The sequence below is a fragment of the Calypte anna genome, chromosome 20 (assembly GCF_003957555.1).
Source record: "Calypte anna isolate BGI_N300 chromosome 20, bCalAnn1_v1.p, whole genome shotgun sequence".
Classification (NCBI taxonomy): Eukaryota; Metazoa; Chordata; class Aves; order Apodiformes; family Trochilidae; genus Calypte; species Calypte anna.
Window position 1 is genome coordinate 905,390 of NC_044265.1, and position 103,941 is coordinate 1,009,330.

Below are 103,941 nucleotides of genomic sequence, written 5' to 3' on the forward strand. Positions count from 1 at the left end.
CACGGAGCCTCCTGAGACCTGCATGGAACCACCCTGGGAGCTCCCCTGTCTCCTGGGCTGGGTGGGCTGGGAGCCTCAGGGATGCTCCCTGTTGTCCTGCTCCCTCTTTGCAGGAACCCAGATGATGCCAAAGGGGCTCAGGCTTGGGGAGAAGCAGCAGCTGCCTGGAAAAGCACTGGAGGGTTTTCCAGCCTGTCTGGCTTCATGCTGGGACTGTGGGCTCCATCTGTTCCTGCCTCACCAGAGCCTGGGCCAGCAGCCTGGGGGGGTCTGCAGGGGGCAGGGGGAGGACAGGCAGCACTTGGCTTTTAGGTACCCTTAACCCCTGAGTTTCAGGCGACCTTCAAACAAAGCCCACAGCCCACATGCTGTCTCCTGGTTAGTGCCAAACCCCAGCACATCAGTCACCCATAATGCTTTTATAATCTGCTTTCTTTAAGATGACTGTGCCTACCAGAAAGAGAGGGGGAGGCATGATTAATTTTCATTAGCCTTGTAAATAATAATCTTGTTTCTTTTAGTCTTGCCCTGTAATTAAGGCTCTGGTTCCAGGGCTCTGCAGAAGGGAGCTGAGATTTGGTGGTGACTCAGAGGAAGCCAAGCTGGACATCCCAGCAGGGCCAGGAAAAGGACAGGGGCAGAACCCCTGTGCTGGGCTTCTCAGGACAAGAAGGACATTGAGGGGCTGGAGAGTGTCCAGAGAAGGGAATGGAGGTGGGGAAGGGTCTGGAGCACAAAGTCTGCCCAGGAGGGGCTGAGGGAGCTGGGGGTGTTGATCCTGGAGCAGAGGAGGCTGAGGGGAGACCTTCTGGATCTCTGCAACCCCCTGAGAGGAGATTGGAGCCAGGGGGGGTCAGTCCCAAGCAATACGTGATAGGACAAGAGGAAACAGCATCAAATTGTTCCAGGAGAGGTTTAATATCACAGAATCACAGAATCACAGAATCCTAGGGGTTGGAAGGGACCTCGAAAGATCATCTAGTCCAACCCCCCCTGCCAGAGCAGGGCCACCTAGAGTACATCACATAGGAACGTGTCCAGGCGGGTTTTGAATGTCTCCAGTGAAGGAGACTCCACGACCCCCCTGGGCAGCCTGTTCCAGGGCTCTGTCACCCTTACAGTAAAAAAATTTTTTTGAATATTCAACTTGAACCTCCTGTGCTCCAATTTACACCCATTACCCCTTGTCCTATCACTGGTCACCACTGAGAAAAGCCTAACTCCATCTCCCTGACACTCACCCCTTACATATTTGAAAACATTGATGAGGTCACCCCTCAGTCTCCTTTTCTCCAAACTAAAGAGACCCAGCTCCCTCAGCTGAGGAACAAATTCTTATGGAAAGTGTTGTCAGGCCCTGGCTGCCCAGGGCAGTGGTAGAGTCACCATCCCTGGAGGGATTTAAAAGAGGTGCTGAGGGCCATGGGTTAATGGTGGACTTGCCAGTGCTGGGTTCATGGTCAGACTCAATGGTCTTAAAGGTCTTTTTCCAACAAAAATGATTCTGTGTTTCTAAGGGACAGCAGGGTAGAGGCAAAACCCACCTGAAAGGCTGAGGTTTGCACATCTTCATTATTCAAATGAAGGCAAAACTGGGGCTGGCAGCATCTGTTCCAGCAGCCAGATGTTGGATATGGATGTGGTGTGATCTCAGGAGTTCAATGACATAAAGATGGGGTGGGGAAGGAATATTTGCATTTAATCTGAGGCTGGATGACCTACAGCCACCAGTGTCTGAGCTCACAGGTTGTGTCCAGAGCACCAGGGACATATCTGCTCTTGAGCCATGGAGGGGACAAACAGCTGAGGACACCTTTGAGCCTCCATGAGAGAGAGGACCCGATGGGGATGTGGGATCTTTTGGGGTAGGCATGTGGCTGAGGAAGATCAAATCCTCAGATGAACAAGATGGGAGGTTTTAGAGCTTCCATTTCTATTTTTGGTGCCTGCTAAGCAAAAACATTCCTACTTTTAGTCTGAAAATGCTGTTTTGATACATTTCGAAGAGATGCTGATATTTTATAACAAAAAGCTTGAACAGTTGAAAAAAAACCCAAATCAGCCCAAAAAAGTATGTTATTACAGATCCCCAAAAATGGTCTTGCTGATCCCAAAATACTATTTTTTTTGACAATTCCTTGGGAAAATCAAATGGAAACTTAATCAGAGGAGAAGCCTGAAAGAAGCAATTATTTCCCAAGTTTAGGGAGAAAATGAACCATTTCTGTGGATGCCTCTTCCCTACCCTGGTCTCTGGAAGCTGAGCCACCTGCAGCATGACCTTAACTTCTCAAAGCTCCCGGGGGTGAGGTGGCTCTCACCAGAGAGAGGACAGAAGGAAGGACCTGTCCCATGTGCTTCTCCCAAGAGGCTTCTGCCCACAGACATGGGGTTTGCCATGGGTGGCTTCCCAAAAGTGCTTCATCTTTTCCATCCCCTGCCAAGCTGCAGTGGTGGCCACATCAGAGCAGAGTGAGGAGCACAGAGACCTAGCCCAGGAAGGACCAAAGTATGCAAAGTAACCTCAAACCCATCTGGGCTGTGATCAAGCTGTGAAGAGCAGGGCTGAAGCCTCCTCTCAGCCCTGCCATGGGTGTGTGGAGCACGGGGTTCACCAGGGGAAGGTCCTGGTTGCATCACATCGTGCCCCTCGTGCAGGATCCCAGCAGAGCTGGGGGGAACCAGCCACATCCAGAGCCACTCTTCTGCTGGCTGATGTCTTGTCCTGCTGCCTGATCCATGCCTCTACCCCAGGCTCCCAGGGCACAACAAAGACTGCAGGACACAATATCCTTCATCACCCCACCCCGACCCCTTTTTCTGACAGGACAAGACCTGTCCCTACTCTAACATGGGCCCTGTGCCATGCTCACCACAAACTCCTGTGTTCTCCCTCAGGCAACATCTATTTCACTGCCACGCCAATGTTATTTTTCCATCATTTTCCCAACATTTTTACATTTTTCTTGCTATAGGCTGGCTTGCCTCAAAATGCCAACCCCCCGGGAGATGTTTAGGCACTGGGGTTTTGCTTATCCTGAGATGGATGTGGCAAGTGAGTGACTCTGGCAGTATTTGGTGAGGCCACACCTCGAGTCCTGTGTCCAGTTCTGGGCCCCTCAGCTCAGGAAGGAGATTGAGGTGCTGGAGCAGGTCCAGAGAAGAATAAGGAGGCTGTGAAGGGATCCAGCAGAATTCCTGTGAGGAAGGGCTGAGGGAGCTGGGGGTGTTGAGGCTGGAGAAGAGGAGGCTCAGGGGAGACCTCATGACTCTCTACAACTCCCTGAAAGGAGGTTGGAGCCAGGGGGGGGTTGGGCTCTTTTGCCAGATGACTTTCAACAAGACAAGAGGGCAGGGTCTCAAGTTGTGCCAGGGGAGGTTTAGGTTGGAGATTAGAAAGAATTTCTTTCTGGAGAGGGTGATCAGACATTGGAATGGGCTGCCCAGGGAAGGAGTGGATTCTCCGTGTCTGGAGATATTTAAAAAGAGCCTGGATGTGGCACTGAGTGCCATGGGCTGGGAACCACGGGGGGAGTGGATCAAGGATTGGACTTGATGAGCTCTGAGGTCCCTTCCAACCCAGCCAATTCTATGATTCTATGATTTCTTCACCCAATGTGTTGCTGCTGCTTGGAAGCAAACCTCAAATCTGAGCAGCAGCATTTCAGTTCCATCACACCTCTGGAGACAGAGGTTGGAGGGGATCAGAACAGGTGACACAGCCACCTTTATAGATGTGTGCAGGAAACCAGAGTTAGGGAATGCAGCCCCATTCAGAGAGCAGGTAGGTAGCAGAGGGAGGACCAGTGCCAGGGGCTGGAATGCCTCCAGCTGGTCCTGTCCCATGGGGTGGTGCTCAGCCCATCTTCTCCAGGGCAGGAGCAGCAGCACTTTGTCCTAGCCCAAAAAGTTCACATGGAATGAAATAAAGAGGGACCTCTAAAGAGGGTCTGTGGGCTGAGAAACAGTGACCTCCCAAAGCAGGGAACTGCTGTTTTGGTTGCCCTTCTCCCTCGCACAAGGACAAAGCATCACAGGAAGCAGCATCCTTTTTCTACAAGCAAAACTGATCTGTGGAACTTGCTGTCATGAGGTAGCAGAAGCACAAAGCTAAGGAGGCATCAAAAGACAAAACAAAAAGAACAAAGGAAAAAAACAAAAGAAAAAAATTTAAAAACAAACAACAAAAAACCAAACAAAAAAATATGAAAAAACCAAACTGAAAAGGATGTGGATAAGGAGGATGTCTTTGCCTATAGAAAGGGAAAGCCAATCTTTGGGCTGTCTGGAAAATGTAGTGTCCAGGCTGCCACCAGCATGGGACACCTCTAGGAATGCCTCCATCCTGTCAGCCTCCACATAACTCTTCCTTGCAAAGTTTTCCATTCCCTCTGTGTGCAGCTTGGAGCAGTCTGGAAGTCAAACTGTCCAGCTTGGGCAGCCTGGGAGGTGAACTGCAAAGGCAGGCAGGAGCCATTGGTGAGGAGCACCTGTTCTCCAATTTCAGTGTGCAAGAAGATGCACAACTTGAGCAAGGCAACAGTCAGCTGTGGCTAAACACTACCAGGTCAGGAAAACAGTCATCCCAGGTTGGGGTGATCACCTATTTTACAGCCCCCCAAAAGTCTGAGAGCAGCATGTGGCTTCTCCACCAGGTCCTCATCCCTGGGGTGGGTCAGGGACAAGCAGAACCTCTGTCTGCTCTGCACATGAACCCAGTCCTACAGCCTCCTGCTGAAGAACACAGCCCCTTCTGGGAACAGTTTGCCCAGCCTGGCAGATGCAGCAAAACCCCTTTTTTTAAAGAGCTATTTGCTAAGGAAAAAAACCAATTGGCACATTAATCAAAAGTGAGTGATTAAAGGACTGGGAGGGAATTACTCATCTTGTTAAAGGCAGGCACCTGCAGAGCTCTTCTTGCTATCAGAGTGACAGCATCCTCCACCCCACAGAGAAGACATGGCCTCTCAGCACCCCTCACCAGCATGGCACAAGGTCCTCTCATCCAGCCCAAACGCACAGCCAGGGGCCAGCACATCCTGAGGAGCTGCAGCAAACTGATCCCCTGTGACCTTACGCTGGTCAGTGTGACAGCAGATGGCTCAGCCCAGAGCACCCCAAAACACGAGTGCTGTGGGCCAGGCACATCCAGCAGCATGACCTGTACCCATCAGCACCACATGGCCCTGCACCTCCTGGGCTGGCTCTTCTCTTCCAGCACCAGCTTGGTCTGCCCACAGACATGGAGTTTGCCAGGGATGGCTTCTCAGAAGTGCTTCATCTTTTCCATCCCTTGCAAAGCTGCAGTGATGGCCACATCAGAGCAGGGTAAGAAGCACAGAGTGGGGACCTGGCCCAGGAAGGACCAAGTGTTTCTGCTGCAGTGGCACTCAGTAGATGCTGCAGATTATCCCAAATAATGTTGAGTTTTGTCAGAGCACTCAGTTGCACAGTGGGTCACCAGAGCTGGTGAAGAGACAAGGCTGAGGGCTCCTCAGTAGGAGCCAAATGAGTGTGGGGCTTTCTGACAGGAGGGGCTGGGTTCTAGACCTGGTTTAGTGATTTCTTGCTGAGAGTTCAAGTGACCATATCAGGTTGTGTTCAGCCCCAGAGGGAGATGCTGCTCTTTCTCTCCTTAGTCTGAGCAGCCAAGCAGTGTCGAGGAGGGACAGCAAGGAGCAGGACAGATGGTTCAGGTCTTCTCTGCCACAGAACAGTAAATCCTTCCCCTCTGGGGCTCAGTGGAGGTGGTCAGGGCACAGGCACTTTGTTGCAGGAAAGCCTTCCAGACCCTAACCAGAAAGAGGATCCCTGGCTCTGTGGGCAGCTCTGTTTCCCTGGCATTCCCTGGTGTTACTGCTGGCAATTTTCACACCTTCCTTCTAGCTCAGTCAGTTTCTAACTTGAAAGGAACGTGGAGTTTCTTGGAAGAGGTGATGTCCAGGTGCCAAAGCATCACCAGTAATGCTCTCCCACAAGGCCAGATGCTCTCACTCCTGGCTTCAGCACAAGCTTCAGAGGAGAAAAAAAAATTGCAGAAAAGGTGGAAAATATAATGGGAATGGATTCACCACATGAGAAAGGCTGAGAGGCTCCCACTGATGGTGAGGTGCTGGCTGTAGGGTCAGCAGGGGTCACCTGGGTCTGTGGCCCATACCGAGTCCTAGGAGAGAGCCAGCAGCCTGGCCAAGTGCAGATGGTGTTTTTCCTCCTAACTCCTGAACCAAGCTCAGCCATCCCTTCCCCAGCTCTTCAGCATCTCCCCAGCTGCTGACTGCATCTCATAGCAGGGCACCCAGCCTGGGGGTAGAGAGCAGGGGTGTCCCAGGCCTCTCCACAGCACCCAGCTGGAGCAAGGGAGCTCCCCATGGCCTTACCTGACCCACGGAGGCTCTGGCACTTGTTCTCTCCTCTCCATGGGTCTGAGTGGTACCAGGACTTGTCCAGCTGCTGCTGTTCTGTGTCTGCGGTGCTCCCAGTGTGCTTTCCAAAAAATAAAAATGCCATAAATCTGGTTTATTTCCTAGAAGATGTAGGCATGAAATCGCAGGCAAGTGTATAAGAGTCCCATTTATCACAATGCCCCAAACCAGATGTCAGTCACTTTCAGAAAGGTAATAGCACCCTGAATTTGTTCATCCTTTAGGTCTCAGAGCTGTGTTAGAACTAAACATCTTGGGGGAAACCTACCAGGTAACTTGAGCTTTTTCCCATGGTGAGGAATGCACTGCTCCATTCAGTGTTGTCATTTTAATGGCCGGTTGCTTGCTTGTTGAAAATAAAACTTTGCTTTGCTTGTAGTCTAGCCTGAACCATCTCCAGCTGCCTGCCCCTGGGTGCATGTGGGGTCCTGGCTGGACCAGTCCCAGTGCTGAAGACCACCCTGATGTCAGCCTTTAAAGGGCTGCTGGTCTGCAGCTGGGTTGCTTGTGGTCCTGGTGTGTCCTACTGTGACCCACTCTGCAGTCCTCATGGCTCTTCTCTAAGCCCTCTCCAGTTTAACAACAACAAGCTGCCAAAAAAAAGGTCATTTCTAGTAAGATGCCACCTCTGCCACACACACAGGCCCTGCCACACACTGCAGTGTCCCCCACTGGTCAGAGTCCCATGTTAAGCATCGTTTTGTACAGATCTCTTCTGTCCAGCTGTTCAGCCTCTGTGCCCTCAAATCTGTCTTGGTATCATACTAGGATACAGTTCTCAGACAAATCTCTCTTTAATTTACCCTTTCCATACCTATCACAAAGACACATGCAGAGCAGGCTCTGAGGCCCACTGGGATGAGCTGGTGAGCTGTGGGAAGCTCCACACATTCTCCATCTTCTGCTCCCTCTTCTAGGACACAGATCTGTAAGCTTTACTGGCAGATACAGCTCATAAAGCTGACCTTGCCTGCCCTGACATTCAGTATCCCTCTCTGTGCCCTCATTCCTCCCCAAAGGTGTTGATCTTAACATTTGCTGATTTTAACACTCCAATTATGTGATGCTCCTAGCCAGATTTCAGGAGCACAACTAGGTCGTGTCCATACGTGAGCAGAGAGTATTATCCAGGCTCCCTGGCATCGGTGTGAAGGCAATTAAAGAATTTCTTGTCTATAAGTCCCTTGCTGTCTGGACCAGTTTTCATTCTCAATATCATGATGTCACGCTAATGAAGGCTTCTCAGCCCCTTACTTGCCCTTCTCTTTCACTGTTTCCTACCCTGCTAGCTCTGTCCCACTCCCTCATTGCTCCTGTGTCCTCAGATGAAGGTCTTCAATAAGGAACAGCATCATTGCTGCAGCACACCAGACCCTGCAAGCTTCCACAGCTGGGCACTGCTGCAGGACCCTTCTTGCAGAGGCACCAAGATAGCCCAGAGCATCCCCTGTCCCTCCCTGTCCTCTGCACACCCAGGAACCTCTCTGCTTGTGAGTGCATTCTTAGTGTGGGTTAATGAATCCTCCTCAGCATTTCCAGGTTACCCAGCCTGGGCACTCCCTGGGTGTCTGGGCCCTGGGCAAGGAACATGCCAAGTGGGATCCCTCAATAAGAACATCCAGAGTCCCTGCTGGGGGTCACTGTGGGCATGGCTGTCACACCGTGGGGACCAAAGGGGCTCAGTTCTCTTCCACACAGCTTTGCCTCCCTCCACCAGAAACCTCAGAGCTGTTTTCTGCTGCTCCCATGCTAAGATTCAATAACCTCAACCCACAGGGAATTCTGTCACCTCCTCTTCTCTCTGGTGCTGTTGGCCTACCCAGGCTTCAATCTCAGACCCAAACCTAAAATCAGGAAGGGAGAGTGGGATTTCTTCTAAATTAAAGAGATTTCAGTCACTCAAACTCTTCTCCCTGAAGTCTCTTCTCTCTCATGTACCTGCAAGCTCTGAGGCTCATGTCCAGCAGGTCTTACCAGGTTCACCTGTGTACAAAATGAACGAGGAGGATGAGTCCCCACTGTGGCTCTGAGGTTCCTCCTTACTGACAGTGGGTCTTGTATCAGCCTTCTACACCTTCCAAGGGTCAGTGGTCACAGTGTGTGGACCTTCTGCCTCAGCCTCTTGCCTACTTCAGCTCCCATCACTCAGGGTTAGAGAGCAGTGTGTGTTCAGGGACCTAACTGGGGGGAGAGCAGGCAGAGGAACAGCACATGTGCTGTGCTGTGCTGTGCTGTGCTGTGCGGTGTTGTGCTGTGATGTGTTGTGACTCTGTTTTCTTCCTCCCCTGACCCAAACCCCACTCTTCTGCTGACAACTCCTCTGTATGGGGACCTTTGCCAGCCTGCAGGTCTCGGAGAGAGGAACACATTCAGTTTCAGCAGGACTTTGCCACTCTTCCCACCTTTGCTCAGTTGCTTCCTCCGGTGTTTTGCACGCATATTTTTCCATTCATGCCTCCTTCAGAAGAATCATAATACTGTCTGCAAACCTCCTCACCTATGAGATAATATCTTATAAGCCATATCTCATCTCTGCTCTCCACTGTCTCCACAGAATCCTTTTTTAATTCCTTGAATGGGAGGCAGTGATAGCTCTCAAATCAGGGGCCAAGCATCCTTCACATAAAATTTAATTATTTCTGGGAGACCCAAAGGAGCTCACTGTATTTGTTTTATCCAGATAAATGGTCATGAGAGTAGAGATACACAAGCACTCATATATTTATTCTTCCTGTTGCTAGATGTTCACAGAATGATGCTATGGCCCATTTCATAAAGTAGAGCAGGCCACAGGTTTGTAATGATTATACCTGAACTTACAGTCTCTAAATCTAAGTAGCAGAAGGAACTCGAGTTAGGGATGATAGGAGGGGATCCCTGCATTCAGCAGCACTTGCTGTCAATGGGAGCCTGAATGGCTGACTCTGCCCTGCAGCCATTTGTCCCCTCCTGACTGCCTGTCCCCTCCTCCCTGCAGACATCCTGCTGGAAATACAGGAGCTGCACTCAGGCTCCCAGCTCTCCTCCCTCAGCAGAGCCCTGGATCCAAGAAGGGTCCAGCTGTGACACTGAGAAGCCCAGGGAGGTCACTTTGCTGGTTCCCTGACACGATGGCTCCAATTCTGCTCAGGTGTAACAAGCAGCAGACTTTCAACAGGACAAGAGGGCAGGGTCTTAAGTTGTGCCAGGGGAAATTTAGGTTAGATATTAGAAAGAATTTCTTTACGGAGAGGGTGATCAGCCATTGGAATGGGCTGCCCAGGGAAGTAGTGGATTCTCCAACCCTGGAGCTATTTAAAAAGAGCCTGGATGTGGCACTCAGTGCCATGGTCTAGCAACCGCAACGGTGGTTCAAGGGTTGGACTCGATGATCTCTGAGGTCCCTTCCAACCCAGCCAATTCTATGATTCTATGATTCTATGACACGGGCACTTTGCTCAGACACTTCCAAGTTTGAAAGCAAAGCAGAAAGTCCTTGAAGCAGAAGGTGAAGGACGAGCCAGGAAGGGACATCCCTTTCTCATGCAGACCCAGCCCAAAATGCTGCATTTTGAGCCTGTACCATTTCACAGTATTTTCACTAAAATTAAATCCCAACATCATCCGTGGCTTTCCAGGAACATTGTCATGAGTGCTCTGCTTGCCTCTGCTATGCTCAGCTTGTGCCATGGCAATGCAGCCCCACGTGTGCCTGGCTGGAAGGGGAAAACCATCCTGCCCTTCATCCCATGCTGCCACACAAGCACCTTCTGCCATCTTCTGCTCACTCATGATCAAACTCTCATCAGCTTGGGCTGCAGACCTCCAGCAGGCAACAGGATCCTTTACTCAGGGTTGGCTCTTTCTGTCTCTGAGGTGGCAGTAACAAGGATCAGGAATGCCAGATCTGTCTCTTCGAGGTCTTTTCTTTAAGTCCAACAGAATCATACAGGCTACAGAAGGGCAGTTTGTGGCCCTCCTCTCTTAAACCATGAAGGAGACACAGTAACCATGAGCTGATTGTCCAGTGAAGTTTGGCTACAAGAGCCCCTGAGGCCCTCATTCACCAAAAGTGTCTTGAATCATGTGGGGAATGAACAGAATTTCATCAGCAGGGTGGTCCTGAGCAACCAACAGCATGGGAGCATAGAGCCCACCCTCAAAGGACCCTTCCCAACCTCCTTCATCATCCTGTGCCTTTATTGCTTGGAAGCTCAGGGCTCCAAGCTTGCTTCCTCTTGGTCTGCAATCCACCTGCCTCAGGTTACACCACTGATCCTACCCATGTGTGTCCCCCCACACATCATCTTCAATCCCACCCCCTCCATGCAGCAGCCATGGCTTGAGTGAGCTGTTCCTGAGCACAGGAGAGCAGGGGATGGTGGCCCTGGATGCTTGGTAGTTAACACAATGTAAATGTGTTGGTGGCACTAATTGTTTCCTTGGGGCGTTGATGCTGATATTAATTAAAGGTAATTATAGCCCTGATTTCTCAGTGCAACAGTAGCAGTGTTACAGACAAAAATGTTTCTTCCTCCAGAGCTTCCGTGGGATCTTTTATTTTGAGAAATATTCTGGGAGAGTGGAGGGCTGGAGCTCAGATACTGCTCCTCCCACTCACCCTGGGTGTAGGCTGGGAGTCACCCTGCAAGTGATGGTGACATCCACATGATGAGTGATGGTGGCACTGGTGGTGAAACAGCATGCTGGGCACCACTGGTGGATACTTGTGCACCCAGGAGGTGAGCTGAGAGCACTCCTTAGAGCTGCTGATGGCTTTCACAATGGACTCTGGTGTCTCTGGTGACCTGTAGTGTGACCTTCCATCACAGTACGAGGGGACTTAGAGGGGAGAGCATTGGCTGTGCTGCTGGACACTGCTCAGATGGATGTGAATGGCTGTAGGTAGCACTAACCATGGATACTGGCTGAGCTCTTGCAGGCTCTACACATCTGGATGGTGGGCTCAAACCTACCCCAACTCTCTAGTAGCTGGAATTGTTTTCCACGTGGAGAGAGCTGTGAAAGGGTTGGATGGTGTCAGTGCAATTACAGCTGCCTGGCCATCTGCAGCACCCAGAGTCATCAAACCTCTTCTATTACCAATGTTCTATTTAGTGCTGGGAGCAGGGGCCTACGGGCAGCAACCTGCAGCTACATTGACACCTCTGAGCTCAGGAACATCTGAGTTTGAGATGTGGAATTGTCCCTTGTCTTCAAGAGCTGATGCTTCCAAAGCAGAGGCCTCTTCAGGGAGCAGAAGCACTTTTGCTCCATCTCCTGGGAGTGTCTGTCTCTGGTTTCACAGCTGAGTACCCAGCAGGAGCAAGAAAGTTCAAAACCAAGTGTTTTAGTGTAGAAGAGGGGTGAGCTCTGGGGACGTGGGACTGCCCTGTGTAAACAGCTGGGTCCTCCCCGTGCAGTGTTGGGGCTCAAGTGGTGAAGGGCTAGTGGAAAAGTGAAGAGGGTTTTTAGGGGATTTAGGGGGAAGTCTTCTGATCTGTCTGTTCTTCTGTTTGCTGGGATTTCCACTGTGATTCTCCCAGTGCCTCCTGAACACCAAGTCATCTTGGTGGAGGACGGGAGAGCAGGATCTCATGGGTGCTGCAGTGCTGACCTCTCCTTTCTGGGGACAAAGAGCTGCTGTCTTAGCAAGGCCACCACTTTGGGCTTCCTCTGCTTCACCCACCACTCAGATCCAGCTTTCCTAGAAAAACTGCTGAGGTTTGTATCCTTTTCCCAGCCTTCCACACAGTGCCCCAGCCAAGAAACCCTTTTTTTTTGCCTATTATACAGCCCCTTGAGCTCTGGGCTGGCCTTCTCAAGGCCCAGGTGGCCACCTCTGCCCAAGCAGGAATGTGAAATGCCCCAGCCACGGGAAGGTTGACTCCTGGCATTGGGTTCCCACGATGTTCCTCTCCCTTGCTTCTCAGCAGCAAAAGGCTGAACCCCACAGACTGCCCCAGCACTGTGGGTGCAACTTCTCAGTGCAGAAGAGACAAGATTGATGCTCATACACAAGTCTGCCTTGAAAGTTAATTGATGTAAACTCCAAATAAATTTAATCTCACTGATAAGATAATTTGGGCTGTGTTCTTTGCTGTGGTGCAGGGGGTTTTGAGGACATAAAGAAACATTGGGGGTTTTCCCCATATTTATTTATTTTCCTTCTCATGCAGGGAGCATTTGTTTCAGTTGTTTGCAGTGTAGCTGATGGTGAATGGCAATGAAGCAAGCAGCACAATGTTCTTGCTGCAATACAGTAGCACCTAGGGAGCAGATGGGAGAGATTTACAGCGTGAGCTGCTCCAACAAATGGGTAATGGGCAGCACTGGTCACACACCAGAGCAGGACATGGAATTTGACAGGTGTGTAGCTAGGACAGAGTAGAGGTAACTGCCTGCCATCTGCCACCCCAGTCAGGGGGTTTATCCCCATGTTGTCCTTCCTGCCTTACCAGGCCGTGTTGTCACAGGGCTCAGAGCAAAAGGAAGAGCCCAGATGGGGCGTGGAACCAGCTCCTGGCCTGGCCAAGAAACACAGACATAGCCATGGGTGGCAAGGGGGCTCCTTGGGGGTTTATTCCAATGCAAAGACAAAAGGGAAGGCAAGTCAAAGAGCATTTTCACACTGAGCATCTCCCCCCAGCCCTGTGCCCAGGTGTTTTGTGTGTTCTCGTCCCCTCTCAGCTGATTTCACTTCCATCCTTTCAATCCATGTGTGACACAGAGGGACATGGGACCTACTCCCACCTCTTCCCAAGGGCATTGCCTCTCCCTCCTTGCCTAGGATGGTTTCATGTGTCTGCCTTGTGCCTTTGCTAGGACTTAATGAAGACACCATGGGTTTCTGTGTCCTGCACAGCACCAGGGTTATGGCCTGGGATGGTTGGCAGGAAGATCCACTCCACTCTTAATGACCTGAGGACCTTTTCTCTCTGCCCAGCAGGTCTTCATGAGGGACAGGTCTGGAGCCCAGAGGGACACACGGTGCAGAGGATGCTGAACCTGGCCTAATCCTTATGCCCAGCAAGCCCTGAGAGGTACAGTACAGCCCGGGGGTGACCCTGGGGCTCTTCAGAAACAGCTGAGGTGGGGACAGGATGGCCAAACAGACTGTGTGCTGGTGGGATGAGAGGCAGGAGGGGTGTTTGGGAGGGTGTTTCAGTGACAACACTCCCTACTTCTCGTAGTGAATCCTGCAACACGCCCGTCACGAAAATAAAGTTATGAAATCTCATCCCCATTGCCATGGTAACGTCACGCCTCTGCGCTGACCTAGTTTGAGACAAAGGAAGTGCTCCTGCAGCTTGGAGCACACAGAAGCCTGCAGATACATCTCAGGGTGGGTCTCTGGAAGAGAAGGCAGAGGAAGTGCTGGCTCTCCCCACCTACTGCCCTTTGTCCTGGGACCCATACGCTGCTTTGCCTCAGGCACTGAGCACATCCCCTGCCCCACAGCATCTCCATCTCACGTAGCAAACACTCCCCTACCTTCAGCTGAACATTCAGGAAGCAACTGGAACATCTGTCCTGGAGCAATACAGCTCCTTGCAAAGCTGCAGAGACCTGGTGGTGAAGCAACAACAGCAACAGCCCTCACCCTTGGGAGCCCCCTGGTACTGCTGTGTCACAAACAGCACAGGCAAGGAATTCAGCCCTGCTTTCCTGCCATCCTCACCTCCTCCTTCTCCTCTGCTTAGCCCTTGGTGCTCCCAGTTCTGGGGCTGCTGCTTCCCTGGTAGCACAGTGAGACAGGAGGATGCGGATGCTGGCTCAGGGCAGTGTCCTGCTTGCTCCTGTGTCACAACTTTCTGTGTGAACAACCTCCACCCCTGGGGGTGACAGTGAAAATAATGCAGAGGGCAGCCACATCAAGTGCTTTTCGTCCTCTCTTGTTCCATGGAGGGCTTTGCAAACACTCAGACAACCCCCCCATGCCACTGGAACAGCACTGACCAGAACAAACCAGTTTTGGTCCCAAATGGCATGGTCTTCCAGACAAACTGGGACATGCACCATGTTGTCACCAGCATGTGCCCCAAGTACCCTGTGAGAGAGCAGAGGTTGCAGATAGATCCCAAAGGACAGTAACCCTTGCTCACTGCCAATCTCGTCAATTCCCTGCTTTCTTCCTGAAAAACTCTCCAATTCTTATCTTGCCTTCATTTGTCTCATTTGACCTTCTTAATGCTTTGCATTTCCTTCTTTGGAGCATACCTCATCTTCTGGAGAACTTTGAGAAACATCTATTTAGGGACAGACAAGCAGGTTGTAAAGTTTCTGGGGTTTTGTTCCCTTGAGAGTTGATTATTTTACCAGTGACATTTGCATAAAAATAAGTTATCTGTGTCTCAAGAGTTCATCTGCTCCTCCGGCTTAGTCAACACCTGAATTAAAAACTATTTGGCATATTGCAGCCAATGATTTTCACAACATTTAGTTGTGCTGCTACCAAAGTGAGATGTGAGGAGATCCACCAGTGCCATGGGACTCAGTAGTGCTGAGAAATCAGCGCTGCAGACTTTCTTGAGCTCACAGGCCAATGCAGCCTTCATCTAGCATCAGGTGCTTGGAAGTTGAATTTGGAGATGGGCTGGATGAGCCTGTTGGGTCACTGGGGCACCAGGATGAGCTGGTCCTCATAAAGCCATTCAGCACTTCCTAAGGAGGTGTCCCAGGCAGATGAGACCTGACTCACTGCCTCCCCTTCCTCAGTTCTCCTGGTGATGCTGTCACATGTCCCAGTGGGAAGGTTTGGGTGACATTAACCCCATGGGTGTTCCTCAGGACCCTGGCAGCCCAGGACAGGCAATGCTGCTCAGCACCCACCCTGGTCCTGGGAGAAAGCTCCCTGGGAGCCCTGGGAATCTTCCTGGGAAGAAGGGAGAGGCAGCAGGAGGCTGGAGGAAGGTCAGTTGTGTAATGAATTGTTCCACGTTGAAACTGGCTATTTTTATTCCCTGCTATTAGATTCTGAACAATTTGAATCATCATTAATGCAATGCCCTGGAAGCCAGCAGCCCCCCTCTCTGAATGCCACATGAAGTGTTCCTGCTAATTCAGGGAACATTTTAATTCATGTGTGTAGGCAGAGCCACGTCACCTACACCACACTATGCAATTTTTGAAGCTTCTTGCAGCAGTGCGAAGGGAGTCATTTTTCTTCTGCAGGTTGCAGATAGTTTATGCCTTATCTAGCCAGTGATTAGCATGCTGCTGGGTTTCTATATATAAAAGCCACCCATGTGTTTGAAGCCAGCTTGGGTGGCTGAGCTGAGGTTTACGTGGGAGACGATGGTGCGTGGAGCCCTGGAAGAGTGGATCAGCACAGGTCAGGATGCATTGACTCCAAAGAGTGTCTGCAGCCCCATCAGGACAGGGATTTCTTCCTTCTGGGAGACTAGTGCCCTGAGCAGTCCCATTTTACAGGCTGCTGCTTCTCCTGATGCTTCAACTGATGCTTCTTGTCACCCAGAGAAGCTGTGGCTGCCCCATCCCTGGCAGTGTTCCAGCCCAGGTTGGATGGGGCTTGGAGCACCCTGGGCTGTGGGAGGTGTCCCTGAGCATGGCAGGGGTGGCACTGGGGGAGCCAGGTCCCTTCAGGTCCCTTCTAACCCAAACCATTCTGCGATTCTCTGATTCTACCTGTCTCTCCTGAGCAGCACCTGAATGGTCTCCTGGCCCTTCATGACCAGAGCTATGTCAGCAGTACACATTCCTCCTGACCACTCCTGTTCTGGTGAACCACACACACTTCAAGGATGATGATCTCAAGAGATGTCTCCCAACCTAAACAAGTCTGTGACTGCTCTGTAAATGCCAGTAAGAAGTGTAGCAGCAGCAGCTCCAGCTTCCTGCTGGCACCACCTGGGCTGCGTTTCTGGTGCCCAGTGTTCTGCAGGGGTGCAGTGGTTCTGGGGTGCATTATGTTCTGTGGATGGGACATGGCAGAGGGTAAGGTGAGAGACCTGAGCTCCCCTGGGAGCTGGTGGGTTCCTCCTTCCATTTAGCACAAATGAAGGTCAGGGCAGCAGCTTTGCTCTTACCACAGGGAGCAAACTTAGAAGCTGTTGGAGAGTCCTGGTGGGAATAGCAGGAGATCTATGGCAGGGTGAGGCACTGCAGTTCCTCCTGTCCCATCCTTCCTCAGGATTTGTCCTCTGCCCTGGCTCTCCATGCTAGAGAGGAGGAAGGGAAGCTAGAGAGGAGAGGGAAGCAAAGGAAGGGAGGAATGATGCTTCCTGCTGTGGTTTTGGGGAGAAAGAACAACTCTTCAAGTGCCTGGTACCATTCTGTTGGGGCAGCCGTGGATATGCTTGCAGAGGAGGGCAGGCAAGGGGAGGACATGGACTTCTTGCATGGAAGATGTGTGCCAAGGGCATGGCAAAGGCAGGAAGGCAGTGCAGAGCCTGCACCAGCTGCTGGCTGGGGGCAGGGGAATTACAGCTATCAGACCTGCAGCTCCCCAGTTCCTAGAGGAGCAGAAGCACCCACATGCAGACTGCATTCCCTCATGCCATGGAAGCTGCAGAGGACAGTCCTGACCTCCCTCTTGGCCACCTCCAAGCCTGGTTCCCAGCCTGGGTCTCCACCATCCAGCAGAACAGAAGCACACCCAGCCCAGAGCCCCAGCACAGCAGCCCATGGAGCAGAAATGGGGGTGCACCTTGGGATGCTCCTGGAGCTGCCTGTGCCCTCACAGGCGTGGTGAGGAGGAGCAGTCCCTGGCCATGAGCCCAGCACAGGGTTTACCATCAGCTGATGGCAGAGTCAAAGCCTGGGAGCAGAGCAGAAGGAGGAGGTGAGGCTGGCAGGGTGAGGCACTGCAGTTCCTCCTGTCCCATCCTTCCTAAGGGTTTGTCCTCTGCCCTGGCTCTCCATGCCCTCAAGCATAAGTTGTTTTAAGGGGGTTTGCAGCATTTCAGTTGGAGATTTGGTCCATGAGAAACCAGAAGCGGAAGTAAAAGGACAGTTAACTCCTGGAAACACATCTCCACCCCAAAAGTTAAAGCACAGGTACTGTGGGAAGGGGTCAGTAGTTTGCCTGAGTCCTTTGTGGGGCAGGGTCCCAGCAGAGAAGCTGATCAGAGCCTGTGGTTCCTGACACAGTGAGTTTCCAGGAGGTGCTCTGCCCTCCCACAGTCTGTTCAGAACAGGCAGGGAGCAGCCCCTGTGGAGCAGTGGTCCTTGGGCTGAGGTCCTCACCCTGTCATAGAATCATAGAATCGTCTGGGTTGGAAGGGACCTCAGAGATCACCAAGTCCAACCCTTGATCCACTCCCACTGCAGTTCCCAGCCCATGGCACTGAGTGCCACATCCAGGCTCTTTGGAAATCTCTCCAGACACGGAGAATCCACTCCTTCCCTGGGCAGCCCATTCCAATGCCTGATCACCCTCTCCAGAAAGAAATTCTTTTGAATCTCCAACCTAAACCTCCCCTGGCACAACTTGAGACCCTGCCCTCTTGTCTTGCTGAGAGTTGCCTGGGAAAAGAGCCCAACCCCCCCCTGGCTCCAACCTCCTTTCAGGGAGTTGCAGAGAGTGATGAGGTCTCCCCTGAGCCTCCTCTTCTCCAGCCTCAACACCCCCAGCTCCCTCAGCCCTTCCTCACAGCAATTCTGCTGGATCCCTTCACAGCCTCCTTGCTCTTCTCTGGACCTGCTCCAGCACCTCAAGCTCCTTCCTGACCTGAGGGGCCCAGAACTGGACACAGGACTCAAGCTGTGGCCTCACCAGGGCTGAGCACAGGGGCAGAATCCCTTCCCTGGACCTGCTGGCCACGCTGTTCCTGAGCCAGCCCAGGATGCCATTGGCCTTCTTGGCCACCTGGGCACACTGCTGGCTCATGTTCAGTTTCCTGTCACAGCAACAAGGGAGATGGGGACAGACCCATGGGCAGCGTCCCCTTCTTGAGAACACAGTGCACCTGCAGAGGGAACAGGGAGCTGTTCTCCAGGGGTGGGAAGGAGGAAGGAGATGTGTTCTCCATGTGCAGGTCAAGACAGCAAATGCTGGAGCTGCCATTGGAGAAGACCCCTGGTGGACAATAGTAACTTCAGAGATCTATAGGGTTGCAAAGACAGACAGACAGACATCCTCAGGGCTGGTCAGAAGACTTCTGCCCTGATCCTGCCCTGGCTGACATTTTGACAAACTTCTTGCTGATGCTCTCTGCTAGAAGTTACGAACCATATGCTGGCTGGTGGGGTGACAGGCAGGCTGAAGAGCCACAAGCAGGGCTGACACTTGGGAGTGAGGGCAGGACAGAATGCTAGGAAATTACTGCTGAGCTGGGAGCTCCACTGCCTTGTAGCTGTCACCTCTTCTCCATTCTGTTCTTTCCAGTGACCTCCTGCTCAGCCCAGACCTTGGGCCAGCCTAAGCTCTTTGCTGTTAACAAAAGGCAGAAAAGCAAATATTTGAAATTATTAGAGTATCTCTCACAACAATGGGAGGCTTTTCAGCTAACAATGAAGATGTGATTCAGTCTTTGTGAAGGGGAGGGAGCCACCTCCCACCGGCTTCAGCAGCCCCTGTCTCCCACTCCCAGGAGGCAAGCACAGCAGCTCTGGGCTCTGTAGGAAGGAACCACTGGTACTGCTCAGCCAGGGAAGCATAGAATCGTCATGGTTGGAAAGGACCTTCAAGATCACAGAGTCCAACCATCAGTCCTACAGCCCTGTAATCACCAAATCATCTCCCAAAGCACCAGAGCCACCCAGTTTTTTAATACCCTCAGGGACAGTGATTCCCTGGGCAGTCTGTTCCAATGTTCCACTACTCTTTCAGTGTATAAATTTTTCCTAATAGCTAATCCTCTGACACAACTGGAACTCGTTTCCTCTTGTCCTATTGCTTCTCACTAGGGAGAAGGGTCCAACACCCACCTCACTACAACCTCCTTTCTGGTACCTGTAGAGCACAACAAGGTCTCCCCTCAGCCTTCTCTTCTCCAGCCTGAACAGCTCCAGCTCCTTCAGCTTCTCCAGGCAAGGCATTCATCTCCTGAGTGATGTGAGAGTTCATGCCCTGCTTGGCACCTGGAGCTGCAGATGTATTTTGCAGGAGGTGTTTCTGGAGGTGACTCCAGGACCTGCCCACCAGCAGCTCCAGGTGAACCCTGCCTGAGAGCAAGGTGACTCCAGCTGGCCTTAGAGTAGTTTGAGACACTCTCAGGTCATCTGCTGCACCTCACAGGCAGCAGCAAAGCCACTGTGAAGAGGAAGGACAACCCTGAAAATACCCAGGCTGAGGGGAGGGATGTGCTGGGACCATCAACAAAGCCAGTCCCTTCCCCAGGGCTCAGGACGGCCTCCTCTCCACACCAGTATGACCATCTGCTAACCAGGGTTTTCTTCTGCTGACCATTCTGGGTGCCTACAGGTGGCTGAGGACCAGCAGGGACTCTGGGCAGCTGTCCTGGGACAATTCCCTTCCCCAGTCTGCAAGCTGCAGGCTCATGGATTTGGGAGATTTAATTTCAAGCTTTTTCATCCTTCTGAATTAAAATGATGGTGGGGAAGAGGCTGGTTGGGTTTTTCCCTTCCCCCGAGCCCACGTCTCAAGAAAGTGCCAAGGGTTTCAGAGAGCAATTGCAGTGTAATGACACCAGTTTAGTCCATCTTACAGGGAAAGCAGTCAACACAACACATCTAGGGGATCACCAGGAGCTGCTGGGGTCCTTGCCTCACAGCAAGGCTGGTGCCCCACACCGTGCCATCCCACTCCCACAGGGATGCCCAGGGCAACCCAGAGGCCAGGGGGCTGCTGGCAGCCCTGCAAGAGCCCACTGGAGGAAAAGGGAACAACAAACTCTGGGCCATATAGAAGCAAGTGTCTAGGCAAGAGCACAGCAGCCTGGGGGAGAGGGAGTTCCATGCCCTCCCCTGCTTCTTTCCCTCCTGCTCCCAACCCTCTGAACAAACTTCACTTTTCCTCCTTCCACTCTTGTCCTCACAGCCCCTCAGTCACTGCCCCCAGCCCCATCCTGAGCCCACCCAGCCCCCATCCTCACTCTTCCCCTGCAATTCAGTTCTTCCCTGCATATTATTTATATTCATTTAATTTATTCAATTTCATTTCCCTATTTACTTTGAGTCCTAAGGCAGTGTTACTTTTTTCTTCAACCCAGCAAACACAAAAGCATCAATGCTGATGTGGTTTATAGAGAAGCAGCCATGGGGCTCAAGTCTCTCTCAGGAGATTTCTGCCCCAAATATTGAGTGCCCCTTGTGGGAAAAGATGTATTTGCTATCAACATTTAGAAACATCCTATTATAATCAAAATATTGCTGTGTTGGGACTGCCCATAATGTGGCAAGAGAAGCACGGGGTCCATAAGAGCTGGAATGCATCTTGCTGGGAGTCTGGAGCTGGGGCTTGGAAAGGAGGGAGAAAGAGGCCACGGCAGGCAGAGCTGAGCATCTGCAGATCAGGGGAGTACCCAAGGAGGGTCTGGGCTCCCTGCTACCTGCACAGCTTCCCCCCCAGGGTGGGCAGGGTTGAGTTTGCCCATTAGTGGCTGTTTGGAATTTAAAAGACCAGAAGGATGGCTCAGCCTGGATCCCACCCTTCTACACTTTTTCATCCAGAGGGTTTCCTTTGAGAACATCTCCTGGGGTGTTTTTTTTTTAATCATTGCTCTAATGCCAACTTGCAGAAAGTAGGAGCTGGGCTGCCTGGCACTTCCATGAGTCTCCCATCTGTGGCATTTCTCCAGTCAGCACCCACCACTGCCCCACCAGCTCCCCTGGTCAAAGGACTCCAGAGGGACAGATGCAACAAGTCCTGCTGAAGAGCACAAAGGGAAAAGAATGGCAGGCAGAGACCACGAGCAGCTGGACACCCATCCAGGCTGGTGTTGTGCTGGGTGTTCTGGAAAGAAGGGCAGGTGTGGCATCAAAGTTCCCCCAGCTCAGGCCAGGGTAGCAGCCACTACCTCATCCCCAAAGCACTGTGTGGAGGAGAGGCCTGAGGACCAAAGTGTCCCCTCCAGCCAACCCTCTGCAGGGCACCAGGCTGGAGGTGAGGACAGCTGAGGACACAGGTCTGACCCCTGGGGCTGCACAGCTTGTGTCTTAGCACACAGAGGAGGGACAGGACAGAGGAAGCCCTGGGTGAGGCCACAAGGTGCCCTGGGGACAAGAGGTTCTGGCAGTGCACACAGAGAGGTTCCCATTGGGGTCCTGAGGAGCAGGATCTGGGGAGGGTCAGGGAGAGTCTCAGGGTTGGAACAGGGCAGAGAGCCCAGGCTGATGAACTCATTTCACTTCTTTTCCTTTGGGTGGTTTGGTTTGTCTGTTTGTTTTGCTTTGCTTCTGAACAATTATTTAAAGCCCTAGCTGCCCCTCATGTTAATATATTTTTTCCCTGAGGAAGGAAGGAAGGAAAATAAGTCTGTCAATTCCTATCATCCTTCAGTGGTTGCTGACTCTGCTCCCACCAACTCAGTCCCAGACACTTTTGCTGACCAGACTTTGTGCTGGAGGGAGACTGGACTCATGCTTGGGCTGAACAGGGACAACCCAGGAGCCCAGACCACCAGCTCTGCTTCTCATAGGGACACACTGTTGTCCTACTTGTTGTCTTAGAACAACTGATGGTGTTGCTTTCTCACAAACCCCCCTCTGAGGGTCCAGGCATTATTTCCCCTTTCAGGTGCATGTTGAGAAACATTGGATCATCCTGGTGTTGGAAAATGGCTTTTCTGCACAGCCCCTGGTCATCCCAGCTGCCAGAGCATCCCCTCCATCCTACCAAGGAATAGCTGTTCAGCTCCATGTTAAAGTTTTCAGTCTCTGAGTTTTGCAAAAGTAGGCTAGAATCCCAGATCTCCAAATGTTCATACTGATAGGATACTTAGGTGTTTGGTAGTTGTCTTCTAGCTGCTTTCAAACTGAAATTAAAAGGAAATAGGAAGCTAAATTAAAAGGTAAAAGGAATGAAAAATTATTGTATACACTGCATGGTTTCAAATACGTTTCAAGTATGAAAAATCAACACCTTGATTGATCGGCTTAACTCATCAACATGTTCATTGGTTTTCTTTAAACAACCCCCAAAAGTTTGTCTTTTTTCTGTGTATAACCCAGACCAGATCAGGTTCCTTCCCAGCTGAGCAAGATGGGGTAAGTGCACCAGAGAAAGCTTCAGTGAGGAAGCCCAGAGTCTGCTCCTCTGCCCAAAGAGCCCCTCGGTGTCCAGCTGCCTCCCTCCACCACCCTGCAGGGTACCAATCCCTGCTGCCATGGCCAACCATCCCCAACTATCCCCCTGCCCTGGCAGAGACAGCCAGGCTTGGAGGGTGACACAGCCACCCCAGGAGCAGTGCATCAAGGCAGGAAAGATCAACTGAGCAGCAAACAGCTTCAGCAGGTCAGGCTCTGAGTGTTCAGAAACACCCCTGCTCTCATCACAGCTGCTGAAATCATTTCCTCTGGGGGAAAAAATGCCATAAACCAAGGGGACTGACTGTTGGGGAGGATATGTTTGACATCCTATTGCATTAACCCAGCTGCAAACAACATGGAGAGAAGGGCTGCCAGCTCCTTCCCAAGATCTGGTAACCACAGAAACACAAAGCATAGTGCAGAAGATGGGATGCCTGGCTCAGGGAAGGCCCCTGTGCAGTGCTTGACAGCAGGTTTTGTCCAGCTCCCTGAACAAACAGGACAGGAGCAGTGATTTGTTGGCAGTGCCCCTGCTAGCCTTTTTTTTGTGCTGGCTGGAGAAGAAACTGTATTAAATAAACATGTGCAGAGACCAGAAAAATAGCAGCAGCATTATTTAAGCAGCCTGTGATTGAGCTCTGGGACCCACAAGCACTTGAGCTGCAGCTAGGAACAGTGAGTCCTCTCCTGTGTTCCCTGTTCACTCCTGCCCCTGGTCTCAGGCCCCTGCTCCTCCTCTCCTGCCATGCCATCTCTCTGCTCTGTCCTCTAACCTTGGGGGCATTTGCTTTTAGAGCTGGGACACCCCACAAGGACACCCCAGTGAAGAATGGGCTTCCAGAGAGATCCTTGTCAGGCTCTGAGCATCTCTCCTCTTCCTCCAGGTGCAGGGAAATCTGCGGGGAAGCAGGGTCGTGCTCCCGCAAGGGCTCTGCCACATCACCAGCCCTGAGCAATGCTCTAGGAAACACTGGGACCATGAAGGGCTTAGGAGACAACAGAAGCCGCCACCTCTCCGATAACCTGGACTCCCCTCAAGACTCTCTTTATGCCCCCCAGGACAGGAACCCTTATCTCCTCAGCCCCACCGACTCCTTCACCATGGACCCCCGATTCCCATCCCAGAACACCATCCATGGCGACTGTCTCCTTCCACTCAACAACCAGATCTCCAACAGCAGCACTTTCCCCCGCATCCATTACAACTCTCACTTCGAGGTCCCGGATGATAACCCTTTTCCAAGCCATGCCCAAGCCACTAAAATCAACCGCCTGCCCGCAAACCTCCTCGACCAGTTTGAGAAGCAGCTGCCCATCCACAGAGACGGCTTCAGCACCCTCCAGTTTCAGAGGAGCGACGCGAAGCACCGGAGCGAGAGCCCCGGGCGCATCCGGCACCTGGTGCACTCCGTGCAGAAGCTGTTTGCCAAATCCCAGTCTCTGGAGGGCCCCGCCAAGGGCAACGTGAACGGCAAGAAGGGGGGAGACGACCCCAAGCAAAACCGGAGGAGCAAGAGCAAAGACCGAGTGAAGACTTCGGAGCCCAAGCGCAGGACCAGGTCCAACATTTCGGGCTGGTGGAGCTCAGATGACAACTTAGACAGCGATACCTGCAGCTACCGCAACCCCATGGGCCTCATGACCCTGGGCCGGCAGCCAGACCACAGCCAGCCCAAATACTTCATGCATGCTTACAACACCATCAGCGAGCACATGCTGAAATCCTCCAAGAGCAATAACGACCTCAAGGTCACCCCTTGCACCAATATCCCCATCAACAACGACTCCAACTACATCAAGAGGGGCTCCTGGTCCACGCTGACACTCAGCCACGCCCGGGAAGTCTGCCAAAAGGCCTCTGCCACCATCGACAAAGCCTTGCTGAAATCCAAGTCCTGCCATCAAGACTTGGCCTACCACTACCTGCAGGTGGGTGCAGAAGGAGGGGTTGTGGCTTGCTCCGTGCTGGGAGAGTGCGGGAGGACAGGACACCCTCTCAGTGGGTGCTCCATTGCCTGGGAGGGCTTATCAAACAGCTCCAGATGGTCCAGATGCCACCACAAATCAGACTGGGGGGGGATAAATTCAGCCAGGTCCCAGGGACAGACCCCCAAACCTGCTGCAGTGGCACTGGTGTTGATGGGGTACAGATCCCCCAACTGCAGCACTACCCTAGGACCTCCCAGCCCCTGTGCTGGACCATGGCAGCTTAGGGAGGAGGTGATGTGCCCACACTGCAGCCACAGCACCCTCTGTGGGACACCAGCGTGCCCCCCCTGCCCACCCAGTCCCTGCAGATGCTGTGCTGGGGTGGACTCTTGGCAACCCAGGCACTGAGCTGCCCACTTTTAGCTGTTTCCACTTGGTGCCCTGGCAACTGGGCACACTGAAAGGCCCCAGCTCACATCCCACCCAGACACAGCCCCCCAGCCTCCAGCCAAGCACCAGCACCACCACCCCCCAGCCTGAGGCTCACCAGTAATAACTGATGCTTAACCCCTTATATCCACGCATCGCAAGGATGTGCCGCTGTGCCCAGTAAGCCCCGCTCTGCAGAGCTTCCCTGGAGCACTGGTAGGACCTGTGGCTCTGTGGGGCATGGCTGTCAACCCCCCCGGGCAGGCCTGGGGACCCAGCTGCCCTGCTTGCATGGCAGAAGCCCGCATGGCTCATGCTGCTTTGAACTCCCCATCACCAAGAGCTCCAGGTCACTGGGGTGGGGGGGGTTGAGAAGCATTTGACAGCACAAACCTGGTTGTGTCCTAGAGAGAGGAATGAAGATAAATAAGCCAGGTCTGGATGGGGGAAGGAGGGGACGAGTCTATGTACATGAATCTCCAGCATCCTTTTTAACACAGAGGTGTTGGGCTCCCCTGGCTGTGGCCAGTGGGCTTAGATGCTTTAAGGAGCAACAAATTATTGAAGCACACTCTGTTTCCAACACTATGCTGGCCTGGCTGCAAACCAGATTTCAGAGGGACTTATTACATCAGGAGCATCATCACAAAAAATATTCTTGGCCTGGTTTCTTTTTCTTTTCCCCCTCTTTTCAGTGAAAAAGAGCTGCAGACAAAATACCCACCAGTTACCTCCTCCAGCTGTGGCAGCAGAGACCAGTGCAGCCCTGGGTGCCCAGTGGGACCCCCACAGCCCCTCACACCCACCAGAGCAGTGGGGCTGTCCTGCTCCTTGTTCCCCACCCATGTAATGAGCCTCTATTTCTCAACAGCCTGGCAGAGGGCTGTGGGCACAGCTGGGTGGCAGGAGCCCAGCCAGCAGCTGGGTAACCCCACAACTCAGCTGGGAGGACCCAGGGGCCACCCTGCAGCCCAGCAAGCCCCCGTGGAGCTGGGACCAGCCCCTCAGCCCTGGGCCAAGTGACGCAGGCAGTGCCCAGGTAGGGATAATGTTCTGAGGGGAAGCCTTTGCCCAGCTCCCTCCCCACCGTGACCCTCCTGGGACCATTGGATCAGCCAGCAAAGTGCCACCAGGCTGGGACTGGGAGAAGCCAGGGCAGGGAGCAGGTGCTGTGGGTATAGCTGGAGGGGCAGCAGGGGATGTGGCCAACATCCCAAGTGTCCAGGGCAGGTCCTGCAGCCAGCAGCATCTCACCAGCCCCCGGATAATCAGTGCACGGGTCACAGATGCTCAGACTGACCTTGTCCCCCAGGTCAGGGGCAGGGCACAGGGCTTGGGCCCTTGGGGTAGGATGAGGTGATTGTATCCAGACCCCTCCTTGGCACAGGAAGGGAACTCAGCTGGTGATGGAGAAGTCACCACTGGAGGCTGGTGTGTGGGAAATGGCCTTTTGTGAGACCACATGTCCCCTGCCACCTGCTCCTCACTGGAGCAGGATGAGCCCTGCTTGTCCCATAGTGAGGGGCAAAAGCAGCTGTCCACCCACTGACCCCAGAGCTTGAGGAGCCCTGCCTGAAGGTGCTGCAGGACAGAAATGTCTGCAGAGTCCCAGAGGTGGAGAAGAACCCCTCTGCCATGAAGGAGGGCAGGAGTGAGATGGGAACAAACATGACCCCCAGCCTCCAACCTCTAAGGCTTACTCCACCTCCCCTGCCTCATTTGCAGGGTCTGGGTAGTGTTGGGACTCCTCAGGGACTATTGGGGGTTCATGTGATGTTTTCAGGCCCATCCCCAGACGTTGAAGCTGAGAGCAGCAGATAACCCAGCTCCAGGTCCAGCTTTGTCCAGTCCTTAGAGCACCCAACCCAGGGAGGGAGGCTGTGCTCCCTGTCCCTGTTCTGCCCTCCCTGTGGGCCTCACATGTGGCTGTTTCTGCAAGGGGAAAGGCAGAGGGATCAGGATTCCAACAGCCAAGAGGCTCCTTAGAATGAGAAATGTCCTAGGCAAGGCTGGGCAGAATTTCTGACCCAGACACGCTCAGCCTCATACTGAGACCATACTGATGGGATGGACAGTGTTCCCACGGGGACAGAGTCATACCACAGGCACCATTAGCCTGATCCATAACCCAGAGAAGCCTCCCCAACCCTACTTACAGTCAGACTGCACTAGAACTTCCTTAGCCCCCAAAAATAAATCTGCAATCCAGGGTGGGTGTCTTCGTGCCAGCCACTCCACAGTGGCTGCTCTCACAGCAGCCCCACAGAACTCCCATGGGGCAGGAACCCAGGCCCAGCTCCTGCTTAGAAGGTGACCTGCCAGAAGGCAGCCTGGGCTCCAGCTTTCTTTCTTGAGGCCGTGGCAGTCACAGCCCTTGGGACACATGAGGGATCAGGCTCAGGTGGGAGCGGTGGTGTCCGGGTCCTGGCTGCATGGCACGTGTGTCCCCGTGGGTGCCCCATGTGTGATGCATGGCAGTGTGTGCTGGGGCTGGGCTGCATGTCAGAGCTGCTACACGTGTGAGTTGAAACCCTGTTTGCTCTGAGAGTCTCTCTTCCCCCAGAGCTCACCAAAGCAATGAGAGCAGTGCAGCTCTTTCACCCCCAGGACTGGAATTTTCCCATTCCCTCCTCTCTCCCCTGTCTCCAGATGACTGGGGAATGCCCCAGCCAGAATTCAGGTAGGGCCAAACCCCTGTGTGGCCACTTCTTTCCTTTACTGTCCATACTTGGCTCATGATACAGGGAGAAGAGCCAGAGGAATGGCTCCTTTGCAGCAGGCAGTACTGTGGGAGGATGCTGGCAGTGGGGCCCAGCTCCCAGGGACAGACATGCTTGGACCCCACATGCCTGCACCACAGGGCAGCACACAGACTGAGAGCAGGCAGAAAGGAGGATCCACATCCTGAGCTCTGGCTGAGCATCTCTGCTGCCCAGTCTGTGCATCCCCCTGCCCTGCTGTGCATCCACAGGGCAGGATGGATGCTGAGCTTTGTGTCAGCACCTGCCCACCAGGGCTCTCAACCTGGGCATCCTCTTTCTCTGACCCCTTTCACACCAACCAAACCACCATGGGTAGAACCAAGCCTACTTCTGAGAGAGCAGCAAGAAGACCAGCAACACTCCCACAGCCTGGGATGAGCCTCCTGAGCCTCTCTGTGTCACGTCTGGGTTCAGTACAAGGCAGCCTTCATTTCCACTTTTCCTTTCTGTAATACCTGTGCTGTGTTGGGAGCCCAGGGTCTCAGCTGCCAGAAAAGATACTTCCATCAAGGTGCTGCACTGCTCAATGTCTGTCCCTTGCTAATGAGGTGCTCTGGGCTTTTTGCCCCCACTGCAGTCTGTGGGACAGGCTCCTCACAACTTAGGTGCTGAAGGTGCAAAGCAGCAGCCTGGAGGCCCCTGAACAGCACCTCATGTGCCTGTGCTGCTTTCAAAGACACCCAAAAACACCTATTGGTCCCTTCAGGAGTGACCCTTGGGAAACACTTGTCCTGCACTCTGTCCCACTGAAGCAGGAGCTGTGGGGGTCCCTGTGGGCTCTGTGAAGCCAGAGGCAGGACACAATCCAAACTGGGGCAACAGATCCAAAGGGTGTCTTGCCAAGCATCTCTCTTCCCCTTGACACTGCTAAACTGGAATGTAGAGCACCTTGAGAGAAGCTTTGCTTCTTGCCACCCTGTCAAGGCACAAGGCAGAGGAGAGGCAAGGGAAGAAATAAGGTACCTCAATTAGGAGCAGCAGGGCTGTGGCAATGCAGCAGGGTAGCTGGTGAGGCTGTCCCCAGGAGCAGCACAGGCTCTGTTTGGGGCAGGCTGTGCTATGGGATGCTCAGCTCACATTGCTACAGACCAGCTGCACCCAGAGACATGCTGGGAACACAGTCCTTGTCTTGCTTTGCCTGGAGTGCCAGGAGGAAGATGCACCAACCCAGGCAGAGCTGTGCAACCAGCAGACCCTGTCCTCAAGCAGCAGTAGCAGTAGCCAGGAGTCCTACTGTCCCTGCTGAGCCCAGCACCTCTCACTGCCCCACAGAGCACAGCATCTGCCTCTGCCTAGGGAGCAGCCACGCAGCCCCCTGACCCCTGCTTGGCACACCAGGCTGCTGTCACACTGTCACCCCCCCAGCCAGGGGCTGCAGCCCCCAGCCCTGTCTGCCCACACCCCAGCCCATGCTGGCCCAGGACCCTCGGAGGCTGCAGCTTGTTCCAAGCAGAACGCAGGCAGCAGAGTGCACTCTCAAGTCAGATCTGAAGCCAAGGCACTGGGCATAAAACTGCTTCTCCAGGGCATCCGTGTCTTTCAGGAGAGGTCAGAGCCAGCCAGCCCAGTGAGCTGTGGGATCTCTCCCATGGCAGCAGTCAGGGCAGGGTCACCCAGTGCCAGCAGCTGGGCTTGGACAGAGGGAGTGCTCACACCCAGGAGAGAAAGGGCTCTCTCTTGCCTTTGTAGGAATGCGCCAGCTGTAGCTGCTGAGCTGGGCAGCCTCACAAGAGGCCATCCCAGAGGCCAATGCCAAGCACAAAGCTTACAGGAGGCAGAGAGGAAAGAGTGGGAAAGTCCTCAGCAAGCAGCAGGGCCAAGGAGGTTGTGTTGGTCACCCACCTGGATCTCACAGGCAGGTAACACTCTGGCCCTTTGTCCCGTGTCCCTCAAGAATCCGGGTCCTGGCTCATGGGTGCAGATGACAGCAGGAGTCCATCACCAAGGAGATCCCATGGGCAGCTTGGGTTCTGCTCTGCATGGTGCTGGAGTCTCCCCTTGCCTTCTCCTGAGGACGTGCAGCAGGCTGGCAGGACATGGGCTGAACCCTTGGCTCCTCTGGGCAGAAGAAAGCCCCTGGAGTGAGCTAAGCTGCTGTGTGTGGAGTGAGGCTGCATCTGGCACAGCCAGGTCCTTCCAGGAGAATCCCCTGTCCTGAAGCTGAGCTGAAGATGGATGCAGCCCACAGCAGCACAGGCTCTGAGTGACACAACTTGGCTGCTGTGAGCAGGGGGGGCAACAGGAACCCAGCAGCACTTCACAGCTCTGGCTGACCACAGGTGGCTGTAACACATCTCTATGTCCCCAGAGCACTCTGTAACACTGCAGATTAACCCCACACCCCCCAGGAAGCCAAATCCAACCACAGCATCCAGCAGAGTCAACGTGGACACAGGAGTTCTACTTGGCACTGTTCCCTCTGCTGCTCCCAAGGGTCCAACCTGCTTCCCACAGCAGACTGGGAGGGTTCAGCTCTCCATGGTTTGCACACTGCTGCATTCTTCACATCTCCCCTTGCTTCTCCTTGACCACATCTCCTCAGCTCAATGGCAGGCCCAAGATCAGTTAGAAACCAAGTTATCCATGAAACCAGGGCTTTCTCCTGACCACTAAAGTTGCCTTTTCTGCTAGACTGAGCCAGCTCTGGCTCCTGTCCTGGTCAGTCCTGGGCTGAGTCCTGGCTCTGCTGCTGGCCAAGTTCCTTGGCTGTTCTCTAATCACCTCCATAACCCCTCTGCAGGGCAGACAGGCACTTTGGTTTCTTCAGGTGCTCAGTGCTTCAGGACTCTACTGGAGACATCACTTCTCCTATCTCTAAAGAGGAAACCAGAGCCATGTCTGCCTTAAATTAATGCAGCCTTGTCATCTCAGTGAAGTTAGGAAGTGGTTTTCTTCACAAGGTGCTACTCAACTCTCTGTGGAGAGGTCTGTGTGCCCAAGCTGCCCTAGAGGGACCTGTGAGGGCCTGGCTTGGCTTCAGAAATTCACTTCAGCCACTAAGAGCCACATTCAACTCAGAAACCTTAAAGAGTGTTGGACCTAGTGAAGGACTGGGCTCTGATCCACAGGTCCTGGTCTACAATATCTCTTGATTGCCTTGGCCTAAAGAGTCCACTTTACATTAACTCAGCATGGGCTTTGCATTGAACAAGTGTGTACCCCTCCTGAGACAGTGCCCAGCACAGATCTGGTGAGACTCTTCCCTTCCCATTCTGTCCAGCATTATGCAGCTTGTACCAGCCGTGTGAGCATGTAAAGATGGTCTGCAGTGGTGGGGTGGGGGGCAGATGTGCTGAAACAGGGGCTATTGACTGTGAGGATGCCTGGCATGAACTGGTAAGGGAGGGTCAGAAAGGAATTGCCTTGCCTGTTCCCACTACACTCCAGATGAGGGTCAAACACTTGTCCTTCCGGCCGATCCCCCCAAGTCCCAGTGATCCCACTGGTCCCAGAGTTGTCGTCCCTCAGATCTGCTCATGCTCCCCTTCCTCTTGCAGGTGCCTCAGGGGGAGTGGAACAACACGCTGTCTCGAGACAAAGACAGTGAGATCCCATGCCGGCGCATGCGGAGTGGGAGTTACATCAAAGCCATGGGGGATGATGATAGTGAAGACTCAGAAACCAGCCCCAAACCATCCCCGAAAACTGCAGCTCGGAGGCAGAGTTACCTCAAGGCCACCCAACAGTCCCTGAGTGAGCAGAGCACCACCCAAAGGTAACGCTGGAGCTCCTCTGGAAGCTCTGCACAGGGCTCCAGGGACACCTCAGAAGCAGTCCTTGGGGTCCATTTCACAGCATCCACATGGAGACTGCACGTGTGGAACAGAACACACCAGCTCAGGCTGCCCACAGGAGGCAAGCAGGACAGGAGAACATCTGGCAGAGGAATGGAGAGAATTTTCCATCCTGGTGACTCCAAATAGTCCCGGTGTTAGGAGCCTGTTCCAGGCCCCTGGCCCCTCAGTGGTGGTGAGGGCACTCATTTGTGGAGCTCTCTCAGCATCTGCTCTTCTGAGGGAGTGCAGAGATCCCAGCCCCTTGATGCTGTTTAGATGTGGAAGATGCTCAGCCAGCATGGCTGAGCCCACTCGGCATGCAGCCCACAGGCTGCTGGGACTGTGCCATCTGCTCTGCTCCATAAGTGTCTCGGGGACCCTGGGACCTGCCAGAAAGTGCCCCGTTGCCACACTAGGCTGAGCAATATCCTGAGGCCAGGAGAGATGAATTAGGAGGTCTGGAACCAGGTATAGAGGGAGCGAGACCCACAGTGGCTAGAGCCAGAGAAGTAGCAGAGCAAGGGGAAGAGACCAGAGGCTCTGGGCATTGCAGGACCAGCAGGCTGGAGGTGATGCTTAGCAGAGTCCTCACCACCTGCTCTGCTTCCCAGGACGAGGCATCCAGGGGCTGGAAGGAGCTGGAAGTGGCTGGAAGGGGCTGGCAGAGGCTGGCAGCGTTCCAGGTGCTGGGGTTTGGGAGGGTGTGAGCAGCACAGAGGGGCAGGAGGAGGAGGGACCCACCTTAGCTGAGCTGCTGATGTTCAAACAGGCAGAGGAAGTGAGGGTGCAGTAGGCAGTGGGGAAACCCCTCATGGTGGCTTCAGGTCGCAGAGCAGATGCTGCTTGCTGCTGAGACACGGCCACAAAATTAACTGTAAGGAGCCCTGGAGATGTCTGCTCTGAATCCATCCCTGCTCCCTGCCTCACATCCACTGCTGGGGGAGCAGAGTTCGGTCCAGAGGTCTCTGATGCAAAATACCCAAGCTGAGAGACAAAGGTTCTTCCTACCTTGGGTTCCCTGTCGATTCAGGTCACATCCATCGGGTCTGACCTCACCTGGACTGCCGGGTCCAGCCAGAGCCCATGGGCAGCAGCTTTGAGCAAGGGGCTGTCCAGGTGTCAGAAACGCAGGGGCAGAGCCAGCCGAGATGTGGGGACAGCTTCGTGGGGGAGGAGGGGCCCAGGCTGTGCGTGGCCATTGCTGCGAGTTCCCAGCAGGAGCTCAACTGGAAGGAAGGATCCTGCCTGGGAAGGAGGGGGCTCTGCAGCTCTGTGGTCCGGTGAGGGACATCGTGTCCTGGTCAGCCCGTCCCCTCTGTCCCAGCGTTTGTGTGTTTGGGCACAGGACGGGCAGGAGCGCCGGAGCATGAGCACGGCTGCCATCTGCTGACCACCCACTCGCCTCCCCCGTCCGTCACCGAGGAGCTTTAGGGATGCTGGGGATGCTCAGGTGCTGCGGAGCCTCCTCAGGGTCCCCCAGCAGCCTGGCACACCCCTGGGACAGAAGACTTCACCAAGATCTCCTTTTCCAGAGCTGCTGTGGCCACCGCTGGGCTCCACCAGGTGGTTTTGGACAGGAGGGACTAAAAGGAGGAGAGCTGCAGTCTTAGCCAGGACCAAGCACACAGCAGTGAGCTGTAATATGTCTCTTCCCTTACAAAGTCCAAAGTTGCCTGCTCTGTGACTCGGCTTCCCCACAGCCAGGGTGTGCACATAGGTTAGGGTGAAGCCCAGGGTGATGGGCAGAGGGAGGCTGGCAGGGACACTGCCTGGCCCAGGAGACAACTGACACGATGGCACACAGTGTGTTCACGGAGAGAACCCACTCAGGATGAGGGAAACAAAGCAATGAACTGACAGCCCAGGGCCTGGGGTGCCTTTTTGCCTTGGCCACTCAGCACTGGGTCCCTTGGGATTGGGTGTCTCCTCCATCACCCTTGGCAGAAGACACTAACGCTCATCACACCCCATGATGGAGTCTCAGGAGGTGCCCCGATCCTTCCCAGAGGTCCAGACACTCTGCAGGGCTCCTGCCCTGACATACCCTGCCCACAGCTTTGCTCTCCCCCAGGCTGGTGAAGGACAGACCTCTGCACCCACACTCCAGCTAGATGCAGGGGAAGCAGCACCCCCAGGAGGGTGCCCACAGCTCCCCAAGGCACAGCTCCCCCTTCTCCTGGGCTGTGACAAGGACACCTCTGCACAGGGTCTCATGGTGGAACAGAACAGCAGGGGAGCCCCAGCCTTCCCACATCCCTCCCATCCTTCCACATCCCTCCCAGCCCCTGGGTCTCATCAGAGACCATACCTGTGGTCCTGGCAAGGTCAGGCCCAGTGACCCTGCTTTTCTCCTGCAGCAGAGGAGCACAAGGACAGGGCTTCTCACAGATCCTGAAGCAAAAGCTGCTCTGGAAATACCAACACTCCACCCCCACCCCTTCCCCCTCCCTATCCTGCAGCACCAGCATTCAGGTTTGCTCTCTTGGAACTTACAGATATTTTTTGGGGGTAGTCTACACAAATAACAACAAAAAAGAAGCAAACAAAAAAACAAACAACAACAACAACAAAAGCCTGCAGATGTTTCCAATTGCAAGGTCCACAAAATACCATTTAAAAGTCATTTCTCACCTCTCACCCCCTTCCCACCTGTCCCAGCAGGGAAGAGTTATCTTCTGTGACCCCAGACCCTGGCACCAGCCTGTCTGAGAGCCACAGTGTCATCAGGACTGTGACTCTGGGGGCTGCCATGGATTCCCTGTGCTCCCTGGGGTCTGGCTGGACTAAGCTGGCATATGCAGTGCATTCCCAGGTGCAGCAAGACCCTGGGTCTCCTGCACCCCACATGTGCCAACTCAAGCCAGGGGCCAGCAAGGTGAGAAAGTGCTTCCTCCTACTCTGGGAGCTGCAACAGGGGCCAAGTGGTGTCCTCGGTGCCCAGCATCATCCCCACACCTGGGGGACATCTGTCCATGCCTGGCAGAGGGTGCTGCAGGCAGAGGTGCTCCAGCCCTGCACAAATCCATCTCTGCCCCTGCCATGGGACACCCCTCACCCACTCTCTCTCTGCTGGCAGGAGCCTGGATCGCCTGGACTCTGTGGAGATCCTCCTACCTCCAAAGTTCCCTACCTGGGAGGAAGAATACAACCAGATCTCTGACAGCATCAACGAGTCCAGCTGCATCAACCAGGTGAGCTGCTGGAGGGCTGAGCAAAGGAGGCAGCTGGGGGGGAGAGAGGGACATCTTTTGCCCCCTTCAAAATATAGTACTGGCCGTGCTCTGGCAGTTTTACCAAAGCCTAAAGGCCCTCTCCTTCAGTCTCATTGATGTTAGACTCCCCTTCCTCCCCTGCCGTGTCTCCTCTCAGCACTGCTGGTGCAGCTGAAGTCATTGACATGGCCACAGGTCTGGTAGCCCAGAGCAGTGCTTCATAGCCATTGGGTGAATCTCAGGGCTGCTCTGAGCCCAGGGTCCCACCACATCACCACCCAGAAGCCACCTTGCTGTAAGGATGCTCACCCCTGCTGTAAGCTCCTCACTCCCACTGGGTGGGGACAGAGCCCAGGGCAGCATCACCTGCAGCAAAACCTGGCACCCAACCTGGGACCCTGCAGCAAAACCTGGCACCCAGCCTGCAGCCCTGCAGCACCCACCAGCAACAGTAACCCTGCTTATCTCTGAGGACCTGGTCCTTTGTGCAACAGACCGGACCCAGGAACAAGATCCCATAACTGGGGAGCCCTGGAGTCCTGCCAGCCAGCTGGGGATGTCTCCCTTGCTATTCCTGGTTCCCATGGGAAGTGCAAAGTCAAAGATGCCAGTGAGGCACTGGTGGTGGGTGACAAGCCCCTTACCACGGTGTGGATTCATGCCATGACCCCAACTTCTGCAAACTGGGTTTAACTCCCTGCCCCACACTATGTCCCTCCTTTGGACTACTCTGGAGCAGCTGAGAGCTCGGGTGGGTACAGCTCAGCTGCCTCACAGGCCAGGAAACAACTCACATCAGGATGAGGCCTCTGCAGAAGTCTTGTGTGCTTATCCCAGCCACGTGGGGCCCAGACTTTCACCTTCCTGGGAAAGGTCTTCACCCAGCTGTTCTGCTGTTGCCCTGGGCCTCTGTCATGTCCCATTTCTGTTCACGTGTGTCTGCCTGGGAACACATGTGCACACACACACACACACACACACACACACGTGTTGTGCCTTCTGTGCTGCTCCCCTCTGTCTCTGCAAAAGGTCCAAGGGTGGCAGCATGAGGCAGTGCTTAAAGCAGCACAGTGGGCATCACTGATGAACCAGAGCATGGAGAAAGATGAGAAGCATCTGTTCCCCTCTTGGTGTCTGGGGCTCTGAACCCTCCTTCATCCCAGCCCAGCATCCCCAGCCCCATGGCTGCTGTCTCCTGCCTGGTTGGAGCCCTTGGTGGAGAGCTCTGGGGAAGAACATTTATTGCTCGCTCACATAAATGTTCCTTGTGGTCAGTCTCATTCTTTGTACATCAACAGCAATGTGCTGGCTGTCTCCTTGTATGGAGAAGGGGTCAGGACTGTCACAGTCCTGTCCTTTGTGTGTAAATCCATGTCTGAAGCCAGGTCTCTGCCAGGAGACAAGTAGGCTGAGTCTAAGCCCTCTCCCTGTCTAAAGCTGCCATTTAGCAGCTGAGTGCAGCAGCCCCGTGAAGACATCAGAAAGGAGATGGAGGATGCAGCCCATGATGACCCATACTGGTAGCACTGGGATGTTGAGGGGACACTGACTGCCAGAACACCCTCTCCAGTGTAAGGCTGCTCTCATCATGTGCACTCTGACCACGTCCCTCCAAGTTCAGTTTCAGTTGCATCTGGGTTGTGATTTAGAGTCCCCACACAAATGTCACATCTGTTGGTCCAGGATGGAGCTGGTACAGCCCTCAGTGTGTGCTGGTGTGATCCTCTGGCAGGTCCAACTTCCCCTTTCAGCCAGCACCAGAGGCAGCTCTTTCCCTTCCCTCACTTCTGTGTGACCTCCAACACCTTCCTTGTGTGACCAGCAAGACTTTGCTCTCTTCCCACACAGACACATCACCAGCTCTGAAAGACAAGTCCACACTGCTTGGTTTTGACCCAGCTGACATCCCCCTATCAAACCTCTGGAAGGCTGGGTTTCACTGGAAGTGCATCCACCTGTGACACCAAGGGGACCAGTGGCCAGACAGAGCCAGCTGCTGACCCCAGACACTGCTTATCCACACTTTGAACTATTCCCTGTGGAGAGGGGCCAGACCCAGCCCCCAGAGCCAGGTGTTTGAGTACATTTTGACCCTGGATTCTTTCCAAGATGGGTCACCTTGGTCATCTTGCACAGGGCAGAGCTCATGGGGTGGATGTGTTGTGCAGACCAGGGGAGAAGATGAGAAGAAGACATTCCTCCTCTCAAGCAGCACAGTGTTTGTTGGGCATCTGCCCTTGCACCAAGTGTTTTACCTTGGCTTTGCCATGGAGAAAAGGCTTCCATGTGGCTTCTTCCTGGTGCAGGGACAAAGGAAATAGCAGCAAGGTGACCAGCCCAACTCATCAGCACGAAGGACAGTTTCCCTGACACAGAGCACCCAGACTGCCCATCCACCCCAGCTCTGTCACTGCTCCCAGACACATTGTGAGGCGCTGGGCAAAGCTGGGAGCTCCACAGAGGAGCTAACTGGGAGCCAGCAGCCACACAACCTCTGTGTGAGAAGGGGGGTCCCAGCATTGTGTGTCCCAAGTGCTCTCTGTGTACAAATACAGACAGGGTGTGTACAGCAGGCTGAACACATCAGAGCTTCTCTCCTTCTGGGAGATGTCCCGTGGAGCTTTGCCATGCAGTGTTTGTGCTGTCTGAGGGGCCTGTGTGGCATCTTGCTTGGCATCTTCTCAGCTTTGGTTTGTACTGAAGTGTCAGCAGTGGTGGCCCCAGGGGACAGGCCAATCTGCTCCCCTAGTCCTCAGTCCCTGTGCAATGGCTGTCTGTGTGAGGGGCTCCCCTCTTGTTGGCCTTTAACCTTCTCCAACTCTTTCTTCCAGATCTTTGGACCCCCCTCACTTATATTTACCCATGGAGAGCAGGTACCGTCCCACTGGTGTTTCCCTCTTCCTTCCACATGGACCTTTCTGGGTTCAGCCTGTACACCCATGCCAGGGTGTTTGGCAGGCTGAGGGGTCAGCTCACACCTGGGGGCAGCAAGAGGAGGAGGCAGCACTTCTGACCCAGGCACTGCAGAGCAGCTGGAGAGCTTGGTTCCCCAGCCCCTTGGGAACTGCCAGTTTTATTACAGGGAAGGTAGAGGAACTTTTTGAGCCAAGCCTTGTGGAACTCAGATGCCAATGATGGGCAGAAATACTGTCATTCAAGCCAGAGGAAGGGCCAGAAGAGATGGAAGTGAGAAATAGGGCCAATCTCAGCATCTCTCATCTATATTTCAGAACATTCTGCTTTAGGCTGCCTCTGGTTTAACCCGGATGAGCCTCTTCTGAGTCCAGGTTTGACCAGCTACTGCTCCTGGAAAGTGAGCAGGGCCAGGGGCACAGGTGGGAGGGAGATGAGGGCAGTAGGAGAAGAAGGGAGCAAAGCTGCCCCTGCTCAGCTCGCATCTCACCACAGCTTGCCCCTGAGCCCTCTCCTGGACCCACACAGTCCAGCCTGGCAGCCTCACACCTTCCCACCTTCTCTCTCTCCACTCTGCCCCTGTTGTAGGGCCAGGGAACCTCCCTGACCGAGGAGCAGGGGCTGCCAGCTAAGGCCGGGGTCTCCCAGCTGCTCTGGTGGAGCAGGAGGACCCGTCAGGGGCTGGACAGGGATCGGAGCCCCAGGCACTCTCAGCCTCACCATCAGAAACCGGGGGCTCTCTCTCAGGCACTGTGTGTTGAGTCTCTCCTACCCCACAAGCTGGGACCCTCTGGCCTCCAGGCAGGGTCCCCTCTTCCCTCTCTCTCGGCAGAGCCTCGGCACCCTGCATCCTCCCAGCACTGACCACTGCTCCCCCGGGGCTCTCCTGGCATACCTGGAACCGTGCTGGAGCAGCGGCAGGGAGAGGGAAGGGTAAGGACTGCCCGGGGCAAGGGTGACTGGTTCTGCCCCTCTTCCCCTGCAGGCACCGGACCCGGAGCTGGGGGAGCCGTACGAGCCCGTTTGTGACTCTACCTACAGCGAGGCCGAGTCGGCAGCCGCGGAGGTGCTGGACCTGCCCCTGCCCAGCTGCTTCCGCTCCCGCAGCCACAGCTACCTCCGAGCCATCCAGGCGGGCTGCTCCCAGGAGGAAGACACCAGCTCCATCCGCTCCATCTCCCCCCCGCCGTCGGGCAGCCTGAGCGGCAGCAGGACCCTACCCACCAACAGCAGTGAGTGCCTGCGGGGGCTGCGTGGGAAGGGGGAGCGGGGTCACAGGGGACGCTGCTGCCCCCTGCCCGGGAGGTGCCGAGCATGTGGGGCGCTGGGATGACACCTCTGTTGGTTGTCCGTGGTTGTTCAAGGCTTTTGTGGGCTCATGGGGGCTTACTCCGTGCCAGGGAGGGGGCCAGCAGCCAGGGATGCCACTAGGGTGGCTGCGGCTGGAGCTCAGGGTGCAGGTGCTGCAATGGCAGACAGGATCTGCTAGCTGGGACCTGGCTGGCACTGTTGATGTGTCCTGCAGAGGGCCGAGAGAGCTCTCAGTCTTCACTCAGTCAAGCCAAGCCCAAGCCTGAGTGCTACGGCTGGGAGCATCCCATGGGATGCCCACTTTGCCCAGGAGCACTGGCTGCCTCTCTGCCTGAAGCCCTGCAAGGCTGCAGGTGCTGAAGGAACCTGCAGCAAAGGTAAGCAGCCATATTGCCCTACACTGCCAGTAACTTCCCCCTTCCTCCTCTTCTTCACTGCACATCTCCTATTACCCCAGTCCAGGCTGCACTTGACAGGATTGACCTTTCTCTGAAATGCTCAGAACAAAAGGAGGTTGTAGCAAGGTGGGGGTTGGTCTCTTCTCCAAAGTTACAAGTGATAGAACAAGAGGAAATAGCCTCAAGTTGTGCTCGGGGAGGTTTGAATTGGGTGTTAGGAAAAATTTCTTCCCTACAGGGTTGTCAGGCCCTAGCACAGGCTGCCCAGGGGAGTAGTGCAATCCCCATGGCTGGAAGGATTTAAAAGCTGTGTAGATACGGTGCTGAAGGTCATGGTTTAGTGAGGACTTGGTAGTGCTGGGTTAGCAGTTCACCTTGATGATCTTAAGGGTCTTTTCCAAACTAAATGTTTCTGTGATTTTATTATTCTATTTTGTGAACAAGAACAATCAGGGACTTTGCACCAATTTCCCCAGGATATGTGAGCATATCCTGATCTCTGCAGCCCCTTCAGCTGGAGGCAGGAATGCAACCCATGGGAAGAGGGAGGCGTCTGCCTCCTTCCCTCAGGGATGGAGATGTGACAAGGCTTTGCAGTTCACCACAAACTTCTTTGCAGTTTCCCTCACGGGGCAGGACTCCTGTAAACAGATCTGGGGGGTCAGATCTGGGAAAAGAGGTGAATGGTGTGAATTTGCCCCCTCCACATCTACAGAGTTTGTGATTTTGCCCAGCAGAGTCACAGGCAGGTCTGCCCCTGCCCAGGCAGGACCCTGGCTGGCTCATCTCTGAGCAGCAGAGCCCAGGCAGTGACATGCCAAGCATGGGGCTCCCAGGCACAGCTCCTCAACCATCCAGGAAACAGCCCACCTCTGCCAAGTGGGCTCACCAAATGCACCCCTGTGCCTTCCCCTGAAGGTAACAGGCAAACAGCATCACCATGGTGCACCCAGCCCTCAGGCTGCAGCCTGAAGAACAGTCTTTCAAAATGTCCTGACAGTGAGATGCTGGGAGTTCATCCTTTGGCTGGACTGGCTTCAACTGCTTCCTGTCCTAGAAAAAGAATTACCAGCTGTTTAGTCCTATTTGCCCCTCTCCATCAGGTGTACACAGGCTAGAGATCCCAGCAGCCCTGGGACAGGGTGAAAAAACAGATAATGCTTTGAGTTTCAAGGCACTAATGAGCTTTCCTGAACCCCAGAGCCCATCACCCTGCAGCCACCATGCATGGCCGCCCACTGCCATCAGCAGCTCCAGAGGCCCCCCTGGCACTGATGTGAGCTTTATTCATTCCAGGCCTTGCTCTTTTGATTTGTAATTACTGTACTGGACGAGAGCCTGGCTTCTCTCTCCAAAGCAAGTCAGGACTGACCTCATCACCAGGACAGGGTGAGGCTGAGGGCAGCCCAGTTCAGCCCCAGTGTCTCACAAGCTGGGCTGTCTCTTCCAGCACTGCAGCAGAGCAGAGCAGCCAAACACCTCTCCAGAGCTGGCTGTCCCCTGTGCCCGGGACACCCTTCCCAATGGACGGAGCACCTGGCACCCCTGGGAGGAGTTGGGGCTGCCTGTTTTTCCCAGAGGACCAGGGTGCCCCCCTGCAGTGGTGCTGGAGGAGGCTGCTGTGAAAGTCCCGTGCATCCAGCACACAAGGAGAGCCCAGGAAGATGAGTGCTTTGTCTCAGGACGTAATTTTTCCTGGATGCCACGGTCACTGGCTCAAGCCAGCAAGGGATGGCAAGCTCTGCTCAGACCTCCCTGCACTGGGAAAGCCCAGGAGGGCTTTTTCCAGGAGGAAAAAGATACCAGAGCTGGTTTTCCCCACTGTGGACACCAGCCCAGTGCTGGCCCAGGGACGACTGGTGCAGCTGGGCTCCGCCTGTGCCTTTAGCAAAGCACAACCTGCAGTAGAGGCTTCACCCCCTGTGGGACAGACCTCTCCTGGAAGAGACTTGTGAGGGCTGTGGGTAGCAGGGAGGAGCATTGGTCTGGAAATGCTGCTTCTGCAAATGGTTCCTGAAGGCCTGAGCAGAGCCAAGATGTTCAGCTGTGCAAAGGCACAGTGTGGGGAGCAGCTCTGCTCTTGATGTGGTATTTCAGCTGCTGTGTGGCCCTGTGTGTGCTGGAGGGTGTGAGCAGACTCTGGAAAGTTGGCTGAGTCTTGCCAGAAGAGAAAGCTACTACCTTTCCATGATGCTTCAAGTCACTCCATCTGGATCATCACTTTTGCATGGGTTTTTCCAAGGCAGCCTGTGTCCCTCTTGGCTCCTAAATAGTGCTGAAGAGAACCATCCCAAGAACAGTTTGGGGAACTGGTTAGAAATGGTGATATCCTCGTGTTCCCAGACATGGTGGCACCTGGGCATCAAGCCAGGCAGACACCAGAGCAGGCAGGAGGAGTTCAGCATCTCACCAGTTTTGCACAGTGCTGACAGCAGCATGGAGGCAGACAGCAAGCCCTGTGACCCATGGGGACACTGGGTCAGTGTGAGTCAGGCTGCTCTGGCACTTGAACCACAGAACTATGGGGGGGTTCAGAGCAACCTCAGTGTGTCTCCCATAGGCAAAGCTGCTGGAGCACAGAGGTGCTGTTGGTGGGAGCCAGGTAGAAGCCCCGTCTCAGCAGTGGGCGGGAAGCAGAGCACCAGCAGCCTTCCCACCCAGAGACACACCACTGCCCTTTGCCTCTCCCCTTCTCCCCTAGCCTGTGCTCCAGGGTAGTCACAGCCATAGTCCACGGGATGAGGCAGGGACTGAGAAAGATCCCATGGGAGGTAAAAGCTGCATGCTCAGCCCCATCCCTCCTTCTTACTGCCCTCTGCTCTGCTCTGCTTCTGCCCCATGGTCTTCCCACCCTGGCTCACCCCACTCCCTGCCAGCATCCCCTGCTCCTTGCTGGCAGCCCAGCCCATACTGAGCTCAGCACTGCTGCAGACTCAGGGTAAATAATGCCAGGGAGCACCAGCAGGGAAGGGGGCTTTCAAACTGACTGCTTGCCACCCCTCTCTGACAAGATGAGGAAAGATCTGCTGATTTCCAGAGCATCCTCCAGCCCTTTGCATTGGCTGCTGGGGCCTGGGAAGGGAAATGTTTTTGATGAAGGAGCATCTGTGTTTGTGTGTGTGTGTGATGGGAAAGGCAGGAGGCAGATCTGGCTCTGTCACACCTTTCATCAGCCACTCAGGCTCAGTTCCCCCTGCAAATGTGCATCACTGGGGCTTTAATTGGTTGGTATGGTACAAGAGGAGCCTCCTGAGCAGCAGATTGGTACCTCCTAGCTTGACAGCTTCAGTCTGCATCAACAGAGAAGTGGGGCTGTGGTTCTAATGTTCTCTCCATGCTGGGCTTGGGTTGAAACAACTGAGAGCCCTCACCTCTTCCCTTCCCATGAGCACCCTCCTGCACATCCATACAGCAGCCCAGAGGAACTTCTCCCATTGCATGCCTGGTCCTTGTGGGCGTAATTGGGTTTCTTCATTGGAGGGGCACATCTGAAAGAGGCTGCAGCTGCAGCAGGGCTGTGGCTGACACCAGCTTCTCATCCTCTAAGGACAGCATGGGGGTTGGATCTTAAAGCAAAGTGATTGAGGCACCAGCCAAGGGCACGAGGGAGGTGCAGGGAGCTGGGTTCCAGTGAGTGTCAGGGTCTGTGTGGGGAGTGGGGCCGGGTGGGAGCCCTGGCAGCTGTCAGGCCTCTGACAAGCCGGGTCCTCCCCCAAAGGTCTGTGTCACTCCTGCATTACAAGGCAATTAGCTCCCATTTGACAGCCAGTGAGACAGATGATGGGCTGCCCTTGATCAACCTTAAACAAAGTTTTGTGCCTTGAAGCTGGAGGCTCAAAAGCCCCAGTGAAACCTATTCATCTAATTGCCAGGCGTTCAGTGACAGCCCTGCCACTTCTGAGCATTACAAAGGGCTCCCCAGCCCCAGCTCCTTCTTATTAGATGCAGCACTGGGAATTGCTTGCTTAATAGACTGCCTGCAATACAGAGCTGAATATTTATGTCCAGGGTAAACAGAAAAGAAGAAGTGAGCAAAATGCAGCAAAAAGAGGTGAGAATCCCCAGTGTGGAGACAGCCCAGCCCAACATCACTCAGTAAAAGCAGGGAAAGCTCACACCAGGCCAGTTCTTATTCGAGCTCTTCCCAGACCTCCCTATGCCATTTGATAACATCACCCTTGGCCAGAGCATCCTGCCCTGGGATTCAGCAGCATGTTCCCAGAAAGTCCAGGTGCCCAGATCCCTATACTGTGCTCAGATCTCTTCCAGGGAGGCCAGGAAATCCAGGTCTGCCACCTCCTTCAGAACTGGATTGTCTCTGTTAACTTGCCTTACCAGTGGCTAAAATGCCCCTGACAGTGTGAGCTCTAGATGCAGGCAGCAGCTCTCCAGTTCTCCCTTTCTGCTGACCATGTAGTGGCAGATCTGGCTGCAGGCCCCACGCCCAGCACAAGAACCACAGCATCTGGAGCAGTAGCAGCTCAGAAAATTAAGCCCTCCAGTCCAGCCCAACCTTAACCTCAACCAGAGCAAGGCATCAGGCTCGTCCTTGAGAGCCAACAGGACTCCCATGAACATGGAGGTGTCTGCCAGGACTGCATACATGTTGTGTCCACCCATAGCCCAGAGCTTTGCCAAGCCCAGACTGGGCATGAGAGCACTGACTGGGAGAGATACTCCCCAAAGTCATGATAGAATAGCCTCTGTCTGCCTGTAACCTGCTTCCTGTCTTCTTTATATTTTTTGTTTGGGTTTTTTTCTGTTCATCTCCCAGGACCATTCCTGTGCTGGGAACCCTGCCCCAGGTCTCAGCCTGGTTCCCCAGCACTGAGGCTCTTCTGGGGGGATCAGGATTAGGCTTAATGGAAGAAAAGCAAAATACTTGCACACCTCCATGCAGTTTCAGAGCACAAAGCAGCATTGCACTGACCAAATTCCCAAGGAATGGTTCACTATGGGATGAGTTTCCACAGCATCTGGGAAAGTCACGTAGTGCTGGCTTGTGAGAGATGGCTCCAAAACCCTTCCTCCTCCATCTCCTCCTCCCGCATCTCCTCCTCCATCTCCTCTGCACTCAGTATTTGTCTGGTCTCTGGGTAGGAAGGCAAGTTCTGCTCCTCTCCTCTCTTGGCTGTCACGGGGGATGTGACATTTCCCCTTTGTGGGGAAAAAGCAGTGGTGTGAAGGCAAAGGAAAAACCAAACCAGGCCAGAACACGTTGTTCAGCCTGGGTGTGAGAGGCTGCAGCTGCAGAGCAGAGCACCACTGAGGGCCTGGACTGATCACATCAGCTGGAGCTGACTCCGTGCAGCCTTTGAGGAGGAAGACTGTTACCCTTCCCTTCAGATTTTCTCCTTCTTTTTGACCTAGATTTCACATTCCAGAAATAGCTTTCTCTGACATGCCAGCAGGAAAGGGATTAGAGAGAAAGAGGGAGAGGGAGTGTTTGTGTGTGTGTGCACGCACGCGCACGCTGGGAAGAGATTTCTGCTGTATGCTGCTCCCTCAGTGTTCTCTGTCAGGGGAGAAAAGGGTCTCCAGACATGTTGCATGATCTGTTCATGTCTGTAGGACACAAAGCGATTTATGACAACTGTTTCTCTCCACATATACCTATTAATTTTTCACCTCTCATCTTTTCTTTGTTATTATGGAAACTCCAAGCACCACGCCCTGCACCCAGACAGCTCTCCCTTTTCCCCAGGAAGCCTGAGCTGTGGCTACAACCCCACTCTCCAAAACAAAACACCTCTGCTTCCACAAAGCTGAGCTTGGTGCTCTTTGCTGCCGGGTTTCAACTCTATTACCTGCAGCACCCCACACACCAAACTCTCCTTCTGCTGCCAGCACATGTCTCTCAGGCACCCAGGAGGGGCTGCAATGGGTTTGAGCCACCCAGAAATGCCCAGATCCCCAGGAAGAGGGGAACTGCAGCCCATGTGTGATGCTGTGCGGACACAGGGAAGGTGGAAGTGGCTGTCCATAGACTTAATTCTGGGAAGTGTGCAGAGCCCCAAGGTCCTGGCCAAGCTTGCTTTCTCTCAGCAGGGGCCGGCTACAAAGGAGTAGAAAGGAAGGCAGCTGCCAGCATTTTCCTGTGGTCAGAAAGCCAAGTCCTTCTTGTTGCTTGCTTTTATCAGCCTTGATGACAGGAAAGAGAGTCAGTAGTGCTGTCTTTGAGGGAGAGAAGGGGAAACTGAAGTGCCAACGGTGTCTCTGGTTGGGAAAGCAGCAGCAGGGAGCCCATCCATGGTGTACTCTCTGCCATGAGGCCACAATGGGTGGAGGAATGTGCAGACACTTCAGGTTTCTTCTTAGGCTGAGGAGCCTTGGTAGCATCCTGGCCCGGCTGCCATCCCTGTGAACCAGATGAACACAGAGCTGCCCTAGCACCAGGAAACCACCAATGCTGCTTTGTGTCCCTGCTGCTGGTGATGCTCAGCACCTCTTCTGCATATCCCTCTGAGCCATCACAGGAGCTGCCAGCAGCAACCAGCAGTGGTCCTAGCTAAGACACACACATGACAGAACAGTGGGACTGGGTGCAGCCATATGCCCAGGCCTGAGCACCTGCAGGATTTCAGGCAGAGCAAGCAAACGAGGAATTCATTGTGCGTGTTTCCCTTGCACGTTATTTTTCCTCTCCTTCCTGCTTTACCATTACTTTTTCCACCTCCTCAGGCACGACTGGGGTATTCCTGAGGATTCAGGAAGAGATGGGCTCAGAGCTTCTCAGAGCCACTCAAGACCCATGTGGCTGAGTGGCTCTCAGCCCAGAGCTGCTCACCACTCCCATGCCTGGAAGCATTTGAATTGAAAACCAATTATTTTGGTAGGCAGTGCAGGGGAAAGGCTCGGGGCTGCAGGTCCCAAGACTCAGTGCTGAGACTCTGCTGAGATCCTCCAGCCCCGCTTCGTTTCTCTGTTTGGGAGCAGAAGCAGCACCTCGGCACCCACTCCGTTGCTCAGCAGGAGTGGTGGTGGCTCTGCCCTTCCTGCCGGCAGCTCAGGGAGGTGTTTTCCCACCACGCTTTGAGCTCTCCTTGAACCAACCCTTCTCCAACCCAGAGAGTAAGAAATAAATTGGACCATCCAAGAACCGACGGTACCAGCGAGGAGCTGGGGTGGCACACGTGCTTCTGGCAGGAACCACGCACCAGCACCGCTACTTGCAATGCCACAGCCCTGCCCGAGGCCCGCACTCCTGGTGGGACCCCCGGCCCCTGCCTGGCACAGAGGACTGGGGGGTTCCTCAGACCTGTAGCCGACCCTCTCCGGGTACCTGGCGTCTCCACTTCCCCTCGGTCCTGCTCAGGCACCCCGGAGGGGAGGCACAGGACCCAGGCATAGCAAAGCTCCCGCCCCGGTGAGGCTCAGTCCCCCTCCCGTGCCCGTCAGGATGGGGCCCGGCTGGAGGCTGTCACCAGCGGGAAACACCTTCCAGGAAAAGCCGCCTCCCCACCGGCTTCTTTTCCGTCTCTTTGTACCCGCAGAGGAGCCTCCTTCCCTCTGTCCCTCCCGTCGTCCCGCTCAGGCCTCAGCAGTCCCGCACCGGGTGCATAGCGGCAGCGCAGCCCCCCTGGGCCCCTCCCGGGGTCCCGCCGGCGTTCGATGAGAGCAGGAGCGCTGATCGGGAGGGCTCGCCCGGTTGGGGTGTGCGGCGAGACAGTGCCGTGCGGGGGGACAAAGCTGGGGGGGGGGCGGGGGGGAGCGGGTGAAGCGCCCGCTTTGTCCATCTGCGCTCGGTTCCGCCGCTACGGGGCCGCCTGAGTCCCAGTCTCTCGCAGTTGTCCGAAGCAGGCGGGACGGTACCGACTGAGATCAGCCCGGTCACCCGGCTGCCGGCGAGCGACCAGAGACCGCGGGGCGGTGGCGGGGCAGTGGCAGTGGGGGTCGGTGACAGGAGCGGCACAGCGGCCGCTGCGGGAGAACGTGTGCCCGCCGGTGTCCCGCGGGGGAGTGGATGAGCACGCGCCGCCGCCGTTCCGTGGGAGCGCCCGGGAGGCGGAGTGGGCGGGGCGGCTTCGCGCGTGCGCGGGGCGGGGCGGTGACGCTCGCGCGGGCGGGGCGGGGCGGGGGGGGTTTAAGGCCTGGCCCCCCCTCCCGGCGCGGCCGTAGCGGCGGGCGGGCGCGGTGAGTGTGGCGGCGGATCTCTGCGTCTCCTCCCTCCCTTCTTCCGCCGCGGCCGCAGGAACAGCCGGCGCGGCCCGTTCAGTCCATCCCCCGCCGGGCGCGGCCCGTCCTCCCCTCCGCGGAACCCAGACAGAGCGCCCGCGCCCCCCAAACCCCTTCTGTCTCTCCGGTCCCTTCCGCCCCTCCTTTGTGTCTCCCATGGCTTTGTGTCTGGAGCTCCTCAGGCAATGTGAGTGACCGCCCGGGGCGCGGCGGGCGGGGGGCCGGGCCCTGCATGGCTCCGCGGCTGGGGTGCCGCCCTGCCCGCTGCTGCCGCCGCCGCTTTGCCGGGGCCGCCGCGATCGCAGCTGCCGCTTCCTCTGCCCACGCGCGGCCCGACCCGGGCGGGCGGGTCCTGCTGCCCCCGCGCTCGGCCGGGGCCGGGGGGGGCTTCGCTGCGCGGTGTCCGTGTCCCCTCGGGAGCTGTTGGTGCTGGGCTTTGGCAGCGGGGGCTGCCCGACGAGGGGGAGCCGGAACCGCTCCGCCCCGGCCCTCCCGGCCCAAGCGGGGCGGTGGCGGGTCCGGCCGGCTGCCCACGCCGGTCCTTACGGCCTTGAAGGAGTCCCCGAGTGCTGGAGGAAATTAAATAGCGCTTCACGTAATGCATTTTGCCCCAGGGAACGGCAACCCGTTTTTTTTTTCTTTATGAAAAAGGTGGTTTTTGGATTTTTCCTCCCTTGGAGAAGAAAAGGGCATTGTCTGAGCGCGGCGTGAATGCTGAGGCTCCAGTGCCCGTCGCTGCTGAGGGCTGGCATGGAGCAGCGCAGCAAGCAGGGACCCCCCGGCTAGAGCAGACCGGGGAAAGTCTCTTCTTAGTTTGGGAGACGAGGTCTGGGTCGAGGCTGCAGGGTTTGAGCCGTCCAGCTCTGGCCAAGGGTTCAGCTGAACGGCTCTGAATCGAGCTGCAGGTGTAGCTCTGGTATCGGCGTGCTGAGCTGGAGGGTGGGGTTGCTAGGGCTGGTTTTGAGCTGTAAGTAAAGTAGTACTTAATTTCTCCCCCAGCCTTCATTAAGAGGTTCAAAGAGGAGAGTTATTTCCAGGATGCTGTTGATAGGGCTAATAGGTATGGGCTGGCACTCCAGGATGTGCAGGAAATGGTTCAGACAGAAATGGAATTAGGGTCTTTAACTCCTGGGCTGTAACTTGCCACTTGGGGGAGGAAGAGAAGAAAAAAGGGGGGGGGGGACCCAACCGACAGCATGTGGCATTGGATCCTAAAATAAATTCCAATCATGTAGGATGATAACAAGCCAGATTGCCAACTTGTGTTAAGTTGGCAGACTTAACTTCAGAGGGTCCAAATTACTTAGGTGGTGATTGCTTTCCGAATAGGAATTTGATGCTATGAAGTTACATGTTCTTAAATGTGTGGAGAAAAATGAGCCTAAGAAATGATCAAACCAAGCCTGCTTGTCTGTCAGATTGAGATAATTTATGTGCAGATACCAGTGCTCTGCTACCCTCAAAGTCAAGAAGTTCCCCCTTAGCTGCTTAATAAGAAGCCTATCTGCAGAATTTGGCTGAGATGATGCAGTCAGGGAAAACCTAAAAGCTCATCTTTAAGGTGAAAGGGCTAAACTGGACACACTAGTTTGTGTCTATGGCTTCCTACTTCTAGTCCACTTCTGAAACAGCAGTGTAAGAATTTCTGGTGTAGCTGAAGGCCTGGGATCTGTAACTCTGCTTTTGAAGTGCTGTGGGGTAGTTATGGCACAGTGTGCCATTTTTCAAGGACAAGGTAGCCCTTTATAGCCCCTGCCAGGTCCTTGTCAGCAAAGGTGATGGTGAAAGAACTTGATTTTTGTTATATGTGGATTGACTGTGGACAGTACTGAGAATATGTGTTAAAAAGCATGGTGCACTCCCAGGCCAGCAGGTACCCTTGTGGCACTTGATCAGCTGTAGCTGGTGTCCCAGCCCTCAAGCTATCAGGCAAACTTTGTCAGCTGTTGGGGGAGAGCTTGCCTTTTGCTTTGCAACTGTGTGTGAAACAGTAGTTGGGGACTCAGTTGCTGAATCTGTGCATGCAGTTTGGATTTGTGGGCACTTCTGACTACTTAGCTCAAGGTTACTCGTCTGCTGCTCCGGCCTGATGTGTAATGCATGGAAGACCTGCTGTTCTCTGAGCTCATTCCTAGCTGTGCATGCTGCCAGAGCAATATAATTTTAAAAGCTTTTAATGGATAACTAATAACTGCCAGACATTTACAAATAACTGTCAGTTCTTGTCTCCCATATAGGTGTTCCCATTGTTTGAGTCCAGCCTCAGCTAGTTTGAAGTCGACTATTCAGCAGCCCCTGTAAAAGTCACTCAGTGACATTATTGCACTATATGCCTGCAGAAGTAAGGCTGCAAAGCCATGCTGCAGCAGGGCTTGTTTTCATCTCCTTAGCTGATACTTTTGCTCTGTGCAAAAGCCTCAACTATTTTTTAATGGATTGAGGAGGCATAATTGGATTTGGTGCAGTGCAAGTTACAGTAACATATGTGAGCTGGAAGGATTAAGGCTGTGCAGGCTGGTGGCCTTGTTCAAGAAAAATCCACTTTAATTTCTGCAGTGAAAAGTTGTCAGTGTGTTTCCTATCAGAGCAGATGTAAAAAGGGAGGGGAGAAATACTAAGTATGATTGCTGTTCGCTTTGAAAGGTGATTACAGTTCAGGCTGTCAGATCAAGTTCTGTGGAGGCTGTACCTGGGGATGAGAACAGTGAACTTGGGTCCCTCCGGAAGAGCTCAAGAAAGAATGAGTTAATCCTTCCCTTCTCTCCAGGTCTCCAGGCCAGCCTGCCACCTGGAGAGAGGGACAAGTAGGGAACAGAATGACAACAGGGTGGCTGACATAAGCTGCCTTTAAACAAGTGGAAGTTAAACTATTTGCAGATGGGCTAGTTAATGAGAAGGGTGGGAATTCTGTCCTCTTCAATTTGTCTTGCAAAATTAATGAATTGCTGGCCTTGCAGTGCAGGTGGGTGCACAAAGGCAACCTGCTGTCTGCTGGAGAAGCAGTGGGAAAAGGGAACAGCAGCCTGTGACTGAAGTCTTTAGCCCTGTGCTTCACCTCTCTGCTCTGCCAGAGTCTGGCTTGTAATCTGAAAGGCACCATATCAAAAGCATTTGCAATTCCACTGAAAACAGTGAGGTAACTGCTCATATACATCTTCCCATGTGAGTCTGGTGTCTGATTTTTATGGGCAAAGTAAGGTAGGGCAATACCAGTGTCTCCATACTGCAGTGCCTGCTATCAAGGACAGGTGACAAGCAGCCCTGGTCCCCCAGGCTTGGAGAGTCTGTTCCATGCCTGCAGAGGACAGGGTGGTGGGTTATGTGCTGCCAGGCCTCTTCTTGAGTTTTCTTGCAGTACTTAAACACTGCAAGAAGACAGCAGAGTTCTGATTCTCTCCTACTTCCCCCTGAGATTCTAGATAGTGGGTTTGGTCTTGCACTGTGAAATTGCCAAAAAAAAAAAAATTAAAAAATAGAACTAGTATTTATATTGAGGATGTACTGACTATAGGTCTTGTGTATCTTGTTTAGTATTTGTCATTAAGACATCCAGGTTTCATTGCAATTATCTTTTTGAACCTAGTTCTAAGAGATCAAAGCTTAACCTACTGTCTTGTCTCTTCAGTCTGAAGCTGCCCAAGAAACTTAAATTATGAATGGTTTCCAAGGCAAATTTTTACTTGGAGTGAGTCTGTCAGAGGTGATATTAAAGCAAAGATTAAAGTTGCATGTGCCTTTCTACTGAGGCACTGTCACAGTGTAAGGTGATGTTTGAAAGCTGAGAGGTATTTAAGAGTTGATAAAAGGGAATTTTTCTTGCAAGTTGTCATTAGTTAAGCTTCTAAGAATTATTTGTCTTGTTTATATTCTGGGAGTGGCTGAGGTTCTAACTGAACCAAGTCCCAACAGGGCATTTGTTGTGCTCTGGAGGTATCCCCAAGCCTTTCTGCCTAGGATAGACATATCTACAGCTGCATTAAATTGAAAGTTAAAATTGAGAAGTTAAAGCATGGGTATTTACATCACTCTTAAGCCTTGTGCATAAGGTAACTATCTGTGTCTGAAACTAAAGCAAGTGTCTCAAAGGCTACTGTGGAGATGTCTCCAAGGGTTCCTGGTTCCTGGACCGTCTTCTGAAGGCTCTTGTTAGGAGCTTTGCTGCTGCCCCTGCTGGATTAGCCAGTGCTGCTCTTATGGAGAACACTGTCAAGGCAGCTTGAGAACCAGCAGACTATTGTAGAGCTGTTCTTCCTTGCCTCTTACAAGGTCAGCTGAGTGACTGTTTTGTTGGGAAGACTTCTCTTTCTTGTTTCAACCCTGAGACTTCTCTTGGTCCTTGTGTTTGGCCCAAACATGAGGTCCTGTGTTGGGACATTTCTGTCCAGGAACTTTTCCAGGTTTTGGTGCACTCTATTGAACCAGAGCTTTGACTGACCTGACACTCCACCAGCACTCCCAGGCTGGAAATCTTGGGCTCTTAGCACTGCTACCTGCTTGCCAGGTCTGGCACTGAATACCATAGTGCCTCTCATTAATCAGGAGGAGACTAGATAGCAAAGCCATCACCACAGCAATGTGGAGCTGGTGTAATGCCCAGCCTTGTACAGCATGGACTGGGATGTTCCAGCAGAGAAGGTGGATTTGGGGGTGTAGGTACTAGTAGAATAGAGCTGGAGAAATTTTCCTGTGTGTGTGAACAGAAGGAACAGGGTGCTGGACAGAGCTTGCACCTCCTGAGCTGTGGTCCTCAACAAAAGGACTACTTGGATTCAAACGCATTGAGCTTCAGTGACCCTGAAGTTTTGCAATGTGCCCAGGGCAGGGCTGGGAGCAGGAAATGCTGGATGCTGGGAAGCAAGGTCTTCTCACCAGCAGTTCCTTGCTTTGGCCACAGCACTGCTGCTCTTGGCACCCGGCTCCAGTATCCACATCTCGCTGTCACCCTGCAATCTTCCAGGGCATTCTGGAGGCTGCTGCTGCTAATAGTGGTATTATGCCACACATTGGCTTTTATCGCTGCTCTGTTAACGTGCTTACTGGAGATGAGTGCTGCAAAATGCTTTGGGTTGGCAGAGGTAGGTAGGCTGCCAAAGTGGGCTCTTAGAGCCGTGCTCTCACAGTAGCTCCTGCTTTGTTCGAACACTGCATCAGGCTGATGGGGAGAAACCATCAGAAACCAGCACTTGGGAGGAAAGGAGACAAAAAGTAGGGACGGGTATCTGCCTTCAGTCCTCCTGGCTGTGTAACTGCTGGTGTGCTAATGCTGTGAAAAAAAAGTGCACAGTTTTTCAGCTGGCAGACTTCTCTGCAGTGGGCTGTGTTCCGTCCCATCACTTGGTTGCTGTGAGGGAGGCATCCCCGGGTTTTGGCTGTTGACGGGTGATGCTTGAATTCCTCTTCACCGTGCTTCAGGAGGGCAATGTCAGTGAGGCACCAGGACCGAAATCTGCGAGATAGAAGGCACAGCCTCCCTTTTTCTCTTAGTTTGTGCACTGGCTGAGGGCAGCGGGGCAGGAGCCGTCTGGACACCCGAGCAGACGGGGCATGGCCACAGCCTGGCTGGGATGCCTCGGGGGGCAGCCGGCTGGTCCCAGGGCGGTGTTGCTGGTGCTGCCGGGCATGGCGAGACGCGGCCCCGGTGGTGCTGCTCCCACTGAGCGCCGTGTGCCGGATCGGGCCGGTCCCCGCACCCCCTCCGGGCCCCGGCCGTGCCGCCCGCGCTGCCGGTCCCGCAGTTCGCGGCAGCCTCTGGGCGGGTTGCGGGGCCCGGGCCCGCTCCGGGGTGGCCGCTGCCGGGCCGTGCCGGGGCCGTCTCCCCCGGGCTGCGGGGAGACCTCCGCCCTCCGCCGGTTCTTCCGCTGACGGAGCGCGGGCCCTGCCCCGCAGCACCCCGGGTTGGATCAGTCCGGTGCCTTCCCCCGGCCCGCAGGGACGCGGCCTCTCGGCTCCGGCCCCGCCGGGTGGGAGAGGCCCCTGGCTGCCAGGGAAAGCTCCCTGAGCTGCCGTGCCCACAGGCAGCACTGCCCAGCTGCTCTCTGCCCCCTTCCCTGTGCAGTGCTGGGTGCTGCGAGGCTGCAGCCCCCTTGTTCCCGTGTCCCGGCTCCAGCGGGCCCGGGGGCTTCCCGGGAAGTGCCGCGGCGGAGCAAAGCCGAGCGCAGACTAATGAGGTCTCGAATCAAAGGACAGAACTGGGCCAGCCATGCAGGCTGCCGGCCTGGTGACAGCAGGAAACTTTGAAGTGCTTTCTTCTGGCACTGCTATTTGTGTGCTTACCTTCGTGGGATTTTTTTTTTTTTTTCCAAGGACTCTGAAGTATCTTGTGTGCTGTGGGAGGCAGCTCTAAAAATACCTCTAGAGGCTGGTAATTTCCACAGTCATTATTTCTCTTTTTCTTAGGTTTCTTTCCCTTCTGTAGCTGATGTCTTTGTTCATTGCTGCAAGGTCTGGTCTATACCACAGATGATGTCTTCTGCTCTCTTCTAGTTCTTGCTCTGTTAGCAAGCATGCTTTGGGTATGGATGATACGTGTGGATGTGATTCCACTTGTGGGTGAACAAGTTCATGTATTAGGAGCACTGAGGCCAGAATGACCTAAAACCTTTTTGAAGGGTAGAACTCCAGCCTGTGCAAACCAGAGCTTTTGGTGCTGTTCTGCAGGAGGAAGTGTGCAGCAATGCCACATCTGCTCTTTGAACCAACCTTGGTTGCAGGTGACTTGAGAAAGTGCCCTTGTCCTGTGTGTCAAGTGTGCCACAGGATGGATGGCTTGTTTTTAGTAGCTGGCCAAACCTTAGCAGGAACCCTGGTTCCTGTTAATGCCTTTACTCAAGTCCTGCTGTTGGATGTGAAATAACTTCACCAGATTGAAGTAGGAGCTGGTAGAGATGTTGTGTACAAAGGCTCTCACTTGGATGGATTATTGAGAACTGCTGCTGCAGTTATTGAGGGTGCCTGTTAAATCCATTTTATGCTAATTCTTACGGTGTAATGCTTTCCAGCAATATATATATATTTATTTTTTATTATTTTAAACTGGCTCAGTTTTGGGCAGCTGTGCCCCTTATCACAGAGCAGCCTGATTACTGCCCAGCTTCCCTGTGCCATGAGTTTAGGACCCGGGTGCTCTGTCTTCTCTGTGAAGAGTGACATGGCTCTTTCCCATCAAATTGCATCAGAGGAACAGGACCAGTCATGAGGGTGTTTGGTGTCTCTGTGTTCAAGGTGCTGTGTTGGGTGCTGTTCTTCTCACTCCAGGTCACTGGACTTCAGTTCTGTGCCTTACACCTTCAAACTTGCGTTCTTGGAAAGTGTCCCCGAAGCTTACTCATGGGCTGCTGCAGCTTTTAGGTTTGCTTGAGAAAAGAAGAATGCTGTTACTGTGCTCATGAATTTAACTAGTATTTATTGGGCTGAATCTATAGCAAAAGTAAAGGGTGCCTAAGGCTGAAAGCCTGATGGTGGGACTCACTGGGGCTCACTCCTGGCCACTCTGGGGCAATATGGGAGTTGCCTTATCTCTGGGGCTGCAGCAAGTGCTTCCTGATTAACACGAACTCTGGGGTGTCAGGGAGTCAGATTTGGCTTAACATGCCCCCAGCAGCACTGTAACTATTTAGCTTGTGCTAGCAGAAATTGTTCAGCTGTGTCTTGTATTGATTTGGAGGTTGAGAACAACAAAGATGCAGATACCTGGAGGGCCCAGATCTTGTTTGTATCATCTGTTTCGAATCCCAAGTGTGCTTTATCCTTGAAGGTGAAGTTTTAGCTGGCATGAGTCAGTATGGATTGACATCCCTGGGTTGGTTTCTTTTGTGTATAACCCACACGTGTACAGGTTAACAGTGGCAAATTAAAAGGCTGTTGGGAGGCTTTGCTGGAGTGTGATGGGCTGGGGAGGCTCCTGTGCATGTGGGCAGACTGTAGTACAAAGAACTTGATGTGAGGGGAGGGGAAAAATGATCTCTCTGATCTGCTTAGTGTTCTTTAGACCTGGAAAATAAGCTAGTGATACCATGGGTTTTCTAGACTGGAAGCCCCCATGGCTGGGGGTTTAGGCTCACCTGGGAAACTAAAAGCAAGGTTTCTGATGTTGGAATTATGTACTTTGTATAACATCATCTCTTGTTTCTGTCTATTACTATGGTTCCAACCACAGAAGAGCTTTCTTGTTCTAATTGGCCTCCTGTTCAGGCTGGGTTGTGTTGCTGTGTCACCATGGAGACAGTGGTGATGTCACAAGCTGTGGCATCACTGAGAAGTGGTTGGGAGGCAGTTGTTCATGTTCCCCCTCACCATACCCACACAAGTAATCCATAGATGGGAGGAGAAAGCAACAAATCAATCAGTTTGGGGGCAGATAGAGCTTTAAATGAGCCCGAGTTACAGCTGTGATTTTTAAGGCTGTTGCAATGGCAGAAGAGGTGTAATATAACCTCTTTCTCAAACTATCTTCATTACTGTGTTGTTGAGCTCACTTACTTAAAATAAAGGAATGGCAGGAAGCCCAAAAACTCCAGCTATAGCTCTTCTGCTTCACTTGAGCCCATTTGTAATGCTAAAAACCCAAATACCCACTCAGCTGCATCCTGATGGGCTTGGTGCTGCTTGTGGCTGGGTAACAGGAACACTGAGCTTGTCTGGCCAGCTCTGACATGGTTGGACATGATCCCAGGGGCCTTTTCCAACACAAAAGGTTCTGTGATTCTATGATATCAGTCAGAAAAGCTGGTGTATCACCAGTGTGGCAGTTTGAGGAACTTCTTAGGGTCTTTTGCCTCTCCAGCATTTCTGAGACCTGTTTCTACCGGGAACATACTGGGGTAGCTGGGCTGCTGAGAGCTTTGTGATGAGATCATGAAAGCCTGAAGGATTTGATTTGTGTGCCCTCATTCATGAGTTAAGTGGAGATGGTAACGTAGCAGAGAACTGGGCTTCTCTCATGGCTTAATTCTACTCTTTGCCAAAATGCAGGGAACTTTCTTCTTATTTCCTGAAATGCCATGACTTTTCACCACATGGTATGTGAGGATATGTTCTGATCTTGTCCATGACTTGTCCTTAGTGTTACCCATTTTTCTTGTAAGGGGTCAGGTTGAGGTCACGGTGCAGTGTACTTGATACTGTCAGCTGTAACAGCCTACTCAAATATTAATTACTCCCCTCCTGATTAATGAGAGGCAGGATGGTATTCAGTGCCTGACCTGGCAAGCAGGTGACAAATGCTTTCCAATTATTTGTTGGTTTTGGTAAAGTGGCTTTGTCACAGCTATCACAAACATGCTGTTGGAAACATCTCTGTTTGTAGTAGTCTGATATTAGGGAACTGGCCTGAAGACTTTCTCTGCATGTACCTGGGGTGAGTTTAGGGGTCTCTCCTGCTGGGATCCTGTGCAATGTCCCTGCACAGTTTGGCTTGTGCTGCTCTCAGTTGTAATCTGTCAGGGCAGGCACTTGCCTGGCAAGCACAGTAGTACATCTCCCTCGTGCTTTGCTTGGTTTAAGCAGCTTTGTGTTCGGACAAACAGGATAAAATTTCATGTACTGTGAAAACAGAAACAAGCTGACTTTTTTCACTGTGAGAGAAATTTCTGGCTGTTTTCCTGAACAGATCAAAACCGGTTTCCAGCAGTTCTGCTGACAGACTCCTCTCCTTTTTCTAATTTATCTTCCAAGTTGCTGGGCTTTTAAGATGAAAGGATAGAGGAACTCATAGCATGGAGACAAACCTTCACCTTGTCTGTTCCCTTGAAACACTTGATGAGCGTCCTGTTTAGGGAGCAAATATGAGTGAAATGCCAGTTGCATTTGAATAATGTTAATTTGTAGTGCTTTTGAACTTCAAGTAGTCAGCTGTCTGGCCAAAGATGGTAAAACCTGCTTTTTAAGCAGCATTGGTTAAAAACTGTGGAGTCTAAGAAATGTTTTTTTCACCTGACACTGGTCACATCTGATTGCTCCAAGGAGCAATTCACACCAAGGCAATTTGTCTGTAAGACTTTTAGCACTATAGTTACCATAGACAAGAAGATTAATCCATAAAGGTCTGACTGAAATTGCTCAGTGCTACGTTTTGCAGACAGAAGTAATTCAGAAAATGGGTTAAAAGCTCAGCTACAAATTATGGATGGTTTGTGAGTTAGCTATATTTTTAGCCCACTTTCAGGCTTTTGTGTGTGTAGGGAACTACCTAACTAATTCTTTTACTACACAAGAAAGTTGCTGTGAAATTACTTCTTGTTCTGAAATAAGACTGTGTGGAGTTCCCTATCCCCAAACTTGTTTGTGTCCTTTTGTGGGGCTTAGCTGGGGATAATTCTAGGGATGATTCCATGATCTGATATTATCAGTTCCTATGCCAGTGATGACTTTGACAGACTTGAATGCCAGGTACACATCAGGTAACTTGACCACCATATAATCTCGACTGCTAGGTTCTGAATAACCCATTGTATATAGTCAGTATGTTAAAAGATGCTTTTTTTACCCCTGTCTTTGAAAAATGTAAAGAATGTGTCTGAATTAATGGTCCTCTGTGGGAAATCCAGGAAGCTTTTGTCATTTCTGCATGTGTTCTAGCAGATAACTCTTCTGGTGAGGAATGGGGTCATCCAGCTCTGGAATGGGCTGAACAGGAGCAGCTCTCAGGAGTGACAGATCCCTGGGTGTTTCTTGCTTTCTGCTTGGTTCTTCCATGGCTGCTGCTGCAAAGCCAAAGCAAAATTAGGTCAGTGTTGTGCTGCTTTGGTGAGCAAGATGGCAGCAGGAGAGACAGATCCCTGTTGCAGCTACCCCAGTGCCAGTTCACCAGGTTTCCTTGCAACCTCTTACCTGCTTCCACCAGCAGAGCTACCTTGCCCATGTCAGGCTTCAGTGCAGGTGTTTTAACCTTGCAATTGCAGTGTATGCCATCCTCTGTACCCATGCCAACCCCCTTACCTCAAGGTTTCTTGAGTCCTTCAGGCTGACTTGACTGGGATCTCTAATGATGCACTTGCAGAAGGAAAAACTGAGGTGCAGGCTTGGGTAGGGTGAGTACTTGAGTGTGGGAACAGAAACATAAAACGTAATATCCTGCAAAGTAATGTGTTCTTCTGCTGAATTCTCTGAAATTTAGACACGAGGGCACATACCTGTTATTCAAACAAGTTTTAAGATACCTTTGTAGAAGATTGTCACCTACAAGACAGTAAGCAATACCAAACTTAAAAGGGCAGAGTGAACAGGCAGTGACAGCTTTTGCAGAATAACTCTGCCAAAATATATCCTGGATGTGAAGGGAAATGGCATTCCTGCCTGAAAGATAAGGTCATGAAAATTACTACAAGCTTTGGCTTCTTTCCAGCACTGAAGTTTCAGGCCTTCTTCCAACAGCAATTGGTTGAGTTTGTGAGACCAAGTACTTGTTCAGGTTGTAAGTCACCAGACTGCATGCTGCAAGCCAGGACATGGACATGAAAATCAAGTTGTCTTGGGTGATCTCTGATAAAGACTTCAAAACTGGAGCTGCCTGATCCTGTAGCAGCCAGGGCCATCCATATACACTTATTCAAAGGTAAACAGAGCTCTTGCAAAGATTACCCAGAGGTGGAGATTAACAAAATAAGGATTTATGCTCAAAGCATACTATTCTAGAGAAAAGTAGATGATGCAGAGCTGGCAAGTGCTCTTAACTAGATGACTAAAAGTGAAGTTACTTAATATCTGGAAATCTCGGGTTCCCATTGAGCTAAATGCTGTGGTTCTAAATGATGGAGTGGGACTTTTTTCATGTCCTTCTCTTGTCCAATCTTCACCTTGTAGTACATGCTGGTCAGCATGTACTGTAAGTACAGTGGTGACGTGGTGAAAGGTAATGGAGTCCTTCCCTTTGCTTTGAAAAAAGTTTGCTCTTCAATCTTTTCATTCTTTTCTAGCCACTCAGCAGAAGGAAAATACCTTAGTGAACCAGGGGCAGCATGTGCACAAGCTCCTTACACTCGGGTTGAGCACTGCTCAGTGTCATGTGCAGGGCAAATTCCAAATGGACAAGGGTGGCACTTGGCTGCTTTCAGTCTTAAAGATCTTGTCTAGCCAGCAGTGACACTTCCAGGATGTGAATGACTTCTGTGTCAGTGGTATTTGCATATTGTAGGCAGACTTGATGTACTCTGGTTTGTGCAACATGGGGGAACTTTAAAGACAGAGGGGAAGCATAGCTGGGTAAAGCTGTCAGACATGGTTCTTGATCTGAACTGGTGCTAAAAGCTGAACTGTCAGTCTGACTTCAACAATGTTCAGACTGGTGGGTGCTTAAATCCTGTTTGCAGGATTGCAAGAAGCTTGCATGTAGCTAGTAAGTTTTAAAACCTGCTCCCCTGGCCACAAGCAGTGTCACCTCCTGCAGTGTGTCCCCCGAAGCCACAGCTTGTGCTTAAGCCCTTGCCCAGGTTTTCCAAGTTTTGTTTGAGGTTTTCATGGGGACTGGATGCATACAGGAGGGAGCTGGTCTGTGCTGGTTTGCAAAGTACCTCTGTGTGCTGTGTCATGGGCAGACCCATGGCCAGGTATTCTGTCTACTCTCCCATGCAGCTGACTTCAGGTGATTGACTTGTTTGACGGGGCAGTGGATGCTGCTCAGTTGGCCTCTTGTACTGGATTCTCCAAGCCTGTTCATCCATATTGCAGCTGATTTGTGCCAAACTCTGCACTGCTCTTGTATGGCTGCTTATAGCTGTTTGTTTGGAGGTTCTTATGTAATGCACTGAGGTCCATGAGCAGGGCTGGATGGGTTCCAGTGGAGTCCCTCTTGCTGGGAAGCACTGTCAGCACTTCCCAGCCCAGTGGCCTGAGCCTTTGGTTGCTGTTTCCCTGCATCTCATAAGTGGTGAAGATCAGTGCTAAAGGGGGGACCTTTGCATGTCCTGCACTGGAACTTGTGTGTATGGGAATTCTGGTCTCTCTGCACCATTCCTGCATGTTTTGATACCTAAAAACTAAAGAGATGAGTGAGATTATGGGTGAGATTTATGAACAAATTTCTTAGCTGTCTTTATGGGGAGGTTTTAATTATAAAAATAAATAATAAAATCATGTTTGAGTGAATTTCCTTGTTAAGAAGTCTGATTAGGAGAACTGTCTTTTCTAGTATTGATAAATCCAGAAAGCAAGATGTTTAACATACCAGAATTGGTACTTTGTAGCCTCTTAGGTAGGAGGGCATGAAAAGCTGGGCCACTGTCCTCAAAGATACTGGAAATCAATAACTCCAAGTACAGTGATTTCAGCTCTAAACCTGCTCCTTAGAGTGCTCACTGTGTGTTGAGGTTGTGGTTGTATTTCTTGCCTTGAGAGGCAGCAGATGCTTTTTTCTCACCTTGTTGGGCTCCACAGAGTTGCCTGCAGCACTGGCTGGCAGTAAGTGGAACAGGGAGGGGAAGGGGAAGGGGAAGGGGGACAGCTGGGTTGTCCTCATGCAGCAAACCTCCCTCCAGAATTTCAGGTTGTGCCTGTCTTCTGTTTTGCTCTTGGGTTCTCTTTGTGGTCCTGTTCCCTGGCACCTTCAGAGCAGCTCAGCAGGTCAGCCTCCTCTGTTAATAGGGGCTGAACACCCAACATTACAGAGGGACATTGCAGGACTGAGTTACCATAACCAGAGATGGCTTTACAACTTCAGAAATAATTATTCTGCATGATGCTCTTTGCATTATCTTGCATGAATACCTACCTACACATTACACATGAATACCTAGTAGAAACTCATGAGTGTTCTGACATGAATTCACAGGGATATACACTGTATGCATGAAATCTAAAGGCAGTGTGAAATAACTTAAAACTTTCATGGTTTGAAGCTTCTTGCATCAGTTGTGCAAGATGCTCTGGCAGGGGCTACTCTGTTAAACCATAAAGCAGTTCTTCCCTTGGTCAGATTCCTGAAAGCATTTTCTGATAACATTCTGGCCTTGGGAACTGCAAGATCATTTCCTTACCAGAACCCATCTCTAGCTTTAAATGCAACTGTGCTTTTCTCTGTGTTCAGAGTGCTATGGGGAGGGCTTCTCCTGCAATCTGGTTGGATAGATGAAGGACAGAACATCCTGGGATGTAACTTCCTGATGAAAAAAGTAGCAATCTGGTAACACAAAGCTTCCAGTAATTTTGTGAGTTCAAACTGTTAAACTTTCCCTGAAATCATGCTCAAACTTTAAGATAACTATAGAAGCAAGGAGAGAGCTGAGACTGGAGTTCTTGAGATGATAAATTGAAGGATGGTTTTAGTCTGGGTGGTGGTACTCAACTTACCAATGCATTCTTGATGACTCCCTGAAAATGTGTGTATGCACATCTAAGTGTCTGCAGAACTTGGGTGTAGTGATGCACTTGTGCAAAATTTACCAAGTTGTTCAGAACACCTGAAATGGCTGTATCCAGGCTTTTCCTTCTGCACTGCTATAGCGTATGAATCCCTTAATCTTGAGCAGGGAGTACTTCTCAAATGGTCAATCAGACTGAAGAGTGCTGTTCCAGAGAGGTGTGTCCTGTCAGTGGGTGTGGAGAGTGTGCTGCAGGTCAGATATGCTCCTGGCTCTCAGGAAAGGTGTTAGTTAATTAACCAGAATACTAATATTTGTACTGCAGACTGCCACGTGCTTCATTTTCTGACCTAGAGAAATCAGAAATTATATGCATCTTCTGTCCTCTACTTCAGTGTGAATGCTAATAAAGCTGAGGCAGCAGCCTGCCATCTGCTCCTTGTGCTGCTGTGTGACCACCTGCCAGGCTGGGCTTCAGGATTCAGCCTTGCCTTTGATCTTGCAGATTTTGATTGTGATCTTCTGTCCATGGATCTCATACACAGTAATGCTTGTTGTGTTAACTAGTGCAGAAGACCTGACCTTTAATGTTGCTGAAATTCCTTGTTTTCCTCTCTTGCTTCTTGGTGCCTGAGTGAGCTGCAGGCAGCTTTTTAAAGCAATGACTCCCTGGTCTGAATCCTGCCAGAGAGAACAGATCCCACTGATCTCAGGAGGTTGTCCTGGTATAAATCATGTCAGAGGTGGCTGCTGTGTGTGCAAGGTGACTCACTGCTGGTGTTACACCCTTTCCCCCAGGATAAGGTATCCCTGCACTGGGCTTCATAACAGCTGAGTCAGGTCTCTTGCCAATTAATGTAATTAACAGCTGTAGAAATGATTCCTCTAACTGTCCTTATGGTTTGTTAGTGACTAGAGTAGGAGGGGATCTACACCTTTGGTACCCAAGCACCATACAGGTTGGGCAGTGCCTGGCTGGAGAGCAGTCCTGAGGAAAAGGACTTGGAAGTGCTGGTGGAGAAGTTCACCCTGAGAACTTCTGCACCTGCAGAGCAGAAATCCAGCAGGATCCTGGACTGCAGCAAGAGGAGCATGGCCAAAAGGGCAAGGGAAGGGATTCCCCCCCTCTACTCTGCTCTTGTGAGACCCCACCTGGAGCCCCTGTTACAGGAGGGACATGGAGGTGCTGGAGTGTGTCCAGAGAAGGACCATGAGGATGATCAGGGGGCTGGAGCAGCTCTGCTGTGAAGGCACAGAGAGTTGGGGTTATTCAGTCTGCAGAGGAGAAGGCTCTGAGGAGACCCCATTGTGGCCTTACAGTATCTGCAGGGGGCTATAGGAAAACTGAGAAGGGACTTTTTAGGATGTCAGGTAGTGATAGGACATGGGGAATGGATTCAAACCAGAGGAGGGGAGATTTAGACTGGAAGTTACAAAGAAGCTTTTCACCATGAGGGTGGTGAGAGACTGGAACAGCTTGACCAGGGAGGTGGTGGTAGCCCCATCCATCCCTGGAAATTAAGGCCAGTCTGGAGAGGGCTCTGAACAGCCTGGTCTGGTAGGAGCTGTCCCTGCTCATGGCTGGAACTAGGTGATTTTAAAGGTCCCTTTCAACCCTGAAAATTCCATGATTCTATACCCAAGGGAGATGGCACTTCACTAATCCTTCCAGGTGTCTTGCAGCATAAGCTGCTGATGTTGCAGGCCCATGGAAATTTTCTGATGGAGATGATGCAACTGCTCAAAGCTTGCAGTTAAATAACCCAGCAAGCACTCAGTTGCTCCATCTTGCAACCTGCTCATTAGTGTTCCCACGGTTAGATAACTGGCCATGCATCTGTTTACAAAACAGTATCCAAAATAACTTGTTACTGTTTGGTTTCCTCGGTTGTACTGTGCATCTTGGTTACAGCTAGAAAAATAGAAGAACTGAATTTGTTGCTGAAAGGGAGTTGGACTTCTTTTTTCCTATTACTGCTTTCAAGCAAAGTTGTTTTCACCATCTCAGGACTTTGTCTTGTTGGTATGAATATTGCCTTCTGTCATCTTGTAGGCATCCCGTGTCTCCTTGATATCTTGGACAGTAATAGAAACAGAGCAGCTTTGCATCCCTGTCTGAAGATTGGATTTATTCTTGGTCTGATGATTGTGCTGAAGACCCCAGCCCTAGGAATGGCCCCTGGGTAGGAAGGGCTGTCCTAGACACTCCTGGGTTGACTCCCTGGAAGTCAGCAGGAAGAGAATCCCGATGCAGCTGGGTGCTTGGGTGCTGCTTGGGGCAGGGGAGCAGCAGCCCTGCAGGCAGGGTGTGGGGCAGTGGCCCCAGGGCAGCCCTTTGGGTCCTGCTCATCTCTAGGAACCTGCCAGGGCCCTTCTGAGTGGGATTAATGCAGAGTCAGAGCTGGGGCAAGCAGGAGAGCTTCCAGCTCTTCACCAGGTTTGTGATCGCAAGACAACAGAAACCAGACACTTAAAAATTAAAGGTGCTTCTCTGGTGTTGTCCCACCTCTTCACTTGCCCCAGCAGCATTAATTTGTCTTCAGAAGAGTTTCTTGTTAGTTTTGGCTTTTGAAAGGCTGTTAGGGAATAAAGGAGATTTTCCCCTTGTTGTATAGTGACAGAGCTGAGGGGTATATTGAGGAAAATTAATTTCTGCAGTGTGTACTCTAGGTCTCCATTAGCCTGTGCTGTAATGAGTGCTTTCAGCACCCCCTTTTTTCAGCTTCTTTAGAATGCTTCTGTATGGTTCTCTTGTTGATAGAAAGTTCACAGTGTTCCTCCTGCCCGGCTGCCAGAAGCTGTACAGAGGAGACCTCTGGTAGTCATTTCATTGACCTTCATCTAAACCCTGTCTCAGACTTCAGAGCAACTTTCTTCTCCCAAGGGGTGTTTAGTTTCTTATTATGAAGTATCTGCAGTCAGTATCTAGTGTGTCTCTCAGCTCTCCTGGTGTAGTCTAGATCCAAGAAACTTGACTGGTATCTCTTCCTCTGGAGGTGTAGCTCTGGTACATAAACCACTTGAATTTTTCTTGCAAGTTTTTTCTAGGAAAGCATAAGAAAGGGGGATTGGAGTGGTTTGTTTCCCAGAGTGGCACTGCTGACATCAGGAGTGACCCTGATCCACTCAAGCAGCTCTGTCCCCATCTAGGCAATGCTGAGGCTGCTGTGGTGCATGTGTGCTGAGGGTCTGCACATGGGTGCAGTTCTGTAGCTCAGACTGAAGTGACAAGGGCTGGGTGGTTTCCCTCCAAGCTGTTTTCCTGCAGACACTGTTTTCTGGTGCATCTTGCTATACTCTTACTGCTCAAGTGTCCTGGCAGTAAACCCCTGGAGCAGCAGATAGCTAGAGACCTGCTGCATAAGCTTTTCTTGACCCCACACTTACTGTGTCTGACAAATTAAATGCTATTCGAGGTTTGTGTCTGCATGATCTGTTTGGTTATTTCTGTCTGGTGTTTGTTTTGCAAGGCCACTTAAGGTGAAAGGACTGGCTGGAGTAACCCCTGAGTAGCTGACACCGTGTCAGTCTGTGCTGGGTAGCCAGTGTAGCTGTTCTCAGCAATCCCTTTGAGCTAAACAGGGTGAAGGCTGAGCTGGTGTCTGCCCTGGAAAGCACTGCACTGAAAGATTGGCATTTCATTTGGAAAGGTAAGCTGCTGTTCCTAGGAATTTCATCTTCCAGCTGGGCTTGATGCTGGACAACTGGCATGACAAGGAGTGGCTGCTTGAATGCAGTAATTCAGTCCAAGCTTAAAATTGTTCCCTGGCCAAGTGTGGGGAAATGGCCAAGTGGAGAAATAACTCCAGCCTTGGGCAGTCTTCGAAGTATCTGGTTTGGCTGGGATTTTCAGAGAAACGTAGAGGTGAGATTTTTCACTTCAGAGCTGATGACAGCACACACCCACTTTGGGTGTGCAGGAGCAAGGTCAGAGCCCAGCCACACACTGCTGCCAGGCAGCTCCTTACTCCCAGGAACTATTTGCAAACTCTGAGATGGTTCTCTCCAAAACCATTTTGTCCTTGGTTATGTGAGGAAGTCTCTGGAAGGGGCAGTTTGTCTGTCTTGTCTCTTCCATCCTACTCTTGTAGGAGGAATTTCATGGCCTATAGAATTGTTTTTACATCTGTGCTGTAACAGCTGCCTGAGTGATCAGACTTTGAGCAGGAGGTGGGAAGAGATGGGTACAGAGAAGCATTAGCAACAGTCCCAACACCTTGCATATTGTGTTCTCCAAAGGACTGGTAGCACAGCTGGTTGCTGGGGTTGTGTTGCTGAAGACGTCTTGCAAAAAGCCCTGTGATTTTTGTTCCAGAGCTGGAGATGTGGTAGGCTGATGATAGGAGGAGCAGCTGATGCTTTAATTTTGGTGCTTGACTGATCTTTTGTTAAACTAAGAGTCCAACAGATCTTGCATTTTTTCCATGACACTGCTGCAGTGACTGTTTAGATTACTGCAAAACTGTCAAAAGGTTTCTGTGCTTGTTTGGGGCAGGGGCATTTAAAAAAAAAAAAAAAAGAAGAAAAAAAAACCCTACCTTTGTGTGCTGCCTGTTGTGAGTGCAGGGACCTGAGGCAGCCCTGTGAAACTGTTCTATGTCCTAGGAGAAAAAGGTGAGGATGAACGGGGGAAAAGAACATTGGCCTTGGAAGAAGCCTGTCCACATTGTCAGCTGCTAAAGAAGCCCCCGTGGGAAGCCTGCTCACGAGATGTGGTTACAGCTCTCGGGACTAGGGAAGAGCTGGGGTGGTGTCTTTCAGCAGCCTCTCCTGGAAAGCTCACACAGCTCTGGGAGATGAAGTGGACACTTCTTCAGGAAGGTCAGGTAGCTGCCTAAAGCTAGGAGTGGCTTATTCCAAAAATACCTCTGGTGAGCTGCCTCTTGCTGTTCTTGCTCTGAACAGTCAGATCAAGACAATTCTCATCACCTTCCTCAAGCTACTCTAAATCTAAATCCTTCCCACCCTGTCAGACTAAGTTCTATTTAGTGTCATGCAACAGATCAGGAAAAGCAAAAGTGCCAGTGCTGGAAGCTCAGCTTTATCTGCTTGCTGGTATTTAGTGCTTACAGGTGGAATATCCTAGAGAACAACCCCCGGGTTTCTGAGTTTGATTTGGATGGTTATTTTGTAGTTGGAGAGTAGCTGACAAATTGAAAGGAGCAGACCAGCAGTCATTTTGAAACAGGAGTAAGCAAAGTGTCTTCTGGCACATCATTTTCAAGGCAGGAAAGTAGTAGACTGTTCTGCAGTTGAGCAGATTCCTGAAATCATTAGGGGATAGCTGAGTGGCATTTAATACTTTTGCAGGAGACTGCTGGGTGTTACTCTGACTCCCTGGCCTTCCAAGAAGGGTTAAAATCCCAAAATCAAGACAGCAGGACAGGAAGGAGAAGCTCCTGAGGGTGCCATGGGAGACAAAATGGCATGAGAAAGGCATAGGTAAAACATGAGTTTTGTTGCCTAGAAACTGAATCTCTTAAATGGTTGTGGTGGAGCTCTGCACTCACCTCTCCCTTGCATCCCTTTTTGAGGTAATAATCTTAGATCTTCAAAGTACCTCTGGCAGGTTCTCCAGGCTAGAGGACCAGATAAATATGAGTGTGGGCAAACAGGTACTGCATGCATGAATCCAGACCTTCTGCTACACATTTGTGGCTGGAAAGTGGTGGCCTGGGATCTTAGGTGGAAAGATTATAGGGATGCTCCTGGAGAGTGAAGCAGGTATTTGGTGTTTAGGAGCCTCCAGTAACAGCATACTGAGCTCTGAGGATGGAGACTTGGTGGTGGCTTGAAGCTATTTAGGTCATGGATAGTAGAGGCTCAGATGTGCTTGGAGAAGATTCTTAATTCACACTTGGGATTTGTTGTGCTCTTTCATTTCAGAGCTGGAGCCTGCATAGTGGCTCCTTTGTCAAGTGGACTGCTTGATTCCCGAAATAAAGAATTCCAGAAAGTGTTGAGCTTACTCCAGATACCCCCCCCTCCCTTGGGAGGGAAGGAGAAAGGACCATTGTTCTGGAAGGGCTTGTGACACTTGGAATTTTTAAGAAATCAAAGCTGGGGACTTTTGGCCTCTGGGAGAGCAGCATAATCTGTGTTGCTGGGGACAAGTGCTACCATATCTCTCTGCTTTGCCAGTGGGAAAGTCAGCTCAGCTTTGCAGTACATGTGGATTGGTTCCTATGGGAGTGTTCAGAAATCCAAGCAATGGTTACAGCTACGCTTTCAAAAGCTTTCTAGTACCCTACCCAAAAGGATTAGAAGGTTGGAAATTTTACATAATTACCTGCAGACCTGACTCTAAGGACTTCCCTTGCCTTGTCAGATCAGACAGGAGGTTTGCAGTGGTGCCTGTTTTGGTTGGTGCAACAGCAAACCTCTGAAATTTAATGCTAATGAGGAGAGGGAGCAGCCTACAACAGCCTTTTCTATGTGTGTTCATGTGATTTTATTTTTTTTTTAATCTTATAACTAACCCTAGAATATGGAATAGCTTTCTCTAACATGAAAAGCTTGTCCTGTGCCTCAGCAAGCAGAATTTTCCCAGCAATTTTGACTTTGATTCTTTAGTATTAGCATAATGTTGCCACATCTTCGTTTGTAAATACTTCAGGCAGGAAATAGCTACAATTGAATCTAACTATTAAAACCTCTTAATGATTATAGCTTTGAAGATGTAAATCTTTGGTTCTGGCTGCCTGACAGAGAATGTCCAAGAGTCTTGACTCATGGTTAGATTTGTTCATAGGCTGTGCAAGCCCAGGGAGATGAGATGTCCAGCCTGCTGCCTTTTCCTCTCTCCTTTGCAGAGAGGCTGCTGCATTGTTGCCTCCTCATCTGCTGACATGTGCTTTCTCTGTCCCTCTGGGTACAGGGTGGAGTATGTTTTTAGCTTACAAAGAATTTCTAGTCATCTGGGTGTGGGGAGAGTTTTTCATAATGTTCTGGCAAAATCACCTCTGCTGCTGTTGGTGGCATCACTGAAGGTTTGCCCCTTGCCTAAAACAAGCATCCTGTGAGCAAGTGAGAACAGCAGATACCAGCAACTCACTGGCTGCATCAGGTAAAATTTGGGCTATATCAGGTAAAATTTGGGCTACTGTAACTGAAAACTGTGATGCTGAATAAAGTGATGGAGAAATTAATACTTTTGCCTTGAGGTTTTTCTGCAGCAATGGTGGCAATTTCTAGATCTGGGCAGGCTAGAGAATTGCTGGCTGCTTCTGTTCTTGGGGATGAAACAATCTCCTCTGAGTCCTGTTTAATCCTGGGGGAACTCAGCTATTGCTGGGCCCAGTGCAGCCCTGTTCCTGTTATCACAGCCTGTGTTGACAAGCTCCTGGCTGCCATCAGTGTTTTCAGCACCCTCTTGGCCTGCTCTTCTGTTTAGATGGAACACTTAAAATAATGGTACCCATCCACACTGCTCCATGACTTAGTGGGAGCACACCAGTATTGCCTCAGCAGCTCTGCAGTTTTTGCAAAACCTTCTTGCTCTTCCCTGAGCACTCTGGACCCAAACTGGTGTCAGTGGGCTTGGTTATCCAAAAGCTTTAGGTATGGTTCTGCTCTACTGGAGATCTTAGTGTGCCTGCACGAGATGGGTCTCTGGTGGGCTTAGAGGATGGTGAATGAGCTGAAAGGGAGATGTGTGGGGAGGTTACTGCAGAATCACTGTGCTGCTGGTACCATGCTGGACAGATTCCCCTTTCTGAGAGGACAGGCAGTTGGGTTGTTGCATGTGCCTTGAGTGCAAAATGCAGCTTACTGCCTGTACACTGGAAGCTGTGTGTGAGCAAGGGCTTGAGAATTACTTGTGCTTTAGTGGTCAGCAAATCCAAAAATATTAAGTTTGAGCTGTTGAGCTTTGACCTTGACAAAACACAGACCATGCTGAATGGTCTCTAGCCATATCTTTTTTGACTGGATGAGACTTCGAAGAGGTGTGTTAAGATTCCTGGTCTTCAGCAGTGGCAGAGAAGTGAGTTAAAAGCACCTGCACATGGCATCCTCTGAGTGATGTGGCACTGCATGAAGTGAAGTGATGGCAAATGGGATGGATATTTCATGCAATGTGTAATTAACTGGTGGAACTTATTTCTGCAGGATATTCTAGAAACTGCTAGCTTGGAGAAAAACTAATAAAACCTGCCTAGTTGAACTATTAGCTTCCCTAAATACTTTGAAGATTAACAGTAATCCCTTCATTGCACTTGGAAATGTGGCTATAGTAATGAGTAAATGGAGGATTCTCCATTAGTGTCTCATCTGAACACCGAGCCATGGTCTGTGCAGCTTGCCACTTTGCGGAGCAGAAGCAGGGTGACATCCCCTGATGGGTTTGGGAGCCTGTGACCTAGTGGCACTGCCCAGTTCATGTGGGACAGGCCCTAAATTCATGTATGTGCTGCAATAACTCCAAGTGATGCAGAAGCAGTGGCATTGAACAGGGAGAGTATGGTGACTGCTGGCTGTTGTGTGAGTGTCAGTCCCCTGGCAGCCAGCTCAGGCCAGTGCTCCCTTTGCTGCCTCTGTGTGTTAGCCATGCTCTTGGATGCCCTGCACAGCTCTTGCTCTTCACAGGCCTTTCTAATACAGAAAATTTTGGCTGCAGAGCCCAAACTAGCCCAGACAAAAAGCCCTGGAGCACAGTTGGCAGTAATGGGCTCCCCAGCCCCATAGTGAATAAATCATTATGTCAAGTTCACATTATGTGTTTAAAATCAAGGAAGAATGGAGCCTGCAATAAGTGCCCTTCCTAAAAAATTACTCTGGAATCAAATCTCTAGATAATCTTTAGCTGTTTGGTTTTTGGGTTTTTTTCTCCCATTTTACTAGCAGATCTGTCTTGTCTCTGATCTCATGGCTGATGGTGTTTGGTCTACCCTGTGCTGCTCTCCTGACAACCAGTGCATGGCCCAGGTCCAGCAGAGAATCCCTGTGCTGGGACTGCCCCTGGTGCTGGGTGATGCTTGTTTGGCACTGCCTGAAACTGCTGCAGGCACCAGGACTGGAGCCAGGGGGGATGAAGTGGCTGATGCTTCAGTGCATCAGCATTACCAGGAAGGGTTGTTGCTCTCCTGTTGTGGAGGTTGTCTCACTTTCCAAGGTGCTTTTAGCTGATGTTTTAGCTGCTGTTTGTTAGTGTAGGGACTAAGGTGTGGTCCACACACTAATGAAGTGAATCTCATGTCTCCTGGAACCCTGTGAGTGCCCCAGCTGTGCCCTGGTGTGTGCTCCAGCCTGAATCTCATCTCTCTTATCAGATGTGACAGTGGCACTGGCTGCAGGGAGGTCAGTGTGGGCTGTCCTCATGGGACTGTCTGCTCTCTGGAAATTCTCTGCCATGGATGGTTAAGAGCTGAGCCCCTTCTTGACCCTCTGGAGAGGACTGTCAGCTGTGTGCCCAGGTGCCCAGGCAGGGTGTCAGCAGAGCTTCCCTGTCTTCTGCAGGGGCAGGAAGAGCAGCAGTGTGGGTTCCCTGTGGCTAGAAGTAGTGGATTCTCCGTCCCTGGAGATATTTAAAAAGAGCCTGGATGTGGCACTCAGTGCCATGGGCTGGGAACCACGGGGGGCGTGGATCAAGGGTTGGACTTGATGATCTCTTGAGGTCCCTTCCAACCCATCTGATTCGATTCTGTTCTATGATTCTGTTCTATGATTCTGTTCTATGATTCTGTTCTATGATTCTGTTCTATGATTCCAGTGCTGCTCTGTGCTGAGGCTGAGGGAGCCCCTGCCCAGGGCTCCTGGGACTCTTGTCCTCTCCCTGTGACTCGGGCCAGAGCCAGCCCGGTGCTGTGTGAATGGCAGAATCCCAAGGCAAGGAGGGGGCTTGTGAAGAGTTTCCACAGAGCTGTGTAGCAAACAGGGTGCTGGGTGCTGGCAGGGGTCCCACTGTCTCTCCTTGGCACTTGTCACTCCTTGGCACCACAGCCCCGCTCGGGTTCCCTCACCTGCTACCTCAGCACCCTGGGACAGAGGCCATCTGGAGGGAATAAATGGTGGATCTGAGGGTGGCCTTAAAGCCAATCTGGACTCCTGTCCCTGGGAGCTTTCCAAACTTGTAAAAACTTGCCATGGGGTTAGGATTATGCCAGTGCTTCTCTGATAGCCTCTGCTTGCTGTGCTGTGCCACAGGCTGCTCCAGGGATGGGGAATGGTTGGTTGTGATCCAGGGGAGGAGGCAGCTCTGTTTTCAAGCCTGCCCTGTGCAGGCTTATGGAAGGAGTCTTGTCTGGTTTGGTGGCTCTGCAGCCCTGCTTGTGCTGGTGTAGCAGTGCCAACAGGGTCTGGTGGGGCCAAGACAAGATCTGGTGACAGAAGGAATCAGTTGGCCTCTCTAGTGCTGCCCAACCTGTCCAATAAGAGGTGGGAGTACATGTGCTGGGGCATGCTAGGGACTGCTGGGACCATGGCTGAATTCCTGGAGCAGGGCCCTGGTGTTGGAGGAAGATGGAGATGTGGATGATGAGCAGAGATCCCAGGGCTCTGTGGGCTTAGGTCCCATTCAGCTCTGCTGCTTCACTTCTCTTGGTGTTTGAAGCTCATTAAGCACTGTCCCTTGTTAGTGATGGTGCTGGGGGCATAAGGACAAAGTAACTTCGTTCAGAATAAAGGCACACTGAGCTGGTGGGCAGTTTCCTTCCCTGCATCCCTCCCCTTTGTGGACACTTGTGCCGCCACCACAGGGACAGTGAGGGAGCAGGGAGTTGCCAGGGGCTGTCCCTGGGCATCAGGCACCCTCAGAGCTGCCCTTCTGCTCCTGGGACCACACACATGGACTTTTCTGAGTGATTTCTTCAGGCAGGGGCACAGTTGAGTTTGGGGATCTTGGTTCTCATTAATGAGTTAACATCTTTGGCAGGGAGAGGAAGGGAATGTTCTCTTAAGCTACTGCCCTGTGTGGCTGCATTGGGGACCTGCCCAAGTCCCCCAGGACAGAGGGACAGCTTGCTGGATGTGTGTCTGGAGCAGGGTGGAGTTGCCTATGGCTGCTCCAACTTGCTTTAAAACCTGTGCTGAAAATGACTTTGGGGATGGTGGGAAGAAATTACCATGTGTCTTCTGATACAAATAGGAGCCCCAGTTGCTGCAGAGGGGTTTGGGAGTGTCTGTGGCTGGCATTCTCTGTAGCATCTGTTGTGGCCTTACTGTAAGGCTAACTCTGCTGTGCTGAAAGGGGAGATGACCCAGTCTGTCAGAAGCCAGCAGTACAGGATACTGTATTTTTAAACACCAGCATTTTTGGGTGGTGTCATTTCATGTCAGTGTGCCTCTTAAATTTGTAACCTTCTATGAGGGGCTATTAAAAAAAGCTAAGCTGCATTGCCTTCCCAGTGTAATAGTTTTCAATGTATAGGTGCATATTTTATTTGCTGAAACATGGCCATGAATTCCAACTTCTTGTACATTGAATAGTCCAAAGTCTCTCATGTGAAGAGGTCACAACCTGCTTAGCCTTTGCTTCCCTGGTTATGTGTTACTGTTCCTGTCCAAAACCCAGGGACCAGGTCTCTAATCAGAAGTGGCTGTGAACTCTGGAGCAGTCCCAGGACTGCCAGCCCAGCCCTCTCCTGCCCTGGGCAGTCCCTGCTCCACCCAGCTGGGTTACTCAGTGCTGTTAATGCAGGCTGCAGTTCACCCTAAAGGCATCTCAGTCATGGGTGACCAGAGAACACAAATGGTACAGAGTGTTTTGTGGTGTATTTCTGGATGAAAGCTGTACTGTTGGTGTGAAAACACACAGCTGATATTCAGTGAGAACCCTTTGCTTCTGCCTTTGCATTGCAGAGGGACTTTTTCACTCTAACATTTGAGATGCTCCCTTCATAGAATCATAGAATTGGCTGGGTTGGAAGGGACCTCAGAGATCATCGAGTCCAACCCTTGAACCACCGTTGCGGTTGCTAGACCGTGGCACTGAGTGCCACATCCAGGCTCTTTTTAAATATCTCCAGACACGGAGAATCCACTACTTCCCTGGGCAGCCCATTCCAATGGCTGATCACTCTTTCCGTAAAGAAATTCTTTCTAATCTCCAACCTAAACCTCCCCTGGCACAACTTGAGACCCTGCCCTCTTGTCTTGTTGAAAGTCATCTGGCAAAAGAGACCAACGTCCACCCAGTTACAACCTCCTTTCAGGTAGTTGTAGAGAGTGATGAGGTCTCCCCTGAGCCTCCTCTTCTCCAGGCTGAACACCCCCAGCTCTCTCAGCCTTTCCTCATAGGGTCTGTGCTCGAGTCCCTTCACCAGCCTGGTTGCCTCCTTTGGACCTGCTCCAGCACCTCAATATCCTTCCTAAACTGAGGGGCCCTTGAGACTGAGGTCCTTTGCTTGCAGATGTGCCCAATTCTTTTGTTTCATTAATATGCAGGAACTTTCTGTGCTTGTCAGTGGTTGAGGAAAATACAGGGCAGTCCCTTGTTTCTTAATGAGTAGAGGATGAATCCATCAGTGATAAATACTGTCCTGCCAGCAGAGCCTTAGGGATCTGCAAGGGTGGTGTGACCAAGGTGAGTGCTGACCCTGAACGGAACCAACAGATGGGCAGTCTTTAACAGCTCTCTCCTTGCTTGCCCAGTACCTGCAAGTGACTTCCCAGCTGGGAAGCAGAAACCTGTTTGCACAGGTCTTTGTTTAATGCTATAGCCCTTGGAAACATGGAAGCACTTGCTGCTCAGTGTGAGGAGGAGACAGCTGTGTTGGTTTTGCTTGGATCTTGGTGGGGTATGAGGGAAGCAGGGGTTTCTCTTAAAACTGGGAAGTTATTTCTTCTTTTTGCAACAAAAAGCCAGATAAATGTAGTGTAGCTTTTTGGGTCAGAAAACATGACTTGGGTACAGCTCCAGGTGAGCTGTACATCTTCCATAAGCTGTACATCTTCCAACATGACATCTTCCATAGGTACTGGTAGGAATAGCTGCAGCTTGGTGGGTTTCAGGGTATGACCCCAGGATGCCACAGTGGAAGACATGAGGCTGCTGTTCCTCATCTCTCCTTGTTCTCTGCTGCAGACCCCCTTTCCCTTGGGGTGCCCTCTGTGGTGTTCTCTCTGTTGCTGTGATGCTTTTGCTGCAGGTTGGGAAGCCTGGCGTGCCCCATTGCCTGTGGAGATGGATGGGGGCAGAGAGCACAAGGCCTCATTTGCTGTCCTGGAAATTAGTCACCTGTATTCAGCTGGTGGAATGGAGAGGCAGTGATCCCTCTGGCCTTCCATCCACGCCCAAGCAGCCTGCAGGGCTTTGCTGCTCTAACAACTGAGCTGTGCTGTGGCCAAAAGCTGAGGATGAGTAGGGCAATAACAAGGGGAATGTAAAGTTGAATTTCTCCACCAACCACCTTCAGAACTACTCGAGGTGATCTGGGTGTCTGGAGCCAAGAAGCTGAGCAGTTCTCTGGCTGGGTTTGAGCAGGGCTGTCAGCAACATCACTTTCTGTTGGGTTTTGTTTTCCTCTTGGTAGTGTCAAGGTGAGATGGTTTTTCTTTTTTCAAAGATGAATACTACTAAGATTTATGAAGGGAAAACACTGAGGGAATGGGTATTTATAGCCTTTCCCTCTTTAGATTAATGTAATCACTTAACTTTGCTTTCCAGCAGTGTGGTTCTGTTTAACCACTGTAAGATAACTTGTAAAAATTTCTCCAGCACTTAAAGACATTTTTTCAGAGCAAGAGATAAAACTGCATCTTCATGGATTCCCCATCTTGTCCAGATGGGAATGTTTTCCTGTTAACTAATAAAATTTGGGTAGGTGTCTCATCTGTGCCTCCAACCAATGCAGGTATCTTGACCTTCAATCCACAGAAAACTCTAAGCTGTTCAGGCTACAAGCAGCTTGGGGCTGGCCTGTGTGCTGAGGCCATGGCCATAAAGGCCAGAAACATTATGGTTTAGAAGAAAAATAAAGTCTGAAGTGGTTACTGTGAACCATAAAATCAGAAGAGATCTGTATTGTCTTCAGTAGCAATTGTAAGTGGGGATTGTTTTCACTTGGACTCTACAAATAAAACATCCTGCAGTTCATTATAATTTCAACCTTGAAGTGTTCTTCGAGCTGATGGAAATCAGAGGTCAGGATGCTTGGAATGCAGCTGTTCCAGTTCCCTTTGCTATTGAAAACTGCCTCTAACTCCTGCCATCTGTGAGACTGGGAGGCAAACACAAGCCCAATGCAGCCAAAACCTCTGAGGGGATAATGCAGCTGATGTGATTCTCCTTTGCTGCAAGATTATTGGGTTGTGTTTCATTTAAAAAACAAATGAGCTTCTCTTGATTTGGAGAGAGCATTTCAGTGTATGTTGCTTTGTGCATGAGGACATTAGATAATTTCTTCAGATCTTCCCATGGTAAAAAGGGGGGCATGCAGGGAGCAGGAAAGTGCCAGCAGTCTGAGCCCTGCTGACCTGGCTGGGGGCAGCTTCCACATCTGCCTGCGGCTTGGAGCCTCTGACCTAATCCTAAAAAAATGCCCATGGCTTGAAGAGGTCCTTTAAGTCACTGGAACGATTAGAAATATCACCAGGCTATACCCAATCAGCAATAGCAACAGAACAACTGGGCATTTCACTCTAGAAGCACACTTGAGGGCAATTGTTGTGTAAATCCAAACAGCAAATACCTGGGCAATGGTCTTGGGGTGCTGGGCAGTACTGAGCAAGGTGAGCACAGCCTGGTGGTGATTGCATGGGAGTGTTTCACACTCTTCTGTGGTTCCCTGTATTTAGTTTTTCAAGAAGTAAATGCCTGGCTCTCTGGAAGGAGAGGCTCACAGCATCCCTAACTGGCTTGGAGGTCAGGAGGGCTCTCTGGGCTCAGGCTCTGAAAACAGCTCATCTGCCTGGGGCTACATCAGACAGCAGCAGATCATGTCATGTGGAAGATGTTAATTTGGAAACATACTGCTTTCTAAAAATAATTCTGCAAGAAAGACTATAAACAGACTTCCCTCCTCAAAAAAATCAATCATCCACAGCACAGTTGTGAATTCTAACAGCTTGCTTAAATAAGCCTATGATCCTATTACCAGGAAGAGTCTGGTGCTCCAAAGCTGGAAGCTTAGAACTTCACATTTACTTGTTCTTCTGCACCTTTTTGGAGCATGGCTGATGTTCACAAGCAAATGTAGCTGATGGTGCTGCAGTGCCACCAGTGCCCATGGGGACTGTAGTTCCACATTACAGCACAAGCTAATTTTTAAAATATAATAGGCTGTTACCTGCAGCCACTCAGATTCATACCCTGTTGAGTTGCAGCCATCTGGATGGAGTAGGTGAGCAACTGGAATGCTCAAAAGTGGTGGGATCCACTGGTTCTCTGATCCACGAGGGCATGTTCCTGTAGAAATACTGGGATGGTCTCAGCTTTTTCAGTATCTTTTCTCCCCTCAGATGTGAGAAACACTGAAACTTATGTCAGATTTCTGTTCAGGGGAAGACTAACTGTTCTGGATGTGCCAGGTTTATTGCCCAGTCTGTGTTTTATGGTTGCAAAAGGTTTCAGTAGGATTAATCTACAATTCCAGTAATCAAAGCATCCCCAGTTCTTAAAGATTCCCAATCTTTTCTACTTTTTCATTTGCAATGTTTCTCAGACCAACTTATTTCTATAGCTCACAGAGCCCTTTGGCCACGTGTACATTAACAGGGGCATTTGTGTTGGTACCATGTCATTCCCTTCTAGCAAAGTCAGTAGTGCTGAGAGGATGGCATGAAGGGATGGCCAGAAACAAGGTCAAGAGGGTGCTGCAGTGTCCCCTGTACACAGAGAAGCACAACATTCACACCCTGTTAGTAGGCAGAAGGATGAATTTAATTTGGGCTTCTTGCCTGTGAATGAACACAGGGGATGGGGAACCAGGAGATTCTACTACTGCCTTTGTGCTGCCCTCCCCTTGTTTTGCCTGGCTGTGGTGTTTGGTATCAGATTCCAATTGATTCCCCAATTACATTACAGCCCTTTGGATGTAAACAGCAGCTGGGAAACCTGAGCCATGCTCCTTTACTAAGGTGCCAGCCCAACCACTGCACCCCATCAGGTGTGCTCCCAGCAGGATGGGTGCTGGCAGGGACCCTGGGAAGCTGGTGTGCCGGGCCTGCCACCCTCCCTGGGAAGAACAGGATCCCTGGGAAGAGACAAGGATTTAACTGGGGGGCTGTACAGATATGATTTCTCCACTGTCAGGTTGGGTGGTGTCAGTGCTAGGTAAGAGCTGCTGTGTCCCCCTGGCACAGTAATGCAAGGCAGCAGGAGCTCACCAAGGAGTATTTCTGGAATTGTTCTGTTCAGGCTGCTCCTCCACTCTCTGTTGACATGGGCTGTATGAGGTAGGGCATAAAAATTGGATAGTAGAAGAAATTCTTCACTGAAAGGGGCTTACAGGAAAGCTGGGGAGGGTGATGCCTGAAGCACATTTCCATAGCTGCAGTCAATTGGAATATGGTTCATTTGGCTAATTGTGCTAAAATTATGGATGTGATGGGCTGAACCAGAATTAGTTGTGTCAAATTGCCCTGCAAGACAAAAGCATCTGTCGGGTGCCCTGTTGTGAGCCCCCAGGATGCTCAGGCAGTTGCAGCTCGGGTTGGAAGGAAGGTTGTGAAGCAGCAGGTACCTGTGCTACCCTCAGAGTCCCCAGGGAATCCCAGTGGATTCCTGACAGAAGACTGTTCTCTAAGCTGGTACTAAATTTGTTAATACACTGGTAACTGTTTTGGGGAGGGAAACTGTAAAGGTCTGTCTTGTTGAATGAAAATGGTCTATGTCTGCTGGGATCTAGACAGGTGGGAGAGCTGGGCTGATCCCAATGGGATGAGGTTCAACATTCCAAGTGCCGGGTCCTGCACTTTGGCCACAACAACCCCATGGGGAGCTCCAGGCTGGGCACAGAGTGGCAGAAAGGGACCTGGGAGTCTGGATTGCCAGGAAGCTGAACAGGAGCCAGCAGTGTGCCCAGGTGGCCAAGAAGGCCAATGGCATCCTGGGCTGGCTCAGGAACAGCGTGGCCAGCAGGTCCAGGGAAGGGATTCTGCCCCTGTGCTCAGCCCTGGTGAGGCCACAGCTTGAGTCCTGTGTCCAGTTCTGGGCCCCTCAGCTCAGGAAGGAGATTGAGGTGCTGGAGCAGGTGCAGAGAAGAGCAAGGAGGCTGTGAAGGGATCCAGCAGAATTCCTGTGAGGAAGGGCTGAGGGAGCTGGGGGTGTTGAGGCTGGAGAAGAGGAGGCTCAGGGGAGACCTCATCACTCTCTGCAACTCCCTGAAAGGAGGTTGGAGCCAGGGGGGGGTTGGGCTCTTTTCCCAGGCAACTCTCAGCAAGACAAGAGGGCAGGGTCTCAAGTTGTGCCAGGGGAGGTTTAGGTTGGAGATGAGAAAGAATTTCTTTCTGGAGAGGGTGATCAGGCATTGGAATGGGCTGCCCAGGGAAGGAGTGGATTCTCCGTGTCTGGAGATCTTTCCAAAGAGCCTGGATGTGGCACTGAGTGCCATGGGCTGGGAACCACGGGGGGAGTGGATCAAGGGTTGGACTTGAGGATCTCTGAGGTCCCTTCCAACCCAGACGATTCTATGATTCTATGATTATTTCAGCCAGCAGGCTTTGGGGAGGTTATGTATGGGACTGGGCAGTGCAGTAGGAAATAGGAGCTTGGAGTGTGAGATGGAACTTCTCTGGGATCAGATAGTGCAGGTTGGAGCAGGAAACTCAAGGGAATGACAGTTCCTACAGCCATCAGAGTTGTAGTAGGAAAATGAACTGTGTTTGGGTACATATCAGCCCATCTGTATTGTTGGTTGAGTGACCTAGGAGATTAGAACTCTGCTGGTATGGCTCAACATCTGCATGCCAAGGGCAAGGTGAAAGGTGTGCGTGGAGTGGGATGGTACATGATGTTTGAGTTTAAAGGGCAAAACCACTTTGTTGAAGACCAGGGGCTATGAATTGGAGCAAGGATCCAAGGAGAGTGACAGCCCTGTCACCAGCTGAGCTTCCTACACCATTGTGCTGCAGTGACTTGCACAGGGATGCTGGTTTGTCATTGAGGGGTGGCAAAGGGACTGCCCTGCTAACACATGTTGGTGACATTCCATCTCACCAAGTCTGGGAGCAGGCACCCTTTTTTATGTTAATAGCTATGGTACAGTTTGGGCAGGCTGACCTGGCTGTCCATGATCTGGGTGGTGATGGAGCTGCTGTGCTCACAGCTTCCTGCTCAGCCTGCAGGACCAAACCAGAGCTTTGTGCCACCACTGAGACACCAGGCAAGAGGAGGATCCCTGCAGGCAATGCCCAGCAGTGTGGGGTTGCCCTGATCCTGCAGCTCCCTTCCAGGGGAATGGGAGGGCTGAGCACACTGCAGCCACACAGGAGGAATCTGGCAGACACCTTCAGCTTCTTCCAGGCGTGTGGCCCTCCTGGGAGGTGAAATGGGTGTCTGGGCAGTGCTGTGCCAGGCATGAGCCCCCTCTGGCTGTGCCTGGAGCAGGGCAGTGTTCCATGTGATAAAGCTCCTGCACTCCCATGAAGGAGCTCAAGATGGGGAGCCCAAGACATACCCTGGTGGGCTATTCCAGGTCCATCCTAGGGGCCATCAGCCCATCACAGACCCATCTGTGCAAGCCCAGAGCAGGAATGCACAATGGCAGATGGGACCCCCAGCCAAGGACCCCTGAGCACCCTTTCCATGCCTCTTGAGATTGTGCCAGCAGAGCCTTAGCCCTGTTGCTTCGGGTGTGACACCCACCATGAGCCATGGGGAGCAGCTCTTCAGATCACCTTTTGGACTTAGGAGGTTGCTGCCAAGGACTGGGTCACCTTATGAGGTGCAGGTTCCGGAAGAGCCGTTTGAGATTGCACAGGATTTAATGGGATATTTGAAGGAGGATCCAAAGATGGGATAAGAAAGGGAGCTTGTTGATTTGAGGAAGAACAGTAGTGAGGAGTACAAGGCAAGGGGATAAAGGCAGCGGTCAGTTGTTAGAGGTGGTTGGTAGGTGCAGTACAGTTGCTCCTGTCTGGACAGCGGCTGGAATAGGAGTTTGGCCTCAGGAAGTCCCTGAGGAAGCCCAGAGGCCAGAACCTGAGCAGACTGAGTGCCTCAGGATCCATCTTGTACCAGTAATGGTGTTATACCCCTGTGTTTCACTAATGGACTTTGATCCTGTCAAGCCCCAGACAGGAGCAGGATGAGGCTACTGCTGCTGTCCACATCCATGGGAGTGCTCTCCTGTGACCTGTGTGGCCAGCACATAGATGTGAGGAATTGTGCGCTCTGTGTACCTGCTGGGAACATATCTTCCAGCCTGGTTGGACCTGGGGACATGCAGCAGCAGCCTCGCTGCTCTTGGGCTGTTGGCTCCAGATGATGTCTTTTCCTCTAATGCATATCAGCTAGGTTCTCAAACATTAGTTCTTACCATCAGCATCTAACAAACTTTATGGCTTCTTTCCATTTTATAGGAAAAAACACCACCTTGGTCCAGACACTGAAACTTGTCAACTGATGGGACAGAGACCTGAGACACTTGGCTGTACTAGGACACTAAAACATAGGGCTTAGCCAAAGAAAATTTTCCCCAACGTGGAGGCTTACATCTGTCAAACCCTTTAGCATTCTTGGGAGGCTTTTTCTATACCTCTTCTCCATTTCCAGCCTTTCACACATCATGGTATTCCTTTTGACTTCTTTTGCAAGCTAGCTCTGGCTCTGCCTTCTGCTTCCCCTTACGCTTTGGTTTGGGTTACCCAGTGTAAGCTGCTGGCTGTAGGCTGTTTCTGCATTTCTGCCTCCAGCTTCCACCTGGAGGTTTTCCTTTGGATGTTGTGACTGACCTGCTTTTTCTCTCTCTTTTACTGTATCTCTCTCTCTACCCAATCTGTCTTTTGCGTTCTCCATTCTTCCCACCTCCATTACTGCAGGTTCATCATGCCTAGTGGCATATAAAAAGACTCCACCTCCTGTCCCACCTCGGACAACATCCAAGCCGTTCATCTCTGTCACTGTGCAGAGCAGCACTGAATCAGCACAGGACACCTACCTGGACAGCCAGGACCACAAGAGTGAGGTCACCAGCCAGTCAGGACTCAGCAATTCCTCAGACAGCTTGGACAGCACCAGGACACCCAGTGTAACGAGAGGAAGCGTTGTGACTCCAGCAAGAGAGGCTCCAGAGTTACCCCAGAAAAATGCAACTTTGAAAAGTGACAAAGGGACTCTGACTAGTGAAGAGCCTAAAGTGGAGAATATTCCCAAAAGAAAGCTGTCGTCAATAGGAATACAAGTATGGAATAGTTTGTTCTCCTTTGTCTGAAGGAATGTCCTAAAACATCCATTTAGCATGTGCATTTTATGTGACCAGATGTGCATCCCAACTCTCTTAGAATAGTGGGAGCAACTTAACTGCCTTGTCAAAATAATGTCCTGTGTTCCCAGGGGTGAAATAGAGCAGAAATTTTCCATAACAGACTAGAAAGGGTTAAATTCTTTTAGTACAAAATGAAAATGTTTCCTAAAGCAGTGGGACCATGTTAACTGGAGTCCCTCTAAAGAAATCTTTTGCTGCTGTTATGTCTGGCTGTGCTCAGGCTGTGCTCTGCACTGTTTGTTACTGAACATCAAAGCTCTTCTTGTCCATCAGGGGTTTAGGGACAGCTGTCTTCTGAAAGGTGGGCCCTTCTACCTGACATCCATATAGTATGGACTGCTGCAGTCTGGAATGGTCCAAGGGCTGGAGGGAGGAGTTCCTTGCTGTCTGCTGTTGCCAGCAGGTTGCTGTTTCTCTTGCTGGATGCATTTAATTGTGGAAGTCGATGGAAATGAGCTGTTGATTATATAGCCAAATGAGAACCAACTGAGTACTGTAAATCCATGCTTTATTCAGGAAAATCTGAGTCACCTGCCATTGTACACTCTTCTTGTGGACAGATTCCTAGTTACATGTGACTGACTGTAGTGAGCAGTTGTTGCATCTCAAAGAGCTGGTTCAATGCTGCAGGCTCTTACCTGCAGGTAGCAACTTCTGCCACTTGGGCAAACCCATGTCAGATGCCACACACACAGGTGTGTGCACCTCAGGGACACCAGCCCTTCCCCAGGGTACCACAGCCATGCAAATAGAGTGCTCTTAGAGCAGGATACAGCCCTGGTGCTCACCTGGGGGCAGACCCAAGCAGTAGCCTTGTGCCTCTCCAGTTGCCATGTGGTGTCAGCATGTGGTGTGTGTGCAGCACTCCTGCTCTACTATAATGTGAATTCCAGCAGCAAGTTCTTGTGTCTGTTTTTGTCTGTATTTTTTTTTTTGTTCAATAAGGTTGACTGCCTTCAGCCAGTGGCAAAAGAGGAGCCTCCTCCACCAGCCACGAAATTCCAGTCCATCGGGGTACAGGTAGAGGACGAGTGGCGGTAAGTGAAAGACGCAAACTTGTGTAGTTTCCTTCCTTTTAAATTGCACTTAGACCCCGTTTGCACTTAGACCTCCTCCCCTTCCTCATCACAATATGAGTGGTGTTGAAGGGTGGGCCATGGAGAGCTCTTCCTCCACAACACACACCTGCTGCAAAAAGCACCTTGTTCTGTAAACAGCCAAATCGATGGGAGCTTGAAATTTTTAAAAAAAAAGTACAAGATGTAATTAGAGATGTGCGTCAGTCCTCTCGTCTGTACGGCCTATTGCAGTAAGCAGGCAACCTTATCATCTCGTCTGTCTGAGTATGTGGTGTGTGTTTGTGTGTGAGGAGGGGTGGGCAGGGCAGGGTGAGGCTCATCTTGCAAGCAGTCTGAAGAAACACCTTTCACTGTCAGTGTATGAGACCAGCCAGGTTGAGTTCTGCTATTTCATGTTTGCTTTTGCTCTCTCTAGAAACAGCCACTCTCGCAGCATGTCCTCCAAACAGGACACAGACTCTGACACACAGGAACCTAATAACTCTAGCTGTAAATCATCTGAGAGAAGCCTTGCTGAGTGCCCCCAACACAACAACTCCGTTGGTGTTGATGCCACTACCAGGCAACCAGCCAAGCCCTCACAGATAAAGAGAAACCTCTCCTATGGAGAAAACAATGACCCAGCCTTGGAGCCTTCCTCTCTCCCTCCTCCTGACCCCTGGCTTGAGACATCCTCCACCTCACCCTCAGAACCCACACAGCCAGGAGCCTGTCGCCGGGATGGGTTCTGGTTTCTGAAGCTGCTGCAGGCAGAAACGGAGCGGTTGGAAGGCTGGTGCCGCCAGATGGACCAGGAGACCAAAGAGAACAATCTCTCTGAAGAAGGTGGGTGTTGTCCCTCAAGAAAGAGTTGGAGCTGAGTATTGAATCAGCTCTCTGCAGTTCAATTTCTGAGAACCTGCAGAGAGCCAGAACTTGGGGATCAGTATGGGGTAAGGAATGTTTTTTCCTCAGAAAAAAAGGGCAAGGAAACTTTCTCTAGCCACATGGGTTAGAGAGCAATACTGTGATGCAGCAAATCGGGGAATAGTGCAGCTTTTGACCATTTAAAACTGCTGCAAAGTCAGACTGATTGCTTCCAGGAATGCTGTTGGGTCTTTCTGCCTTGCCCATTAGGCAGGCAGCTGAAAGTTTAGTTGGCAGTGGGGGAAGTCTTTTGAGCTTGTTTGGTCAGTCCAGTTGGTGGACTTGGCTTTACAGCAAAGAGGTTTCTTCACAGGGAAAAGCTCAGCTCAGTTTTGCTAAAAACACCAAAAGCACATGCACAGAGAGCACAAGGGCACTTGCTTTTATTTGGTTCAGTCCCAATTTGGCTTGTTCCATTCTTTTCAAATGAGTTGGTAAAAGCTGTACTTTTTGCAGTGAAAATCAGGCCTATGATGCATACAGAGTGACAGAAGTGGGTGACCAGGCTGCAGAGGGCAGGATCTGTTTTATCTGGTTGCTTTTTTTTTTTTAATCTGGTTGCTTTTTTTTTTTTATATACCTGAGAAATAGCAGTGAGACTGTTCTAGCTCTCAGGCCCTGCTGGGGCCTGGGGCAGCTAACCTCTAATCCTATTGCACTAAGATGCTGCACTGGCTGCCAAGCTGCACAGGCAATGCTAGGGCTTCCCCTGCCTCAGGGGGGATTCTTGATTTGCCTGTGCCAAGAATGCTCTGACCAGAACAGAGACCAAGGCCAGTGACATTATCAGTGACCTAAGAGCCATCTCCTAGTAGATTCTATACCCAAGAGCTTGGTGAGTAGGGTGGTAGCCCAGCTTACATTTGTCCCACCAAGGTGTATAAACACTCCTAACTGGTTCAGGAGGTGCAGCAGCAGACCAGGGAGAAGGGGAATCAGGCCATCCTGGTCCATGGAGCAGTTGCAGGCTCTGTGGGTCTCTCATGTGCCTTTGGAAAGGAAAAGCTCATAGTGTTTTTCTGTTAATGGGCAGAGGAGTGTTGCAATGCCCAGAGGCTTCATGGAAAACCCACTAAGAGCAGCACAAAGGCTATTAAATGTTCCAGCCTGCCAATATTGTAATCCCTTCTCCTAAATGGAGGTTGGAGACAGTTTTCCTGCCTCTTGCTACCTTCAGCTCTTGCATGAGTGGAAGTGGAGGTTGTGATCTGCCAGCAGATCTGCTCATTGGGAGTGTGCTGGTGACTTATTTGATGGGCTGAAGGCAGTTTAAGGAACCTTATTCCAGCTCTGATGTGTTCTGAGTCTGAGCTGCTCTAGAAGAGGCAATACTAGATGGCAAAGACAGATGTAGATTTATAGTTTCCATGCATCTTCTTCCGCCGAGTTAGTTCCTTGGGGATCTCTGAAACTCCTTTCTAATGAATCAAGAGTGTTTCTTTGCTTCAGAAACACTGAGTTAATTGCTGCATTTAATAGTCTGTTAACTGAGGTTTGTTGTTTTTTTTTTTCTCTCCCATAGTCTTAGGAAAAGTCTTGAGTGCAGTGGGCAGTGCACAGTTACTAATGTCACAGAAGTTCCAGCAATTCCACGGCCTCTGTGAACAAAACTTGGTGAGTCTGGCTCTCTTCCTCCTGTGTTTTTGAGGGATGTTTTAGGGATCCCCTCCTGTGTTTTAGGGATGTCTGTTTCAACAGCACTATGGGAACACGTTCAGGTATGAACCAGGGTACTGTCACTGTGGAAACAAAGCCAGGGCAGCCTGGCCATCATGCTGTGGTGGGTGAATACTGATTTTAAAAGACAGCTGAGCAGTGGGAGGCTGATTGCCTCAACCTCTCTTCATAACAGGCACTTGAAGTTTCTTTTGGTGCTTATGTGGGCACAGGGGAATTTTCTTGAAGTGCTGATCCAGGGCATGCTGAATACATGGAGTCTCTGTGGGTCTGAATTGTCATTGGCCATACTCCTGTGTGTCCTAGAAAACTACCTCTTACTTGTTACTTCTAAAGGGCTTTTTGAGGTGAACAGCTGAGGTTTTTTCAAAGGCAGAGGAATGCTTGAAGTCTGCTGTTCTTGAAGCATGTTTGCTTTGCATGTAGATTATGTGGATGCTAAAACTGTCCCAACAGGATTGTCCCTTACTGGTCACAAAGCAGTGTTTGAATCAGATCTCTTCAAATATAATACAGTGTTTGCCCTTGCTGAGAGCTGAACAGGGATGGATGGGAATCTGTGTTTCACCTCATTTTACCATGGAGTGGATTTTCCAAACTTCCCTTTCCAAAGGGGATGAATTCACCTTTACTCGCAAAAAAACCAAAAAACCCAGAAACCTGGGAAGGAGGAGGAGGGGGGGAAGTGTTGAGCATCTACTTGCTGCCCTCTGGCTGTTCACAGCTGAGATTGGCAGCAACACCACCAGCTGCCAGGCTTTCAGCAGAGCTTTGCACTGTTGTTGCTTTGTGTTGAGTTACTCAGATATGATTCCATGTTTTCCTGAGGCAATCCAGGCCTGTGATGGTAGTTCAGATAGATCTAGGAAAATTCTATTCTCGAAAGCATTGTTTTGTGGGTAATGTAGCAAAATAACTCCTTTCACAAAAGCTACATTGGCTTTTTTGGGTTGCTGTACACCAGCATGCAAGTTCCCCAGGTGTCAGAGCTGTGCTTTGCATTGTGTTGTGTCTGTTTTCATCATTATTACCCCCTGAAAACCAGACCTCTGTGAGAAACCAGTGTTCTAGCTCTGAGTCACATGCTGAAGACCTTCAGTTGGAAGTTACTGCTGTGGGATTATCAGCAGCTGAAGAAGCTCTGGGGAGAATGGCAGAGATTGCTTCCTGCCACAGAGTGTCTTTTTTCAGGATTCTTCTTCAGGCTCCTGTAGGGGGAATTCAGTCAGGATCTCTGCTTCCCAGTCTTAGCAGAAATGGGTTTGACTGTAAACAGCACCATTATTTCTCTGTGTATCACCAGCTGGTGTCTCCTGTGGGTTCTTGATGTTTCAGTTGTCAGACGGGGACACTTCTAAGGGGTGAATATGCAAAGCCGTGCTGACTGTTCTGCTTGCTGGGAGGAAATGTGCTTTCTGAAAGGTGGTTTGTATTTTGATGGGGGTTTTTTTGTGCTTCTAGAACCCTAATGCCAATCCCAGACCCACAGCCCAGGACCTAGCTGGGTTTTGGGATCTCCTGCAGTTGTCCATTGAAGACATCAGCATGAAGTTTGATGAGCTGTACCACCTGAAAGCTAATAGCTGGCAGCTGACAGAGACACCAGAGAGAAAGGTGAGTGTGGGGCAGTGAGAGTGGCCAGAGCACCTCGCAAACACTTCGGGTGCCTGAGGTCTGTTTCTCTCTGCAAACAGCAGATCTCTTGGGCTTTTAACGTCTTGTACTTGTGCAGTGTAATCTCACAGCCTTGCAATGCACTGAGACCATTCCTCTGGAGTAACAGTGAAAACAATTTTGTATGAGTGGGAGGAGTGTTAGGGTGGAGAAAGACCAGAGCAGTGGTGTACACTGAAAGCAGTGATACAGGGGCCTCTAGTGTTACAAGCACTGTATGGGTAGGTTTTAATAGTGTGTGGTGTCTATAAAAAAAAAACCCTACTGGAACCTTTTGAAACTGCAGGACAAGCTGTGGGCCTGGGCCAGGCTGGCTGATGTGAGGGTGGGATGGCTCTGAGCAGGGCGGAACATTAAAATCTTGCAGTTCCAGATCCAGGTTCAGTCTTTCGTGCTGCCTGTGCTCTGCTCTGACCTACAGATGGGCCAGACATAGTCTGCGAACTCTTTAGTCTGCTTCACAGAATGCCTCTGTGCCATGAGGTACAAAATGGCACATTTCTAGAAATTGGGGCAGCTGATTCTTGTTTGAAGTCTTGCTGAAGAACTGCTCCTGCTTCCTCCCCCTGCCACCCAACCTCTGCGCTGGGAGAGGCTTCCCCACCGCTGCCAGAGCGCGAGCTGCCGCGTCTGCATTTTTATTTTATGTTTGGGTTTTTTCCTTACTGTCTCCCTAAAGGAAGAGAAGAAACCACCCCCTCCAGTGCCAAAGAAGCCGGCCAAGTCCAAATCCCAGCTGAACCGGGACAAAGGCTCAGACTCAGACAAGCAGCGGCAGGAGGCCCGCAAGCGCCTGATGGCGGCCAAGCGCGCGGCCTCGGTCCGGCAGAACTCGGCCACCGAGAGCGCAGACAGCATCGAGATCTACGTCCCCGAGGCACAGACCCGCCTGTGAGCAGCAGCAGGGCACAGCAAGGAACAGGGGGGGTTTTATAAAGTCATTAAAAAGGAAAAAAAAAAAAAAAAAAAAAAAAAAAAGGCAAAAAAAAAAAAAAGGTTCTCTCTAAACTAGTGTGATTTATTCAGTCTAGAGACAATTGAGCCGTCCTTGAAAAGGGCTCCTGAGTTGGCTTTTTTCTCTCAGCTTTGAGTAATGAAGATTTAAAAAACAAACAAACAAACAAAAAAAAACCCCAAACACAACAAAACAGAAAAATACCCCTCATTTTCTCACTGGCGGTGGTGTTGCTGAATGGACTGAACAAACTCCTGGAAACTCCAGCCCCCTCAACTTGGAACTTCAGTCTTTTTACTTATTCTGTCTAATGAGAATTATTAGCTTGTTTACAAGAAAAGAACAAGAAAACACGAAGCCTTGAGCACTTGCCATGCTGTGTTCTTCTTCCTCCTCGGGTTCTGTTCTTCCTTTTCATCCTTTTTTTCTTTTTCCTCCTTCTGTTCCCTTTACCCCACCTTCTGCATGGCTTCATTTACTGTGTTAGAAATAACATCTCTTCCACAGAGCTCCCGAAGAGAACACCCATTCAGTGTGTACGACTGTTGCACTCTGCTAGCAAGCAGCCTTTCTTGGGTTTTTTTCTTTTTGTTTTGCTTTTGATGGGGATTGGGGTGGGGGGGGGAGGATGGGTGGGCAGGGGCAGTGCGTTTGTATTCCTCTGTTCTATTGAAGGGAGAGGAGGGCAGGGTCTGTGGAATGTAATGCAGAGTTGTTGAAATGCAGCCCTGAAGCAAATGTGCAATAAACTGGCAGAGGGGAAGGGTCAGTGCTTGGCTGGCTGACCCCCAGAGGGCAGAACCCTACCCTGGGTGCAGGAGAAGCTGAAGGACCACAGGATAAAAAAAAAAAAAAAAAAAAAAAAAAATACAGGTACAATCCACATATTCTTTACTTTGATTTTTTTTTTCCTCTTCCCTTTGCAAAATGATTTTCCTTGAATTGATAAATTTCCTTGTTGAGAAAGAAGCTGCTACATTAGGGGACCTGTTTCAAGTGGGCTGGGGAAGGGGAGGGTTGGGGAGAGGATATTTCAGGGTGGGAGGAATGGGTTTTGTACAAAGAGGAAGGCACAGGTAGCTGGTGGTAGGCTGCCTGCCTGTGTACATATGCACATATACACTTAGTAGTACCTGTACATTGAATTCATACACACGTATACATGCCCATATGCACAGTGCAGATGGTGTACTAAAGGCACCTGGGTGAGAATGGGCAGATGTATAGCATATATTTTTACATGTACTATATCTAGATGTGTGTAAAAGTGTGTGTAAAAATATATACCCTGTGTGTAATCAGATGACTATTTTTTCCTTTTCTCCCTGCTCTCTGGGTAGAGGAAGATAAGCTAAATATTTTTTAGCCCATTTTCCCCTTTGTAGGTTTCCTTCCCAGTCTGGCTTCTTGAAGCCAGAACTGCCACCACTCAAATATTTGCCACCCCCTTCAAAATAAGCATTTGGCCTCAGCCTCAGTGATCTTGGTGGGGATTTTTTTTTTTTTTTCCTTCATTTGCTTGAATAAGTTGGGAGGTTGGTTGCTACTTTCATGGGGGTGGGGGAAGAATCCCAAAGAAGTTTCAATGAGGGTGTTGGTGATCCAGAAAGCAAAAAATAAATAAAAATTAAATCCTGAGTGATGTCTGAGTGAGCATTCTATACTGTCCGGCGTTGTCCATGTAGAGGTGCTCTGAGATTTCTGGAATTAAGTTTCCCACCAAAGCTTGCCCATAAAGTAGCTCAAATTCAGCACTGGCCTTAGGTCTTGGTGGGGACAGAGACTGGCTTGTTGGTTTGCACCCTCGTATGTTTGGGGGACATTTTGGAGATGCAGTTTTAGGGACCTCTAGCACTGAAGTTGAATGCCAGGGAAAAGGGGTGGTGGGGTTGTTTATTTTTGGTTTGGTTGTGGTTTTTTTTTTTAATTTAAACATATGTATGAGTGGCTGGGGCTGGGGCTGGAGCAGTCTGTGTCTGAGCTGGGAACTGCTCTCCCCCAGTCCCCTGGCCTCCCGTGTGTGCAGAGTCCCCGAGGTGAGGGCGTGTTTCAACCTTGGCTCATTTTGTTTCTGCCACCTTAGAGGAGAAGACCTTACAGCGGCAGAGATAATAAATAAAAAATAAATCAAATTCAATATAAAAATAAGTTTAAACACTAAATGCAGTCTCAGTTTATAGCTGCCCACAGCCTCTCCCCGGTTGTTGCCCGGGCACTCCCAGCTCTGCTGCTGCCACCAAGATGGCTGCCCAGGGGTGGGCGGGGTTTCCTCTCCCTTCATCCTCATAGGCTGTTAGTTCAGCAAGCCACGCCCCTCTGATGACGTGTTGTGCTGTGATTGGCTGGCAGCAGCCTCACCTCCACTGTTCACCTGGAAGTGCTGCAGGCACTGTGGGGTTGTGCTTAGCGGCTTCATAAATGGCTTTAGATAGGTGCATGAATATACATTTTATAAATATATATTTATACAAATACGTTAAGAGCTTGATAAATACACATCTATTAACAGATACACACAAGTAGGGTTGTTATATATCTGAACAATACGCATTTATAGAATCATAGAATAGAATTAGCCGGGTTGGAAGGGACCTCAGAGATCATCGAGTCCAACCCTTGACCCACCGGAGCAGTTGCTAGACCATGGCACTGAGTGCCACATCCAGTCTTTTTTTAAATGTCTCCAGGGACGGAGAATCTCCCACCTCACCGGGCAGTCCATTCCATAGCCTGATCACCCTCTCCGTGAAGAAATTCTTTCTAATATCTAACCTAAACCTCCCCTGGCACAAGCGTTCCCACTGATGGGGCTGTCAGGCATTGGAATTGCCCAGGGCAGGGCTGGAGTCACCATCGCTGGAGGTGTTTAAGGCACTGGGAGCTGGTCCTTAGGGACATGGGGCAGCTGGTAGCTCATGGTGTTGGTCAGAGGTTGGACTGGGTGAGCTTGGAGGTCTCAGCCAAGCTAAACATTCTGTGATGCTGTGATTTATATAAATAATCCTATAGATAATTTCGTTGTATATTAACGCGTGTATTTTCTATCTGAGCGCCTCTGGGGCCAAAAAGATGCGGGCAGCCAATCACGGGGCTGCTTGGGAGCACGTTGGCATGATGGCGCCCAGGAGATGCGCGCCAGCCAATCACAGGGCTGCATGACGTTTAACAAAATGGCCGCTCCCTGCCGCAAAATGACGGCCCACAGAAAATGGCCGCTCCCAGTGCAGGCAGCGGGTGGCCCTTGGCTGCTGCAGCTTCCGGGTAACGTGCCAGCCAATCACAGCGCAGTACGTCACTGCCGGGCGGTGGCTGCTGAGGTTGCTGGGAGCGTTAACCGGGCCCCGGACCAGAGGAACCCTCGGGACCGGGTCCTGCTAACCCATCCCGGCGAGCGGGGCCGGGACACCTGTACCGCCCCGGGGAGGGCCGTGCTGAGGTCCCCGAGCTCTCCCTCAGCGCTGGGCCCGGGGCGGCAGGAACGCGCGGGCTCCGTACTGAGCTCGGTGCTGGCAGGGCGGGCTCTGAGCCCCGCGCCTCAAGCCTTGCGGTTCTTCTCGGGCGGGAGCAGCTGAGCTGTGGGGCTGAGCCTGCCCCGCGGCCCGGGCAGCCCTCCCGGTACCACGCTGGGTCTCGACAGGAGGTCTGTGTCCCGGCTGGGGGGTCTCCCCCTGGCAGCTGTGCTGCCCGCAGGGCTCCCGGGACACCGGCTCAGCGCCCTTGGCTGATCCAGCATCCCGGGCAGCACCGTGCAGCCAGGCTGGTGCCTGCCTTGAGAAGCCAGGGCTGCGTCTCCCTGCCCGAGCCAGGAGAAAGGAGCACAGCAAGGAGCAGGAGGGGGCGGGTTGTGCTGGTGCTGCTGACCCAACACGTCCCGCATGAGCCTTTTGACCCAGAACTTTACCTCAGTGTTGGCAGCGCGCCCTGCACTGCCTTCCCGCCTCAGCCGTGGGCAATGCAGTTGCCAGGGAGGGTCCCCTGAAGCCTGACCCCCCCACGAGGGTATTTTTGGGGCAGTGTGGGCTGTGGCATGAGTATGAAAGCGTGATGTTAGCGAGGCTCCTCTGCAGAGCACAGGGGGGAGAGGAGGGAGCTGCAGAGCTGAGGGTGGTCCAGGGGCAAAACCCTTCCTCAGGAGAGGAAGCCCCAGCTGCTGCTGGACGGCTCTGCCGGCACTGCTGCTCAGAGCTGTGGTGAAGGGGAGGGAATTTTACCCTTCCAGCTCCATCTGCCTGTGCCCAGCACCTGGGCCCTGTTCAGGGCTGTCCCCTCCCCATGGTGGTGGGTGCAGGTCCCTGAGGATCTGCCTGACCTGTGTGCGGGTCAGGGTACACAAACCTCCGTGCACCTCAGCAGCCCTGAGGTGCTGCTTGTGCAGGCAAGGCAGGGGAGCACTGGTTGGGTTTTACACAGACCCCCCGGTGCCGGGCAGCCCAGGCTGAGTCCTGTCCCCACCTCCCCTTAGCCCACCAGCAGAAAGCATCAGCAGCTCACACGGGGGGGGATGCCCTGCTGCTCCTCCTGACATCAAAGCTGTTGAGGGGCTTCTCTGGAGCTATGGGGGTGAGGCCTGGCTGGGGACCTGGTGCCTCCATCCTTCCACAGCCCCTGCCCAGGGCCGGGGTCAGGGCTGCAAAGGGCTTGAGCTGGTGCCAGCCCCTGCTGTGGTGAGGTGCAGGTGCCCCTCTCAGGGGATCAGCCTGGCACGGGGTGAGTGTCAGCCCCTGGCAGATGAGCTGCCAACCCGCACACCTCTGGTGCCTGTCCCCGGGCAGCCCCGGAGCCGCCGTGCCCGAGCTGCCGGCACCCAGCCCAGCGGGGCTGCAGCCTTTGGGTGCCTTCCCCTCCCCTTGTGGTGGAGCAAGGCTGGGGCTGCTGCTCCGGGAGAAGCTCTGTAAGAGCCCTGCCCATCCCCAAGGGTTATAAAGAAGGGAATTTTGCAGGAGCCCTGCCATAATTGCTGCTTTTTCCTTTTGTCAGGGGAGCAGCCGTGATGATGTCTCACTTTTCCAGTGCTGGTCAGGAGGAGGAAGGACACAAATGCATCATCCCTCTGCTGCTGCCAAATGCTCTCTGGCCCCCAGACAACAGGATCAACGCTGTGGGAAGCACATAGCTGCTGTCAGACCAAAGGATGGTGAGGTAGGTGCAGGTCGGTGCCAGGCACGGGTCCATTTTTTTCCACACAGCCCTTAGACCTCGGAAACTGCTTTGGCTGAGTGTCAAGGGGCGGGAGGGAGAACTGGTGTGAGAGAGGAGCAAGTGAGCCACCCACAGCTTATATTAAAAAAAACAACAAACAAACACAACAACAACAAAGAAACCCACAAAACTAAAAAACCTTTTATTTGACAATAGAAGAACAACCAAAAAGATATTTACAGTAGTTTTTTGCTCTGTAAATTGAAGTCCAATAATCCCTGCCTTCCCCACGCTTTCTGGTCCATCCTCAGGGCAGCAACACTGGTCCTTGGCACAGGCACAGCTGCAGCATTCCTGCCCGTGGGGGAGGAAACCACTTTGGTTTGTGCGGGGCAAAATAAGGGAAGTAGACTAAAGAGCCTCACCCTCCCCCAAGGGAGGAAACAGAACTGCAAAGGGGTGATGGGGAAGGGCTACCTAGAAATAAGGGAGGGAGTCCTAAAATTCAGGGCTTTTTTTCCAGAAAGGAGGCAGAGGGCAAAGGCTGGACATAAAATGGAGCTGGGGGAGATGAGGAGGGCAGTGGGCACAGCCACATGGTGAGCATTCTCCTCCACCCAGCTGGGTAGGCTGGGAGCTGGAGCCATCCCTGGTGCTATGTGTGGGCACCCAGCCACCAGGACACCTTCTGCCACCCCTTCCTGCAGCCCCCAGGAGCACTCGGGAACTCCCCTCCCCTGTCACCTTCTCTCTGAAGAAGAAAGGCAGGGGAACAGACATCCACCAGTCCCCAAAATCAGTGCTTGTCCCTTCTGGACCCCACCATCCCACAGCACTGCTGCCCCAGCACCACTGGCTCCAACCACTGCAGAGAGCCAGAGCCTGTGGACGTTATTATCTCTAGTCATGCAACTTAATAATCAGGCTAATTACCTAGGATTAGTGTTTCTCAGGATAGATAACATAGGTGGGTATGTATCACTAGTTAACTGACAGGCTACAGTGGCACAGCAGACACCTCAGGCCCGGTGATGTCCCACCAGGACCTGCTCCACAGGCCAGGCTGGGGGACAGCCAGCTCCCAGCAGAGACCCGCTTGTCACTAGAGGTCACCAGCACCGCGCAGAGCCACGCTGAGCCTCGGAGAGAAGCAGGGAGGGGACAGGGAGCACCAGGACTCAGTCCCTCGCCTTCCCAGGGCAGCTCATCAGCACTTGGCTGATGGGACAACTCTGCTCCCATGGGCTGCAGGCTGTGAGCACTGAGCTTGCAGAATACACACGCCCATGCCTGCAACACGCCTCTTTCCAAATGTTTAAAAAAAAAACAAAAAACATAAAATAAAATAAAATTAAAAATAAAGAAGTTGGGTACTAAAGTTCACAGTCTCAGCGTTGCATCCACCCCCCCAGGCTGCTGCCAGCATCTTGCAGGTTCTGCAACGCGCTCTCTGTTCCGGGACACAATGTGCACACATTCAGCAGGAACTCAAGAGAAACACAAGAAAGTTGTGGAAATGCTTATAGAAGAAAAAAAAAATTAAAAATCATATAATAATTCACAATTAAAGGAAAAATGTTTCAACAACAAAAAAATCACTAAACAGCACCATAGAGATTTCTACTGGCAGCATCCGTAACACCCTAAGGCAGAAGAAAAAGGTCCCGTGTTTTCTGTGTGAAAAAATGCCACAGACCTCAGGTTTCCAGGTCATGTCCTTTGCCCTTTCCTGGGCACGGCAGGGCTCCTGGCCAGCACAAGGTACCAGGAAGGCCCTCCACCAGCAAAAGGGGGGAAAAAATAAACACAAAAGGGTGGGGGCAACAGAGATCAGAAATTTGTGAGAAAAAAGCTTTTCATCCACAGACACCAACGTAAAAAAAAAAACAAAAAACAAATTCTCTTTCTCTCCCTGAAGAACTGATGTTCACTGGACGCTTGTGTACAGGTGAGAGAAAAAGAAGTCAGCAGGTTTTCCAAGGGGTGCTGCACAGACCTGTCAGGCAGGGCATCAAGGGGTTGGTAAAGCTGCAAATGTCTTTTCACAGCAGCCCTGTCCACACGCACCCTCCTCGGCAGGAAAGGCAGCGGGCCTGGGGGCACCTCCTCAGCAAGAGGATGGTGGGATGGGACAGTTCTTCCACTCCCCCTTGGCTTGCAGTGCCCTGGGACCCCCGGGAGGCAGGAGCCTGCTTCTGAGATGAGCTGGTCAGGGGCTGCAGGCAGAGGGGTGCTGGGAGGGCCAGGCACCCCTCAAAGAAGGTCCCCCCGTGGGACACAGCCCAGGGGGTTATTTGGAGGCTCCCAGGTGCTCAGTCTGGGGCGAGAGGGGCAGCTGCCCACCCTGTCGCTGTGACTCCAGCTCAGCTGCCTTCTGCAGGGCCACCTCCACCAGCAGCTGGAAGCTGCTGAAGTCGTCTCCAAAGAGCTCAGGGGGTGTGGGGGGCGGCGTGTTGAAGAGTCCACTGGTGGGGCTGGCTGCCTCAGCCCGGGCCAGCACTGTCATGGTGCTGCCAGGGGCACCCAGTGGTGCCCTGGGGGCAGGGTCCAGCTCTGCTCGTGGCAGGCCGGGGGGCTTCTCCCACTCAGGGCTGCGGGCGCTCACCACCGTCAGGTTGCTGCCCAGCGCCTGGGCTGGGTGGCACAGTACCTGCGGGCACACGGACATGGACAGCACCTTGGAGGCCCCCGTAGGAGGTACCACCAGCACCCCAGAGCTGGCAGCAGCCCCCCGAGGCAGGGCCACATCTCCAGTTTTGCCCCCACGACGGGAGATGGTGAATTGGTTGGGGTCCTTCCCATCCTTGCGCAGCATGTCGGGCAGCAGCCGCCTCCTGGCATTGATGAACCAGTTGCAGATCTGGGAGGGAGGAAAGAAAGGCAAAATGTTGTTGGGGAGCTGTGGTGGGGCTGCACCCCAATGCCAAGCCAGCAGAAGCCCCCACAGACCCAGCTCTGGAAAGGCAGAGCTGGTCCTGGCAGGGGCCAGGAGCACCCAGCACCGGCTGCTTCCTGCCTGGCACCTCCTGCCCCTGCAGCCTCTTCCTCCCTGCAGCCCTGGTCCAGCTGCCTGCAGACACACTCCCATGGAGCCCTGCCAGCCCACCCTGGCCCCCACTTCTGGCACCTGAACACCACGCCAGCACACTGAGCACACCTGGGCAGTTTTTGGGAGAGCATGGCACAGAGCCACTGGAGCCACAGTGGCTCTCCAGCAGAGCTGCCTGCTCCCCAGGGAAGGACGGGCTTCACACTGTATCCCACCGCAGCCCTGAAGTCCCAGCAAGTGACCATGCACAGCCTCACATAGGCAAAGTAGGGTGCAGCTCCCAAACACCCTTCTGAGAGCTCCTGCTGTACCCCCAACCAGAGCCTGCAGTATTGCAGAACCAGCTCAGAGCCCAATGGTCTCGAGCACACCCATGGTCTTCTGGGGAGCTGTTCTCTTCTCCAGGAGACCCACCTTGGAGCTGGGCATGCCCAGCCACGCTTCACACACTACCACCAGTGCCACCATGAACAGGAGCACTGAGGGCAGATGGCAGGACAGAATGTTTAGGGAAAAGCCTAAGAACCACCAGCTTGCAGAGCTGCAGCCCCCAACCCCTAACAAAGCAGCAGGGATGGCAGCAGGTATCTCCACCTTCTCTTGCCCCCTGACACCAAGCAAGGTGACAGCTAACTAAAGGCTCTTCCAAACATCTGCACACCAAAGAGGCAGAGCTCTGCAGCTGCACCTCTGGGAACACTTCAGAAACACAGCAGCCATGTATTCAGCCTCAGCCATGTATTATTCCAGCATATTCATAACATATAAAATGTTACATTAAAATAACTGCCTTCTTCCTAGAAAACAATTAGACAAGAATAAATCAGAGGGGGAAAAAAAATGACTGATCTTTCCCAAATAAACAGCTACATAAACTATTTCCCCCAGGGAGAGAGAACTTACCACAGCTTCGATCACAGCAAGATCTCAGTTGTCTTTACGACAGTATTTGGCATTTACCACCCTCAAATACACCAGTCTAACCCCCTTTTTCCTTCAAAACTCTCTCCCTTAGCTGGGTCTCCTTAATATGTGATCTCATGGCCATGAGCTGCGAAGTCCAGAAGGCTGGACTCACAACAAAAAGCCCAGCCAACACTGCAGCGCTGAGAAGATCCCCAAAATCCTGCTGGTCCCCCCTACCACCCTCCTTCAAGCATTCAACTCCCTCTGGAGAGCATGGCAGGGATGGGCACACACACTCCGGTGACACCACAGGACATCAACGCAGCTCCACCAGCAGGGGGGTGTTGGGAAATGCCTCGTGTCTAAAGCTAGCTGCCTTTTCCCTTTTTTTTTTTTTTTTTTTTTTTTTTTTTTTTTATTAAATACCACCACCGATTGGTATCAGCACACACTGTCACTTTGGGCAGCATCTATCCCCACCACTGCCATGAGCGTGGCATCCCCTCTGCAGGGAAGGAAGGCTCAGCCCAGCAGGAGGGCACAGGCTTGGAAACCTGCTCTTGTTGTCCAGGAAGCTTCACCAGGAGCAGGCAACTCTTTCTTGCCTCCTAACTTTCTGCAAAGGAGACACATGGCTTCCAGACTCCCTGAAAACTCAGGGTTCCTGCACTCCTGCTCCCTGGCTCCTGGCTCCAGCTCTGATGCTTGGACAGGGCAGGGGGATGCTCAAATCAACAGGCCAGGGGTGTTTGGCCAGTGGCTGGGGCAGAGCCCTGCACTGGGGAGGCTCCTGGAAGGGTCAGATCAGCACAGATGTGCCCAACCTCACCATAGGGTGTGCCCCACCCAACAAGCTCATCGGATGGAGCAGCCCCCATGGCATCAGACCAACAGAAATCCCAGTTACAGCCCTCAGCTGGCCCTGGGAAACACCACTGGGGGGTGTGGGCACAGCCCCCACACCAGGCACACACTGTCTGTTGGGGCTCCAGTGAGGCAGCAGCAGCCAGTGCCTGGCAAGGCTACACCCTGACACCAGCCCATGTGCCTGCCAACACCCTCCTCAGCCCCAAAGAGTTCATGACACAGAGAGCCAGACACCTGCCATCCCCAGAGCCCTGGGGTAAGCCCCTGCACACCAGACACTGCCCTGCCAACCCTGGTCCAGGACAAGTCCAGATCCCCACAGCCCCAAACCCATCCCTGCTCCTCCCACCACTCTGACCACCAGCTTCCCCTTGGAGTGGCCACCCAGACAGATCCATTGCACTGCCAGCATTTAAAGAAATACATTCAAATGAAAAAGAAAGCTTGCCTTGCCAGCCAACAAACAGAAAAGCAGGCGGCCTCTGCCCACACACCGGTGTCTGGGTCATGGCCAGGGCTGCACTGAGATGGAGGGAAAGGAGGCAGAGGTGCAGGGAAGCCTCAAGGGAGCTGAGCCACATACCCACTGGCCCTGGCCTGCCCCCTTAGGGGCAGAAGAGAGCTGTTTCTCACCCTGTTATGCCTCCAGAACCAGAGAACCAAGAGAAGCCCCCTGTTTATCTCCCACCCTGACAGGCTGGGGGTGGGGGCAGGGCCCTGGGCACGCAGGGATCCCCCTGCCCAGAGGCTGCTGGGTCAAAGGGAGAAGCAGCTCAGGCAGGGTGAAAGTCAAACCTAGCAGGAAAAGCACTGCTGACCCCCACCACCAGCCAGGGTGGGGTTAGGGTTGAGTCAGCACCCATCCCCACACCACGAGGAGAACAACAGCCAGGAACAGGCCAGACTTCTGCCCAGGTGCCCTGCACTAGGCTGGACTCCCGTTAACATAAATGGTGTAATTGGGGCCAGGTGAGTGAGCCAGTACTTAGTGCTGCTGATTGCCCACCTGGAGTCAAAACCCAGCCTAGCCAGAGTGGCTTTTTATATCCCAGGACAGTTGCCCTCTGCCCAGCTCTGTGTGCAGGGAGGGTAGCCCTGACCCCTTCGCTGGGGGTGCCCAGGAAAACAAGATAAAGTGACAGCCCCTGAAAGCCTGCTACCTGTGGCAGCTTTTACTGATGACAGGCTGCTGCTTAGTTTGTCCCCATCTGAGTTCCTCCATCTTCTGGCCTCCCAAAAAGCTCTGTTACTGCACTGCCACAGAACAGGTCCCCAGGGCACAGATTTCTTCCAAAAAGGGGCTGCCCACACCCACAGTTCCCTCCCTGCCTCCTTGCTGCCCATCAGAGGCAGGTGGTCCCAGCATGCCAAGACCTTTAGGCTCTTCAGTGAGTTCTCCCGGTCTGGCCCATCCCAAACTCCATGGCAGAGGACCCAGTGGTGTGCCCGGAGCATTGGGGGCTGGCTCCTACCTGCAGCACCGAGAGGCTGGTCTGCCCCGAGAGGCTGAGCTTCTCCTGCTCCGAGGGGTAGGCATTGAAGCGGTGCTCGTACAGCCAGTCCCGGAGGATCTTCACAGACTCCTTGGGGAGATTGCCCCTTCTCTTCCTCTTGCTGGCCTGCGAGGGGTCGGGGGACGTGGCGCTGTCGTCCTCCCCGAGGTCACTATCCGACATGGTGGAGCTGCCTGCTGAGCTCTCCTGGTTAAAGCCTGGCAAGGTGGAAACCAAAGAGCATCAGGTGGGGAGCAGGGGGCGGAGGGGACCCCTTAGACGTAGGGGGTGTCTCCCCTCTTCCTCGCCCTGCCGGAGAGGGTAGGGAGCCAGAGGCAGAGCCCCCCACGGGGGGGAGAAGCTACAAGGGAGACAACAGCCTCTGCCCTCCCCTCCACGGCCCTTCGGTTTGCCTGACCGGAGCCCCTCGGGAATCTGCGGGGAGCCCACCCCACTCAGGCAGGGTTCGGGGGGAGCCACTCACAAAGGGCACCAAGAAACCCAATATTTGAGGGTGGGAAAATTAAAAGGAAAAAAAAAAATCTCAGCAAGAGAAAGAGGCCGGGACTGGAAAGTCGGAGTTGCTTCGGGGCGCAGGAACCACGCGGGGTCATTGTGCGGCGGGGATGGAGGCGGGGGCGGCGGGGGCGACTTCCCCGCGCCGCTGTCAGGGGCCGGGGGCTCGGATCGGGGGTTCGGACCGGGCCTCTCCGCCCCCCTCCCCAGCCCCTCCGGCAGCAACAGGTAGCGCGGCGCGGGGCCCCTCCTGCCGCGGACACAAAGAGGGGGAAGCGGCGATTCCCCCCCCCCCGGCCCGCTGCCCGGGGAGGCGAGGGAGAAATAAAGGGAAGCTGGAAACTCGCCCGCGGCCCCGCACCCCGCACCCGGCCCAAACCGGCCCCAAAACAGCCCCGAACAAACAAACAAAACACCATCAGCCAACTTAGCAACGAGGCGGAAAGGGAGTAACCCCGAACCCGCCCGCCCGCGACTCCCACAAACTTTCCCCGCCGGGGGCGGCCCCGGCCCGGCCCGCACAAAGGCGGTGGGACCGCGCTCCGCTCCGCGCTACCGGCTCGGCCCGGCCCGTCCGCCCGTCCGGGACTCCATGTTTGCCGCCCGCCCCGGCGCCGCCGCTTACCCCCGGTCCGCCGCCGCCGCCTCGGCCCTTGCATGGGCCGCCTCGGGGCCGCGCCGCCGCTGGAGCCGGGGGTGCGGCGGGACCCTCCCGCGGCGGCGGGGCGGGCGGCCGAGGCGCAGCGAAAAGTTTTGGGTGGGCGGCGGTGACAGATGCCGAGACAGAGTTCCCTTTGTTCCCGAGGAGGCAGGAACTCGGCCGGGCCCCCCGCCCCCGGCCCCGGCCCGCCCGCCCCCGGCTGTCACCGCCGCGGCACCGGGCAGCGAGCACCCCAGCCCCCGCCCCGCCGAGCCCCGGGCCGGTACCTGGCGGTGGCGGCAACCCCGTCCGGAGCGGGGACGAGCTCTGCCCCGGCTCCCGGACACGCTGCTAGGCGGGAGGGAGCCCGGGGGGCTGCGCCGGGATGCAGAAATGCCGGGTAACCCCCCGCGTGGGGCTGCACCCACACAGGGACACTCACCGGGGACACCCGAACGTGAGCAGCCAGACAGGGGCAGCCGAGGGGGGACACCTCTACAGGTGATGAGAGACGGCACAAGGACACCCATGCAGGCACACAAAAACAAGGACCCAAACAGGGACACCCAGACAGACACCCATGCAGGGACACCTGAACAGGGACAGCCACACAGGGACACCTGAACAGGGGCAACCACCAGGGATACCCATGCAGAGACACCCATCCATGGGCACCCTCCATGTAGGCACCACACAAGCCCCCTACCCTGGCCATGCTGAGGCTGAACTCTGAAACTGAGCACCATGGTGTTTACTGGTGTCTGCAGAGAGCTAACAGGAAGGCACTGGTTGTAGGGACAGTCCTGGAGACTGCTAGGGTGGGAGTGGGTGACAGCCCCAGGGACCTCATGCCACCCTGAAGGTACCACTGGTGCTTGTTTGGTGGCTTTCTGACTTACTAACCGGGAAATCAGAAGCCCGGCACATTCCCACACCCCTGAAGTTGGGAGGTGTTTCAAACCAAGGGTGGTGATCTAGGAGGTACCAGGTGGGACCTCCTCTGCTCATTGCCAACTGACCAGGCTTGGTCTTTGGAGGCCTCATTGCTTGGCCACTGCTCTCCCTGACCCTCTGCACCACAACAGGAGAGCCCAAGGTGACTTTTTGACCTTTTGAGTTTTGGAGACCAAACTGCTCACAGAATCAGAGAATGGCTTTGGTTGGAAGAGATCAAGATCACCCAGTCCGTTTACATGCAGGTCCAGGATGTGGCTCCCGCAGGATTTCCCCACCACACACTCCGTGCCTTTCTGCAGCATGGGGCTGGGTCAAACCTGCATGCTCAGGTCAGGCAGGTGAGCAGGGGACACATCCATCATGTCCCCCCTGAGGTGGTACACTTCTTCATCAGGAACCACAGAGATGAGCTGAGCTGAGCAGTGGTGCCACAGCCAATGGGTCAGGAACACCCTGGGCTGCAGGGAGGACACAGGGAAACTCAGGCTGATCAGTTCCAGCTCCTGTGATGGAGAAGGTTCTGCTGTGGGAAGTCAAGCCCAGAGGGGTGCCAGCAGAAACCCCCCCCTATCTCGACATATTCCCTTGGAGATGTCCATGCTCATCCTCACCAAACCAGGCACAGCATGCAAGAGTGTATCCCCCCAGGGACCTGTGTGCTTGTGGGGCACCCATAGTCACCAAGTGCTGCTCTGCTTTTCTCCACGCAGAGATATTTTGCAGTGAGTGTTTGGTGTCACCTTGGCAGCTCTCCTCTCTCCAACACAATCACCTTTGCAGGCTGTGCTGCAGACCCTTCTCTCCCACCTTCCCTGATGGAGGGAAAAAAGATAGGTAATCGTTTGGGTATCGAGAAAGGCTGAAAAAAAAACTTCTTTCTGGTAGGATTTTGCTCCATGTAAAGCAGATTTCATGGTGCAATAGAGGATTAAATAGCAAAGAAGGTGAATTCCTTAAAGTATTTGTTCAGTTGCAGCTAAATCTTCAACAGTGAAACTGTACCCCAAAATCGTTCCTGTTCCACTAATGCAAATGCAGCGCGGGGCTGCTGAACCGGAGGCAAGGTGTGGGGCCAGCCCTGTGTGCACACCCCCCTGCACACTTGTACCCGTGCAGGCTGCACCCCCAGCCCTCCCTCCCCAGCCTGGCTCCAGCCTCCTCCCCTCCCTGCCCAGCCTGGCCCCGGTGGGTGACTGCAGAATCTCCGGGGTGTCTGTCAGCCTGAGCAGTCTGCTCCTGCTACCACCCTTCCATAAAGAGCTCCATTAGCCTTCTGCCTCTTGGGGAAAAACCGGGATATGGTCCCTGGGCCCAAGCAACCCGCCGGGGCTGGGCCGTGAACCCCCCCCTGCCTGGGCTGCAGGTGCAGGAGGTGGGGAAACAGCTCTGGAGAATCCCACTGGGTGCCCGAGTGCAGCATCTGGGGATCCTGAACCCCTGCGCAATCAATCCCAGACTGGAGCTCCAGGCTGAGGGGGACAGGGGAGCCCTGTGGGGCAAGGGGCCAGGGCAGGGCGATGGCATCTCCCCGGGGCCTGTCCTGAATCCCCCTGAAGCCGCCCTGCCGACTCTGTCCGTGCCCATTGACATGATAATACTATTAAACTTCAGCAATTTGGAAAACAATCAGCCAGCCAGAGCCCGCAGGGGGGGCTGGGGGAGGATGCTGGAAACCCCAGGGACGCCCCAGGCAAGGCTTCCTTCCATCCTTTGCCCACCCTCTGACTTTTAATAGAGAAATGGGGCTGTGCTTGGCCTTGCTGGCTGGGGGGCGTCCAGCCCTGTCCCTGCGGCCCGGCCCTGGCTCTGGCTCTGCACCAGCCGGGGTCCTGCTGCTGGGATAGCTCCCGAAGTACTGGTCCTGCTGGTGGTAACTGGGCTGTGGTACTGGTGAACCGGCAGCGGGGGCGGAACTCGTGGTGGTGTCAGCGCGGAGGGAAGGACAGACTG

The 103,941-nt window shown here is 52.4% G+C and overlaps 2 protein-coding genes across 12 annotated transcripts; one reads left to right on the top strand and one right to left on the bottom strand.

The window, feature by feature from the left end:
* The first annotated feature begins 23,552 nt into the window (after positions 1-23,552).
* DLGAP4 (DLG associated protein 4) lies at positions 23,553-88,422 on the top strand. 10 transcript variants are annotated; one of them, XM_030462957.1, is made up of 12 exons: positions 23,553-24,503; positions 25,095-25,148; positions 31,192-31,409; positions 34,547-34,661; positions 37,514-37,555; positions 38,581-38,827; positions 81,688-82,049; positions 83,079-83,170; positions 83,628-84,037; positions 85,641-85,732; positions 87,257-87,409; positions 88,149-88,422. In XM_030462957.1, exons 1-12 carry the CDS (start codon positions 23,553-23,555, stop codon positions 88,362-88,364), a joined length of 2,952 nt encoding a protein of 983 aa, XP_030318817.1. In that variant the 3' UTR covers positions 88,365-88,422. The 10 variants fall into 10 exon arrangements, with proteins under 10 accessions (XP_030318817.1, XP_030318815.1, XP_030318816.1 ...); XM_030462955.1 differs by lacking the exon at positions 25,095-25,148 and adding an exon at positions 25,804-25,971; XM_030462956.1 differs by lacking the exon at positions 25,095-25,148 and adding an exon at positions 25,804-25,971 and having other exon boundaries at positions 38,581-38,824.
* Positions 88,423-94,340: 5,918 nt separating this feature from the next.
* On the bottom strand, positions 94,341-101,403 carry TGIF2 (TGFB induced factor homeobox 2). Of its 2 annotated transcripts, none has more exons than XM_030463295.1 (3): positions 101,322-101,403; positions 99,858-100,096; positions 94,341-96,423 (listed from the first exon to the last, which is right to left on the bottom strand). In XM_030463295.1, the coding sequence occupies exons 2-3, from the start codon at positions 100,059-100,061 to the stop codon at positions 95,854-95,856; spliced, it is 774 nt and encodes a 257-aa protein (XP_030319155.1). In that variant the 5' UTR covers positions 100,062-100,096; positions 101,322-101,403; the 3' UTR covers positions 94,341-95,853. The 2 variants fall into 2 exon arrangements, with proteins under 2 accessions (XP_030319155.1, XP_030319154.1); XM_030463294.1 differs by lacking the exon at positions 101,322-101,403 and adding an exon at positions 101,020-101,062.
* Positions 101,404-103,941: the final 2,538 nt, after the last annotated feature.

Bases quoted from the DNA above. Each gene is read 5' to 3' on its own strand.
- DLGAP4 (XM_030462955.1), top strand. From the start codon at position 23,553: ATGAAGGGCTTAGGAGACAACAGAAGCCGCCACCTCTCCGATAACCTG. The intron at 31,410-34,546 runs GTAACGCTGGAG...CTCTGCTGGCAG, and splicing joins GAGCAGAGCACCACCCAAAG to GAGCCTGGATCGCCTGGACT. The intron at 87,410-88,148 runs GTGAGTGTGGGG...GTCTCCCTAAAG, and splicing joins CAGAGACACCAGAGAGAAAG to GAAGAGAAGAAACCACCCCC.
- TGIF2 (XM_030463294.1), bottom strand. From the start codon at position 101,053: ATGCAAGGGCCGAGGCGGCGGCGGCGGACCGGGG. The intron at 100,097-101,019 runs GTAAGCGGCGGC...CCACCTTGCCAG, and splicing joins GCGGCGGCGGCGGACCGGGG to GCTTTAACCAGGAGAGCTCA. The intron at 96,424-99,857 runs GTAGGAGCCAGC...CCTCCCTCCCAG, and splicing joins CCAGCCTCTCGGTGCTGCAG to ATCTGCAACTGGTTCATCAA.